The sequence below is a fragment of the Ranitomeya imitator genome, chromosome 8 (assembly GCF_032444005.1).
Source record: "Ranitomeya imitator isolate aRanImi1 chromosome 8, aRanImi1.pri, whole genome shotgun sequence".
In the NCBI taxonomy this organism is placed as follows: Eukaryota; Metazoa; Chordata; class Amphibia; order Anura; family Dendrobatidae; genus Ranitomeya; species Ranitomeya imitator.
In genome coordinates, this window is record NC_091289.1 from 53,609,428 (window position 1) to 53,753,606 (window position 144,179).

The following is a 144,179-nucleotide window of genomic DNA, read 5'->3' on the forward strand; positions in this document are numbered from 1 at the left end:
TGGCGAAAATTATGAACATTTCGCAATTTTCCGACTTTGAATTTTTATGCAATTAAATCACAGAGATATGTCACACAAAATACTTAATAAGTAACATTTCCCACATGTCTACTTTACATGAGCACAATTTTGGAACCAAAATTTTTTTTGTTAGGGAATTATAAGGGTTAAAATTGACCAGCAATTTCTCATTTTTACAACACCATTTATTTTTAGGGACCACATCTCATTTGAAGTCATTTTGAGGGGTCTATATGATAGAAAATACCCAAGTGTGACACCATTCTAAAAACTACACCCCTCAAGGTTCTCAACACCATATTCAAGAAGTTTATTAACCCTTCTGGTGCTTCACAGGAATGTTTTGAATGTTTAAATAAAAATGAACATTTAACTTTTTTTCACAAAAAATTTAATTCAGCTCCAATTTGTTTTATTTTACCAAGGGTAACAGGAGAAAATGGACCCCAAAAGTTGTTGTACAATTTGTCCTGAGTACGCCAATACCCCACATGTGGGGGTAAACCACTGTTTGGGCGCATGGCAGAGCTCGAAAGCGAAGGAGCGCCATTTGACTTTTCAATGCAAAATTGACTGGAATTGAGATGGGACGCCATGTTTCGTTTGGAGAGCCCCTGATGTGCCTAAACATTGAAACCCCCCACAAGTGACACCATTTTGGAAAGTAGACCCCCTAAGGAACTTATCTAGAGGTGTGGTGAGCACTTTGACCAATCAAGTGCTTCACAGAAGTTTATAATGTAGAACCAGAAAAATAAAAAATCATATTTTTTCACAAAAATTATCTTTTCGCCCCCAATTTTTTTATTTTCCCAAGGGTAAGAGAAGAAATTGGACCCCAAAAGTTGTTGTACAATTTGTCCTGAGTACGCTGATACCCCATATGTGCGGGTAAACCACTGTTTGGGCGGATGGGAGAGCTCGGAAGGGAAGGAGCGCCGTTTGACTTTTCAATGCAAAATTGACAGGAATTGAGATGGGACGCCATGTTGCGTTTGGAGAGCCACTGATGTGCCTAAACATTGAAACCCCCCACAAGTGACACCATTTTGGAAAGTAGACCCCCTAAGGAACTTATCTAGAGGTGTGGTGAGCACTTTGACCCACCAAGTGTTTCACAGAAGTTTATAATGCAGAGCCGTAAAAATAAAACAAAAAATTTTTCCCACAAAAAATTATTTTTTTAGCCCCCAGTTTTGTATTTTCCCGAGGGTAACAGGAGAAAGTGGACCCTAAAATTTGTTGACCAATTTGTCCTGAGTGCGCTGATACCCCATATGTGGGGGGGAACCGCTGTTTGGGCGCATGGGAGGGCTCGGAAGGGAATGAGCTCCATTTGGAATGCAGACTTAGATGGAATGGTCTGCAGGTGTCACATTGCATTTGCAGAGCCCCTAATGTACCGAAACAAGTGACACCATTTTGGAAACTAGACCCCCTAAGGAACTCATCTAGATGTGTTGTGAGAGCTTTGAACCCCCAAGTGTTTCACTACAGTTTGTAACGCAGAGCCGTGAAAATAAAAAAATCTTTTTTTTTTCCCACAAAAATTATTTTTTAGCCCCCAGTTTTGTATTTTCCCAAGGGTAACAGGAGAAATTGGACCGCAAAAGTTGTTGTCCTATTTGTCCTGAGTACACTGATACCCCATATGTTGGGGTAAACCCCTGTTTGGGCACACGGGAGAGCTCGGAAGGGAAGAAGCACTGTTTTACTTTTTCAACGCAGAATTGGCTGGAATTGAGATCGGACGCCATGTCGCGTTTGGAGAGCCCCTGATGTGCCTAAACAGTGGAAACCCCCCAATTATAACTGAAACCCTAATCCAAACACACCCCTAACCCTAATCCCAACAGTAACCCTAACCACACCTCTAACCCTGACACACCCCTAACCCTAATCCTATTCCCAACTGTAAATGTAATCTAAACCCTAACTGTAACTTTAGCCCCAACCCTAACCCTAACTTTAGCCCCAACCCAAACTGTAGCCCTAACCCTAACCCTAACGGAAAAATGGAAATACATTTTTTTTAATTTTTCCCTAACTAAGGGGGTGATGAAGGGGGGTTTGATTTACTTTTATAGCGGGTTTGTTTTAGCGGATTTTTATGATTGGCAGCTGTCACACACTGAAAGACGCTTTTTATTGCAAAAAATATTTTTTGCGTTACCACATTTTGAGAGCTATAATTTTTCCATATTTTGGTTCACAGAGTCATGTGAGGTCTTGTTTTTTGCGGGACGAGTTGACGTTTTTATTGGTAACATTTTCGGGCACGTTACATTTTTTGATCGCTTTTTATTCTGATTTTTGTGAGGCAGAATGACCAAAAACCAGCTATTCATGAATTTCTTTTGGGGGAGGCGTTTATACCGTTCTGCGTTTGGTAAAATTGATAAATCAGTTTTATTCTTCGGGTCAGTACGATTACAGTGATACCTCATTTATATCATTTTTTTATGTTTTGGCGCTTTTATACGATAAAAACTATTTTATAGAAAAAATAATTATTTTTGCATCGCTTTATTCTCAGGACTATAACTTTTTTATTTTTTTGCTGATGATGCTGTGTGGCGGCTCGTTTTTTGCGGGACAAGATGACGCTTTCAGCGGTACCATGGTTATTTATATCTGTCTTTTTGATTGCGTGTTATTCCACTTTTTGTTCGGCGGTATGATAATAAAGCGTTGTTTTTTGCCTCTTTTTTTTTTCCTTAAGGTGTTTACTGGAGGGGTTAACTAGTGGGCCAGTTTTATAGGTCGGGCCGTTACGGACGTGGCGATACTAAATATGTGTACTTTTATTGTTTTTTTTTATTTAGATAAAGAAATGTATTTATGGGAATAATATATATATATATTTTTTCCATTATTTAGGATTTTTTTTTTTTTTTTACACATTTTGAAAAATTTTTTTTAAACTTTTTTACATTGTCCCAGGGGGGGGACATCACAGATCGGTGATCTGACAGTTTGCACAGCACTCTGTCAGATCACCGATCTGATAGCAGTGCAGGCTGCTTCACAGTGCCTGCTCTAAGCAGGCACTGTGAAGCCACCTCCCTGCAGGACCCGGATCCGCGGCCATCTTGGATCCGGGTCTGGAGCAGGCAGGGTGGGAGGTAAGACCCTCGCAGCAACGCGATCACATCGGGGCTCAGGGAAGCACCGCACCGCCGGCACATCGCGATCATGTTTGATCGCGGTGTGCCGGGGGTTAATGTGCCGGGAGCGGTCCGTGACCGCTCCTGGCACATAGTGCCGGATGTCAGCTGCGATAGACAGCTGACACCCAGCCGCGCTCCCCCCGTGAGCGCCGCCGATCGCGCTGGACGTACTATCCCGTCCGTGGTCATAGGGGCCCACCCCACCTCGACGGGATAGTACGTCCGATGTCAGAAAGGGGTTAAAGACCAGCAGATCTTCTCTGTGAAGCATCGAGCAGTAGTCCCCCATCATGTTCACATTCCATTTACCTTGGTATCGTCATTACATCTCCTTGATATTTTGGAGAAGGACTGGCGTGTTTATTGGCTACAATCCAGAGGATATGGTTCCTGGCTGCGATCCAGAGGATAGCGTGTGCTGTGTATTGCTGTGAGTTGGACATTAAAAAGACTTTTTGTTTTGAACATTGCTGGGTCACTGCCTCATCACTGCACAGTGTGGATACCGCTGCACTACAGTATCTATGTACAGTCAGGGCCAAACGTTTTGGCACCCTTGAAATTGTTCCAGAAAATGAGGTATTTCTCTCAGATTATTATTGTAATTACACAGTTTTCTTATACACATTTCTTGCCTGTGTGTATTGAAGCAACACACAAAAAAAAGAAGCAGATTCATGCAGCATGAATCAGACTCGGGATGCACAATTGCTGCCAGGCAAGTTTTAGGGCAGATGAAGATGACTATTTTCAGATCATGTTTTGTCAGATTGCACTCGGACCTATGTTAGTCTATGGAGCTGTGCACGTCGATTTTTTTCCTCAGAGTCTACCGAGGTAAACAATTGCTGCATTCCAGAGTTTGATCCGATATTTGGATCGCACTCAGCCATGCAAGTCAACGAGTCCCTGGAAACCATGTGACAGCACTTGGATGACATCTGAGTGCAGTCCAACTTCCACAGACTGACAGAATGGAAAACCTGGCTGTGGAACCACAAGAAAAAAAAAGGAAGAAAATCCAGCACTGAAAATTATAAAAGTAAAACAAAAATATTCATATAAAGATAAAAATAGCACACATGGGGAATGAAAATAGACAAAAATAGAAAACAAAATTGTAAGAGGGTTAGCAGGGGACAGTCATACCTATAACTAAGGACATGCGTGTCCATCCTTCCAAGCTTACTATTCTTTTCCATTTTTGTCCATTATGTGCTATTTTTATATCTTTATATGAATAAATAAAACATTTTTTTAGTTTTATAATTTTTCGGTGCTGGATTTTCTTCCCTTTTTTCTTGTGGTTTACAACTGTATAACTTGGCCAAGAATAGCATCTCAATGCTCGGACAGGCCGATGTCTCTCCTGACCCAAGCGTGACAGCTGCATAGGAATAAATGCTGTAATGTTTGGGTCAGGAGAACAGACGGCCAGTCCGAACATTGCGATGCAATCCTCGGCTGAGTTATAGGATTGAGCTTTAAGAATTACAATTAATACAAAAGTTGGCTCCTCCCCCCCAGCAGTCTACACCCACATACTGGCCACCAAGCTATTCAGTATAGCTTAGGCTACGTTCACATTTGCGTTCTGCCGGGCTGCGTCGGGCGCAGCCGCGGCGACGCATGACGCATGCGCCCCTATATTTAACATGGGGGCGCATAGACATGCGTTGCATTGCGTTTTGTGACGCATGCGTCTTTTTTGGCACACGCGTCAGGGCGCAGAGGACGCAGCAAGTTGCATTTTTTTTGCGTCCAAAAATCATGCCAAAAAAGGACGCATGCGTCACAAAACAATGCGTTTTGCATGCGTTTTGGTTTGCGTTGTGCGTTGCTTCGCCGACGCAGCACCGCACAACGCAAATGTGAACGTAGCCTTAGTGTCAGTAGGAGGCAGACATGGGTCTGGAGTTTGTGCTCCCGATTTTTTTTTTTAATTAGTATGTATTAATCTTTTGTTCCAACAGAAAGGACAGTAAAATGCTGCAGGGTTTCAGGGAAGACAAATTTAAAGCCAGATGGGACCATGCCACCAAGGTGACTAGTTCAAGGGTCCGATTCCCTGCTTCTCCTCGTTCCACTTCCATTGTCAGGGCTCTCATTACATTTATGAATAAGGCAAGACTTCTCACTCAAGGGGAGTGGGTTGGGGAAAAGCAGCCCGAGCAGCATGATCCCAATCCAGCTATTAAACATTTTTGCTAAAAACCAGATTAAAACATACCTGGCTAAAACTTCAGAGCGAGTGTCTGCTTAATGCAACCAGGGGATCAGGCAGCATGATTCAGCTGTCAGGTAAGTTTTAGGGGAAAAAAAATGTAGCAGAAAAATCAGCCTAATTGGCATTCAAGTGAAATCTCTAGCTAAATGTGGCCAGGGGGCACTGCAATTGTTTAATAATTCTGAAATTATCACCAGTTTACAAGGAATATGTTGTCTAATAAACTACCTCTGTCTCTAGCCAACAACATCTTTACAGCAAGATGGTCTTGTTGGCATCATCTATGTACAGAGTTCGAAAAACAATCCTTAACTCAGCAAGATTATGTGAAAAACCTCTTTTAGTGAGTCAGAGGCAATTACAGTCAATATGCATATATCACCTAGAGAATATAAAAATTATCAACAGATTATCTGCAAAAGTGATATGAGCAATATTTAATGCTCATATCAATGTAAAGTCCAAACATACATGATCTGCTTTTCTCAAAACAGTGATTGTTTATTCCTTTTGGTTTAGATCCTACAGTATAGTGTATCTAATTCATATGCAAGATCACAGCTATAGAAGACTGGATTTGCATGCATCACTTGTCCAGGAAACATTACGTTTAGCATTTTCTGATCCAGCTCCAGTAATAACAGATGCTTCGGATGAATGGGGACAAACCCAGAGGAATCTAGAGGATCAATTGTCAGTTTCCCTTTGAAATGTCTGTACTGCAGTGGAGGGAGAGATAAAATGGGGATTACCTTATAGAGTACATGGAAATAATACTTTACAATATACTGTAGATATTGCTTTATAGCAAGCTACAAAAGGACTAGTAGAAAAATAAACAAGAAAGATTTCTGTTTTTTTTTTTCTAACTCCACCTGGTGGCTAGCTTTTCTGTGTGCAGTTTAATTTGGACCAGAGGCAGGCAGCAACATTGTAGAGATTGAGATACAAATTGATTTGATCTATGTAAAAAAAGACGCATATATTATTGTGAATGGATCCCTCAGGGGTTTCACGTCATTCAGATTTCGATGGAAACCCCCACAAAAGTGCTCAGCGTAGAGCACAGGATAAATGTGATCCCAAAAGTTATGCAAAATGTTCCAAATAAAATGTCAAATCTGGGGCCAAAACGACATTTTTGCGTTAAAAATGTATTTTTTTTCCCCTGCCCAATGGTATAAGATTCTGTGACTTACCCTTGGTGTCAACATGATCACTGCACCCAAAGATGAATTCATTGGGAGATGTAGTTTGTAAAATGGGTTCACTTATGGAGGGGGTTCTACTGTTCTGGCACCCCAGGGGCTCTCTGACAATGTGATACGACACACCCACAAAGAATAACAGCAAAATCTGCACTAAATTATGGCTCTCCTTCCCTTCTGAGCTTTGCACTGCGCCTGAAATGTAGTTCCCGATTACATATAGGGTGTTCGTGCACTCAGGAGAAATTGTACAACAAGCTGAGAGTCAATTTTTTCATATTAGCCCTTTTAAAAATAAAGAATTTGGGCCTAAAAACATTTTAGTGGTAAAAATGGAATTAATCTTTCTTGACCGCCCAATGGTATAAATTTCTATGAGGCACAAGTAGTGTCACCAAACTCACTGCACCCCCAGATGAATTCAATGAGAGGTATAGTTTGTAAAATGGTCACTTATGGGGGGTGGGGGGGAAAATTTTGTTGTTCTGGCACCTCAGGGGCTCTGCCAATGTGACATGACACCCTCAAACCATTCCAGCAAAATCTGAACGCCAATAGAGCGCTTCTTCACTTCTGAGCTTTCCACTGGACCTCAAAAGTAGTTTTTGACCACATATGTGGTATTGGCGTTCTCAGGAGAAATTGCACAAGAAATTGTGTGGTCCATTTTGCTCCCGTTACACTCATCAAAACCAGCATTTTTGAGAAAAAAAAATATATTTTTTCATTTTTACAGTTCAAAGTTATAAAACTTCTGTGTAGCACCTGGGGGCTCAAAGTGCTCACCACACATCTAGATAAATTCCTTGAGGAGTCTAGTTTCCAAAATGACATCATTTGTGGGGGAATTTCCACTGTTTAGCCCCTTAATGACCGTCAATACGTCTTTTAACTGACCTGAGATATAAGAGAATAGCCTCCCCATACAGATGACAATCCAGCATCTGTCGGTTGTACGCTATAGCTGACAACTTGCTGTACCAGCCACGATCAGTGTTTGCACCATCTAAATCTGTTTAACCCCTTAGATGCTGCTGTCAATAGTGACGACATCATTATAAATGGTTAACAGAGTGTGGGGGCTTCTTCTTTGTCACAATTGGTGCCCTCAGATCATGATTTTGTTGTCCTGATGTTTGCCATGGCAATTCATGACCAAATAGTGGCCTTAGAGTCTGACAGCTGCAGTAATCTGTTTAGAAGTTAGCAACATTTAAGTGGTAAAAATACACATTTTCATTTCTGTCATACCACTTTGCATTAATTCCTGTAAAGCACCTGAAGGGTTAATAAACTACCTGACAGCAGTTTTCAATATGTCAGGGGGTGCTGTTTTTAAAATGGTATCACGTTTGTGGGTTTCCCAATATCCGAGACCCCTAAAGTCACTTCAAACATGGATAAGTCCCTAAAAAAATAAATTTTGTAAATTTCTTTAAAAATGTAGCAGCAATTTTTCATTTTTTCAAACCTCCTAAAATGCTAACAAAATGAAATAACATTTTACAAATGGTGCTGATGTAAAGCAGACATGTGGGAAATGTTATTTATTAATGGTTTGCTGTTGTATGACTATCTGGATTAAAGGGATAATCATTCAAATTTAGAAAATTGCTAATTTTTTAACATTTTTCTCAAATTTTTGATATTTTTTATAAATAAACATAAAAAATGTTGAACAAAATTTACCATTATCATAAAGTATAATGTGTCACGAAAAAACAATCTCAAAATCACTGGGATTTGTTGAAGCTTTGCAGAGTTATTACCACATAAAGTGACACTGGTCAGATTTACAAAATTTGGCTCGGTCACTAAGGGGTTAGATATATCAGGGACGCTTCAAACCCAACATGGCATTAACGATTCCAGCAAGCTTTGCGGTAAAAAAGTCAAATGGCACTACTTCCCTTCTGAGCGCCCAGTTTTCCTTTCCAAGCCCTGCATCCAAACATTTTGCCTCATGAATATGGTATCAGCATATTCAGAAGAAATTGCACGACACATTTTGGGGTTCATTTTCTCCTGTTACCTTTGTGAAAATAAAAAATTGGGGGCTAAAATTAATTTTTTGGGAGGAGAAAAAAGGGAAAATGTTGATTTCTTCCTTCTACCTTGCATTAATTTCTGTGAAGCACCTGAAGTGTTAGTAAACCTCTTGAATGCGGTTTTGAGGACTTTGAGGTGTGCAGTTTTTAGAATGGTGTCACTTTTGGATATTTTCTGTCATTTAGGCCCCTAAAGTCACTGAAAACGTGATGTGGTGTCCCTTAAAAATGGTTTTGTAACATTTGTTGGAAAAATTAGAACTTGTTGACCAACTTTTAACCCTAACAAAAAAAAATTGATAATGATGTAAAGTAGACATGTGCTAAATGTTATTTATTAACTATTTTAATTGACAACTCTCTGGATTTAGGGCATAAGAATGAAAAGTTTGAAGATTACAAAACTTTCCCCCAAATTTCCGATATTTTCACAAATAAGGAGATTTTTGTGTACTCACCGTAAAATCTTTTTCTCCGAGCCAATCATTGGGGGACACAGGACCATGGGTGTTATGATGCTTGCCACTAGGAGGACACTAAGTTAACACAAAGAGCTAACTCCTCCTCTGCAGTATACACCCCTTGACTGGCCAGTCACGACTCAGTTCGGTAGTAAAGCAGAAGGAGTAAAACCAAGACAAGTAAACTATGTCCAAAACTGAGGAACAAAATACAACAACAAAGCCAATATGCTAACAGGGTGGGTGCTGTGTCGCCCTATGATTGGCTCGGAGAAAAAGATTTTACGGTGAGTACACAAAAATCTCCTTTTCTCCTACGCCTCATTGGGGGATACAAGACCATGGGATGTCGTAAAGCAGTCCCTGGGTGGGGAGCAATTGCACTGCTAAAACCCCATGTACCACTGGCTTACTGAGGTACCGCTGTCTGCAGAATGCGCCTGCCAAGGGCAGCGTCTGCCGAAGCCTGGGTATGAATGTGATAGTGCTTCGTGAAGGTATGCAGACTGGACCAAGTCGCAGCTTTACAAAGCTGTTGTGCGGAACCCTGGTACCGAATGGCCCAAGAAGCACCGACCGACCGAGTCGAAATCCCTGCTGGGACAGGGGTGTTCCTGACATGGTAGGATTCCTGAATAGTGGAGCAAATCCACTTGGCTAGAGTGGCCTTTGAGGCAGGTAGACCTTTCCTATGTCCCTCTGGAAACACGAACAGGACATCCAACTTACGGAAGGGAGCCGTGCGAGATATGTACCGCCGAAGAGCTCTAACCACATCCAGGGTATGGAGAGCTTTCTCGATACGATGGTTTGGTGCCGGACAGAATGACGGCAAGACAACGTCCTCATTTAGATGAAAGGAGGAGACGACTTTAGGTAGGAAAGAGGGAGAGGTTCTCAAAACTACCTTGTCTGGGTGAAAAATCAGGAAGGGGGGGTCGGCAAGAGAGCCACCAACTCAGAAACTCTCCTGATTGATGTAATCGCCACGAAAAAGACCACCTTCCATGAAAGGAGGGTGAGAGAGATGTCCTGCAATGGTTCGAAAGGGGCCTCCCGAAGAACTCCCAGAGAACCAAGTTAAGATCCCATGACGCCAAAGGCATTCTATAGGGAGGGACCACCTAGGAGACTCCTTGGATGAACGTCTTAACCAGCAGTCTGGAAGCGATCTTTCGTTGGAATAGAACAGACAATGCAGACACTTGTCCCTTGAGCGAGCTTAGGGCAAGGCCTGACTCTAAACCTGATTGGAGAAACTCCAGAATGGGTGGAATGGAAAAAAACAAAAAGGAGAATGTCCATGGGTATTGCACCATGAAAAGAAGAGCCAGGTGCGATGATAAATGCGCATGGATACAGGTTTCCTAGCGCGAATCATGGTAGAAGAAACCCTTGGAGAGAATCCGGCTTGGGCTAAAATCCAGGATTCAACGGCCATGCTGTGAAAGACAGGGCCCCGGAGTTCTGGTGGCAAATCGGGCCCTGTGAGAGAAGATCCGTACGATCTGGAAGGCGCCAGGGGATGTCGGCGACCATTTGGACAAGTTCCGCGTACCATGCTCGGCGCAGCCAGTCTGGCGCGACGATAATCACCGGTCTCCCCTCTGCTCTTCTTGATGACTCTCAGGAGCAGAGAAAGAGGCGGAAATATGTATGGCAGCTGGAACCGATGCCACGACAGGACCAGAGCATCTGCCCCGATGGCGCGAGGATCGCGGGACCGTGCAATGAACTGGGGAACCTGGTTGTTGAACCTCGATGCCATGAGATCCACATCCGGCATCCCCCAGCAAAGGCAAATCTGCTGGAAGACTTCCGGATGGAGGGACCACTCGCCCGAGGCAAGACCTTGGCGACTGAGGAAGTCCGCTTCCCAATTCTCCACGCCCGGTATGTGGATCGCCGAGATGAGCGAGTGACTGGTCTCGGCCCAGCGCAGGATGTGGGAGACTTCAAGCATGGCTGCCCTGCTGCGGGTTCCCCCTTGTCGGTTGATATACGCCACGGCTGTGGCGTTGCCGGATTGGATTCTGATGGGATGGCCTGCAAGAAGGTGGTGAAAGTTGCGTAAGGCAAGAGTGATCGCTCAAATCTCCAAGATATTGATTGGGAGGCGCGACTCTCTTGTGGACCAACGACCCTGTGCCGTTTGGTGATTGAAAACTGCGTCCCAGCCCAAAAGGCTGGCATCGGTGGTCACAACTAACCAGCGCACTGGAAGGACTTCCCTTGGTTCAGGGAGGACTGTAGCGTCCACCACCTGAGGGTCTGCCTGACCTATGGGGGCAGGCGAAAACGACGGTCGAGGGAAACGGGGCTCCTGTCCCAGGCTAACAGAAGCGCCTGTTGCAAGGGACAAAGATGGAACTGCGCAAACGGAACGGCTTCCATCACCGCCACCATTTTCTCGAGGATGCGCATTGCGAAACGAGAGACTGGGCACGAGAGCTTGCGTGCTCCCTGTTGTAAGGACAAGACCTTCTCTGGAGGGAGAATGACTAACCCGCGGGAAGAGTCCAAAATCATGCCCAGGAAGCAGATTTGCTGAGCCGGCACTGGAGATGATATCTCGAAGTTGATCTTCCAACCCAGGCGAGAAAGAGAATCCACGGTGATACTTACAGACTCCTTGCAGGCAGACTGGGACGGACCCTTGATTAATAGGTCATTCAGATAGGGCAGAACTACCACTCACCGGGCGTGAAGAATGGCCATGACAGCCACCATGACCTTCGTGAAGACTCTGGGGGCGGTGGCAAGTCCGAAGGGCCACAAACTGGAAGTGTTCATCTTGGACTGCAAAGCGCAGGAACTGCTGATGAGTGGGAAAAATTGGAATATGTAGATAAGCATCCTTGATATCTATGGATGCAAGGAACTCTCCTTTTTCCAAGGACGCGACAACGGAACAGAGCGAGTCGATCCTGAAGTGTCGGACCCATACGAACTTGTTCAGCAGTTTGAGGTCCAGTATGGGCCATAGAGTCCCGTCCTTCTTTGGGACCACGAAGAGGTAAAACCCCTTGAACCTTTGGTGTCGAGGGACCGGAGCGATGACACCATCCCTTTGAAGCACCTGTATGGCCTGAAGATGATGTGACGCCCTTGATTTGGGGGGAGAAGACTGGAAGAAGCGCGGAGGGGGATGGAATAAAACTCGATTTTGTATCCGGAAGACACGAGCTCTCTGACCCACTCATCGTGAACGACCAAGAGCCAATTTTGACGGAACGAAAGAAGGCGTCCGCCTACTTTGTTGGTGTCCGCCGGACACGTCGAGTCATTGTGTAGAAGGTTTAAGGGATGCGGATGGTTTAGGGGCAGAAGGTCTCGGTCTGAGTTTCCAGGAACGGTTTGGTCTGTATGAGACCTGGGGATTTCGGTTTTCCCGTCGTCCCGAACCAGGGGAAGAGGAGGATCAACTTGAGTTGTTACGAAAGGACCGGAATCGAAACTGCTGTTGATTCTGAAAAAGCCGGGCAGGTTTTTGATGGGGAAGAAATTTACTCTTCCCTCCGGTAGCGTCAAATGATTTGGTCTAGTTTCTCCCCAAATAAACAGCCCGCGTGATAGGGCAGAGAAGTCGGCGACTTTTTGAAAGCAGAATCTGCTCGCTAATCGCAGAGCCATAAGGCCCTCCTGATGGAAATTGCGTTTGCAGCCACTTGCGCTGCGCAATTCGCCGCATCTATGGGAGCGTTGACTATGAAATCTCCGGCCAGAGCTATCTGGTTAGCTAGTCTGGCCGCCTCTAGAAGATTACTGCCATGGACGGTAGAGGTTAACACCTCTGCCCAGGCCACCATTGCCTTAGCTACCCAGGTAGGTGCAAAAGATGGAAGGAGAGCTGCTCCTGAGGCCTCAAAGACTGAGCGAGCTAGATAATCAATTTGACGGTCAGAAGGACTTTTGACTGATGAACCGTCGGACAGGGATAAGACGATTTTGGATGCGAGTCGCGATACTGCAGGATCCACAGGAGAGAGAAGCCACTCCTTCACCAGATCCTTGGAGAAAGGATATTTAACTTCCGTGGCTTTTTGAGCCGTAAAACGCTTCTCCGGGTGTTCCCTGTGTTTTTGGATATTGTTCTGAAACTCAGGGTGATTAGCAAATATCTTTTGGATGCATTTAGTCTTTTTAAAAGATACGTGTTCTTGAGAGGAAACGGATTCGTCGTCCACATTAGTGTTTTGTTGACTGCCTCAATAAGGGAGTCAAGTGTCTCCTGACCGATAGAGGAGTATTGGCTTAAAGATTCCTCCGACTCGTATACCGAGTCATGTACGCTGCGACCCTCAGGGGAGGGGGAGTGAGAACATGAGCTGACAGATGATGAAGCTCGAGTATAGACAGGAGATGAGGGAAGGGTTTTCTGGCACCCCGAGGGTCCCGTAGAATGGTACGCCCCTGAGGTCGGACGGCCCCGCACCGTCGCCAGATTCCGTCGCAGCTGACGGAGGTGAGTTCTGGCTTAAGGAGGACCCTCATAAAGAGTCCAATGCCTTGACCAAGGACTCCATTGAGCATGACGCGGCCCACTCAAGAGGGTTAGGCTCGGTGGGGTGGGTGGAGACATTGGAAGTGGCAGCAGAAGGCGGCTGTGCACAGGCTGGGTCATAGTTCTGGCACAAAGGGGTATTGTGGGCAAGTTACAACACAGAATTGCAAGTGGCACATGAAGTAAAAACACAGGGTGCTTTTTTATTGCCCCTTTTTGCGTCCTTAGATTGTGACATAGTGTATGTCTATACTCCAATTAAACTGCGACAGCAGGGCTATGGGAGCAGAGAAGAGGTTAAGCTTTTCCCTAAGGAGTGGAGCAGCTTACCCATGGTCCTGTGCTGGTGTCCCCGGGGAGGCAGAAAGGGAAGGCAGCGGTTTCGGCTGGATGTTCCCTGCAGAAGTGGAGTCCCAAGATGGCGCCTGAGATTTGCAGGGCACTTCTCGTTCAGAGTGAGAAGCGCCTGAGTAGTGGCAAGGGGCTTCGACGGTGGACGGGAATTTTAAGTAGAAGCCGGGGACTAAATTTGTGGAGCTGGCCGGCGGAGCACGCCGGTGGGTGCGCTATGGGGCGCCGAACGATCACCGCTGTCACCAATCAGCGGAGCCTCTCCCCAGGGACCCGGACCACTTTCTCCCACGCTGCAGCGTGAGGAGGGGACTACTCACCGAGCCTCGGTGCGGCCTCCAGCTCAATCAGTCCTCCCAGCGCCGGAGGATGGAGAGCATCATATGTGTGCCTGCTGCAGGGGACTTATGTTTGTGCCGCTGTGCCTGCACCAGGGGACTACAAGACGCCGAGGTGAGGGCTTGAGTGCGGAGGAGCCCGGGAGATGCACATGAGAGGTATACTCTATGTGCTCGCCCACCTATATGGGGGAGATCGGGACTGAGTAGGAACAGTCGCCCTGGGTTTAGGTTAGGCGTGCCCCATTAGTCGCAGGAGAGGTACAAAGAGATATACTCGCCGTACTCGCCTGTTGATGGTTCGGGAAAGGAGTCTGTCGCCCCCTTCACTCCGTTAGATATATAAAAATTTACAGAAAATAAAAAATAAAATAATAAATGGTGGGGTCTGAACAGACCCAAGTGCCTCCTACAGACCCTAAGCAAGAACTGAGTCGTGACTGGCCAGTCAAGGGTTGTATACTGCAGAGGAGTAGTTAACTCTGTGTTTACTTAGTGTCCTCCTAGTGGCAAGCAGCATAAATCCCCATGGTCCTGTGTCCCCCAATGAGGCGTAGGAGAAAAACACAAATTCTCACACTATCATGAAGTACAATATGTCACAAAAAAAAAATCTCAGAATCAGTGGGATCCCGTTGAACCGTTCCAGAGCTATTACCACATAAAGTTACATTGGTCAGAATTGTAAAATTTGGCCTGGCCTCGAAGGTGAAAACTGTCTTGGGTGGTGAAGGGGTTAATACTATGCTTGAGCTCCATAATGTTTGAAAGTAAGGCCATTTTGACGCGAAGGTAATTGTGGACTTGGATGTACAGACTCCTACTCCTGTAGCTTAGAGTACTTTTAGGCTATGTGAACTTGTTGCGGATTGGGGTGCAGAATTTTCCACACAAAATCCGCATCGCCTAGCAGAAAATGCAGGTGCGGATTTGCCGCGGATTTTGTGCGTTTTTGTTGTGGAATTTATGCGGATTTTCTGTGTTTTTTTACCCCTGCGGATTTCTATAATGGAAGGGGTCAGAAACGCTGCAGTTCCGCACAAAAGTAGCATGCTCCTTCTTTTGATCCGCAGCTGTTTTCATGTGGATTTTTCTGCACCATTAGCACAGCATTTTTTTTTCCAATTGATTTACATTGTACTGTAAATCACTGTGCAGAACCGCAGCATTTCTGGGCGGAAAAATCCGCTGCGGATCCTCACTAAATCCGCATCGTGTGCACACAGCCTTAGGCTATTTGCATAGAGAGCAAACCATGTCATTTCTCTACAACCGAACCTGGTGAGATCAGCTCCAAATAAAGAAATGCCAAATCAAAATGGCAGAAAAAAAAAAAACAGGTAAGAAAAAAAAGTCTTCAAAACAAATTCATAGAAACGGTGTAAGGAATAAAATAACTCCTCCAAAACGTACGTAAATAGAGAGCATTTTACCATGGAAAAACTCACTGTTTTTGACTACTTCAAAAAAACAATGTCTGCACCAAGACTTCTATAACACACTGCACTTCTCTTATATACAGTGCTCTCACATCCGTATGGTTTAGCCTCTACCTTTTTGCTTCTCTCTTGATTCCCATATTTCACCTTTGGTATGGGAAAGCGGTTCAGCGCATCATTCCGCTCACAGGTTTTGCATTTATTCTTGTCTCTCTCTCTCTCTGTTGATTGACAGTGTCGGCTTTCCAGGACTGAACACTTTGTGCAGTAAAATCTCAGCTCTCGCTTACTGAATGTATAACAGAGCATAGATTTCAGTGCAGACATCGCTCATTCCTGGAAAGCCAAGACTGACTCAACGGCATGGACAGAAAGATTCATGGAACCATTCGGCCACATCATAGGTGCACCGATCACCCTAATCATCCTATGGAAATAAAGAAAAAAATATTGTGGCAAATGATAAACGAGATTAAAGAAAAAAAGGTAAGATTTTATAGGGGTCATATATTTTTTTTTTTACTTTTATTTTTTTTTAATGAAAAATGTTCACCATGAAATACCAAAAATGAAGACCCGCATCTTACAAAATTTCTGTATTTAAATTACTTTTAAGGTTTTAAAATACAGTATACCGTACATTGCTGAAGGCATAACAGGATTCTACAGGCAAGAGGTCTAAAATGTGACAAGTTATTACTGGGAATAATGTCCAGTCTTTCAAAAAATTGCTAATAAATTTCATCTTCTTAAAAATACATGTTCACAGAGAGCAGTTCGTACAATCCATACAGCACATCCAGAATTATGTGCAGTCCATGTTTTCATCTTCTGTCTCTACTTCTGGAGGACACAATTCATCAAGGGCAAACTCTAAAACAGAAGAAGGAAAACATTAAATATGTGGGTGTCTGAAATAATTCAGTATAAATTGCTAAAAAAAATTGTCATAAATGTCAAATCTAAGTTAACCTTTTAAAATGTTAAACTTAAGAGAAATGTTGGTGGTATGTTACTCATTTCTGTAGAACGTGTGTGTGTGTGTGTGTGTGTGTGTGTGTGTGTGTGTGTGTGTGTGTGTGTCGCCACCATATCACAGGGTCATATATGCATGGTCAGCAGAGTGTCCAGCTGATATATACACTGCGTGCAGAATTATTAGGCAAGCTGTATTTTGATCACATGATACTTTTTATACATGTTGTCCTACTCCAAGCTGTTCAGGCTTGAGAGCCAACTACCAATTAAGTAAATCAGGTGATTGCATCTCTGTAATGAGGAGGGGTGTTGTCTAATGACATCAAAACCCTATATAAGGTGTGCTTAATTATTAGGCAACTTCCTTTCCTTTGGCAAAATGGGTCAGAAGAGAGATTTGACGGGCTCTGAAAAGTCCAAAATAGTGGGATGTCTTGCAGAGGGATGCAGCAGTCTTGAAATTGCCAAACTTTTGAAGCGTGATCACTGAACAATCAAGCGTTTCATGGCAAATAGCCAACAGGGTCGCAAGAAGCGTGTTGGGCAAAAAAGGCACAAAATAACTGCCCATGAATTGAGGAAAATCAAGCGTGAAGCTGCCAAGATGCCATTTGCCAGCAGTTTTGCCATATTTCAGAGCTACAACGTTACTGGAGTAACAAAAAGCACAAGGTGTGCGATACTCAGGGACATGACCAAGGTAAGGAAGGCTGAAAAACGACCACCTTTGAACAAGAAACATAAGATAAAACGTCAAGACTGGGCCAATAAATATCTTAAGACTGACTTTTCAAAGGTTTTATGGACTGATGAAATGAGAGTGACTCTTGATGGGCCGGATGGATGGGCCAGAGGCTGGATCAGTAAAGAGCAGAGAGCTCCACTCCGACTCAGACACCAGCAAGGTGGAGGTGGGGTACTGGTATGGGCTGGTATCATCAAAGATGAACTTGTGGGACCTTTTCGGGTTGAGGATGGAGTGAAGATCAACTCCCAGACCTACTGCCAGTTTCTGGAAGACAACTTCTTCAAGCAGTGGTACAGGAAGAAGTTGGTGTTGTTCAAGAAAAACATGATTTTCATGCAGGACAATGCTCCATCACATGCCTCCAACTACTCCACAGCGTGGCTGGCCAGTAAAGGTCTCAAAGAAGAAAAAATAATGACATGGCCCCCTTGTTCACCTGATCTGAACCCCATAGAGCACCTGTGGTCCCTCATAAAATGTGATATTTACAGGGAGGGGAAACAGTCCACCTCTCGGAACAGTGTCTGGGAGGCTGTGGTGGCTGCTGAACGCAATGTTGGTCGTAAACAGATCAACAAACTGACAGAATCTATGGATGGAGGCTGCTGAGTGTCATCATAAAGAAAGGGGGCTATATTGGTCACTCATTTTTGGGGGTTTTGTTTTTGCATGTTAGAAATGTTTATTTCTACATTTTGTGCAGTTCTATTGGTTTACCTGGTGAAAATAAACAAGTGAGATGGGAATATATTTGGTTTTTATTAAGTTGCCTAATAATTCTGCACAGTAATAGTTACCTGCACAGATATCCTCCTAAGATAGCCAAATCTAAAAAAAAAAAAAAAACCACTCCAACTTTCATAAATATCAAAGCTTAATATTTTTGGGTCTTTTGGGTTGATTGAGAACATAGTTGTTGATCAATAATAAAAATAATCCTCTAAAATACAACTTGCCTAATAATTCTGCACGCAGTGTATGTATGGATACATTCATGCGGAATAATTTTAAAAGGTGATTTCAGAGTGAATTATGCACTAAAATGCACATGGAAACTGTGGAAAAAAAGTCTTCCATTCTTTTTTTAGTGGAGTCGTGCCATAGCGCATAGGGTGCAGATTACAGTAACCACAGATTTGACATTTTCACCAGTTATATGCTAAATGTGTGTGAAACCTTTTTCGTTTTTGCGTTTTCGATTTTCGCTCCCCTCCTTCCCAGAGCCATAACTTTATTTTCCTGTCAATATGGTCATGTGAGGGCTTATTTTTTTCGGGACCAGTTGTACTTTTGATTGACACCATTAGTTTTACCATGTCTTGTACAAGAAAACGGGAAAAAAATTCCAAGTGTGATGAAATTGCAAAAAAGTGCAATCCCACACTTGTTTTTTCTTTGGCTTTTTTGTTAGGTTGACTAAATCCTAAAACGGACCTGATATTATGATTCTCCAGGTCATTACGAGTTCATAGACACCAAACATGTCTAGGTTATTTTTTTTTTTATCTAAGTGGTGAAAAAAATTTCAAAACTTTGCTAAAAAAAAAAAAAAAAATGTGCCATTTTCCGTTACCCGTAGCGTCACCATTTTTTGTGATCTCGGGCTGGGTGAAGGCTTATTTTTTGCGTGCCGAGCTGACGTTTTTAATGATACCACTTTTGTACAGATACATTCTTTTGATCGCCCGTTATTGCATTTTATAATGCAATGTCGCGGCGACCAAAAAAACGTAATTCTGGTGTTTAGAATTTTTTTCTCGAAACGCTGTTTAGCGATCAGGCTAATGCTTTTTTTTTTTTATTGATAGAATGGCTCTTGTGAACGCCGCATTACCAAATATGTGTAGGTTTGATTTTTTATTTCATTTTGGATGGGGCGAAAGGGGGGGGGGGGTGATTTAAACTTTTAAATTTTTTTTCATATTTTTAAAAACTTTTTTTTTTTTTTTTTACTTTTGCCATGCTTCAATAGCCTCCATGGGAGGCTAGAAGCTGGCACCACTCGATCAGCTCTGCTACATAGCAGTGATCATCAGATCGCTGCTATGTAGCTGAAATGCAGGCTTGCTATGAGCGCCGACCACAGGGTGGCGCTCACAGCCACCGGCGATCAGTAACCATGAAGGTCTCAAGGACCTCTATGGTTACCATCCTGACGCATCGTCGACCCCGATCATGTAACGGGGGTCGGCGATGCGCTCATTTCTGGCCGCGCGGCCGGAAGCGGTAGTTAAATGCCGCTGTCAGCGTTTGACAGTGGCATTTAACAGGTTAATAGCGGCGGGTCACTAGCGATTTCACCCGCCGCTATTGCGCGCACGTGTCAGCTGTTCAAAACCTGAGGAAGAAGCAGATTGCTCAGAAACACGCGTCATGGTAGGGCTATTTGCCTTCCATTCCTGCACCTATTAGGTATGTACCATGTATTTAATTCTTGGATAATTGTAAATATACTGACTATTGAATGATATTGCACTTGGCTTAATATGCATAATGTAGCGGTAGATACCTGCCACAATGTGGTTTGATATTATGGTGTTACAGGAGTGGTTGGCCAATTCAGCCAGTTCAGTATGGCCATTTGAGCACGCATTCACTTCCCCATTCATGCTATTGTGGGACTTCATGACTGCTATTGAGTTTTTATGAGTGGTATAAATGAAATAAGGATTGTATTTCCAAAAGCCTTTTATTTGATCATGTTCTAAGTATCTTTTCCTAACCCTTAGAAAAATCCTAACATGCTGGCCACGGCACATGTAGTAGCAGCAGACACCAGGATGGACTGAAGTTCAGTAAGTGCAATTTATGGTGAAAGCATGATTTTTGGGGGGTTTTGCGCCTTTTATGGCAATGATTTTTGATGCGATTTGCGAAAACCTGCAGCTTTTTCTAACAATTTTTGTAAATATAATGAAAAAAAAAAAAAAAAAAAGTATGGAGAACCTGCCCAGACTACCCACAATCCAGATTCGCTTTCTCCTCCAAGAAGAGTAGCGGCCAGCACTTTACCAGCTCTTGCTATGGTACAATCATAGCAAGGGTAACATACATAATCTATCTATATATATAATTGCCTAAGGGTTTTTCCGTCTGTCTGTCTGTCTGTCTGTCCTGGAAATCCCGCGTCTCTGATTGGTCGAGGCCACCAGGCCTCGACCAATCAGCAACGGGCACAGCATCGACGTAGAAATCCCGCGTCTCTGATTGGTCGAGGCCGCCAGGCCTCGACCAATCAGCGACGGGCACAGCGACGATGATGTCATAAAGGACGTAGACATCCCGCGTCTGATTGGTCGAGGCCACCAGGCCTCGACCAATCAGCGACGGGCACAGCGACAATGATGTCATAAAGGACGTAGAAATCCAACGTTTCTGATTCAGCGACGGGCACAGTATCGACGTAGATGTCATAATGGTTGCCATGGCGACGATGCTGTCATAAAGGTTGCCTCGACCAATCAGCGACGGGCACAGTCTGCCGCGAATTCTGGAATCATCATTGCCCATATACTACGGGGACATGCATATTCTAGAATACCCGATGCGTTAGAATCGGGCCACAATCTAGTATATATATAATTGTCTAAGGGTTTTTCCGTCTGTCTGTCTGTCTGTCTTGGAAATCCCGGCTCTCTGATTGGTCGAGGCCGCCAGGCCTCGACCAATCAGCAATGGGCACAGCGACGATGATGTCATAAAGGACGTAGAAATCCCGCGTCTGATTGGTCGAGGCCGCCAGGCCTCGACCAATCAGCAACGGGCACAGCGACGATGATGTCATAAAGGACGTAGACATCTCACGTTTCTGATTCAGCGACGGGCACAGTATCGACGTAGATGTCATAATGGTTGCCATGGCGACGATGATGTCATAAAGGTTGCCTCGACCAATCAGCGACGGGCACAGTCTGCCGCGAATTCTGGAATCATCATTGTCCATATACTACGGGGACATGCATATTCTAGAATTCCCGATGCGTTAGAATCGGGCCACAATCTAGTAACCAGATAAATAGCACAGTGCATAGTCCCACCTTCATTCTCATTCATGGTGTTGAATTTTCTAAACAATGCTCGGACTCCGGGCACCGCTTGGTCATATTGGTGGAAGACCTCTAAGCAATGTTCACTGAAGCTTTTGTCCTTCTGGTAGAGGCTGTGTAGAACCATTATGGCTTCTCTTAGAAACAGCACCGATTTGTTCTGGTTTGGGCTGGGCAGAAGGACGGTTAATCTCCGCACATTGAGCCATTCCTGGTGTAGGGTGCGGACCAGCACCTTCACAACCTGAAAAGGGAACACACAGCAGTAATTATACTTACCATAGGAATCATTTATAAACAACTTTCCTTACTTACATCGGAACAATACTTTACATGTAAAAAGAAGTGCTACAGTATAAAAATATGAAACACCACAACCAATTGAATGTATAACGAAAACCTAGGTTATTGATCAAATGAAGGAATTATGGTTTAGCCTAAGGTTCAACACAGGAGGCCAAGAAAGAAAACTCTGACTAACACGAATATGGAAAACTTATGTCAATGACAAGAAAAGGTCAAAGACCACTCTGGTGATATTTTGAATTTCACTCTTTACTAGCAATCAGGCATGTGTGTATTGAGTGCAGTAATATACTCAGCTGTCGCTTTCTTCAACCCTTTCAGTGGCACGCCTGCCCGATATCACGTGACCTGCCAAATGACACCGCGTCTTCTGTATGGAGTGGAGATCACTTTTTACATTTTCTCAATAAAAAAGTCAATGAGACTCAGAAGGCAGGTACAGAGCAACAGCAGACACTGTGTGATCCGGCAAGTCACAAATAAAATCACATGACTCTGGAAAGCGCCGTAATACTACTAAAACCAGCAGAAGATGGGAAGGTTAATACTTTAGTTACTGGATACCAACAAATACGTTCTAGTTTATTGACAGTAAATAGAAATTGATACAGAGTGTGAAATTCTCCTCTGCGAGGTGTACAGTTTAGTTAAAGAGCGTTTGCCCCCTTTCTGATTTTCTATTCTTTTGCTTGTCTGTCACACAAATGTTTCAGATCACCAAACAAATGTATATATTAGTCAACGATGACGCAAGTTATCACAAAATGCAGTTTTTAAATGAAGGTCTTTATTATTAAGGGAAAAAGAAATCCAAACCTACAGGGTCCTGTGTGAAAAAGTGATTACCCCTAAACCTAATAACTGGTTGGGCCAACCTTAACAGCTGAACACAGAAAAAAAAAAAAAGTATATTTCAGCTCACCCTTAGTTCATCTGTCCGATGTGGTAAGTATCCATCCGAGCACGGAAACAAAGTGTTACTGCCACAACACTGGTCAACGTGTAGAGAAAGGAAATATGGATCCAGCTCCAGGAATAAAATGTAAAAACTTTATTAGTTCACATTAAAATGCTGCTGAGACATGACCGGCATAGTGGGTAAAGGAGAGCAACCAGCACCCGACTGGACGCGTTTCGAGCAACAAATGTGCCCTTAGTCCTCAGTGACTAAGGGCACATTTGTTGCTCGAAAAGCATCCAGTCGGGTGCTGGTTGCTCTCCTTTACCCACTATGCCTGTAGCTGGATCCATATTTCCTTTCTCTACACAACCTTAACAGCAACAACTGCAATCAAGCATTTCTGATAACTGAATGAATCTTTCACGACACTCTGGAGGAATCTTTGCAGAATTGTTGTAGTTCAGCCACACTGGAGGGTTTCTGAGCTTTAACCGCCTTTTTAAGGTCATACCGCAGAATCTCAATCGGATTAAGATGAGGAATTTGACTAGGCCACTCCAAAGTCTTAATTTTGTTTTCCTCAAGCCATTCAGAGGTGGACTTACTGGTGTGTTTTGAACCATTGCCCTGCTGCATAACCCAAGTGCACTTCAGCTTGAGGTCACGAACAGACGGCCAGACATTCTCCTTCAGGATTTTTAAGTAGACAGCAGAATTCATGGTTCTATTTACCACAGCAAGTCTTCTAGATCTTGAAGCAGCAAAACAGCCCAGTCACACTACCATCACAATATTTTACTGTTGATATGATGCTCCTTCTCTGAAATGCTGTGTTTCTTCTACGCCAGACGTAATAGAACATATACCTTCCAAAAAGTTCAACTTTTGTCTCATAGTATTCTCCCAAAAGTCTTGGGGATCTTCAAGATGATTTCTGGCAAAACTGAGAAGAGCCTTTATTTTCCTATTGCTCATCATAGGTTTTCGTCTTGGAACTCTGCCATGGAGGCCATTTTTGTCCAATCCCTGTTATGGTGGAGACAAGAATAAATGGACCTTAACTGAGGCCTGTAGCTCTTTGGGATGTTGTTGTGGGGTCTTTTGTGGCCTCTTGGGTGAGCTGTCGCTGCGTTCTTGGGGTAATTTTGGTCAGCTGGCCACTCCTGGGAAGGTTCACCACTGTTCCATGTTTTCAACATTTGTGGATAATGGCTCTCACTGTGGTTCGCTTGAGTTCCAAAGCTTTAGAAGTGGTTTAAAACATTTTCCAGACTGATAGATCTCAAATACTTTGTTTCTTGTTTGTTACAGTATTTCTTTGGATCGCTGCATGTCTAACTTTTGAGGATCTTTTGGTCTATGGCACTCTGTCATGCAGGTCCTATTTAAGTGATTTCTGTAATGAGAAGAAGTGTGGTAGTAATCAGTCCTGCCTGTGGCTAGGGAATTTGAATGCAGCTTCGCAAAGATGTGATAAACCGCAGTTAATTTATGTTTTAAGAGGGGGCAATCACTTTAACACAAGGCCCTGTAGGTTTGGATTTCTTTTGCACTTAATAATAAAGACCATCATTTAAACACTGCAATTTGTTTGGTGATCTGAAACATTTAAGCGTGACAAACATGCAAAAGAATAGGAAATCAGGAAGGGGGCAAACACTTTTTCACACAACTGTAGATCCCCCAATTGGATATAATGAAACATGTGAGAGGATCGACCACCTTAGAGATTAATTCACATAAAAGTTGGTAACTTATCAACTTGTGACTTTTTTTTAAAATTGCGATATAACACATAACTAAGAAAAAAGTTTTGGAACAGTTTCCAAAAAATAATCTGCAGTTATACACAGTTTTGCTGTGTGAGCATAGGAAGCTTTCCATTATTTGCAATAAAATATGGCAAACATACAGATATACTTTCAAAAATGCTAGTTATGTGGTTGAAAAAAGCAGCATCATACCTCTCTGTTACACAGACAAGCAACTCCAGATCTGTTAGAGGGAGAGCTCCAGCCTTGGGTGATCAACTTGTTTAGGAACCTGACCACCTAGAAAAACAGATGTACAACAAATATTTAGAGAGAAAGCAATCCACAGATTAAACTAAAAACTCAGAAAATCTACTGTATATACTCACGTATAAGCAGAGGTTTTCAGCACATTTTTTTTTGTGCTGAAAACGCCCCCCTCGGCTTATACTCAAGTGAGGGTCCAGAACATGAAGGGGGAGCAGGAGTGGTGGGTCACAGGAGGCAGGAGCCGGCTGCTGCGGCTAAAGCCTGTGCCCGCTGCTAAAGAGAAATGAATATTCACTGCATTGGCAGTGAATATTCATTTCTCTGTAATAACGCGCATAGTGTGAGCAGCAGCCGGCTCCAGCAGCTGCCTGGCTGTCATGCGCGTACGCTACTTAAGAGAAATATTCATCTCTCTTCACTCCCATGGGCATGGAGAGAGGTGAATATTAATTTCTCTTAAGTAGCGGCACCCTGACCGCCCGGCGGCTGACACCGTGCACACTACTGAAGAGTGAGCAATGAATACGCACTGTCCTCCACGCAACTAGTTATGGCGTGGGGAGCGGCGAGTATTCCGACAGCTGTGCTCTGCTTTTGAGCATTGCATGACGTCCGTTCCATACGCTGCTTACAAGCATAAAGCAGATGCTGGGACCGGAACAAGACGCTGCGAGAGAGAGCCGGAAGGTAAGTATAATGGTTTGTTTTTTTGATGGGGGGCAATCATACCAGGACAGGGATGAGGGGCCATGCTCTACCAGGACATGGATGAGGCGCCATGCTCTACCAGGACAGGGATGAGGAGCCATGCTCTACCAGGACAGGGATGAGGAGCCATGCTCTACCAGGACAGGGATGAGGAGCCATGCTCTACCAGGACAGGGATGAGGAGCCATGCTCTACCACGACAGGGATGAGGAGCCATGCTCTACCAGGACAGGGATGAGGAGCTATGCTCTACCAGGACAGGGATGAGGCGCCATGCATACCAGGACAGGGATGAGGCGCCATGCATACCAGGACAGGGATGAGGAGCCATGCATACCAGGACAGGGCTGAGGAGCCATGCAAACCAGGATAGGGCTGAGGAGCCATGCATACCAGGATAGGGATGAGGAGCCATGCATATCAGGACAGGGATGAGGAGCCATGCATACAAGGATAGGTATGAGGAGCCATGCATACCAAAATTGGGATGAGGAGGCCGTGCATATCAGGATGGGGGTGAGGGGACAATGCATACCTGGCTTATACTCAATAAGTTTTCCCATTTGTTTGTGGTAAAATTAGGTGCCTCGGCTTATACTTGGGTCGGCTTATACTCAAGTATATACGGTACCTTACACTACACATGCTGATCATTAAGAGTCTTAGGCCGGGGTCATACTTGCAACTGCAACACGAGAAACTCGCACGAGTCTCTCGCCTCAATACCCGGCACTGCCGCCGGCACTCAGGACCGGAGCGTGTGGCTACATGTATTCCTATGCAACTGAACGCTCCGGTCCAAACAGTCGGCGGCAGTGCCGGGTATTGAGGCGACAGACTCGCGCGAGTTTCTCGCATTGCAGTTGCAAGTGTGACCCCGGCCTTAAAAGAGATTCCATCACCTATGGTGTTTTGTTTTTTGTTTGTTTTTTTAAGTCAAATAGTGGATTACTTACTTTAAATGGTGGTAGTTTTTTTAGGACTTAATTTATGGGTTATGGAGGAGCCATGTTGCCTTAGCTATTCGTAGCAGTATTTAAGAGATATGATTTACAGCATTCACATGAAACATAGTAAGCAATAGAGAAGACTTTGTGACTTCTATGGGGGAGTATTGTAGGCATGCTCTGTGGTCTATGCAGAGCTCTGAAGAGCCACAGATGAAAGGAGCAGAGGCCGATCATATGCACTGCTGCTCCACTCATTCTAATAGGAGCGCCACACTCGGCAATATCTCCGGGACTTCCAATAAAGGGGTTATCCACTACTAGGACAATTCCTTCTTAAACTAAAAGTTATGCTACGATAAAATAATAAAGCCTATACTCCCCTCCCGAGCCGGCACCGTTCCTGCGGTTTTGGCACTTGCTCTCCCCGGGGCTGTGATGCGGTGTGTGGCACGTGACACTGGAGCTCAATAAGCTCTCTCGTCACTGTCTCTGCCGGAACATGAAGAGGAAGCCAGGGCTGCACCTTCCCTCTTAAAGTTCAGTTTGTCCGAAGGCAGAAACAGTGACGCCAGCGTCATATGTCACCACCCCGCATCACAGCCCCGGGGAGAGCGAGTGTCAACACCACGGGAACGGAGCAGGCATGGGAGGAGAGTATAGGCTCTATTTTAACGAGGCCTAACATTTGGTTTAAGAAGAGGCTGTCCTAGTAGTGGACAACACCTTTAAGGAATGGAGAGGCAGCGTGCATGATTGTCCTCGGCTCCTTAATTGGAGTACATGGCAATCAAATCCACAGTGATCGGAAAGTTATTCCCTGTGGATGGTGGGATAACTTTTAAACGTGAGAATACCCCTATCAAGGGGATGACCATTTTAATTATTTATAGCTAAAAATAAACTGATTTAAGATAGATATATACAATCTCTTAACATAGTTGTTTTTAGAGGTGGTGTCTAGTGATGAGCAAGCGTGCCCAGATATCGTGTTACTTGCGCATGGGGTGTTATCCGAGCATCTCTGGCGTGCTCGAATAATATGTTCAAGTCCCCGATGCTGCATGATTTGCGGCTGTAAGCCAGCCGCAACGCATGCAGGGATTGCCTAACAAACTGGCTATCCCCACATGTGATGCGGCTGGCTAACAGCCATGAATCATGTAGCATTGGGGGACTAGAACATATTAAATCCAAGATACTCGGATAACACTATATCAGAGCTGCTTGCTCATCACTAGCTGTGTCCCTCTTTTGGATAGCCTTTGGAACTGGTCAGATAATGGTTGTAAATTTAAGTGCATGTGACACTGCACCATGGTGGTATTATAGAAGAGGCTGAATTTATTATTTATTATGTTTTGCCTATATAGCGCCATCTTATTCAGCAGTGCTATTATCATCGCTGTCCCCAATGGGGCTCACAATCTACATTCCCTATCAGTATGTCTTTGGAGTGTGGGAGGAAACCGGAAAACACGGAGGAAACCCACGCAAACACGGGGAGAAGATACAGACTCCTTGCAGATGTTGTCCTTGGTGGGATATGAACCCAGGACCCCAGCGCTGCAAGGCTACAGTGCTAACCACTGAGCCACCGTGCTGCCCTGAATGAGGTGTATTGCGCCCCTCCTTCCATTCCCATCTTATGGATAGGATCAGAGACTGCCCACTCGTTTTGCCATAGGACAGAGCTTTAACTGATGGATGGATTGAGTTGAACATCTGCATCTTTAAAACTCCATTTAGTAGCTATAGCCATAATTTAGCCAATCTATGGGGGGTGTAGAGGAAAGAGCATCAACCTATTAGTTCTGAAACGGATACCCTGTGTAAGTGATCGGCTCCCCTCGGACCAGCATGGTTCTCTGAAGAAGTGCTCTGTTAAATCTATAAGCCAGTCTTCAGCCTACCCCGCCTTTTGAAGGAGAACAGGTCACAGTCAAAATGGGCACAGAATTTATCCAAGATCCAAAGCTCAAATGCATCACTAAGACTTTTCAGATGTTGACAACGTGGTTTGTTCTTTAAAAACATTGCATTTTTTCTTAGAGATCACGTTAAACATTTCCATTAGATTATTATGACGCCCCAAGAGTTTTTCAAATCTCTCTCAAAAATTCAATTGAATGTTCAGTTCTATGACTGAGCGACAACAATAGAAGGGATCAATCTGTCACCCATGTACAGAGCTACTGAGAATATGCATGCACAGGTACTGTGCGCCCATTAGGGGGACGCCCCGAGAGGGAATAAGAGGCCAAGCATAGAGCAATCTGTAGACGTAATGAACCACTGGTTCAAATTAAATAGTGTTTTGTGATTATTCTATTTATCTATGGGATAGCTTACAAATACTAATCTTATTCTACTGGTCCCCCCCAAAAAAGGGAAGGGGACCTGGTTGTCATTCCTACATGGAGAGGAGGGGCTGATGCTTCTACTGAGGAGGAAGGAGGGAAATGTAACAGTGTCAAAACCAAGTAAAGATATGTCCGGACCTTACACGGTCAGTTTTGATCTATTTGACACTTTGCAGAAAGACTGTGCACTGTAACATATTTTAGCCATAAAGTCATAGCGGAATTTTAAAAAACCAACACATTTTTTTTTTTTTTACAAATAAATGCACATGAAATGTAACATTAACACTGAAGCTACATAAAAGTATATGTACCTCATGCTCTAATAGAAGCCAATGCTTGTCAGACACTTGTTTATCTGGTCTGGAGATGACGTACGTGTACAAGGCAAGCAAGAGACAATTCTCTATATTGAAATAAAACCACAAGTTACATTGGCAGGAATAAATCCTGACAATCTGCAAGAATCAAGAAAACATGTTTTGACATCCAAAACGACAAAATAAGATGAAATCACACTTTTCAAAATTGTACTTGTGACATGCATTTCTTTTATCCACTTATCCACTTGTGTCAGGGGTTTCCCGCGACATTGAGGAACAGGAAGACCGCGCTGTCTGATTTCTCCTACTCCTACACTGATTAGAAGCACTTCCCCTTTTAAATTAAAAAGTGCAGGTTTCTTCTAGCAGTGCAGGGGTTAATCAGTTCAGTTGAGAGCTCCTACAAGCTTACTGATGCTGTCAGCTGTCCAGTGTTGGCCACTCCCCACTCCTATAAATACTGGCCTCTGGCAAGCAGGCATTGCCAGAGTTAGCTTCATGCTGCATGGTTCAGGAGATGCAGGAGTTTTGTTGTTTGAGGCGGCGTTTGGTAGATCTAAAAACTGTTGCTTGGTTTTGGTTGTATGTAAATCCTCTTCTTCAGAGCCCTGTTTGATAACCCGGGGCCAGGTGCTACTTCCCTGTCCCTAGCGCTAGGGGGCAACCTAATTATCCCTGCTCCCCGGATTACTTCTAATGGTGAAGATGTCAGGGTCACATACCTTGCTGAGCTCCCCAAGTCTGTTCTCTCCCCAAGAAGTAGGAGAATACAGACAGCACAGTGTTCTGGCTCCTCTGTCGCGGTAAACACGTGAAACCACGGAGGGCTTGTTTTTTTGGTTGTATTTATAAATGATTACATTGATTTTACCATATAATGTGCTGGAAAACGGGGAAAAATATTCCAAGTGCAGTGAAATTGTAAAAAGAAAAACTCAATTCAGACAATGTGTAGTAAAAATAACATGGTATTAATACTGTCCAGATGAGTACAATTCCAGAAATAGGGGGAAAAAAAAAAAGGGGGGGGGAGAGGGGCGCAAGTTTGATTTTATAATTTTATTGGTGAAAAATTTTTTTAGATGCCATTTTTACAAAACCTATAACGTCCACTACAGACTTGCACCATACATGTATAGCTGATATTGGTTATGACAAATACCACAGCAACAAAGTAGAGACAACTTAGTGCTATTGTACATAAAAGACAACAGTGCTCTGCTCACTCTCTAACTAGAGCCCCAAACCTCCTCAGGCATTAACGTCAACACGAAAACTGTGTGGCAGGAGCTTCACGGCAGGAGTTTCCGTGGCTAAACAGCTGCATGCAAGTCTTATATCACCAAGCACGATGCCAAGTGCCAGAAAAAGTGGTGTAAAGCTGCCACCACTAGACTCTGGTGCAGTGAAAACATGTTCTATCAAGTGATTAACCAGCTTCTCTATCTGGCATTTTGAAGAGGGTTTGGTAAATGCCAGGATGACATGGGGTGGTTCCAGGAGGCAGCCTAGGCTGCTTAGTTCCAGTGAAGGAAGATCATAATCCTTCAGAACAAGACATTGTGGACAACTATATGCTTCCAAATTTGTGGGAACAGTTAGGGGAATGCTATTTGCTGTGCAACTACAAAGAAATGGTTGGGGGAGTTTGGTGTGGATGAACTTGACCGGCAACACAGATCCCTCACCTCAACCTAATCAAATACCTCTGGGATGAATTAGAATGGATAGTGGAAGCCAGTCCCTCTCACCCACCATCAGTGTCTGACCTCAAAAATGCTCATCTGGATGAAGAGTGCAATAATTCCAACATACCCACGAAAACCTTGTAGAAAGTATTCCACAGTAGAATGGAACTTGTTACAGCCGCAAATGGGCAGACTTATTATAAATGCCTTTAGATTTAGAACTGGACTAGCTGAAGAGCCCGGCGTTGCCTGGGCATAGTAAATATCTGTGGTTAGTTATAGCACCTCACTTCTCTTATTTTCCCATCACGCCTCTCATTTTCCCCATCACATCTTTCATTTTCCCTCTCACATCTCTCATTTTCTCCCTCACTCCTCTCATTCCCCCCTAACACTTGTCATTTCGACCTCACCTCTGTCATTTTCCGATCACTACACTATTTTCCCTCACTCCTCTCATTTTGCACTCACACCTTTTCATTTTCACCTCAGTATATACATGTTTGTAATCTCCCTTATATATAGTATACACCTGTATGTCATCTCCTGTATATAGTATACACCTGTATGTCATCTCCCCTATATATAGTATATACCTGCTGTGCGTCATCTCCCCTGTATATAGTATATACCTGTATGTCATCTCCTCCTATATATAGTATATACCTGTATGTCATCTCCTCCTGTATTAGACCTCGTTCACACGTTATTTGGTCAGTATTTTTACCTCAGTATTTGTAAGCTAAATTGGCAGCGTGATAAATCCTCAGCCAACAGGAAGCCCTCCCCCTGGCAGTATATATTAGCTCACACATACACATAATAGACAGGTCATGTGACTGACAGTTGGCGTATTTCATATATGGTACATTTGTTGCTCTTGTAGTTTGTCTGCTTATTAATCAGATTTTTATTTTTGAAGGATAATACCAGACTTGTGTGTGTTTTAGGGCGAGTTTCGTGTGTCAAGTTGTGTGTGTTGAGTTGCGTGTGGCGACATGCATGTAGCGACTTTTGTGAGATGAGTTTTGTGTGGCGACATGCGTGTAGCAACTTTTTGTGTGTCGAGTTGCATGTGACAGGTTAGTGTAGCAAGTTGTGTGCAGCAAGTTTTGCGAATGGCGAGTTTTGCGCATGGCGAGTTTTATGTGTGGTGCCTTTTGAGTATGTGCAAGTTTTGTGTGAGGCAACTTTTGCATGTGTTGCAACTTTTGTGCATGTGGCAATTTTTCCGCGTGTGCAAGTTTTGCGTGTGGCGAGTTTTCCATGAGGTGAGTTTTGCACTTGTGGCAAGTTTTGCAAGAGCCTAGTTTTGTGCATGTGGCGAGTTCTGCGCATGGCGAGTTTGAGCGGCGACTTTTGTGTTTCGACTTTTATGTGGCGAGGTTGGTGTATTTGTGGTGAAATGTGTGCTGAGGGTAATATGTGTTCAAGCACGTGGTAGTGTGTGGCGCATTTTGTGTGTGTGTTCATATCCCCGTGTGCGGTGAGTATCCCATGTCGGGGCCCCACCTTAGCAACTGTACGGTATATACTCTTTGGCGCCATCGCTCTCATTCTTTAAGTCCCCCTTGTTCACATCTGGCAGCTGTCAATTTGCCTCCTACACTTTTTCTTTCATTTTTTCCCATTATGTACAGTCATGGACAAAAATTTTGAGAATGAGACAAATATTAATTTTTCCAAACTCTACTGCTTCATTTTTTCTAATGGCAATTTGCATATACTCCTGAATGTCAGAGTGATCAGCTTAACAGCAATTACTGTACTTGCAAAGTCAATATTTGCCCAGAAAATGAACTTTCACCCCAAAACACATTTCAACATCATTACAGTCCTGCCTTAAAAGGAGCAGCTAACATCGTTTTAGTGATTGATCCATTAACACAGCTGTGGGTGTTGATGAGGACAGGGCTGGCAATCAATCAGTCATGATTAAGTAAGAATGACATCACTGGACACTTTAAAAGGAGTCTGGTGCTTGGTATCATTGTTTCTCTTCAGTTAACCATGGTTATCTCTAAAGAAACACGTGCAGCCATCATTGCACTGCACAAAAATGGCCTAACAGGGAAGAGTAAGGCAGCTAAAAAGATTGCACCTCAGTCAACAATCTATTACATCATCAAGAACATCAAGTAGAGAGCTTCCATTGTTGTCAAAAAGGCTCCAGGGCGCCCAAGAAAGACCAGCAAGCGCCAGGACCTTATCTTAAAACTGTTTCAGCTGCAGGATCGGACTACCAGCAGTGCCGAGCTTGCTCAGGAATGGCAGCAGGCTGGTGTGAGTGCTTCTGCACGCACTGTGAGGCGGAGACTCTTTGAGCAAGGCCTGGTTTCAAGGAGGGCAGCAAAGAAGCCACTTCTCTCCAGAAAAACATCAGGGACCGACTGATATTCTGCATAAGGTACAGGGAGTGGACTGCTGAGGACTGGGGCAAAGTCATTTTCTCTGATGAATCCCCTTTTCGATTGTTTGGGACATCTGGAAAACAGCTTATTCGGAGAAGAAGAGGTGAGCGCTACCACCAGTCTTGTCTCATGCCAACTGTAAAGCATCCTGAAATCATTCATGTGTGGGGTTGCTTCTCAGCCAAGGGAATCAGCTCACTCACAGTCTTGCCTAAAAACACAGCCATGAATAAAGAATGGTATCAGAATGTCCTCCAAGAGCAACTTCTCCCAACCGTCCAAGAGCAGTTTGGCGCCCAACAATGCCTTTTCCAGCATGATGGAGCACCTTGCCATAAATCAAAGGTGATAACTAAATGGCTCATGGAACAAAACAGAGATTGTGGGTCCATGGCCTGGAAACTCCCCAGATCTTAATCCCATTGAGAACTTGTGGTCAATCATGAAGAGACAGGTGGACAAACAAAAACCAACAAATTCTGGCAAAATGCAAGCATTGATTATGCAAGAATGGACTGCTATCAGTCAGGATTTGGTCCAGAAGTTGATTGAGAGCATGCCAGGGAGAATTACAGAGGTCTTGAAGAAGAAGGGTCAACACTGCAAATATTGACTTGCTGCAATAACTCATTCTAACTGCCAATATAACCTATTGGTACTCATAATATGATTGCAATTATATTCTGTATGTGATATAAACATCAGACAAACACTAATAAAAACCAGAGGGCAGCAGATCATGTGAAAATATAATTTTGGTGTCATTCTCAAACATTTTGGCCATGACTGTAGATAGGGGCAAAATTGTTTGGTGAATTGGAAAGCGCGGAGTTAAAATTTCACCTCACAACATAGCCTATGACGCTCTCGGGGTCCAGACGTGTGACTGTGCAAAATTTTGTGGCTGTAGCTGAGACGGTGCAGATGCCAATCCCGGACACACACACACACACACACACACACATTCAGCTTTATATATTAGATGTCATAAAAGCTGCTCCTGTAAGTGTACATCTTTGACAGCAAAAGTTATAGCGGAAAGGCTGTCAATCAATAAGTAGCACTGCCCACTAGCCGAATAAGAAAAGAAAGGGATTTAAATAGTGATGAGCGGACGTGCTCGGATAATGCGTTATCTGAGCAGGTTCGTGTGCTAATAGAGTATCTTCGGGGTGCTCGAATACCATGTCCGAGTTGCCGCAGCTGCATGTCACGAGGCTGTCAACAGCCACAACACATGCAGGCATTGCCTAACAAACAGACAATCCCTGCATGTGTTGCAGCTGTCAAACAACTTTTTTTTCTTTTTTTGAACTTTAACAAGTGCGAGGAGCTTAGAAGAAATAGGGATTTTTGTGTACTCACCATAAAATCCTTTTTTCCGAGCCAATCATTGGGGGACACAGACCATGGGTGTATGTTGCTGCCACTAGGAGGCTGACACTAAGTGATACAAAGAAAGTTAGCTCCTCCCCTGCAGTATACACCCTCCTGCTGGCTCTCAGCTAACCAGTTCGGTGCAAAAGCAGGAGATCAATAACAACATATGAGAGTATAGCATGTCAAATTATATATGACAGTATAGTATTTCAAATTATAAAACAAGCACAAAGGGTGGGAGCTGTGTCCCCCAATGAATGGCTCGGAGAAAAGGATTTTACAGTGAGTACACAAAAATCCCTATTTCTCCTTCGCCTCATTGGGGGACACAGACCGTGGGACGTCCCAAAGCAGTCCCTGGGTGGGAACAACATCAGATCAGGCCCTGTGTAACCGCTACTTACAAGTGCGCCACCGCGGCCTGCAGAGACAGCCTGCCCAGACTCACGTCTGCGGAAGTCTGGGAATTATAGTACTTCAAGGATGCATGCGGACTGGACGAACCCGCAAAGCTGACAGACGTGCTTTGCCGACGCCTGGTGCCTAGAACCCAAGAAACCTCGATCGATCGAGTGGAGTGAAAATAGGCTGGCGTCTAACACGGAAGGACTTCTGGATGTGTAAAGAATCCACTAGGCTAACATGGCCGAATAAACAGCTAAGCCCTTAATGAAAACGTCAGGAAGCCCAAATGAAGTGTCCATCCTCTGGAAGGACGCCGCCCTCGACACGTACGTACTCAGGGCACTCACATTGTCCAGGGTATGGGGAACCCATTCTGTTTTATGGACTGGAGCCGAAAGAGAAAAGGAAAGAACGATGCTCTCATACCAGTGGAAGTACGATACCACCTTGGTAACAAGGGACGGCCCGAGGACAACCTTGCCTTGATGGTAATAAGGAAAAAAGGTCTGAAGGAATAAAGCGGCCAGCTCCGAAGACTCATCTCAATGACATGATCGCAGAGAAAAAGGAGGGGGGGACCTCGCAGGATAGTAAAGTGTATCCAGATCAGAAAGAGTCTACTGTAAGGCTAAGTGCACACGCTGCGGATTCCATTGCGGAATTTTCCGCAGCGGATTTGCAAAATCCGCAGTGAAAAACTGCTGCGGTTTTTACTGCGGATTTACCGCGGTTTCCTCTGTGGGTTTTCACCTGCAGATTTCTATTGGAGCAGGGGCAAACCCGCAGCGGAATCCGCAGAAAAAAATTGACATGCTGCGGAAAATAAACCGCTGCTTTCCGCGCGTTTTTTCCGCAGCATGTGCACTGCGGATTTTATTTCCCATTGCTTTACATGGTACTGTAAATGCATGGGAAACTGCTGCGGATCCGCAGCTGCGGAAACGCTGCGGATCTGTAGTAAATCCGCAGCGTGTGCACACACCCTAAGGCTATGTTCACACCTTGCGTCGGGTCCCTGCGGGTTCTCCCGCAGCGGATTTGATAAATCTGCAGGGCAAAACAACTGCGGTTCTCCCTGCAGATTTATCGCGGTTTGTTCCGCGTTTTCCGCTGCGGGTTTCCGCCTATACTATTGATGCTGCATATGCAGCAATATGCAGCATCAATAGTAATGTTAAAAATAATAAAAATTGGTTATACTCACCCTCTGATGTCCGGAGCTCCTGGGCGCTGCACCCGGCGGTCCGGTTCCAAAGATGCTGTGGGAGAAGGACCCTTTGTGACGTCACGGTCATGTGACCGCGACGTCACCGCAGGTCCTGGTCGCACAGCAACTCTGACCGGACGGCCGCGTGCAGCGCCCAGGAGCTCCGGACATCAGAGGGTGAGTATAATCAGATTTTTTATTTTTTAACCCCAAATATGGTTCCCAGGGCCTGGAGGAGAGTCTCCTCTCCTCCACCCCGGGTACCACCCGCACATTATCCGCTTACTTCCCGCAACGTGGGCACAGCCCCATGCGGGAAGTAAGCGGTTCAATGTATTCCTATGGGTGCAGAATCGCAGCGATTCTGCACAAAGAAGTGACATGCTGCGGGTTGTAAACCGCTGCGTTCCCGCGCGGTTTTTCCCGCAGCATGTGCACAGCGGTTTGCGGTTTCCATAGGGTTTACATGTTACTGTAAACGCTATGGAAACTGCTGCGGACCCGCAGCATCAAAATCGCGGCGGTTCCGCGGTAAAAACCGCTAAGTGTGAATATAGCCTAAGACTCCCAGAACTATTAAAGACCCAAAGTGTAACGATATACGATAGGGAGAAACCACATGTGAAAACTCTTTGTGAGAAAGTCCCTACTTGCAGTTTTGTTGCAATAAGGAGAACCTAAGGCTATGTGCACATGATGCGGATTTGCTGCGGATCCGCAGCGCATTTTTCTGCGCAGAAACACTGCAGATCCGCACTGTGATTTACAGTACAATGTAAATCAATGGGTAAAAGAAAAAAAAAAAAAGTCTTGCAGATGGTGCGGAAAAATTAGTGCGGAATTGCTGCGGATTTAAAAAAAAGTGCATGTCACTTCTTTTGTGCGGATCTGCAGCGTTTCTGCACCCCTCCATGATAGAAATCCGCAGTGGCAAAAACTGCAGAAAATCCGCACAAAATCCACGGCAAATCTGCATAAAAACCGCGGCAAATCTGCAGCTGCGGATTCTGTCATGAGATGCGGATTTTGTGCAGAAAATTCTGCACATTTCCTACGTGTGCACATAGCCTAACACCTGGCTTGGACAGCGCGGATATCCCAGGATCACTGGGGCCTTCCTGCTTCCTAAAGACCCTCGGAACTAGTGGAAGAGGCGTGATGGAGCTGGTATCACAGAAGAACCAGATCATGCACTGCAATGGCTTTTGGATCTCGAGGCCGAACCATGAACTCGAGTACATTGGCGTTCAATCTGGACGCCATCCGATCTACATATGAAGTGCTCCAGTGAAGGCAGAAATGTTGGAAGACTTCCGGATGAAATTCCCACTCACATGAGGAGAGACCCTGTCGGCTGAGGAAAACTGCCGCCCAGAGTTCTACTCCTGGGATGAGTAGTGCCGAGATCACCGAATGATAGATCTCGGCCCATCAGAGAGTGTGAGGTACCTAGGTCAAGGTGCCTGACCGCGGGTACCTGCTAGATGATAGACGTATGGCACCGCTTTATTTGGATGGGGAGACCTGCCAGAAGGCATTGGGCCTGCTGTAGGAGCAGAGGTACTGTTGGGATGCCCAGAAAACTGATCGGGAGACTGGATTCCCGAGATAACCAGAGGCTTTGAGCAGTGTGGTGACGCTCCGTAGTCACGAGTAACTATTGAACTGGGAGAAAGCATCTTTCTCATCCGGGGGGAGATCCTAAGAGACTACCCTCTGGAAACCGGTTTGCCCTGCAGAAAACAAGCGGAGCGAAGGGAACTGCCTCCATTGCTATTATTCTTCCTAGGGATCATCAAAGCAGAATGGATGGAATGAGGGCAGGTACGGACTGGGCTGAAATTCAGCCGTCCTGAGAACCCGCTTCTTTTAATGATGTAGCAGAGAAGATAGCCCATGACCAGGCAGGCCATTCTGGCCTGGAATGAGGGGTTGAGTGACCAAGAGCGGGGGTTCCCTGTTGAAGGACCACGGATAACCAACCCTCTGGAGGTGGCCAGGATCATCCTTAAAAAGGATATCTGCTGGGCTAGAAATGAGGAAGAACTGTCTAAGCCTATCCGCCAGCCCAGGTGGAGAAGGGTATCGTAAGGTATATATAGACGGACTCAGCGCAATCCTGGAAGAACGGCTGGAAGTCGACCAGATTGGGTGCGTGGCGATCCTGCCCTGAGTGCCAGAGGGACATGACAGCCGCCATGATAATGGGGAACGCTCTGGAAGCAGTAGCAAAGCCGAAGGGCAAGGTCGTGACTTGTGAAGGTAAGCATCCCGAATGTCGATGGATGTCAGAAAACTCCACCTTTTCCCATTGAAGTGATGGTCGAGTGGAGGAACTCCATCCAAAGGAGGAGGACCTTTTCGAAGCTTGTTAGAAGTTAGAGGTCCAGGATCAGTCTTACTTTTCGGTCCCCTTTTTTGGAACCAAGATCCCTTAGATCTAGACTGTCCTGGACAACCCTTCCACTGTTGGTTGGATCTATAGGAAGCCTGCGATCCTTTGTTCCTGCGTGGGGAACACCCCCAACTTCTCACCGAATAAGCGACCACTGTGTACGGGAGGGATGTCAGAGGTTTATTTATTTATTTTTTTACACGGAGTATGCTTCTGTTCTCTAATCCATCAAGCCCTTCTGAATGAAATGGCATTCCCTGCAGACAGCGTGGTACAACTAGCCGCATTCGAAGAGGCATGCACCACAAAGTCTCCCGCTCAAGAGATTTGATTGACCAGCTGTACTGTCTCCAGAGAAAGACAACTGTTCTGAATCAAACAAATATAGACCAACACTGGAACCATCAGTAACAAAAGCTACATAGACCAAACACCCTGTGGAGAGGTCTATAGCACATTTACATAGGACACTCCTATGCATTGTGGACACTACTCCAATTTTTTTAGTTATTGTGAATCAAAGTAGCCAAGGTCTCCGGCCAGGAGACTATTGCTCTGGCAACCCGTGCCGGGCTAAGGAAAGGTAGAGTGCTGAACTCGAGGCTGCAAGATGGAACGAGTCAGATTGTCTGACCGTCCGTGGTATCTTTAAAAGATGATCCATCGGGCAGGGATACTGGTAGGTATACTGCAGGAGTTAAGCTGTCAGGTAGCAAAGTGCGCAGCTGCGTCCAGCAGGTGAGGAAAGAAAAACATCTCTTGAGTTACTGCCGTCATTGAACGTGCAGAGATAAAAGGATGAACCCTCAATCAACCATCCTCTTAACAGGGAGGTTGAGAGGATAAGTCCGCCTCCTCGCATCCTCCGCTAAATAGTGGTGATGCAGAGGGGGACTGCTCGGACATCAAGAGGAGGGCATCTGTACATCCATGGAGTTCAAGTCCCCGGGTGGACCGGGTTGGCATTAGGCCCGGCTGTAGAAGAGAATACGTGGAGACGACACTCCATGTGCTCATTTGATGATGGTGTGAGGAGATCGGTGTCCTTTGAAGGACCTGTCGCCCTTAAAAACAATTAAACCAGGCATGGCATCTGGTGTCGCTGTGTTTGCATATTGCAGAAAAGAAGGATACCGTGCTTGAAGAGGCTTCTGTTTCTAGAGCAAGACCATTTGTGATTGCTTATGGTGGGGCTGGAACCCTGGACTCCCATGCTGTACAAACACCAGTGTTTTCCACTGCGCTACCATGGTGCTGGCCAGTGAATCGCTTATCCGAATAACTAAAGCAATTGTTACCATTTACCTCTCGTGTCTCCCCTTTTCCTCATAGTTTGTAAGCTTGCGAGCAGGGCCCTCATTCCTCCTGGTATCTGTTTTGAACTGTATTTCTGTTATGCTGTAATTTCTGTTATGCTGTAATGTCTATTGTCTGTACAAGTCCCCTCTATAATTTGTAAAGCGCTGCGGAATATGTTGGCGCTATATAAATAAAAATTATTATTATTATTATTATTATTATTATCCGGACGCTCGCTGTCCAGGAAATGGCAAATGCACTACCAAGAAGGAGTTTATCTCCATTTGGAGAAAAACCTGCGTGATCTAGAGCAGAACCGTAGCCCTTGTCAATCTACAGAGATTGGTTGATGGCCTAAATAGGCGAATCCAGCTTGTGCTGAGGCTTTGGAGAGTCCAGATCCACGGTCACCTCCGATTCAGATGCGTAGTCTAGTTCTCAGCAAATCATTGGTGAGGGAGATCAAGAAATGAAGCTCCCATTTTCTAGACGCCGGTACGTTTCTAGAATACTTGTGGCCCTTGCTAGCCGACGGCCCCCGTGTAGGAGAGGATCCATGTGCGAGCACTCCGAACCACAGCGGGTTCACATATAGGAGAGGATCCATGTGCGAGCACTCCGAACCACAGCGGGTTCACATATACAATCTCTTGGTCAGAGAAGCCATGGATTGCGGCAGAGACGAAGCCCACTTAGAGGAACTAGGTACCCCGGGAAAAAACTGGGATCGGTGGCGGCAGAGGGCTCCTGCGCTCATTTGAACTAGGTACTCTGGGAATGGTGACCGGCTTCGGGCTGGTTATGTGCCTTTCAGACCAGGGTATGCTGGTCATGTACACATTTAAGACCAGGGAATGCTGGTCATGTACCTTTAACACCAGTGAATACTGGAAATGTGCCTTGAAGACCAGGGAGTGCTGGTCATGTACATTTAAGACCAGGGAATGCTGGTCATGTACCTTCAAGACCAGGGAGTGCTGGTCATGTGTGTTTAAGACCAGGGATTGCTGGTCGAGAGCCTTTAAGACTAGCTTTAGGACCAGGAAATGCTGGGCATAGCGTTTTTGCTGATCGAGGGCCTTTAAGACTAGCTTTAGGACCAGGGAATACTGGACATAGCGTTTATGCTGGTCGTGTGCCTTCAAGACCAGCGTGAGGACCAGGGAATACTGGACATAGTTTTCCAATCCATTATCCCCCTCTGTATGCTGCCGGAGGAGGCGGCCTACATAAACCCGAAACCGGGGGCTAAATTTTTGGTTCCGAGCGGGAATAAACAACCCGTCGCTGCAAAAAAGGAAAGGGGGAAAAACCGCAGGTTGCGCAGAGCCCTCCAGCCACTAGAATCCCGGCACTTACCTAGGAATCTGCCGCAAGGCAGAGTATGCAGCTCTGTTCAGCAGGTCAGGGAAGTTAGAAGAAGAGATCCACTGCTGTCGCTGCTGTTTGGACAGTGCAGGGATAAAGAGAAAACCTCAATCCATCGTCCCTTTAGCAGGGAGGTGGAGAGGTACCGTCCGCCTCCTTGTACCATCCGCTTTCAACAGTGGTGGTGCAGTGGGGGCTGCTCGGACGCCACGAGATAGGCCTCTGTACATCCAAAGGGAACAGGGCTGAATGTCCGGCATTAGGCCTGGCTGCGGAAGAGGGTACGTGGAGGCGACACTCCATGTGCTCGTCCGTTCAGGGTGTGGGGAGATCGGTGCCCTTGAAGGGACCAGTCGCCCCTAAGAATCAGCTCAGGCGTGGCACGTCGCAGGAGAAAATACGGAGAGGCGACACTCTCCGTGCTCGACTGTTGATGGTTCAGGGAGATCGGAGCCTTGAAAGGATCCATTGCCCCTTTGTCCGTTGTAAAAGGTAAAAATCTAAAAATTTAAAAGATAAAAATAAAATAATAAAGAGTTTTGGGTCTGAATAGCAGACCCGTCCGTGTGCCTCCTACGGAAACTAAGCAAGAACTGGTTAGCTGAGAGCCAGCAGGAGGTGTATACTGCAGGGGAGGAGAGAACTTTCTGTGTATCACTTAGTGTCAGCCTCCTAGTGGCAGCAGCAGCATACACCCACTGGCTGTGTCCCCCAATGAGGCGAAGGAGAAAAGAAGAGACCGTATGAAGTCTGACAAATTTACACCAGAAACTGGTGTAAATTATAGTAAAAACTTATACCAGCCCTGGGGAATACAGCAAGACATATGCCAAGTTTACCAAGAAGTTCTAGTGTGTCTCTTACTAAATTAGGCACATCTTACTCTAGTATGCTTTTTAATTAGGGCCAGTGTTAAAAAAAAAAAAAAAAAAAAGTCTCAAAGATCCAAAAAGTGTCATGAGCCGCTGATCTTAAGTCACTGGCTGTAGCAGTGATGTGTGCCGTCAATGTGACAATCAAATATAACACACTGGACTGGAGTAATGGTGGAGAACCAGTGCTGGACCCAGGGAGGGTGAGTACTATCTGAGTTTGTTATTTTACATAGGTACAACTGTTTGGGAACCATTTGTGTAAAATTGGAAAACAAATGACACCATTGCATAAGTGATAGGATCTATAATGGAATTGTATTACTTGATTTGAAGTTACATTTTTGTCTTGCATGGTGGGTTTTTTTTCCAAAGCATAAAGGATCACTGACCTGATCCCGAACACAAGAGACCAGCTAGCCTCTCATCATCTGCAACAAGCGCCAACAACCGGACAGTCTTGAGAACCAGAGAGAGAGAAGAATCTGGAGATAAACATTGAAGCAGCACAGGAGAGCTGAGCAATCCCTGAAACCTAAGGGCAAATGGTTAGAGCATAATCAGCACAGGAAAAAGTATTAAAGTAACTAAGGCTGGGTTCCCACTGCATTAATGGGAACGCGCTAACGGACAGCGTTGCACGACGAAATTAACGCTGTGCAACGTGTCCGTTAGCGCGCCCATTCACGGCAATGGGAACGCGCAGCACTAGCGCGTGCCATGTTCGGCACGCGCTAGCGACGCGTCGGTGTTTCCTGGCGCGCCGCGGACGCTGCTTGCAGCGTCCGAGGCGCGCCCGCGGTCCGTTTCCCGCTCTCGCAGATCGGGGATCTGCGAGAGCGGGGACGTTACCGCGACCCTGGGACGCGGCCCCATTAAAAACATTGCGTTAGCGCAACCCGCTAGCGCTAAACGGATTGCACTAACGCAATGTGACCCTAGTCTAACAGTATTTTAACAATCATTTTAGAACCAAAAATGTCTTAAAGGCGGTATTCCAAGTTAGGGCATTTATGACGTATATTGTTCATCCTGCGCATTCTGTAATTCTGTAAATAAGCCCCGATGTAACCTGAAAGATGAGAAAAAGAGGTTAGATTATACTCACCCAGGGGAGGTCCCGCTCCGGTTCTGGTCCAATGGGCGTCGTGGTCCAGGGCCTCCCATCTTCATACGATGACGTCCTCTTCTTGTCTTCACGCTGCGGCTCCGGCGTACTTTGTCTGCCCTGTTGAGGGCTGTGCAAAGTACTGCAGTGCGCAGGTGCTGGGCCTCTCTGACCTTTCCCGACGCCTGCGCACTGCAGTACTTTGCTCTGCCCTCAACAGGGCAGACAAAGTACGCCGGAGCCGCAGCGTGAAGACAAGAAGAGGACGTCATTGTAAGAAGATGGGAGGTGCCGGACCGGGACACCCATCGGATCGGACCGCCCGCGTGACTATAATCTAACCTATTTTTCTCATCTTTCACGTTACATCGAGGGATTATCTACAGCATTCTGTAATGCTGTAGATAAGCCCCTGATGCTGGTGGGCTTGGCTCATCTTCGATTTTGGGGGTGACAGGTTCCCTTAAAAAAAAAAAAAAATGCCCCAACAAAAATACTACTGGCAAGGCTGAGATGGTTTAGTGAATCCTGCATTGAGCAGGGGGGTTGGCCATGAAGACCCTGGAGGTCCCTTCCAACTCTACCATTCTTCAATTCTAAGGGTTGAGGAGGTTGAATATAATGTTGACAGACCAACTCATCTTCCACTCTCTAATTCCAAAAAATGAGGAATTTAAACTTCACAGTTTTCTAAAAAAAAAAAAAAAAAAATGTAATAATAATAATTAAAATAAAAATAATGATGGATAGATTACCTGGTCAACTGCTCATTAGATGAATTTTCTGCCAATTTCACCAGTACGCGGAGCGCCAGCTCTCGGATAATTTCTCTCTTATAGGTGACAACAGTAGATGACAAGAGCAGTACTATTATGTTAAATAAAGGATGCAGCATCCGTTCATTTACTGGATCTCCATTTGTAAGAGGCTCGGCTTCTGATGGGGTCATTCCTGCTGCACTTTTCTGCAGCAAAGTCTGTACAACGTCCAGGCTAGAAAACACCAGATGATACAAGATCTCAAGTGAGGCCAGCGCAGGTTCTGTATACCTTGAAATGGCGTCCTCTGCATTGGCCGTCGTGTGGCTGTCAGTGGCCGAGATGGACTGACTATCGGGTGAACCGATGTCTGATTTCTCCAGAGATTGCAGGGCCTGGTAGTACGCAGTAATGTGATACTCCATGAGAGGCAGGATATGCAGAGCACCTGTAAGCCGACACATTTTGCTGAGATGTCCTTTTCCATTTTGGCACGGTGAATCTCTTTTTTCTGTTCCTTCATCATCCAAGGCAATTGAATTGAGTCCAGAAATTGCCAGTTTCTGACAGTCTTTAAGGGCTGCAGATTGTGATGGAACTGTAACGCTGGGACTTAATGTGCCTGCAGTGCTTAGTAACACAGGATTACAGTTATGACACCGTCAAAAGCAAATACAATGATATACAGAGGTGTCCTGCTTTTACCTTTCCTTAACGGGGCTGTCCCAAAATCATTTATCACACATGCATACGATAGATAAAAAGAAAATAAATGATGGATGGGGACAAGTATTGCAGTCCCCTGTGTGAAACAGTACTGTGCATGAATGACCTCCACTATTCACGGCGTATGGGGCGATGGTTAAACATGTGCACTACTGCTCCCCACTGTCCATACATTGATAGCGTCCTGCGATTAAGTGGTTAAAGATTATCCCATAAAAATAGTTTAAAGTAAATAATTTGTCAAAATATCAATTAAATGCAATATTTGTTAAAAAGTATATGTCTTTTACTATGTTACTATTAAACAAACATTTTAAACTAAAAGTAAATAATTCCAATTCTGTATGTTTTCTCTTAAAGGGGATCTGTCAGCAGGTTTTTGCTATGTAATCCGAAGACAGCAGGAGACAGAGGCTGAAACACAGAATTTAGGGATGTGTCACTTGTCAAAGTGCAGTGCTTTAGTTTACTAACTGTGAAGAATTTATCACTAAGAGACTAAGATTGCAGAACTACATGAGTCCGGCAACGCAACCTCCTGTGATAAGCAGCTCACTGTCTATAGACATTATATATGCATAGCCTGGTCACAGCGGAGGCAGCTTTAAACTTTATCCTAAATCTAAAAGCTCTGATTGTGGCAGGACAGCTGCACCCAGAAATCAAAGTGGTACATCATTGGAAACCGGGTCTCTGTCCCTACATTATGCTGCTCTCCGGTTGCAAAAACCTGCTCACAGATTCCCTTTAACCCCTTTCCGACATCGGGCATAATAGTACGCTGATGTCGGACACCCTCCCTTTGATGTGGGCTCCAGCAGTGAGCCCAAATCTTTCCCGGTACATGTCAGCTGTTTTGAACAGCTGACATGTGCCCGGAAGAGCCGCGGGTGGAATGACAGCGGCATTTAAAATGCGCTTTCTGCAATCGTGCTGGATTTCAGTCCATCGGTGACCTCTGTCATGTGATCGTGGGTCACCAATGGGTCTCCTGCAGACCTCTATGGTTGTCATTGCCAGATTGCTATGAGCACCACCCGGTAGTTGGCGCTCATACCAAGTGAGCGCCAGCTACCGGGAAAATAAAGTTAAAAATAAAAAAGTTATGGCTCTGGGAAGGAGGGGAGCAAAAAACGAAAATAACTCCGGTCATGAAGGGGTTAAAGAGTCTCGTAGGAACAAAGCACCCACATATTCTCTTCCTACAATAGGCAATATAGCCCTGATTTTTGCTCACTTGCTTGATTGGGCTCTCTGTATAGAAGGTACTGTCATTCCGCACGGGTTACTGTGGAGAAGGTGGTATAGACCAGGAGGACCAAAGGGCTCTGATTGTTGCATTAAAGTACTCAGCAAGACAGAACCTAAGGAAAAAAAACAAACAAAAAAAAACATTAAAATATGGAATGAATTTTACAGTCTAGCTTTTTACAGTTTTGACAGTTATTCCTTAAAAGGGTACTCCAGGAAGATAAAAACATTTTAGCACTGTGCCTGGTCTCAAACTATAAAGATGAGATGCCCAGTGCAGTTCTATCAGCTGAAGACTGGCTTATAGATTAAATGGAGCACTTCTTCAGATAACCCTGCTGGTCCGAGGGGAGCCGATCACTTACACAGGATATCAGTTTCAGAAGTAATAGGTTACTGCTCTTTCCTCTACACCTGCCATAGTTTGGCTATATCATGGCAATAGCTACTAAATGGGGTTTTAACCCCTTAGTGACAGCCAATACGTCTTTTAACTGACCTGAGATATAAGAGTATAGCCTCCCCATACAGGTAACAATCCAGCAGCTGTCGGCTGTACACTATAGCTGACAACTTGCTGTATCAGCCATGATCAATGTTGGCACAGTCCATAACCATTTAGATGCTGCAGTCAATAGTGACTACATCATTATAAATGGTAAACAGAGTGTGAGGGCTTCCTCTTTATCCCAATTGGTGCCCTCAGATCATGATTGTGTGGTCCTGATGTTTGCCATGGTAATTCACGACCAAAGAGCGGCCTTAGAGTCTGCCGGCTGTTGTAACCTGTTCAGAAGTTACCGGCATTTAGGTGGTAAAAATACACATTTTCATTTGTCATGCCACTTTGCATTAATTTCTGTAAAGCACCTGAAGGGTTAATAAACTATCTAAAAGCAGTTTTCAATATGTCAGAGGGTGCTGTTTTTAAAATGGTATCACGTTTGGGGGTTTCCCAATATATGAGACCCCTAAAGTCACTTCAAACATGGATAGTTCCCTAAAAAAATAAATGTAAATTTCCTTGAAAAAATGAAAAATTGCTGCTACATTTTTAAACCTCCTAAAATACTAACAAAATAAAATAACATTTTACAAATGGTGCTGATGTAAAGCCGACATGAGGGAAATGCTATTTATTAATGGTTTGCTTGGTATAACTTTCTGGATTAAAGGGATAATCATTCAAAGTTTGAAAATTGCTAATATTTTAACATTTTTCTCAAATTTTTGATATTTTTTTTATAAAGAAACACAAAACATTGACCTAAATTTACCATTATCATAAAGTATAATGTGTCACGAAAAAACAAACTCAAAATCACTGGGATTTGTTGAAGCATTGCAGAGTTATTGCCACATAAAGTGACACTGGTCAGATTTCAAAAATTTGGCTCCGTCACTAAGGGGTTAAAGATGCAGATGTTCAACTTAATGCATCCATCAGTTAAAGCTCTGTCCTGTGCCCACTCGTTTTACCAATCCTTGACCCCATCCATAAAATGGGAATGGAAGGAGGGGAATTTCACAATACACCTCCTTCAGCCTCTTCTATAATACCATCTTAGTGCAGTGGAGACAGTGGAATACTGAATATGGTCACATGCACTTCCATTTACAGCCATTACGTGACCAGTACCAAAGGCTACCCAAGAGAGGGAGACTGGCTTTACTAATAAAGGAATGAGACACCACTTCTAAAAATGGGCACATTAATAAAATCAATATGTGCCACAGGATTACCGCGACAGAGAAGGGCTACTAGACCGCAATGTCTGATTTCACGTACTCCTGCACTGATTAGAAGCACTTCCCCTTCATATTAAATAATGCAGGTTTCTGCTAGCAGTGCAAGGGTAAAATGGTTCAGCTTAGAGTCTTTGAAGCTTTCCTGCTTGGATGATCTCAGCTCTTCAGTGTTGGCCACTCTGCTCTACATTATATACTCATCTCAGAGATCTGAATTGCCAGCGTTAACCTTGTACTGCCTGGGATGGGGTGGAGGTGTCAGTTTTTGGTAGAGGCATTTGGAGTGTTGATCTGCGATTGTCCCTTAGTATTTCTTCTGTGTGCAAATTTCTTTCGCTCTCTAATTTGGTTTACCTCCCTTTTATTCCCGGTGTTCCTCTCTGTTGTCTGAGTGCATATTTTTATAAGACATGATCAGGCCGGCACAGGTCTCTGGAGTTATCTTGGCCCACTCCTCCATGCAGATCTTCTCCAAGTTATCTAGGTTCTTTGGGTGTCTCATGTGGACTTTAATCTTGAGCTCCTTCCACAAGTTTTCAATTGGGTTAAGGTCAGGAGACTGACTAGGCCACTGCAACACCTTGATTTTTTGCCTCTTGAACCAGGCCTTGATTTTCTTGGCTGTGCGCTTTGAGTCGTTGTCTTGTTGGAAGATGAAATGACGACCCATCTTAAGATCCTTGATGGAGGAGCGGAGGTTCTTGGCCAAAATCTCCAGGTAGGTCGTGCTATCCATCTTCCCATGGATGCAGACCAGATGGCCAGGCCCCTTGGCTGAGAAACAGCCCCACAGCATGATGCTGCCACCACCATGCTTGACTGTAGGGATGGTATTCTTGGGGTCGTATGCAGTGCCATCCAGTCTCCAAACGTCACGTGTGTGGTTGGCACCAAAATTCTCGATCTTGGTCTCATCAGACCAGATAACCTTGAACCAGTCAGTCTCAGAGTCCTCCAAGTGATCATGAGCAAACTGTAGACGAGCCTTGACATGACGCTTTGAAAGTAAAGGTACCTTACGGGCTCGTCTGGAACGGAGACCATTGCGGTGGAGTACGTTACTTATGGTATTGACTGAAACCAATGTCCCCACTGTCATGAGATCTTCCCGGAGCTCCTTCCTTGTTGTCCTTGGGTTAGCCTTGACTCTTCGGACAAGCCTGGCCTCGGCACGGGAGGAAACTTTCAAAGGCTGTCCAGGCCGTGGAAGGCTAACAGTAGTTCCATAAGCCTTCCACTTTCGGATGATGCTCCCAACAGTGGAGACAGGTAGGCCCAACTCCTTGGAAAGGGTTTTGTACCCCTTGCCAGCCTTGTGACCCTCCACGATCTTGTCTCTGATGGCCTTGGAATGCTCCTTTGTCTTTCCCATGTTGACCATGTATGAGTGCTGTTCACAAGTTTGGGGAGGGTCTTAAATAGTCAGAAAAGGCTGGAAAAAGAGATAATTAATCCAAACATGTGAAACTCATTGTTCTTTGTGCCTGAACTACTTCTTAATACTTTAGGGGAACCAAACAGAATTCTGGTGGGTTGAGGGGTTGAATAATAAATGACCCTCTGAAACGACTTTTCACAATTAAAAAAAAAAAAAATAAACAAAGAAATAACATTTTTTTTTGCTGCAGTGCATTTCACACTTCCAGGCTAATCTACAGTCCAAATGTCACAATGCCAAGTTAATTCCAAATGTGTAAACCTGCTAAATCTGCAGGGGGTTGAATACTACTTGTAGGCACTGTGTGTGTATATATATATATATATATATATATATATATATATATATATATACATATATATATATATATATATATATATATATATATATATATATATATATATATATATATACACATACATATATATATACACACACAATCCAAAAGTAATGATAATCAATACTAAACACAATGAATATAGTCAAAAAATAAATTTATTTTTCTTCATAGTCTCCTAACAAGTCTATACATTTAGTCCATCTCTTTTCTAAACTTAGAATTCCCTTCGAAAAAAATTCTTGATCTTGACCCTCAAAAAAATCCCCAACAGCGGTTATCACGTCGCTATTGTCGTCAAATTTCTTGCCCTGGAGGTGTTCCTTGAGCCGAGGAAAGAGAAAGAAGTCACTGGGGGCTAGATCTGGTGAATAGGGGGGGTGTTCCACCAGTTCAAAGCCCGCTTCTTGAATGGTAGCCATGGCAACAGCAGCTTTGTGAGCCGGCGCGTTATCTTGGTGAAACAACACTCCAGCCCGCAGTTTGCCGCGCCTTTTCTCCTTGATAGCCTCCCGCAATCTTCTTATTTGTTCTGCGTAGTAGGAGCCCGTAATAGTGGCTCCCTTCTCCAAATAGTCCACCATAATAATTCCTTCAGCGTCCCAAAAAACGGACGCCATAACCTTCCCTGCTGAGCTTGACACTCTGAATTTCTTCGGCGTCGGTTCGTCGGCTCGTTTCCATGTCATCGATTGTTGTTTAGTTTCGGGATCAAAGTGGTGGATCCAGGTCTCGTCCATGGTCAAAAAACGTGACAAAAAATTTTCCTTGTCTGCTTGGAACTTTTCGAGATTTGCTATTGAAATGTCAACTCGTTTCTTCTTTTGTTCGTTGGTTAACATTTTTGGCACCCAACACGCGGAGACCTTTCTCATATGCAATTCTTTTGCAAGGATTCTTTGAATACTGCCATATGAGATCCCTGTGACCTCAGCTACATGCCTGAGTCACTCTTCGATCTGCCAATACAACTTCTTCAACTTTTTTCACGTTTTCTTCATTGAGGGACGTGGATGGGCATCCTTCACGATGTTCATTTTCCGTCGATGTTCTTCCCAGCTTAAATTCCTTGGCCCAGCGTGCAACTGTGGAATATGGAGGAGAAGAGTCCCCCAATGTTTCCACCAAGTCGCTGTGTATGTCTTTGGTAGCCATTTTTTTCAAGCAGAGGTATTTGATGACAGCTCTGAGCTCGTTTTTTTCCATTTTGATGTTCACTCCTCGGCAGTTCATATTCAAATGAATGTAGCTCCCGGGATCGTGGTCTATTTAAGTAATTTTTTTTTCCTGGACTAGTGGGTACCTAAGAGAGAAGAAAACATTTTATTTTAATTTATGTGTGCAATAGAAATAACCGATTATCATTACTTTTGGATCGATATATATATATATATATATATATATATATATATCTACATATCTATCTATAGATCTATCTGTCTAATAGATAGATATATTATCTATCTATCTATCCACACACACACACACACGAATACTCCCCACTTCCCTGGGTGGGGGAGGTGGACAGATATAGGGCTGATTCAGGAGGTCAGTAAGTTACATGGCCCCGGCCTCTTAACCATCAGAAGTAATTCGGGGAGCAGGGATAGCTAGGTACAGTGAAGACAACCCTGGTATTCCAACAACAGAGTTGTGACAGTATGCATCTTAAATCCATTTCTTAATTTTAACTATAAATAATTTAAATGGTCAGGCATTGTAAACGGGTGTTTCATTTAAAAGTTATCCCTCTATTCACAGGGGAAGTACTTTCCAATCACTGGGATCTGACTGCCAAGTCCCCCAATGAAGAAGCACAGATACATCATGCACACTGCCTCTCCGTTCCTTCTAAATAGAGCCCCAAAGATTGCAGAGTGTGGCGCTCCTATTAGAATGAATGGAGCAGCAAGTGCATATGATCCGCCTACGCTCCATTCAGCTGTGGCTCTTCAGAGCTCCGGTTCTCGGGATCAGTGGAGGCCTAAGCAGTTAAGAGCCATATCCCATGATGGTTGACATATGCCGCCGCCGTGGCATTGTCTATCTGGATTCGGATAGGTAGACCCCTGAGAATTCTTTCCCAGTGACGAAGGGAGAGAAAGATGGCCCGAATCTCAAGGACGTTGATTGGCAGAGAAGACTCCTGCGCCGACCAACGACCCTGAACAGTCAGGTGGCGAAACAACGCACCCCAGCCTAGCAGGCTGGCGTCTGTCGTCACCACCTGTCAGTGAACTGGAAGGAAGGACCTGCCCTTGGAGATGAGAGGTGACGTCAGCCACCAGTTGAGGGACCGTTTGACCCGGGGAGAGAGTCGGATCGGACGATCCAGGGACAAGACAGACCTGTCCCACTGTGACAGGATGGCCTGCTGAAGAGGTCGTGAGTGAAATTGGGCGAAGGGAATCAATTCCAATGTTGCTACCATCCTCCCCAGAACCTTCATGGCCGATCGGAAGGAGGGAAGCCGAGGACCCTGGAGCAAGCGTACGTCCCGACGAAGGATGGATCTCTTGTCCTCGGGAAGGAAGACTTTGGTCTGACGAGTGTCGAAGAGCATGCCCAGAAAAACGAGGCGCTGGGAAGGAACAAGACAGGATTTCTTCTTGCTGACAAGCCACCCGAAATGGGCTAGAGTGTTGAGGACGATGGACAGGCTCTCGTGAGCCTGAGAAAAGGACGGAACCTTGATGAGGATGTCGTCGAGGTACGGAAAAAGTATCAGTCCCCTAACCCTTCAAGATGGTTATCTGCGCCGCCATGATCTTCGTGAAAACCCTGGGAGCGGTTGTGAGATCGAACGGCAGGGCGACGAACTGAAAATGGTCCTGGAACACCGCAAAGCGCAGGAAATCGGTGATGTCCTGGGAATATCGGGACATGGAGGTAGGCGTCCTGAATATCTATGGAACACAGAAATTCTTGAGCTTCCATGGAAGCAATTACTGCACGAAGTGATTCCATCCTGAAGTGTCTCAGACTAACTCTCTTGTTCAGCAATTTGAGATCCAGAATGGGACGAACCTTGCCGTCTTTTTTCGGTACCACAAAAAGATTGGAATAGAAACCTGTGAACCGTTCTTTTTTTGAGACGGGAACGGCTTTGAGGAGAGAAGCGATGGCTGCGAAGAAACCCAGAACTAGAGCGGGATCTCTTAGAGGTTGGGATTCGAAGAAACGATCCCGGGGTCGTGAAACGAACTCTATTTTGTATCCGAAGATACAACTTCCCTGACCCATGCGTCCTCTACTGAGGAGATCCAGATGTCCCTGAAGAAGAGGAGACGGCCGCTCAGCCTGGGAAGTGGGCTGGGGTCTTGCCGTGAGTCAAGCCGAGGTGGATCTTCCGGCCCTAGACCTGGAGGATCTACCCTGGGAGTAGCGAGAGCGCCAGGAAGGAGTGGGTCTAAAGCAGGGGTCCCCAACTCCAGTCCTCAAGGCCCACCAACATGTCATGTTTTCAGGATTTCCTTAGTCTTGCCCAGGTAATAATTGCATCACCTGTGCAATGCAAAGGAAATCCTGAAAACATGACCTGTTGGTGGGCCTTGAGGACTAGAGTTGGGGACCTCTGGTCTAAAGGATACCGTCTTCTCTTGACGTGCCTGTGACCTCTGTTGCTGCTGGGAAAAGGAGTTTGACGCCGCGAAGCGACGAAAAGGCAGAAAGGACCGAAACTGCCGTCTAGGAGGAGGGGCACAAGGTTTAGACTGGGGAAGAAGAGAACTTGCGCCCTCGGTGGCGTCCTTAATGATTTGGTCCAGCTTAGAACCAAAGAGACGTGAACCTTGAAAAGGCAGGCTGGTAAGGGACTTTTTAGAAGACAAATCCGGCTGCCAGGCCTTGAGCCAAACGGTCCGGCGGATGGCAACAGCATTGCTGGACGCCTGAGCAGCACAAGACGCTGCATTCAGGGAGGCGGAGACCAGGTTTTCACCCGCAATCTGGTTAGCAAGAGAAGGACCGTGGAGCAAGATAGAACGAGAAGAGGACTCAGACCGACGTTTTTGTCTAGACCATTTGCGGCTTAGAATGGAGGGCTCGGACGGAGGCTCCTGCGACCTGCTGGCTACTGCGGGAGCCGGCAGGGAAAATCGATCAAGCACGGACACCAGAGTTTGAGACACTCGAGTTAGATCCGCTACCGATTTTGACAGAGAGGAAGCCCAGCCTGGGGTGGGGGTATCACTCAAGAGGAGCGGCCGGGGGATCCTGGGCGGTGGGAACAATCGGGTTGCTGCAGGCCTGACAGAGTGGAGAGGACTGACTTGACGGAAGTTTGCAGTTACAAGACAAACATGCAAAGTATTTGACAAAGGCAGAAGAAGTAGAGGAAGAAAATGCCAGAGGGTTAGGGGACAGGGGGGCAGAGGGGAGTGTCAGTCTGCAGTGCAGAGCTATTCAAGGCTGACAAAAACGGATTCCAGATGTAGGAAGCTGTCCGACTTGCAGGTGGACCTCCGGAGAAGTAGCCCTTTAGGCAGGAAGGCAATGTGAGCTCCTGCCGCAATCCAAGAAGTGGGAACACGCAGATGGAAGGACGCCAGAATGCGCGCTCTGCAAGGGGCGGAGCGGCAATGTGTGGCACCAAGCGGCGGTGTAGTGGGGAGTGCGGAGTCTGCCGTGCGCCCAGGAGCACCAAGATGGCGCTGGTGGGCGAAGAATGCAGGGAGGAAGATTGTCGGGTGGGAGAAAAGCCCGCACAAGCAAAATGGAATTGGGCGGAGTCGCGGCGCCGGAAGTAGGCTCGGGCAGAAGCCAAGACCTAAATTAGAGCCAGCGGCCGCCAGAGAAAAAACTGCGGCGCCAGGGCAGTGCGCCGCAGGTAATAAGCTGTAACAGAAGGCATAGCGGCCACCGAGCAGTGCGGTCGCAGGGGGAGGAAACGGCGCCAGCAGCCTGTAAAGGCCGCCGCGCCAGAATGCATTGCGGCCGCCGAGCAGGGAGACGGCCGCCCTGAGAAGGTAGATCGGCCGTAGCCACTGGGGAAGCGGTGAAGCAGCCAAGAAGGAGCGTGGCTGCCTCAAAGGCTGCCGCGCGATACGGCAATTTTGCCCATGCGGCTGCCTGCATGTAACGCACCCCCTCCGTGGTATCCTGGGATCCCCTAATAAAAAAAAAATTAAATAAATAAAGTCGAGCAGCACAGCTCCAGAGGGACCCCTTATCACCGCTGAAAAAGGTCCCCACATCTGTGAGTAATATGGGATGGGATGGGGAAAATACTCACCTCAAACATCCCATGCCGTTACTAACCTGAAGAGGAGTGAGATGTCCAGGGAGCTGTGACTGATGTCCTCGTCTCCTCCAACCGACAGGCTCTGGTGGGCGAGTGGGTGGGGGACGGAGCTAGGACCGGACTTCTGAGCATGCTTGTGTGCTAGGATCATGGCCTGCTGAGGGATCTATGAGGATACGGGGTAGCAGTACACGCCATACTCAGTCGATATTGTGGGATTACAGGTGTGACTGCTCACCCTGTATCCCTCCGGAAACCTAGAAAGAAAACGACGCACATTGAGGTAGATAAGGGTGTAATGAAAGACCCGTGTCCACCTCCTACTGACACTAAGCTAAACTGAAGTGCATAATGCCAGTCGGTGGGGTGTACACTGCAGAGGAGGAGCTAACTTTTTTTTGTGCATAGTGTCAGCCTCCTAGTGGCAGCAGCATACACCCATGGTTCCTGTGTCCCCCAATGAGAGGCGATAGAGAAATCCACATTTTTGTTATATGTACAGGACCCTCTTCTAGGCTTTTGGGAGGAGGCTGCCTGGAAGATAACTCTGCTTCCAGAGATTATTTTAAATAAAAGTGAGTTATCAGTGTGAGACAAGCAACACCGACAGGAGAAATGAAATTTGTATTCTTGCAAACACATTTTTACAGCTCTCTGAGCTCTGTTGAATTGCAATAATATTGCAGCACTTTCTGTGAGATGGAAGCTGAGAGGAACCTGCAGATGTGTCAGGTATAACCACACACAGCTCTGCAGTGAGATCAGGACAGCAGCCATCACACTGGTAACTTCCATTCATGTAAAATAAGTTCTGGAGGCAGAGTTATCTCCAAGGCATCATCCTCCCCAGAGCCTGGAACAGGTCATTTATTAAAAGTGATAAGAGATGATTTCTCAACAACAAGGCATTTGATAGGAGACACGCAGGTATGACTTTATCCAGCAGTCTATAATCTGTATGCCCATAGTAATAATTTAGATAGGTCAAATGTGGTGATATATTCCATTAAATGCTGCAATGTCTCAATACATCAATAAAACTATGCAACTGGTAAGATTTGAAACCAGAGTATTACTCAAGCGCTCCTTCCTATATCTGTTCTGCAAACATTACGATGCAAATCTCCCTCCTCCATTTTCTTTGTGCTTTGGCTTCATAATCCCCTGGTATTAAAAATGCCGAAAAATCTCAGAACTGAATCTCTTGAATTGCATCGATTCACAGATATAGCTTCTATATAACTTGTCATGAGTTTATTAAATAAGTCTCAATAAAAATAAAATAGTTCTAATTGTGTATGAGATGTAGTGTAACTGTATGATGATAAGTAGAATCTATACTCTTCTTCTGTAGTGGCAGAATTCCATGTCCTGGAACACTGTTCGGTCATGTGACCTCTACTGCCAATCAGCGTAGGGGATAACTTCTTTAAATGAAAAGCAAAACATATCAATGACCTATCGGTAGGACAACGCCTTTAACAAAAGGTTTTCACTGGGTTCTGCCAACTCTCCTCTGACAGATGATGTAAAGGTACCTTCACATTTAGCGACGCTGCAGCGATACCGACAACGATCCGGATCGCTGCAGCGTCGCTGTTTGGTCGCTGGAGAGCTGTCACACAGACCGCTCTCCAGCGACCAACGATGCTGGTAACCAGGGTAAACATCGGGTAACTAAGCGCAGGGCCGCGCTTAGTAACCCGATGTTTACCCTGGTTACCATGCTAAAAGTAAAAAAAAACAAACACTAGATACTTACCTACCGCTGTCTGTCCTCCAGCGCTGCGCTCTGCTTCTCTGCTCTCCTCCTGTACTGTCTGGGAGCCGGAAAGCAGAGCGGTGACGTCACCGCTCTGCTTTCCGGCTCACAGCCAGTACAGGAGGAGAGCAGAGCGCAGCGCTGGAGGACAGACAGCGTTAGGTAAGTATGTACTGTTTGTTTTTTTTTTACTTTTAGCATGGTAACCAGGGTAAACATCGGGTTACTAAGCGCGGCCCTGCGCTTAGTTACCCGATGTTTACCCTGGTTACCAGTGAAGACATCGCTGGATCGGTGTCACACACGCCGATCCAGCGATGTCTCCAGGGAGTCCAGCGACGAAATAAAGTTCTGGACTTAATTCAGCGACCAACGATCTCCCAGCAGGGGCCTGATCGTTGGTCGCTGTCACACAGAACGATTTCATTAACGATATCGTTGCTACGTCACAAATAGCAACGATATCGTTAACAATATCGTTATGTGTGAAGGTACCTTAAGAGTAGAAAATCAGGCATGCTGAATTTCAGTGTCCAACCCCTTTGATCCTGTGGGTGGTACAAGGCCTTCAAGAGAAGTGTCTGGCAGGAGCTTACTTCTCTCTACTCGTTAAATACCCATGTCCGCTGAGCACAATACATGGGATGGGCTGTCCGGAGCCATTTTCAGATGTTGGCTGAATCCTCATGCAGCTAATAGCTATAATAGGGGTCAGGGCCGGGGTCAGCACCCGGCACACTGGGCAAATGCCGGGGCCCTGGGGAGAGAGGGGGGCCCACTCATGCTGTCATAGATACAGCTGGGAGAGCAGAGCAGGAGATAACATGCTCTCTCCCCCCACAAAGTCACGCTGGCTGTGTTCTCTTAACCCCTATGTGCCAGCTCTGACACAAGCATCTTCTCACTCAGTCAGTGCAGCCAGGCAGGCACACAAAGGGTTTAACAGAAGGCAGCCAGTGTGACATTGTGGGTGGAGAGAGCACCTTCTCTGCTCTCCCCCCTGGGTGGCTGCAGACAGTGCTGAAGTTTATCAGGCAGATTCCCGAGGAGCTCTGTCCTACCATTGCCTGAGTGAGTGCAAAGGTATCCAGCAGTGGTTGCAGCTGTGCCTCAGTCTGCTGCTGTCTGTCTCCGCTGCCTAAAAATGTCGGTGATGTCTGGAGGAGCAGCTGGTGGGGTGCAGCCTGCAGCCACCCAGCTCTCCCAGAATACATGCATGCTGCACCAAACCTGCACCAGTGGGGTAGGAAGAAGCTTAACCCCTTCCCATCTGTATGAGGTTATTGCTGAACCTTAAAGATAACAATCCGACCCGCATAAATGGGGTTAACCAGATGCCAGGAGGAAGGGGAGCTGCTGCCATGGATAAAACTGAGCTGTGGGCTGTAGGTTGGGGCCCCGTGGCCCCAGGCTGGTGACTGGAGGGACTCTGCCCAGTGCTGGCATGTGGGTGATTTCTGCTCCGGAGTCTCAGCTTCTCTCCTCCAGGTCACACTGTGCAGTCACAGCAACATTGGTTGTCTCTGTCCAGGTCCCAGCAGCTGCCACTGCTCCCACCAAGGACATGGCATCACTTAACCCTTCCCCTGCAGCCACCGGCAACAAATCCACATTATTCCTTGATTAAATCAGGTTCCAACCCAATAGAGGAGCAGACATTTCCTGCTGCCATTAGGGTCCGGGAGGGGGTGACAATGGCTGCCCTGCTACTCTGTAGTGGGGGGTGACAAGTGTAACATGGGGTAACGATGACAGAGAAATGCACAGGGTAATAGTGAGCGCGACAGAGGGCAGTGTATGGTATGGAGCAGTCAGGGGGTGGGCTGCAGGATCCCCCCATACTGTACATGACTGCCCGGGACAGGGAGGCGTTTAATGAGCTTCTAATGACGAGGCACTAATTGGGTCATTAGGGTTTGTGGAAAGGATTCAGCATCAGGTCCCTCATTAATGCCCGAGCCGCCTGTTACTTTGTAGCACAGATCTGTTGGGGCCGCAAAACCAAACAACGTTGTTTATGTAGAAAAGTCTTTGTTTCATAGAAAAACTCAAAACAGAAAAGCACCTCTCCTGTATATATACACTGCACAGCACCTTTCCTCCTGTATATATACACTGCACAGCACCTCTCCTGTATATATACACTGCACAGCACCTTTCCTCCTGTATATATACACTGCAGAATCTACAATAGCTGTCACTCATGTAAGAAGTGAAATCTGGCATTGTACTATACATTTCTCTGCCGTATCTGTGCATCATAAATCGGGGTATGTGTTAAAGGGGGGGGGCCCACAGACTCTTTCGCCCGGGGCCCTCGAAAACCTGGAGCCGGCCCTGATAGGGGTGTATCGGCACCTTAAGGAGGGTTTCCGGGCTAACGATATTGATGACCTATCCTTAGGACAACTGGCACCATCAATCACCTGCTTTCAGCCCCACCAGCAGACAGAAGGAAACGGTGGATAGAGTCAACCAGAAAATTGGTCACTGCCAAGTACTGTAGCCGCTGAACACAATCACTGCTGATCAGTGAGGGTCGCCTAGAGTCAGTCCCACAAGGATCCCACCCATACTGATGTATACTACTTTTAAAAAAATTTTTTTAGCAGACATATTTTCAGGCTTCCCAGATGCTAGGTACATACCTTGTCTGTCCATGCTGTGCTTGCAGTATGATGTAGAAAATACTTTCGCTTGTTTAACTGTTGTATTTAATGCTTCAATGTCTATAAAAAAAAAAAATAACAGGATTTTTGGCTGCTTACAGTAAAATCTGTTTCTCGGAGCCTTCATTGGGGGACACAGCTGTGTCCCCCAGTGAAGCAATAGAGAAATACACATCTCTTTTACTGATTACTTGTAACAAAGAGCAAAATTTGTGAACTGCACAAGTTAAATAAAAAGAATTTCACCCCTTAATGACCAGGGCTAAAGAGGACAAAGGGTAATTCACATCTTCATAACTGGATATTGTAGGATAGTGCTTGTAAACACAAGAACATTTAGCAACGTGCAGCTTAAAACCTTCAGCCGTTCTTCAGCTATTAACACTTTACTGTTGGACACAGCACATTGCCTTGGAGACAGACCACCACTGCTAGACATCAGAACATACACAGTGCTTACAAGCTCTTTTGAGCTTGTAAGCAATGTTTTGAAGCTTTGCTGCTAAAAAATACAGTATATATTTAAATAAGCACGGTGGATCAGTGCTAAAAATTGTTGTTTTGCAGCGCTGGGGTCCTGGGTTCAAATCCCACCAAGGTCAACATCTGCAAGGAGTTTGTATGTTCTCCCCGTGTTTGCATGAGTTTCATTCCACAAGCCAAGACACACTGATAGGAAATTTAGATTGAAATTTAGAGCCCCAATGGGGACAGCGATGAGGTATGTAAAGGACTGTGGAATATGATGGCGCTGTATAAGCAAAACATATATACATACCAAATGGTTTTTTTTGTTTTTTATAATATCGTCAGTCATACTGACCTGAAGAAGAATAATTTTGACAGGTCATTTTTACCACACAAAACACAGTAAAAACAAAATCCAAATGAGGACAGAATTGCATATTGTTTCTCACCATTTCATCCTCACTTTGATATTTTTTTTTTCTCTTCAGCCCACACCATCTATGATAAAGTAAGTATCGTCACTCAAAACTACAACTTGTCCTCCCCCCCCCAAAAAAAAATGGCCATGAGGATAAATAAATAAAAAAATTATGGGTCTTGTGAGATGGGTGTCAAAGAACAAAAACAAAAAGAAAAAATGGCTCAGTTCTGAAGTGTTGAAGCCCATCCAAAAATGTCAAACTGTTTTTGATGCGAGACCCCGAGTTACAGCTAAATGGAAAAGAACTGCAGGGTGAAAGGCACCCTCCTCATTCAGGAGATGACGGCACATACAACATTTTATTTTATTTGTTTAAATTTCCCCATGTCCTTTTGATTTTAGTGGAAGTGTTTTAAGTAGTGCTGTAAAATTGTGTTCCCTACAAACTAGTGAGAGATACACTGGCAATCCTCAGCAAACGCAATCAATGTGGTCACTGACACAAACCTCCATCACATGGAGGTATAAAAAACAAAAAAGTGCTAAATTTGACAAAAGGGGAACTCTGTGATTAGACTGTCCCGGTGTAATCTCAATGATCAGATCTCATCTTCTTTGGGACTGCTGTGTATTCCTGCTGCATGGCTGGATGACGCCAGATTGAAAAAAACTGTATGAGATGTATCCGAGAAAACATTAGGTGGGGACTTGCCAGTTTTCATAAAATGAAGTCTACATGAACAATCATGTGCCATTATATAATCTTACCGGTCTTAGCTGACAGATGCAGAGGAGATACAGGCATATGTGGTTTAAGACTGGCAGTGGCCCTAAAAGACTCCTTGGTGGGAAAGTTCATCTTTCCAAGTTGTGGTGAAGAGCACGATTCAAGCTTCACGGTCACAGAAGGACTCTTTGGGCTAAAATTGTAAATATATACACAATAAACTGTCAGCAGTGATAGCGTATTAGTAGCTGGAGCTCTTGGGTACACAAAGCTCATAGCTGTTATACAGTAAGGCTGCTTTTACACTTACCGTTTTTTTTGTGGCCCGTTATTGCGGGACGTATCGCCGCAATTTTCAAGGTCTGCCAGCAATATTGGACCATAAAAAAACTTGCGGATCGCCGTTTTTCAGGTTCCCAATACTATAGCAAAAGTATTGGGGGGGAAAAAAAAGGCTTTGCACAAAAACGGAAGTCACGGCGCACTGCAAAAACAACCTTCCGTTGTTTTTGCGGCCCCACTGATTTACAATGGGGGCCATGTCCGTTAGCCATAAAAAATATCGAGCAAGCTCGATATTTTTTCATGGCCCTAAATACTGCTTTACAGCGCTCCTACGAATTTTTGCTGCCCATTTTTGCAGCCCCATAGAAATGCATTGGGGCCACAAAAACGGTCCGCAAAAACGGTCCGCAAAAACATGGCAAGTGTAAAACCAGCCTAAGGCTGGGGTCACATGGACATTGTAGATTCAGTTTCCAGTTCCGTAGTAGAAGCACAATAGCAGAATTCACAACAAGGACTGATCCATTACATATTGGGCCCCACTAACTTATAGCGTCAGTCAGGTTTCGGTTAGTGTGCCAAACATAGTACTTGAAATATGAGGGGGTACGCCAACGAGTCATGAATAGTCTGTCAAAATAGGTAGAAGCCTGAACAACTCGTTAAAGGGTCGACACCCTAATGGAGCCTAGAAAAAAGTGGTAGGGATCCCATTCGCCAGGTGCTGGAGGTAGCTTTCATCATTGTTGCCTGGCCTCCCTTCACTGAAGAAGTGTGGTGAAAATTCTGCCAGCGGTGACATCATGAGGCTTACCATAGTTCATCAGCCTGCTCACAGTGACCAGCAGTAACCTCTATGACATTACCGCTGGTCACTGAAGCTGCGCCCCAAGCTCATCGATTCCTGGATGTCAAAGTGAACGGTCACATCATGCCACTGATGATCAAGGCATCCAGATGTAGCAGAGCTGGATTACGAAGTGGGGCAAATAGATTATCTTCTCGTTGGAAAGGTGAGGGATATTGTTTTTTTACTATTTTCATTTTTACAGTAATAAATGGGGAAAAAAAGGAGGGTCACGGAGTATTTAAAGAAATTTTATTCCTGCTGTGTATGGGGGTTAAGTAATGGGGGAGTCTTATAGATGCCTCTACATTACTAACCCCTGGGCTTTATGACAGCTAACATCAACAACTCTTTTACCCCACTTGTTACCGCACCAGGGCAAGTGGAAAGAGCGAGGTTGAGCACCAGATTTGTTGCATCTTATGGATGCACAATGTGTGTGGCAGCTGAGGGCTAATGCTGGTAGCCTGGGACGAGGTGCAATATCCCTGGCCCCTTCCCAGGCTATATCAGCCCACAGCTGTCAGTTTAGCCTTCGCTGCTTATAATTTATAGGGGGACCTTACGTCATTTTTTTTTTCTGGGGTCCCCCCGAAAACTAACCAGCAAAGGCCAAGCAAACAGATGTGAGCTGTTTTTAATAGCCTAAGAAACTTTTGCGATATTGACCCCTTTCCCAAATTATTATCATCAGCCCTTATTTTTTAATTTAATTCTTAATTTTACACATGATGTACACAGCGGCTGCTGAATGATTGGCTGCTTGCGATGATCTCAAGGAGACTACAATGAAAGATGCTTTCAGCACCCGGCGCCTGGGAACAGCTAACTGCACTGCTTTTCCCAGGAGCTGGTACCAATCACACAGGAACACGAATGTGATACACGGACAGCAAACGGCTACACGAATGGCACACTGACCATGGATCTTACCAGTACTGGTTTTTCCAGAACAGAAATCACCAGGACATGTGAAGGAGGCCTTACAAGCAGATTTACGTTTCTTTCTTGACTTTCTTTGGAAATATTAAGTTACAGGGTGGTTGCTGTAATTCTGATTGATGAAGGTTCAAGTATGTAACAGCTCATTGCAGAGATTGTAAAGCATCTTAGCAAGGACCCATAGAGCCTTCAGCCATTGTGGTACAGAAATTTTCTGTCCCAAAAGCATTGCTTCTAGAAGTGAATGCCTCCGTATATACAATACATGGTTTGATGCAGCATACCACAATTTTATTTTTCTTTGATTCGCACAGTATGGACCTCATGAAAATGTTATGGCAGCCTTATTATGGCTCTATGCAAAGCTATCACACAGCTGTGTGAATGAGCCACAAGGACTAGTGAATTTGTATTGGTCTTAGAAAACCAAAAGCTCATTTCCACCAATGTATATATCTAATTTTTTTTTTCTTTTAAGTATATATCGCAGGTACGTACCTAGCCTGTGCCACCACAATTCTCCGCTCACAGTTCTGCAGTTTGGTCTTTAATTCAATCATCTCTACATCTTTAAATTGTAGCTCCGATTGTAAAGACTGAATCTGGGATAAAAAGCATAAATATATATATTGTACACATCATGATTTTTAAAAATATACAAAAGTCTAATGATCAAGCATTTATAAAGTGCATTTTAACTAGTGAAACAACAAAAAATGTCCACCATCTCTAAGAGGAGCTTTATGCTATTCACTTATTCAAAAAACACTAAATTATATGCGAGAGCAAGGTAGTTGTAAGAATAAATAAAAGTGGAACTTTTATTAAATACAAAAAAAAAAAAAGCAAAACCAAAAAAACAAAACACAAATTTGTTGGCAAGTCAACAGAGAATCCACCATAATAGGAATTAGTGGCACAGACCACACAATGGGCATAAAATGCAGGGATATACCGTATGTGCAAAAGCAAGATAGTAAAGTTAATAAAGACAGAATTAAGAACACCACAAAAATATTCGGATTAGAGTGCTAAAAATGTAGTAATACCCTAAATAAGAGGTATCATGGAATACACTCTTGTAAGGCGAATGTGTAGCGACTTTTATTCTCGATGTAATCAATAATTATTAATACAATTTTAATACAAAATGAAATGGACTGTTAATTTTGTTTTCTCCAGCCGCCCGGGAGCTGACAGTTTTATTTGCTGGTGTGCAACGGTCTTAAAATGACAAGGCAAATATGGCAACCCCTGTACATAGACTTTGGTCAGCGTCCGAATGCATCTCCTATACGGTGACTGCCTATCAGGCCAATATCCAAAAATGAAAAATAGGGATTTTTGTGTACTCACCGTAAAATCCTTTTCTCTGAGCCAATCATTGGGGGACACAGACCGTGGGTGTATGCTGCTGCCACTAGGAGGCTGACACTAAGTGATACAAAGAAAGTGATCTCCTCCCCTGCAGTATACACCTTCCTTCTGGCTCTCAGCTAACCAGTTCGGTGCAAAAGCAGTAGGAGATCAATAACAACATATGAGCGTATAGCATGTCAGATTATAAAACAGGGTGGGAGCTATGTCCCCTAATGAATGGCTCGGAGAAAAGGATTTTACAGTGAGTACACAAAAATCCCTATTTCTCCTTCGCCTCATTGGGGGACACAGACCGTGGGACGTCCCAAAGCAGTCCCTAGGTGGGGACAACATCAAATGAGGCCCTGTGTAACTGCTACTTACAAGTGCGCCACCGCGGCCTGCAGAATCCGCCTGCCCAGACTCACATCTGTGGAAGTGTGGGAATTATAGTGCTTCAAGAATGCATGCGGACTGGACGAATATGCAAGCTTGCAGGCATGCTTTGCCGACGCCTGGTGCCTAGAACCCTCAATAGACATTTTAACATCCTCAATAGGATGGTGAAACGAATCCACCAGGCTAACATGGCCGAAGAAACGGCTAAACCCTTCCTGTAAATGTCAGGAAGCCTTCCTCTACCGTCAGAAAGCCCAAATAAAGCGTCCAACCTTCGGAAGGACGCAGTCCTCGAGATGTACCTACTCAGAGCACTCACTTCGTCCAGAATATGGGGAACGCATTCCATTTTGTGGACTGGTGCCAAAAGAGATGAGGGAAGAACGATGCCCTCATAACAGTGGTAATACAATACCACCTTCGTAACAAGGGACGGGGATGGCCTGAGGACAACCTTGCCTTGAAGGTATTAAGGGAAAAACAGTCTGAAAGAACAGAGCAGCTAGCTCCGAAGACTCGTCAGGATGAGGATATCGCAGAGAAAAAAAAGGGCGACCTTCCCTAATAGTAAAGTCTGTCCGGATCAAAAGGAGTCTACTGTAACACTCCTAGGACCATTAAGGTCCCAATGATCTAACGGTATGCGATAGGGAAGAACTACGTGTGAAAACTCCCTGCGAGAAAGTCCCTACTTGCAGTTTTGTTGCAATAAGGCGGAATGATACTAGCTCCGCAAACAAAAAACTGACGTGGTCAGTGCGGATCTCCGAGGATCACTGGGGCCCTTTCTGCTTCCGAAAGGCTTTCGCAAGTAGTGGAAAGGGAGTTATGGAAACTGGTACTACGGAAGAACCAGAGCATTTAGTGCAATGCCTCTTGGATCTCGAGGCATCCACGAACTCGAGTACATTGGCGTTCAGTCTGGACACCATCCGATCTACAACTGGAGAGCTCCAGTGAAGGCAGATCTGATGGAAGACTTCCGGGTGAAGATCACACTCACTTGAGGCGGAACCCTGACGGCTGAATATGTTTGCCGCCCAGAGATCTACTCCTGGGATATGTACTGCCGAGATCACCGATTGATAGATCTCGGCACATCAGAGAATGTGAGGTACCTCGGCCATGATGCTTGACCGTGGGTACCTGCTAGATGATTGACGTATGGCACAGCCGTGGCATTATCCAATGGAATTCGTATGGGGTGACCCGCCAGAAGGCAGTGGACCTGCTGTAGGACTACCATTCAGATCTCCAGAGCAATGATCGGGAGAAGAAGACTGGCATTGGTAGTTACTAATAACCATTGAACCGGGAGAAAGGCCCTGGATGAAGAAGGAGCTCAGAGACTACCGTCTGAAAGTCTGTTTGACTTGCTGAAAACGAGAGGTGCGAAGGAAACTGCTTCCATTGTCGTCACCATTTTTCCTCAGAACCCTCCTAGCAAATCGGATGAAATGAGGGGATGAGTGATCAAGTGCACGAGCTCCCTGTTGAAGGGCCATGGCCTTGTCTCGAGGGAGAATTACCATCCTTCTGGAAGTGTGCAGGATCATCCTCAAAAGGGATATCTGCTGGGCTGGAAATGAGGAGAACTTGTCTAAATTTAGCTGCCAGCCCAGGTGAGAGGGTATCGCAAGTGATATAGACGACTCAGCATAGTCCTGGCAGAGCGGCTAGACAGTTGACCAAACAGAGCAGGACGACCACGCCGCTAGGGTACAAGAGGAACATGACAGCCGCCATGACCCTTGCGAACATTCTGGGTTCGGTAGCAAGGCCGAAGGACAAGGTCGTGACTTGAAAATGCTGTTCACGAATGGAAAAGCGAAGGAATTTTTGAGGAGGGGAAAAATAGGAATGTGAGGGTAAGCCTCCCGAATGTCAATGGATGCCAGAAACTGCACCTTTTTCTGTTGAAGTAATGGCTGAGCGGAGGAACTCCATCCGAAGGAGGACCTTGTCAAAGGTTGTTAGAAGTTTGAGGTCCAGGATCGGTCTTTTCGTTCCTCTTTTTGGAACCAATATCCCTTAGATCTAGACTGTTCTGGACAACCCTTCCACTGCTGGTTGGATCTGTAGGAAACATATGATCCTTTGCTAGTCTACCGCTCAAAAGATTTGATTGGCCAGTTGTACTGTCTTCGGGAAAGGGTTACTGGTGTGAATCAAAGTAGTTAAGGTCTCCAGACCATGCGGCGACTAGGGAGGGTAGAGCGCTGAACCCGAAGCCGCAAGACGGAACGAACCAGATTTGCTATCTGACAGTCCGTGGTATTTTTAATTGATGATACATCGGGCAGGGATAGTGGTAGGTATACCTCAGGAGATTCTACCCTGTTAATCTGCCGAGTGGCCGAATGCGCAGCTGCATCCAGCAGGTCATAGACTCTTGCCATCGCCGCTCTCTTGATGGTGCAGAGTTAAAAATTAGGAACCCTCGATCCACCATCCTCTTAACAGGGAAGTGAAGAGGGATCATCACCTTCTTGCATCATCTGCTAAATAGTGGTGATGCAGAGGGGGGGTGCTCGGATGCCAAAAATGGTGCCTCTGTACATCCACAGAGTTCAGGTCTCCGGGTGGACAGGACAGGTTGCCGTTAGGCCTCGATGCAGAAGAGGATACATGGAGGCGACACTCCGTGTGCTCGTCTGTTGAAGGTGTGGGGAGATCGGTGCCCTTTAAAGGACCCGTTGCCCTTAGGGTATGTTCACACGTTCCCGATTTCCCTCCTTTTTTTCAGGACTAAAAACCGCAGCTCTTGGCAGAAAACGCAGGTCCTTTTTTTGGTGCTTTTTTGATGCGTTTTTTGATGCAGTTTTCTATGCAGAGTCTGTGTGTTTTCTAGGAAGTTTTTTAGGGTTAAAATGGCTGAAAATACCCTAACCCTACCCCTAACCCTATTCTAACCTTAGTGGGAAAAAAAAAAAAAAAATTCTTAATTTTTTTATTGTCCCTACCTATGGGGGTGACAAAGGAGGGGGGGGGGGGCATTTACTATTTTTTTTATTTTGATCACTGAGATATAACCTATCTCAGTGATCAAAATGCACTTTGGAACGAATCTGCCGGCCGGCAGATTCGGCGGACGCACTGCGCATGCGCCCGCCATTTTGCAAGATGTCGGCGCCCAGGGAGAAGACGGCCCGACGGACACCGGGAGGCCGGGTAAGTATAAGGGGGGGAGATTAGGGCACGGGGGGGCGTTGGAGCATGGGGGGGTGGGATTGGGGCACGGGGGGCAGCCACACTGCAGCGGTTCTGCACCACAAACCGCAGTAAAACCCGCAGATATATTTTTCATCTGCGGGTTTTACTGCGGGTTTGACCTCACAATGGAGGTCTATGGGTGCAGAACCGCTGCAGTTCCGCAAAAAGAAGTGACATGGTACTTCTTTTTTACCGCGGCAATTCAGTGCGGCTTTTTTCGCGATTTTCCGCAATGTGGGCACAGCAGTTCCTGTTTTCCATAGGGTACATTGTAATGTACCCTGCATGGAAAACAGCTGCGGACCCGCAGCGGGAAAATCGCGGCGATTCCGCATGAAAAAAGGATGGTGTGAACACGGCCTTAGAAATCAGAACAGGCATGGCATCCCACATAGAGGCTGCTGTCCAGTGAATCACATATCTGGACTGAATGGCAAATGCTCTACGAGGGAGTTTAGTCTCCTTATGAGGGACACTGCGTAGTCTAGAGCAGAACCGGAGTCCTCGTCAATGTACAGAGATTGGTTGAGGATATAAATAGGAGAGTTCATGTTTTACTGAAGCTCTAGCAAGTCCAGGTCCAAGGCAATATCCGATCTATATTCAGAGTCTTGTTCTCATTCAATCCTTGGGGAGAGAGATCATGAAATGAAAACTTCCTTTTTCTAGATGCCTGTACATTTCTAGACGCCTGTAAGTTTGAAGAATACTCGCGGCCCCTGCTAGCCGACAGCTCCCATGTAGGAGAGGGACCATGTATATCGGTCCTGCGAGCACTCCGAGCCACAGAGGGATCACGGAGGGATTCAATTTCTTGGTCAGAGAAACCATGGATTGCGGTCAGTGACGAAGTCCACTGAGAGAACTAGGTACTCTGGGATAAACTGGGATCAGCTCCTGAGCTCATTTAGGGTGACCGGCTTCGGATTGGTCAAGTGCCTTTAAGACCAGGGAATACTGGTCATGTAAGACCAGGGAATACTGGTCGTGCAAGACCAGGGAATACTGGTCCTTTGCCTTTAAGACCAGGGAATACTGGCCATGTGCCTTTAAGACCAGGGAATACTGGCCATGTGCCTTTAAGACCAGGGAATACTGGCCATGTGCCTTTAAGACCAGGGAATACTGTGTCCCTTTAATGCAAAGTCGTCGCCCCTGTGTGAGCCAGCCGGGTGGACCAAGATGGCCACCGGAAGTTGCAGAGGTGATGAAATCTCGCAGAAAGCGAGATTCGCCAATTCGGGGGGCGGAGCCACAGGCACGATGTGGGCGGGGCCTCGAGACTTCCATGAATAGGCCCAAGCCGTGGTCTAAATTTCTGCACCCGGGGGGAGCGATACCAGCGGTAGAAGTGAGGGGCATTGTAGTGGTTGAGAAAACTGAGTGCTTCCGTGCCAGGCGAGACGCGCCAGAAAAGCGGGCGGAGCCACCTTATGGCGCCATAGTGCGCTTCCGGGGTGCGGCCTACACATCAGCCGAAGCCGGGAGCTAAATATTTGCAGCTGGCCAGAGCGTTACCTCAGGTAGGTGGGCCACAGGGAAGCTGAGGCTGCCTGTCAGCATGTGAATATCCCGCTGCAGAGGCCGATCGCTGACTGGATCCACTCACCATTGGTGCGCGTCCCGGCATGGAGCTGCCGCGATGACGGAATCTAAGTGCCGAGGAAAGTGCGCGCACTCTACTGTTCTGCTGCAGGTCAGATATTGCAGCGTGGATGGTGCAGGGATAGAGGGATAAACCTCAATCCATCATCCCTTTGTTAGGGAGGTGGAGAGGAACCGTTCCGCCTCCTTGTGCCATCAGCTTTAAACGTGGTGGGACAGTGGGGGCTGCTCGGACGCCAAAGAGAGGGGCCTCTGTACATCCACGGAGTTCAAGCCCCCGGGTGGACAGGGCCTGTTGTCCGGCATTAGGCCTGGCTGGGGAAGAGGGTACGTGGAGGCGACACTCCATGTGCTCGTCCGTTGATGGTGCGGGGAGAACGGTGCCCTTGAAGGGACCAGTCGCCCCTAAGAATCAGCCCAGGTTTGGCATCCCACGTCGCAGGAGAGGATACGGAGAGGCGACACTCTCCGTGCTCGCCTGTTGTTGGTTCGGGGAGATCGGAGCCATGAAAGGATCCGTCACCCCATTCGTCCGTGGAAAAAATAAAATCAAAAATGTAAAAGGTAAAAATAAAAGAGTTTTGGGTCTGAATAGCAGACCCGTCCGTGTGCCTCCCACGGACACTAAGCAAGAACTGGTTAGCTGAGAGCCAGCAGGAGGGTGTACACTGCAGGGGAGGAGAGAACTTTCATTGTATCACTTAGTGCCAGCCTCCTAGTGGCAGCAGCAGCGCACACCCACGGGCTGTGTCCCCCAATGAGGCGAAGGAGAAAGACAGCGCCTCACACGTTGGTGAAATAAATCACGCTTTATTCTGCCTTCTGTGGCCACGTTTCGATCCCAAAGATCATTATCAAGCTTTTTCATGCTTGATAAAGATTGTTGGGATCGAAACGTCGCCACAGAAGGCAGAATAAAGAGTGATTTATTTCACCAACGTGTGAGGCGCTGTCTTTTTCATTTTTGGATATTGGACTTTATGCTAAGAGGGACTCCTTGGCTGAGACGTGCGCCTCATGTATGGGTAACGCTGACCCCGTTTTCCCCATGAGGTGCTGTGTTCTAATTTCTAAGTAACGTATTGCCTATCAGGCCAAGTCTGCTACCCACTGACCACACCACGCATGATTCACATACACTGTTGCAAACACAAACTCTACGCTTCTCTCGGTGCCTCTGGGCTCAGTTAAGATGCCCTCTTCATATCCCCGTCAGTAAAAATCCTCTTTAGTTTCCTCAGACAGTCATCATTACTTTCCAAGGCAGAAATAAACACTTACTTTCTTCAACAGTTCTTTTTCTTTCTCACAGTACATTTGCGTCTTCTCTTTCTCCAGTGCGGCCTGAGCAATTCTTTGCTGTTCAAGGTTAGACTCTGTTTGACGCAAAGCATCTCGCAAAACTTTAATTTCACCATTCTTGATGACCGTATCATTTTGCAGCACTTTTAGCTGCAAGAAATATAAATAAGTCAGGTTTGTAAGAAAATTAAAAAAGGATCATGACAGGAATTGTTGAAAACCTTATCTTCTTTCAAAGGGAACTCATCACATCACATTATGCCACCCGGTTCAAGAGCATCATGAATCGGAGACCGGCCATGTTAATGCAGACATGTATGTTTTACTATGAAATGCTGCGGGGCTGGAGATGACGTGACCAGCCATGGAGAGAAGAAGCTGGCAGGGACAAACCTCTGCGACTAGTCATCTCAGCCCCAGCCATGTTGAATTTCAGAGTAAAGACATAAATGTTTGTAATGTAGTGGTTCAGGCAGCATGAATCATGACAAGTTTCCTTTAGGGCTTGTGCACACGTTGTGGTTTTTGCTGCGGATCCGCAGTGGATTTTACGCTGCGGATCCGCAGCAGTTTTCCATGCGGTGTACAGTACAATGTTAACCTATGAAAAACAAAAACCGCAGTGCACATGATGCGGAAAAAAAACGAGCGGAAACGCTGCGGAAAAAAAGAAGTAGCATGTAACTTCTTTCTGCGGATTCCGCAGCGGTTTTCAACCTGCACCAATAAGAAAGTGCAGTTGAAAACCCGCAGAGGAATCCGCAGAAGAAACCGCATGAAAATCCGCAGTGAAAACCGCACTGATTTTGCACTGCGGATTTTCCAAATCCGCTGCGGAAAAATCCGCAGCAAAATCCGCATCGTGTGCACATAGCCTGAAAGAGTTTTTTAGGGAAAATAATGTTGATGACCACTAATCAGGATAGGTTATCAATATCAGATCACCGACATGAGACACATAGGCCGATCAGCCACAGCAGCGTCTGGAGCTGAACAGTCCAACTTCGTTCAATGTGTAGTCACTACCAAGAGCCGCAGCTCTCTGTGCCCAAAGATCTAATATTGATGACCTATTAATATTATATGCCCAGACAACCCCCTGTAAAGCTATGTGTATATCAACACACACCAGCCATAGTGCCGCCAAGAAGATGCTAAACAAAGCAGAAGCTCTGAGCAGTTGCTGTCTTAACTGCTCCTTTACACCATCACATAAAAGGATTGTTCCCTTTCATTAAAGGTTAATTCAAGGCTGTAGTAAATAAATACTGGGCTGTACTCACCTTCTCCAGGTCCACCAGTGAGTCTTTTGGAGCGCGCCTCAAACAGGAGGACGTGGCCATAAATGTTGTCCAGCAGAGCAGGCCGTGACTCAGTCTGCATCAATACAGTCAATGGCCTCGCATACATCCAAACTCAGTTATCCAAAACTTCACACGTAAGCCCCGTGGGAGCCACTGACTACAGGGTGAAACGCTATACCCTAAGGAGGAAGCCTTTTCGTTGCACTGCATCCAATGTGTAAAGTGCCAATTTATCTGCATTCTCTGTTTCCCCTTTCTTTAGCCTTGTGGCTTTCACTACTGTGTTTTTTTTCCATTCTTCAAAGTGGCACACGTGCTTCCTGATTTTTTTTTTTCTCGAAAAAAGTAATGATGAATTGGACCCCAAGTGTGTAATAGCCAAAATATAAAGCCTTTATAAATAAGGCATCTATAAAGTTTGCCAAGCCAGAATGTAATTTTGATATGACATAGGTTTGTGGACTATTAGCAATAACGGTATATTAGAGGGGAGCATCTACAAAGGGTGGCACTTACTCTGGAGTAGAGGCGTAACTGGAGTCCTATGGATCCCAGGGCAAAATTTGGGCCATGGCACCCCACCACCCACAAGCACACTGGCTGGTCAGATGCAGTGTTCTAAATCCAATAAAGACAATATTTTTTGGCCCCCATACTCCAATGACATCCCACTGTCTTGGCCCCCAATTACCGTAATGATCAATCTATCCTGGCACTCTTCACAGACATTAAAACAAAAAAAACAAAAAAAAAAAAACACACAACACAGTTCTTATCTGTAGTGTTCTCTACCACCTTCCATGGGCAACAATACAAATATTTGGTGAAATGCAGTGACTGGCACGTTGACGTAAGCTGCTACTTTTAGCACGTTTCCAGGTGACAGATTACAAATACAGCTCTGGCAAAAATTAAGAGACCACCACATCAAAACCCTGTCATTTGCAGCCCAATCTCCAGACCTAAACCTCATTGAAAACCTCTGGAATGTAATCAAGAGGATGATGGATAGTCACAAGCCATCAAACAAAGATGAAGTGCTTACATTTTTGGGCCAGTAGAGGTGTGATAGACTGGTGGAAAGCATGCCAAGACGCATGAAAGCTGTGATTAACAATCATGGTTATTCCACAAAATATTGATTTCTGATCTCTTGCTGAGTAAAAACATTAGTATTGTTGTTTCTAAATGATTATGAACTTGTTTTTTTTGCATTATTTTTGAGGTCTGAAAGCCCTGGGGTTTTTTTTATTTTGACCATTCTGCTCAGTCAGAAAAAAAAACCAAAATGTATTGCTTGGAAATTCGGAGACATGTCAGAAGTTTATAGAATAAAAGGACAATTTACATTTTACTCAAAAATATACCTATAAAGAGAAAAATCAGACAAACTGAACATTTTGCAGTGGTCTCTTAATTTTTGCAAGAGCTGTATATGTTGGGTGTCCCACTGCTGGGACTCAAAATGATCTCTAAAATATACGTCTTGAGGCCAGCCGTTTAGTATCAAGGGTGTAAATCCATCACCGTCAAATCTAGTATCAGATCCCATATAATAGTAATGTTATGCGCATCAAATAAATCCTGAAGAGCGATGCAGGAGAACCAACTCTTTACCTTTTGCTTTAGCTCCTCATGTTCAGACTGCAAAATGCCAAATGCAGGGGTCTCATTATCAGTAAGAGAGTCTGAGAAAATAAAACAAGCTTTAATTTAAATTCCTTTTATGAGTTCAACAATTTTATTATTTGGGCACATGGATGTAAAGATTTGTAAATTTAATTAAAGGGGAAAAAAAAAAAGTATCAAATTACGGTAAGTGAACAGCCCCCCAAAAAATGTAAAGTAGCAGCAAGTTATAATTATATATTTGGGACATTTAGATCTAAATATCACAACCTGTTCTCAACAATGTTTATGAAAACAGCACACTATGTTACATGATATGGGAAAAGAACTGGCCAGAAAGAAGGTTTACATGCTAAAAAGCAAAATTTGATTGACTATGGCGATAGATTACAACCAATTGCTGGTGGCTGACGTCACAGACAGATACGCTGATCAAGTTTCACAGTCACGTCTGTGGGTCTCCTGACCCGAACTCAGCCTCATGTATGCCATAAAATGTTGTCTTTAAGGGGAATCTGTCAGCAAGATTTTGCTATATAATCTGACAGTAGGAGTTAGAGGCTGAGACAGAGTTTCTATATACACACACATATTAATCAAGTAGACTCACCTTGCTTACTTCATTTTGTGATACATGGTGAACTCATTTGTATTTTCGCGATCTTTGGCTACTATGTCCCCCTGATCATACTCTTGCATATAAATTGTACTTAATGTGTTCGATAGTTTGTATTTTCTGATTTTCACATAGAGAACCTTGACAAAAAGCCAATCATTGTCTGTACACATTGGTCAGAGATGTGATCACATCTTGCTACCGATGGCACCAGAAACAGCTGATTGCTGTGTTGTCGTACTCCCACCAAGTATTTTTATTATACATTATATTTTATTTTTATTTTTTTAAACCTCAATGACAGCAAAAAAAAAAAAAAATGCCGACCAGTGACGGATCCCCTGACCACAGCATTTATAATAACGCTGCAAAAAAGCAAAACAAACAGAAAACAAACAGATTATGGATTCTGTTTTTAGAAATGACAATATATCCATAAACATTTTGTGATTAAATACACATACTCAAGGCAACTCTTCCCCTTTTTGGTGGTGCAGGTCTTTGTGGCTGAAGAAAGGTAGATGTCTGTCGATTATTTAAAATGGCATTGCCCTGCACATGATTTCCATCAATATTAGCAGTACCCACATCCTGCGTATAAGCCTGAGAGGCAATAATGTCAATTTCCTCCAAATCATCCGCAGTGAAGTCTTCACTGTCTCCAAAAACATCCTCCATAGCATTAAACTCAGAAGCGCTTGAACAGTAACGCTTTGAAGGAAGAAATATTCCTTGATCATTGCGGGGAGAATGGATACTCTGGTGAGTTGCAGAGGAGGAGTCGGCATAAACTTGATTTACGCTGTATAACACAGAGAGGTTCCTTTTCTTTGTTGTAAACAGGGGGTTTATTGACATACTTTGCCAGCCGGACCACTGCAAGAAGAAAAAAAAAAAACAGAGCAGAAAGTTTACAATCTGTAGTGCTACTAAAAATTATTTTGTTTAACCCCTATCCGATATGGGGGGGTAATAGTACGCCGATGTTGGACACCCTTCCTGTAACGTTGGACACCGGCGTTAAGCCCACATCTTTCTGGCATGTGTCAGCTATTTTGAACAGGTGACATGTGCCGCTAACAGCCGCGGGTGGAATCACGATCCACCAGCGGCTGTTAACCCATTAAATGCCTCATCAGACAGCGGCATTTCACACTAGCTTTCGGCAAGCGCGCAGGAAATACCGTTCATCGGCGCCAGTGTCACATGACCGTGGGTCGCCATGACAAGCAGAGCTCTCCAGCAGACCTCTATAATCGTCACTGTCTGATTGCTATGAGCGCCGCCAGATGGTCGGCGCTCATAGCAAGTCAGCAATTCTACTACGTACAGGCGATCTGATCATCGCCTATATGTAGCAGAGGTGAGCGGGTTATGGCAGCCTCCCATGGAGACTATTGAAGCATGCCAAATGTTAATAAAAAAAAGTTTTTTTAAAAAATAATTAAAAAAATATAAAAAGTTCAAATCACCCCCTTTTGCCGTATTCAAAATAAAAGAAAAAAAACAAAAAAAAAAAAAAAAACACCTGCACATATTTGGTATCGCTGCGTTCAGAATCACCCGATCAGTCAATAAAATAAGGATTAACCTGGTCGCTATACGGAGTAACGAGAAAAAAGGTCAAAACGCCAGAATTACTTTTTTTGGTTGCCGCAATATTACATTAAAATGCAATAACGGGCAATCAAAAGATCATATCTGCACCAAAATGGTATCATTAAAAACGTCAGCTTGGCACACATAAAATAAGCCCTCACCCAACCCGAGATCACGAAAACTGGAGACACTATGGGTATCGGAAAATGGCACAAATTATTTTTTTGTAACAAATTTGGGAATTTTTTTTCAACACTTAGATAAAAAAGAACCTATACATGTTTGGTGTCTAAGAACTCGCAATGACCCGGAGAATCATAATGGGTCAGTTTTAGCATTTAGTGAATCTAGGAGGAAACAACACAACAACTGTGGAATTGCACTTTTTTTGCAATTTCACAGCACTTGGAATTTTTTTCCCTTTTTCCAGTATACGATATGGTAAATCCAATTGTGTTGTTCAAAGGTACAACTTGTCGGGCAAAAAACAAGCCCTCACATGGCCATATTGACCAAAAAATAAAAAAGTTATGGCTCTGGGAAGAAGGGGAGAAAAAAATGAAAGTGCAAAAAACAAAAATACCTCTAGTAGTTAAGGGGTTAAAACAGGGGCCCCGAACCTGTGGCTCTGCCAGCTTGGGGCATTAGTGCTATGTCTCACAAACCACCATGAACAGTAACAGCTATATCCATATAGATAGCTGTCACTTGCCAGGATGGCTTGAAAATATCCCGAATGGGCAACTAACAAGAAAAAATTGCACCAAACAAGTAGATTATGATGACTCAAAAAACTCACACATAAGTTTGTTAAAAATGATATAATTAGACCAAAACGAGGGAAATAAAAGAGGTAGGGAAAATGTCTAGAGAATCCTTATTGACTACTAATACAACACAGAAGGTAGTAAAAACAAGCATCTCATTGCGTGTACCAATAATAACTCTGTACAGTCAGAAATGCAGGCTATTAAAACATATTGAAAGGAAACAGTGGCCATTGTTACAGGGGCATAAAATAATAAAAAAAAAAAAACTCATTCCACCTCAACCAAGTTTCATATTTAGAAAAATAATAGTTTAGGGCAAAAGAAAAAAAAAAAATTCCCTGAAAAACTGTATAATGTGCAAAACCACAGGAAAGCAAAGTCCTATACATTCGAAACTCCAGGAAAAACAAGTAGAATGAGGGTATGTGCACACGTTCTGGATTTTGCTGCGGATCCGCAGCGGTTTTGACGCTGTGGATTCGCAGCTGTTTTCCATGTGTTGTGCAGTACCATGTAAACCTATGGAAAACAAAATCCGCAGTGTACATGCTGCGAAAAAAAACCGCGCGGAAACGTAATGTTGTTTATTCCTCAGCATGTCAATTCTTTGTGCGGATTCCGCAGCGGTTTACACCTGCTCCTCAATAGGAACCCGCAGTTGAAAAAGCGCATGTAAAATCCGCACAAAAACCGCAAAAAAACCGTGGTAAATCAGTCTGGAAAAATACGCAGGACTTTCCGTAACGTGTGCATGTAGTCTAAAAATACATACAAAAGGAGTTATATATTGTACAATGTGCCAATGCCCAAAATATTATATAGGCAGGCAGAACCAAGTGTGAATAGAAAGCAAGATTAAAAGAACATATTTATAACATCGATTGATAATTCACAGGCACCCATTATCAGAATGTTTTAAGTTAGTACATACTTTTCTGCCCAATGATGACAGAAGTATTCTGGGAGTGATACCTTTATTGGCTAACCAGAAAACCGGTTTTTACGTACCGGTAATAGGATTTTACAGAGTCCACGACAGCACCCACAACGAGAGAGGGGATCCGCCCACCTTCCGGACAGGAACCTACAGGTTAAAAAGGGGCGGTCCCCCTCGCCCTCCAGTTTGTGTTCCAGAGTACAAGGGATACCGCCAATGCATCAGTACATGACAATATTATCTTAAACACTACTAAATACCACCACCTTTATAGAGTGATCTCTAAGGCACACCTTCCAACAGAGTGCAGGAATAAGTAACTAAATACGGGGGGGAATGTATGGGTGCTGTCGTGGACTCTGTAAAATCCTATTACCGGTACGTAAAAACCGGTTTTCCTATCGCCACGACAGCACCCACAACGAGAGACTTTCAAAGACTATTTAACTGGGAGGGACCACAGCACTAAGTACTGAACGGCCAAACTGTAAGCTGGAATTAGCGGATAGATCAAGGCGATGGTGCTTATAAAAGGTGGAAGGTGATGACCAAGTTGCCGCCTTACATATCATTTCAATGGGGACATCTGCCTTCTCCGCCCAGGATGATGCCATGGCCCGAGTGGAGTGCGCCCTGATGCCTTCTGGTGGTGTTACTCCCCTGGCAGAATAGGCAAGACATATCGCTTCTCTAATCCATCTAGCGATAGAGTTCTTCGTGACACCAGAACCCTTTTTCTGATTCTGGAAAGAAACAAACAGAGCCCTACTCTGTCTCCAGCTTTGTGTCCTATCCAGGTATTCTAATATCGCCCTCTTTACATCTAGGGTATGATATTTTTTCTCCTCTTCTGAACCTGGATTTTCATAGAAAGATGGTAAATAAATCTCCTGACTTCTATGAAATTTTGTTGCTACTTTTGGCAAGTATGCGGGATCAGGTTTTAAGACAATCTTATCCTGGAGAATTAATAGATAGGGAGGATCTACTGATAACGCATGTATATCACTGACCCTCCTGGCAGACGTTAATGCTAAAAGTAGAGCTGTTTTTAAGGTTAAATTTTTCATCGAAATAGAGTCTAATGGCTCGGAGGTTCAGTCAATGCCTCAAGCACCAAATTTAAATCCCAAGGGGGTATTCTTACAATATGGATTGGGTTAGAACGCTGACATGCCTTAATAAATCTAGCAACCCATCTATTACCAGCTATATCACTGTTATACAGAGCCCCCAAGGCTGAAACATGAACTCTTAAAGTGTTGACTGCTAAACCCAATTCCCAGCCCTTCTGAAGGAATTCTAAAATAGCTGAAATCGGGGCCTTATCTCCTAATGGTTGCTGATAAAACATAAGGAATTTTTTCCAAATTTTTGTGTAGATCTTTGTAGTGACCTCCTTCCTACTTTTCAATAAGGTGGTTATCAAAGCATTAGAGAACCCCCTCTCCTTCAGAAGCTCCCTCTCAAGTTCCAAGCCGTTAAGTGAAGAGTCTCCAAATTTGGATGACGAAATGGACCTTGAGAGGAGTTCCGGAACCACTGGAAACACCCAGGGATCGGTCACAGACATTGTCCTGAGGAGAGAGAACCAAGGCCTCCTGGGCCAGAAGGGGGCGATTACGATCACTCTGGCTCTTTCCTCCCTGATCTTCCTGAGAACTATCGGAATCAGACACATTGGGGGAAAGGCATAAGCCAGCTAGAAGTCCCAACGGACCCGAAGGGAATCCACTATAAATGGCTGGTCTGCTATGTGTAAAGATGCGAACCTTCTGACCTTCCTGTTCTTCCTCGTAGCAAATAGATCTATTATCGGCAACCCCCACAGATTGACTATCTGATCGAATATCTGTTGGTTTAGGGACCATTCTCCCTGACGAAGGGAATGGCGACTGAGGTAGTCCGCCTCTATATTGAGTTCCCCTTTTATATGAACTGCCGACAGGGATTGTAAGTGTTCCTCGGCCAGAGACAATATCTGTGCTGTAGTGGTCATCAGGGATCGAGACCTTGTCCCCCCTGATGATTGATGTAGGCTACCACAGTCATATTGTCTGTTTGTATCTGTACATGCATATTCCTCAGGGATGGTAGTAAGGAAAGAAGAGCCTGATTGACTGCAGTAAGCTCCCTTAGATTTGAGGAATTCTGGGACTCTTGAATCGACCATCGCCCTTGGGTTAGAATGTCTCCCATATGGGCTCCCCAACCGAACGGGCTGGCATCTGTTGTAACTATATTGTCCGGAGTGATGGTCCAGAGAACTCCTTTTGACAAATGTGCTGGATTGAGCCACCATCTCAAATCGTGAAGAGTGGCGGGTGATAATTTGAACCTTCTGCTCAGAGCACCGTGAAGATCTTTTTCTGCTTGAAGAACTTCGTATTGAAGCATTCGGGTATGAGCCTGAGCCCATCTTACCGCCGATATACACGCAGTCAAAGATCCTAGTAGAGACATTGCGTCTCTTAGACTTAAGCTTGTAACTGTCCTTACTGCCGTGATCCTTTGAATGATCTTCTGCTTCTTCTCTTCTGGTAGGAAGGATGACTGATCTTCTGAGTCTAGAAGAACTCCTAGGAACATTTGACGTCTTGTGGGTTCCAGTTTTGACTTTTCCCAGTTGATTATCCATCCGAGTTCCTGTAGGGATGATATTATGGCATTTACCCTAGATGTACACTGATCAATTGAATTTCCTACTATCAAAAAATCGTCTAGATAGGGCACCACAAGGGTTTCCCTCTCCCTGATATGGGCCATTACTTCCGAAACAACCTTAGTAAAAACTCTAGGTGCCATGGACAGGCCAAAGGGCAATGCCAAAAATTGGAAATGTTTAATCTGATGGTTTACCCATACTGCCATCCTGAGGAATTGTTGGTGATTTCTGTGAACTGGAAGATGGTAGTATGCATCTTTTAGATCCAAGACCGACATGTAGCACCTAGGAAACAAAAGCTTAGTTGTTGATTTAATGGATTCCATCTTAAAAGCGTGGTACTGAAGATATTTATTCAATTTACGTAAATTTATGATAGTCCTAAAGGACCCATCAGGTTTAGAGATTAAGAATAGCGGAGAATAAAAGCCCGACTTCTCCTGATGTTTTGGTACTTCTTCAATAACTCGCTTTGTAAGCAATTGTTGAATCTCTAATTCTAAGGCCTGTTGTTGGGCCGGAGTGTCCAGTGATGTTATCTCAAAATGATCTGGGGGAGTTCTCAAAAATTCTAATTTTAATCCGGACTCAACCACCCCCATTATCCAGGCACTAGAAGTAATCTTTTTCCATTTATCTGAGAAGAACTTTAGTCTTCCCCCTACTGGTAGATCTGTTTTATCTGTAATTACGCCTACGTCTTGAGAAAGATGAAGGGTTCTTATAGTATCCACCTTTCTTCTTTTGATCCGATGTTTCCCAGTCGCGATTATATCCCTGCTGGTCTGCCTGGAATCTTCTGAAGGGCAGCGTCTTCGGAAGGCGTTCCTAAAAGTGGGATTAAACGTTTTAGGAAATCCCTTCTTCCTATCTTCTGCCTTTGCAAGGATGTCATCCAGCACCGGGCCGAATAGGTACTCACCCCTACATGGAATGGAGCAAAGTTTAGCTTTAGCCTGAGCATCCCCCTTCCATGTCTTTAGCCATAGTGCCCGTCTGGCTGCATTCGAAAGACCTGCCGATCTTGCGGCCAATTTCAAAGAATCAATCGAGGCATCTGCCAGATACGCTGCTCCTTCTCTGACCTGAGACAGGGAATTCAACAATTTATCCCTGGGTACCTTCGCTTTAAGCTGTTCCTCCAGCTGAGTCACCCAGACCATGATTGATCTGGCCGTACAGGTGCCTGCGATAGCCGGCTTAAAGGCTCCAGATGATGACTCCCATAGTTTTTTAAGGAGCATGTCAGCCTTTCTGTCTGAAGGATCCTTGAGGAGCCCTACATCTTCTAACGGAAGTGAGGCTGTTTTCGAAGTAGAGGCTACTGCCGCATCTATTTTTGGAACCTTCATCCACTGGGATAAAGTGTCATCTTCAAAGGGGTACCTTCTTTTTGCAGCTGAAGGTAAAAACCCCTTATCCAGCTTGTCCCACTCCCGTCTGACCAGATCTTTAACTGAATCCACCACTGGGAAAGCTTTCCGACTTCTCTGGCTCAGCCCTGCGAACATGATCTCTTGGGTTGTTTTCGGTTCTTTACTCTCTGCAACCCCCATAGTTGCACGGACTGCCTTAATTAAGGTCTCCATACCATCCGTGGAAAAGCAAGGCCTTCCCTCCTCATCTGAAGAGGATGCTGAAGAACTTTCCGAACATTCGCCCTCTTGTACCGAAGGGCTGGAATCGGACACCAACTCCACACTGCTTTTTTCATGCCGTCTCGTTTTAAGGGATGATTTTATTTCTTCCCTAATTACCTCCCTCAAATCCGATACCCGGAGAGGGGCCTCTTCTTCTAACATACGACATATACATGATTGGCATAATTTCTTTACATAGGTGTCAGGTAGAGGCTCTGTGCATACAGCACACTGCTTATGCTTAGATTTGGAGACCTTTTTCCCCTACAACAAAGCATAGTGTAGAAAAAACAGTTGTATCAGGCAATGGTTTACATATTACACTCACCACTGCTGGCAAATATAGAGTACCGGTTTTTGAGGGGGTGAGGTGCGACGTGACGTTGGTTTGCCAGGGTCCTGCTGCCCACGTTCACCGCTATGAGACCTGTGCTCTCCTATCTGTCGGTGTTCGGCGTCTCCTGCCGAAGACATGTTGCCGCACACACACTCACCTGAGCGCTGCTTCTTTTCAAAAGTCCCGCGCTCCTCCTCCCGGTCTCCTCCGGAAGTTGTTACTCTACTTCCGAGTCATAAGCGCCGACCTGCTCCTGCAGCGTCGCGCGCGTGTGAACGACCCAGGGCGGCGTGCCTTCCCCCGGGAACTTCACCGCTCCTTGCCAGACGAGGGGGGAAGCTGGACACAGGACTTCCCCCGACGCTGCCGTTCTCCCCGGACACCGCACAGAGGCTTGGCAGACCCGGGTAAGACGAACGAAACCTGTAGGCTCCGGCCGTCCGGACAGGAACCCAAACTGGAGGGCGAGGGGGACCGCCCCTTTTTAACCTGTAGGTTCCTGTCCGGAAGGTGGGCGGATCCCCTCTCTCGTTGTGGGTGCTGTCGTGGAGATAGGAAAATAATATGTTTGCAAGTTTTCAGAGCACAGAGGCTCCTTCTTCAGGCTAGATTACAGATAGCCTGAAGAAGGAGCCTAGATGCTCTGAAAGCTTGCAAACATATTATTTTCTGGTTAGCCAATAAAGGTATCACTCCCAGAATACTTCTGTCATCATTGGACAGAAAAGTATTCACATCGATTTTTCTGGCTAACACGGTACCACAATACAATTTGTTATTGTACATCATTAAGTTAGTACATAACGGTAAAATATCAGGATGTTCATTTTGGGGACTACAATGTGTGAAGAAAAATTGGAAAAAAAGGAAATTATTTGAAAATCCTGCATCTTTCGTACAGCAAATGGATCGGTGGGAATGCACACGGTACAGAATCCACTCCATAAGGCAGATAAGAGCGAGTTTTCCCACTCAGTGGTTTGTAGCGCTAACTAAATTTATTCATTTTAGTTACATAACTATGAAGAGTAGATGGTGATTCTTGCGAGTAGTCCCACACTAAGGCTATGTTCACACGATGCGGATTTGCTGCGGATCCGCAGCGGATTTTTCAGCGCAGAAACGCTGCAGATCCGCACTGTGATGTACAGTATAATGTTAGTCAATGAAAAAAAAAATGGCTGTGCAGATGGTGCAGCGTTTCTGCACCCCTCCATGTTAAAATTCCGCAGTGGCAAAAACCACAGAAAATCCGCGGCTGCGGATTCTGCCAGGAGATGCGGATTTTGTGCAGTAAATTCTGCACCTCTTTTTTTACATGTGCACATAGCCTTTAGGGCTCATACTCACTTGCAAGAAAATCAGATGAGTCTCGCATGTTAATACCCGGCGCTGCTGCTGGCACTCAGATCGGAGCGTGAGGCCGCATAGCAATACATGCAGCCGCACGCTCCGCTCCTGAGTGCCGGGTATTGCCGTGTGAGACTGATCCGAGTTTCTCGCAAGTGAGTAAGAGCCCATATGAGCAAATCTGGATGTGCATTTACTGGACTTGGGGGTGTAGAGATAAAATACCGTAAGTACGGTAAGCTAGAGATCGGAGCTGGATACGACAGTGTGATGGGAGTGATTGATACAAGAATACTGAATCCGGGTAGGGTCAGGCTTGGTTTGTATATTAACAATAAACCTTGTGAAAAATAATGTGATTTTAGGAATAAGGCCGGGATCACACATGCGAGAAACACGTCCGTGTCTCGCATGTGAAATCCAAGCTCTGGCGTCGGCACTCCAGAGCGGAGCGTGCAGCTCCATGTGTTGCTATGCGGCCGCACGTTCCGCTCTGGAGTGCCGGCGCCAGAGCTTGGATTTCACATGCGAGACACGGACGTGTTTCTCGCATGTGTGATCCCGGCCTTACCCTGTGCCTCCATGTACCCCCAGAAGTCAATGAGTAAAACACACATTAATGGCCCAAACTTTCATTGGTGTTTCTTAAGTCCCTTTTTATTTGTTTTTCTTTAAATCTTGTGGCATGTATCGCAAGAATTGCCTGGCGGACATAAAACCACTTTGATGAAATGGGATCAGGTGACTGGAGTACATTTGTGACAAATTTGGGGACTTTAGAAGTCACAATTGACGAATCAACCAAAAAACCTCTGGACACCCTAAACTCCGCTCACAACAAAGAACAGCAAACTAATAAGACAAACTTCAAAAAAGGTGAACGGAAATGGAAAAATGAATAAAAGGTGCAAGCAATATAATACAAGCGCAAAAGTAATAATGAATCAGGCCCAAAATCTGCTAACTTGGCTCCGTTCACATGATGTCTGTCTGTTCCAATTCAGAAACAAAAACCCAAATGGATTCATCTAATGCAAACGGAAGATGGACAACACTGGTTATTAAAAGATCTGTCTGGTTTCTGTTTTCATAACTGAAGAAAGAGTGCAGCATGCAGAACGTCTTCTACTCTAAAAAGAAAATTAAAAGTGACATTAATGAAAACCAGAAGGACCCAAAAAATAATCACTAGGGTCCCTCTGTATCAGTCATCAGCAACTGGATCTATTTCATCTATTCTGGGTAAGAAGATTACCCATAATGGAACAGAGAAACAAAGGATAGCGGCAGTCATCAGCAGCGATACTGTAGAAGACAACGGGGCTAGGGGGGTACACCGCCACAAGGAGGGGCACACCACCACACAACGGGGGCTGGGGGGGTACACAACCACACAACGCGGGCTGGAGGGCACACCACCACAAGGAGGGGCACACCACCACACAACGGGGGCTGGGGGGCACACCGCCACAAGGAGGGGCACACCACCACACAACTGGGGCTGGAGGGGCACACCACCACACAACGGCGGCTGGGGGGCACACCGCCACAAGGAGGGGCACACCACACAACGGGGGCTGGGGGGCACACCGCCACAAGGAGGGGCACACCACCACACAACGGCGGCTGGGGGGGGTACACCACCACGCCACAAGGGGGGACACACCGCCACAAGGAGGGGCACACCACACAACGGAGGCTGGGGGGCACACCGCCACAAGGAGGGGCACACCACCACACAACGGCGGCTGGGGGGGGGGTACACCACCACGCCACAAGGGGGGACACACCGCCACATCACGGGGGGCTGGAGGGCACACCACCACATCACGGGGCTGGAGGGGCACACCGCCACAATGGGGGACACACCATAGGGGCTGGGGGGCACACCACCACGTCACAAGGGGGCGCGCACCAGCTGCTCTCTCACTTTACCAATGCCGGCCTGCTGTAGGGCTGCACTCACACACGGCCTTTTATTCTTCTACATGCCTGTTCACACCACAGACAGATGCCGGCCAGTTCATGCTCTGCTGCCATGTATGCCCTCACTTTTCATACACTCTGCTTTATACACAGCCATGCCCTATTACCCACTTGTGATGAAGCCCCGCACAATGTGCCCCTTACACAATACCGTTTCCTGTAACACGCAAACCGCGTGCACTCCGCACAATGTAGCTGCAGGCCAGAGCCGCCCTGTTGTACCCACCACAGCGTCCTGACTGGGGGCTCACGGCCTGCACTTCTCCTCTCCTCAACTCTCTCGCTCATAATTTGGCGGCTACACGATTGTGACTGATCCGGGGAAACACAGGAAATGAGCAACCAATCAGCGCTCCTGCAACAAAGAGGGAGGTATGTCCTTCATGTGCAAAAGAAGCTGATTGGCTGGTGGATGTACGTGTACGGTGTCCGCGCAGGCTCAGAATAGTGCGCCCGCCTCACTGTATTGTTCTGCAGGTTTAGTGTATTGCGGTGTTTGCGTAGCTGGGGCGAAAATAGCGCAAATGTGAGTCGGCATCTCAGCCCCTCCCCCCGGGACAGTGTAGAAGGTTTCTCTGTATGCGTCAGTGCGCGCCCTCTGGGTCACAGGCTGTCAGAGGAAAGCAACAGGAAATACACTGTATAGATCATTTGTGTTGTGTGAGTTGATTCTTGACAGCCCCTTAGTTCATGGAAAGACTTAAGGGTACGTTCACATTTGCGGTTTGCGCCGCAGCGTCGCCGCCGCAACAAAACGCATGCGTCGTGCGGCCCTATCTTTAACATTGGCGCCGCATGTGCATGCGTTGTGTTGCGTTGTGTTGCGTTTTACGCCGCATGCGGCGTTAGGGCGCACCTGTCTGGGCGCGGCAAACGCAACATGTTGCATTTTTCTGGCGGCGCCGACCTTTTAAAAAACGCATGCGTCGTGTTTGCGTCGGCGATGCGCCTTTTTTCCCATTGACTTGTATTGACAACGCAGACGACGCAAGTACTTGCGTCGTGGTGCGTTGTACGACGCATGCGTTTTCCAATAAAAAATGCAAAACATTGTCTAGACTTTGTCTAGACACAAAAAAAACAACCTATATATATAAAGAAACGAGGGGTTTGCCATTGTCTTTCACAAGTCATCACACCAGACAAGACTAGACTGGAGAATCTGCTTTCCAAACTTGTAAGTATATATTTCTCTTTGCACATTTTGTATTCTGTGTTTTATTTCTTGATTTGTCTATATTTTTGTAATGTTTGGTCTGTGCTATTACGGTTATGGGTTGTTATTGAAAAATTGTTTGTCTGGTTCTGATAGGATTGCATTTATTTTATTTAATTTTTTTTTTCTTTTATTTTTTTTTTTTTACGTTACTTTGGGTTTGGTTATGTGTTTTGTTCTTGTGTCATGTGGTTGTTCAATGTATTGATTTTTGCTCATTTTGTCTTGTAAAATTTCTGGTGCATGTTTTTCTGGTTTCTATTGTTGGTGGTAACTGTGTGGCATTTTCTTGGCTCATGTCTTGCTGTGTTTTGGATTATGCTGTTGGCTTTATTTTTTCTTTCCTTGAGTGTATTTTCTTGCTGGTGGGGGGGCAACATTTATGATGTCTTTGTATTGTATAGTTCCGTGCTGCTGCTATGCCATTATAGTTTCAATTGTACTTTCCCTTTATTTTAAAAAATATCGCTGATGTTTTTACGTCGTTTTCCGTATGGCATATATCTTCCTTCATTGACTGATTGCATTGCGAAGTGTGTAGTATAATTTTTATTTGTTTATATTATTTTTGGTGGTGGCCTTTTTTAAAAATTCCATGTGTTTTATTTTCTATTTGGCTATGGTTTATGTTTGGGTTGCTGTATATTTTTACAGCGGTTGTCCCGTAATGTTTATTGCTTGTTATCTAGAATGGTTTTTATTGCCTTTTGTCTTTCTGTGGTTAGATGTCACAAGATGTTGTTTTTTAGGATCATGTCTTGTTGCAATTGTAAAGTATTGCGTTCATTATTTTGCTCTTTCATTGTATTTTTGTGCCTGTAATGTTTTTTCAGAAAGTTTTGATATGTCCATTTTTGGACATAGGTGTCTATTTTTGCTTTTTGGTTTGGGTCTATTCTTGTATAGTTTCTTCTATTGATTGTCTTCTCTTGCAATGTATGGCGTTGTGGTGTCGCTTTCTTATTTTTGCTTTGTCCGATCAGTCAAAAGTCAAATGTGGTTGTTGTAAAAAATTTTTGGCATATTTTATTGTATGTGCCATATTTAGGTTTAGTTTTGATTTTTTTTTTTCATTTTTTCATGCCAGAACAAACGTGCTACAATGGCCACTGTGTCAGAATCGAGCCAATCGGCGCAGGGGAGTGTGGTGAGTAATTATGTCAATTTCCTTACTATTCGCAGTCATTTGTAGTTTTTAAAATAATTTCTTTATACAATTTTTACAGGCTTCTTCAAGTGAGGGTGAAGGAAGTCAGCGGGAGCAGAGAGGTCAGGGCCAAGGTGTGGCGTCAGGACGGCGAGTGAGTATTTTTATTAAACAATTTCTTTTTTTTTTTTTGATTAGCATCCTGCTTTCACTAGGGATGTTTAGTAAGCTTACATTCAAACTTTTCAGGGTAGCAAGTATTGGGGGAAGGTAGCAAAGGTGAAACAACCAAAACATTCAAAAATACAGGTGTAGAAACCATCAATATACATATATCAAATGACAAAGGATAGGGCCAAGGTACATATCATGACAGGTGCTGGTGTTTGTTAATATTTGCATATTTGTAACCTTTTCTGTTTGTAATTTTTCTAGGTTTCACAACGGGACCATGGAGTCATTGATGTGGAGCTCCTCATATCAAGCATCCAGGAGCGTGGCCCGTTGTGGGACAGCCGTGACTCCCGGCACATGGACCAGGTGGTGTTGAGGCGTTTGTGGGTAGAGGTGGCAAAGTCGCTGTGGGAGGGCTTTGACATAGCTCCTGCAAAGGACAAAGCCAACTTTGGTGAGTATTGCTGATACGCCGTGCAGATACGTTGCTATGACCCACCATCTTTCCAGGATAAACACAACCGTGTGTGATGCAATAAACACCTAAAGTTTTGCATCGCACACGGTTGTTTTATCCATTTCAAATGCTACATATGTAACCTTTTTTTTCCTTTGCATTCACAGTTAAAAGGTTGAGGATCAGATGGCGATCCATCAAGGACCGTTTCAATAAGGGGCTACGGGCAGAGGAGGAGCGCTCGAAGAGTGGTGCTGCTGCGGCCAAGTCTGTGCCCTATAAATATTCCAAATGTTTACAGTTCTTAAGACCAGTCCTTGGCCGCCGTCAGTAAGTATTTTGTCCACAAAACATATTGCACAGCCCCATTACAGTGCCCAGCCACATAGCCTACTGCACAAACACATAGTACATTGCCCAGCCACGTACATTGTGCATCCACATAGTATATTGGCAGGTAACAATATCGCAGCCACATACCACACGTTCTAGCCACGTATCCACATAGTATATTTCACAGGCACATACTGTATTGCCCATCCATGTAGTCAGCGTAACATATTGGCCATCCACGTAAATGTATCCCTATTAAAATGCTATATAGGCCATTAGTTAATTTTTTGGGTTAAGCGTGAGTCCTTGTAGTCCATGACAGGTTAAGTTCTGAGTCAGGGTAGTTCTGATTGCAGGAATAATGATGAAGTCTCGATCACATGAGTCTAACATCATGGTCGTTCCTGCAATCAGATCAGTGAAATCACTGGGTTTTTTTTTATTTAATTTTTTATCTTGACATTAAATTTTCAACTATTTTTGTGGCATAGGCAGCTTCCAGAAAGAGTTTTCGATTACAAAATTTTTATACCCACAGTGGTATACGGTCAAAATGCTTTGACAGCGGGAATGTTCATGATTGTTATCGTCGGCCCTAACGGTCAGCTGGCGATAACAATCAGAAATTAATTATTGGCCACACAGACTGTGAGACAGAGGATTTGTATTATTGTGTAATGTAATGCTATTTTTATTCCAGGAGTTGGCGTATGGGAGAGGTTATTCATTGAAGACTAATTTTTTCATTATCTTTTCACAGGACACACAGCAGCACCCTCGAGAGAGCTCGCCCCGCAGAAGCGGTCCTTCATGAATCGCCATCTGATCCATCACAGCCCTCCCACAGCGACAGCAGGCTTGCACCACCATCTGGTGAACCGGCAGCCGGTACATCAGGTGTTCCCCTGGCCGAGGCCTCTGGCGCACCTTCGTTTGGGTATTCCCGACAGCGCCAGCGGGCCTCGGACAGGCCAACCATGCCCGAATTTTTGCATTTGAGCACGGTTTTCCAGAACTGTTTCAAGGCGTTGAGCGATAACATGGACACTCGTCTGTCCAATATCGACCGGCGCCTTGAAACAATTGAAACCGAGCTCTCAAATCCGGCAAAACATTTTTTTAGTACCATTGCTAAGGGCATGGTGGAACACCTTACGCCGGAACTACAGATTTCAGTGATGCAGTCCTGCAACACTTCCTACGTGAGGGCTCTCCAGCAGGCTGGGGTCATGCAGTCAGCGACAATGGCAGTAGTGCCGTCGCTGGCAAGCATGACTCCCACTCCTGCTGGAGAGCCACTCCAGCCACCCCACCGTGGTCCACGTGCCGAGCGACGCCACCACAGGCACCATAACATAGTGCCGCCGACTCCTGCTCCTGCCATGCCTTCATCCTCCCGTAGGCGTCATCATGCTGGGGAACCTGCCACAGGACCCAAAAACAAAAAAAAAAAGAGGAAACACAGACGGGCACACAAAGAGGCTCTGGTTGCTGTTCCAGTGACAACACCAACTGTCCGTAGGGGCTCGAGTCGCAGTAGGAGCAGCCATGGCCAAACAAGGCTTGTGTTGCCTCCTCCCTCCCCTACAGAGGTGGCGGTTTCCTCCCCAGTATACCCTGGGGAGGGTTTGGATCTCCCATCAAGTCTACTTGACTATGTATCCTCCTCTTCGCCATCATCGTCATCTTCTCCATCATCCTCCCATTTCTCTCACCATTCCAGAGAAGACACCTACCATTCCCCTCTGGTGGCACAGGTGGAAACCCCCTAAGTTTAAGAACCCTTTTTGTTTTCTGTTTTCCCCCAATAAAAAATGTTATTTTTAAAAAACACTATTTGTTATTATTTATGCTATTATTTTCCAGAATTTTTCTCGGCAAATCACGCCATGTGCTGTCTACACATATTTTGTGCTTCAAACACCTCATATATGCAATGTCAGACACTATTTTTTCAATTTTTAGTTTGTCTTTTTTTGGGTGTCTCTCATTGCTGTATGAGGTGTTCACACTTAATGCAGCAGCGAAACAGACAATGATGCAGATCACTGCAGCGTCCGCTGGTTGGTCCCTGGAGAGCTGTCACAGACATCTCTCCAGCGAACAACGATGCAGAGGCCCACGTACATCATGTTGATAAGCGCAGGGCCACGCTTCAGATATTTACCCTGGTTTCAATTGGAAAACATCGCTGTTATCGTTGCTTATCAGGTAAAACACAAAGATACAGGTCGATCAGACAAACAAGTATATGTAATATTATGGTATAAAAATTGTATTTGAATCGGTATAGAATTTAAAAACTTTTTTCTTTAATATTTTAAAAACAACAGGTTCAAGTTTTTATAGGAACATTAAATTTGTGAACTATACTTAGATGCAAAATTTGACATATACCAAACCAACCTAAACGGAACTTTGATTGCACATTTAATGGAAAATTATTTTTTTTTAATATATTTCTAACTGTCACAGTAGAGGTATTATTGGTGTAGTTACAATCAGAAGACAGTCCAAAAGTAACATTACTACACCATTTGATCTTGCCATGACACACGGCCAACATCTGACACAAAATAGGCCGCAAAACGATCACGCATCTGCGCAATTTCCACACTTGTCCTCAGAGGATGATCATGGTAATCGGGCAAGGGGTTGGCTATGGGTTCATCCAGTTCAACATTTATTCTCTCTTTGGCCATAATGAAATTGTGGAGAACCACACAAGCCTTCACCACCTCATCCACTGTTTCAATTTTAAGATTAATGGCCGATCCCAATATCCGCCATTTGGAAACGAGGATGCCAAAGGCGCACTCCACAGTCCTTCTGGCCCTGGACAGTCTGTAATTGAAAACCCTTTTTGTATGGTCCAAGCCCCGACTGGAGTAGGGTTTCAATAGGTTGGCAGACATTTGGAATGCCTCATCCCCTACCACAACAAATGGCATCGCCGGGCCTTCGGTGTGGGGAAGAGGTCGTGGCTGTGGGAAATTAAAATTGTTTCCATATAACTTTTGGCCCATATCCGACTCTTTAAATGTGCGCGAGTCATTTGCACGCCCAAATGCACCAATGTCCACTGCGAGAAAACGGCAGTCCGCACCGGCAATTGCCATGAGAACAGTTGAAAAGTATTTTTTATAATTGTAGAAAAGGGATCCACTTTTCGCAGGCTTGGTAATCCGAATGTGCTTTCCATCGACAGCGCCAATACAGTTTGGAAAATTACACACTTGGTTGAATTTCTGTGCGTTGGCCTCCCAGATTGCACTTGTAGGGACAGGTAAATATTCCTCCCGGAGATTATCCCACAAAGCGCGGCATGTCTCAGCAATAATTCCTGAAAGAGTGGAGACTCCAATCCGGAATTGAAAATGAAGTGACCTAAACGTTTCTCCGGTAGCCAGGAAACTGCAAAGAAGATAAAGAAATTTTGAATAAAGCACATTATAATTTATAAAAGTACATTGACCATTACAATTGAAAAAAATTAATAAAATAAAATAAAAAGTAAATAGATATCACAGTCATTCAAACAGCAACGTACCGTAGAGTCACCAGCAGCCGTTCCTCTGCGGAAATAGCTCTCCGGAGCTGCGTGTCCTGCCTGCTAATGGATCCTTCCACCCGACGCAGAAGATAGCGGAAGCTCTCCTGTGACATCCGGGTATATTCGAAATATTTTTCCCGGTTGTCATTCAGTTCGCCAAACAAGCAATGGTATGCTCCACGACTCTCCCGGACTTCAACTATAGGGTGGATCCAAAAGCGGCGACGACTCCATCTCCGTCTTTCCCTTTCCCTTTCATTAAAACAGGCAACAGCATAGGCATGAGCCAAGGCAAATTCCATATCCATATCCATGTAGATACTGTTCATGGTTCGCTCCATCATGAATACCAGCAAAATGTGAGGAATTCATCTCTGCCAGGGTATATACACATTTGTTAACACCAACCCTCTTCTAGCCATTGGTGGTTCTTTATCTATTGTGTAGACACTTTTTATTGTGGGTGGGGGATGATGAATGACTCACTGCACTAAAAACGCATGCGTCTAAAAACGCTGCGTTTTTTGGTAAAAACGCAACTGCGTTTCAAAAACCCGCAGCGTTTTGCGACGCATGCGTTGAACGCATGCGGCGCAAAACGCTGCGTTGTACATGCGTTTTGGTGCGTTTTTGTTTGCGTTGTGCGTTGCGGCGACGACGCTGCGGCGCACAACGCAAATGTGAACTTAGACTTATAGAGGCATTGAGCTCACTGATTGGCTGCAGCGCTGCCAACATGACATCAGCAGACACTGGCAGCAGCAGAGGAGACTGCACGCGATGTGGGGCTACTGAGTAAAGCCCAGTTTATTTTTCTTTAATAACTGCAACCAGAAGACAGCAGGTTTTTTTTAAATGAAAGTTGAAAACCAATAAGCCACAGTCACACTACAGTATTTGGTCCCTATTTTACCTCAGTATTTTACATCAGTATTTGTAAACCAAAACCAGGAGTGGAACAAATAGAGGAAAAGTATAATAGAAACATATGCACCACTTCTGTAATTATCACCCACTCCTGGTTTTGGCTTACAAATACTGATGTAAAATACTGACCGTGGCCTTAAGGCTGTCCACTACTTTTACATTGATGGCTTATCCTTAGGCCGGCCTCACACTCAGCGTATAAAAATACGGTCCGTAATTTACGGCCGTAATACGCTGAAAAGTCCCCCAAATAGTGGTCCGTATCTCCTCTGTAGGCAGGGTGTGTCAGCGTATTTTGCGCATGGCATCCTCCGTATGGCATCCGTACGAGATTTTCTCGCAGGCTTGCAGAACTGACATACGGATATACAAGGGATCCATGTGCTCAAAAAATAATAAAAACATATATACTGTCTATATATATATATATATATCAGTGAGACACATATATGTATATATATATTTATATTTCATACAGCGCGAGATAGCTTAAAAGCCGGTAATTCAATTTCCGGCTAAAAACATCTGCCCCCAGCCAACCCAGAAAAGGCACATCTGGAAGATGCGCCTATTCTGGCACTTGGCCACTCTCTTCCCATTCCTGTGTAGCGGTGAGATATGGGGTAATGAAGGGTTAATGTCACCTTCCTATTGTAAGGTGACATTAAGCCAGATTAATAATGGAGAGGTGTCAACCTATCCATTATTAATCCAATTGTATTAAAGAGTTAAAAAAAACAAACACATTATTAAAAAGTATTTTAATGAAATAAACACACCGTTTCTTGTAATATTTTATTGTACACTCAATCCACTGGCTGAAGACCCTCGCTCAGTGACAAAGAAAAAATAATAAACCAACAATATACATACCTTCCGAGGATCTGTAACGTCCCACGTTGTAAATCCATCTGAAGGGGTTAATTTTTTTTACAGCCAGGATGTTATGACCTGGTGGTCAGGACAATAATGGACCTGGTGGCACACGGAATGACCTGATAGTTACTGATAATAAAGGACGAGCTCTGGGACGTGGGAACTCTGCTGACCACAATCCCTAAACCTATCAAACACACTAGAAATAGCCGTGGATTGCGCCTAACGCTCCCTATGCAACTCGACACAGCCTAAGAAACTAGCTAGCCCTGAAGATAGAAAAATTAAGCCTACCTTGCCTCAGAGAAATTCCCCAAAGGAAAAGGCAGCCCCCCACATATAATGACTGTGAGTAAAGATGAAAATACAAACACAGAGATGAAATAGACTTAGCAAAGTGAGGCCCGACTTACTGAACAGACCGAGGATAGGAAAGGTTACTTTGCGGTCAGCACAAAAACCTACAAAAAGACCATGCAGAGGAAAAACGCATCAACATCACGCAATGCCGGATCTCCTGCCGCAAGGGAAAATGCCCAGTCTTGAGGGTCACCACGAAACAAAGAAATAATGATCTTTACTTGTTGAACAGGGTCACCTGAGGAGCGAGGTTTCAAGGCAAGAAACAATTTACAATTATTTTTGAAATTCAAGAACTTAGATCTATCACCAAAAAACAAATCAGGAATTGGAATCCTAGGCTCTGACATCGGATTCTGAACCACAAAATCTTGAATGTTTTGTATCCTTGTAGTGAGATTATCCATCCAAGAGGACAGATCTTGAATGTCCATGTTTACACCAGTGTCCTGAACCACCTAGAGGTAAAGGGGAAAAGAGAGACAAAACACACTGCAAAGAAAAAAAAATGGTCTCAGAGCTTCTCTTATCCCTCTATTGAGATGCATTAGTACTTTGGGCCACCTGTACTGTTATGACCTGTTGGTCAGGACAATAATGGACCTGGTGGTTAAGAGCACACGGAATGACCTGATAGTTATTGATAATAAAGGACGAGCTCTGGGACGTGGGAACTCTGCTGACTGCAATCCCTAAACCTATTAAACACACTAGAAATAGCCGTGGATTGCGCCTAACGCTCCCTATGCAACTCGGCACAGCCTAAGAAACTTGCTAGCCCTGAAGATAGAAAAATTAAGCCTACCTTGCCTCAGAGAAATTCCCCAAAGGAAAAGGCAGCCCCCCACATATAATGACTGTGAGTAAAGATGAAAATACAAACACAGAGATGAAATAGACTTAGCAAAGTGAGGCTCGACTTACTGAACAGACCGAGGATAGGAAAGGTTACTTTGCGGTCAGCACAAAAACCTACAAAAAGACCACGCAGAGGGTGCAAAAAGACCCTCCGCACCGACTCACGGTGCGGAGGCGCTCCCTCTGCGTCCCAGAGCTTCCAGCAAGCAAGACAACAAATTAAATAGCAAGCTGGACAGAAAAATAGCAAACCAAAGAAATACAAGCTGGAACTTAGCTTCTGATGGGAAGACAGGTCACAAGAACGATCCAGGAGTGAACTAGACCAATACTGGAACATTGACAGGTGGCATGGAGCAAAGATCTAAGTGGAGTTAAATAGAGCAGCAGCTAACGAATTAACCTCGTCACCTGTGGAAGGAAACTCAGAAACACCCACCAGAGGAAGTCCATGGACAGAACCAGCCGAAGTACCATTCATGACCACAGGAGGGAGCCCGACAACAGAATTCACAACAGTACCCCCCCCTTGAGGAGGGGTCACCGAACCCTCACCAGAGCCCCCAGGCCGACCAGGATGAGCCAAATGAAAGGCACGAACCAGATCGGCAGCATGAACATCAGAGGCAAAAACCCAGGAATTATCTTCCTGAGCATAACCCTTCCACTTGACCAGGTACTGGAGTTTCCGTCTCGAAACACGAGAATCCAAAATCTTCTCCACCACATACTCCAACTCCCCCTCAACTAACACCGGGGCAGGAGGATCAACGGATGGAACCACAGGCGCCACGTATCTCCGCAATAACGACCTATGGAACACATTATGGATGGCAAAAGAAGCAGGAAGGGCCAAACGAAATGACACAGGATTGATAACCTCAGAAATCTTATATGGACCAATGAAACGAGGCTTAAACTTAGGAGAGGAAACCTTCATAGGAACATAACGAGACGACAACCAAACCAAATCCCCAACACGAAGTCGGGGACCCACACAGCGCCGGCGGTTAGCGAAACGTTGAGCCTTCTCCTGGGACAATGTCAAATTGTCCACCACATGAGTCCAAATCTGCTGCAACCTATCCACCACAGTATCTACACCAGGACAGTCTGAAGACTCAACCTGCCCTGAAGAGAAACGAGGATGGAAACCAGAATTGCAGAAAAACGGCGAAACCAAAGTAGCCGAGCTGGCCCGATTATTAAGGGCGAACTCAGCCAACGGCAAAAAGGACACCCAATCATCCTGATCAGCAGAAACAAAGCATCTCAGATATGTTTCCAAAGTTTGATTAGTTCGTTCGGTTTGGCCATTTGTCTGAGGATGGAAAGCCGAGGAAAAAGACAAATCAATGCCCATCCTAGCACAAAAGGATCGCCAAAACCTTGAAACAAACTGGGAACCTCTGTCAGAAACGATGTTCTCCGGGATACCATGTAAACGAACCACATGCTGGAAAAATAATGGCACCAAATCAGAGGAGGAAGGCAATTTAGACAAAGGTACCAAATGGACCATCTTAGAAAAGCGATCACAAACCACCCAAATGACCGACATCTTTTGAGAGACGGGGAGATCCGAAATAAAATCCATAGAAATATGCGTCCAGGGCCTCTTCGGGACCGGCAAGGGCAAAAGCAACCCACTGGCACGAGAACAGCAGGGCTTAGCCCGAGCACAAGTCCCACAGGACTGCACAAAAGAACGCACATCCCGCGACAAAGACGGCCACCAGAAGGATCTAGCCACCAAATCTCTGGTACCAAAGATTCCAGGATGCCCAGCCAACACTGAACAATGAACCTCAGAGATAACTCTACTAGTCCATCTATCAGGGACAAACAGTTTCTCCGCTGGGCAACGGTCAGGTCTATCAGCCTGAAATTTTTGCAGCAACCGCCGCAAATCAGGGGAGATGGCAGACAAAATTACCCCCTCTTTGAGAATACCCGCCGGCTCAGGAACACCCGGAGAGTCAGGCACAAAACTCCTTGACAGGGCATCAGCCTTCACATTCTTAGAGCCCGGAAGGTACGAAACCACAAAATCAAAACGGGAGAAAAATAACGACCATCGAGCCTGTCTCGGATTCAACCGTTTGGCAGACTCAAGATAAGTCAAATTCTTGTGATCTGTCAAGACCACCACGCGATGCTTGGCTCCTTCCAGCCAATGACGCCACTCCTCGAATGCCCACTTCATGGCCAACAATTCACGATTACCAACATCATAGTTACGCTCAGCAGGCGAAAACTTTCTAGAAAAGAAAGCACATGGCTTCATCACCGAGCCATCAGAACTTCTTTGCGACAAAACAGCCCCTGCTCCAATCTCAGAAACATCAGCCTCAACCTGAAACGGAAGCAAAACATCTGGCTGGCACAACACAGGGGCAGAAGAAAAACGACGCTTCAACTCCTGAAAAGCCTCTACAGCCGCAGAAGACCAATTGACCACATCAGCACCCTTCTTGGTCAAACCAGTCAACGGTTTAGCAACACTAGAAAAATTAGAGATGAAGCGCCGATAAAAATTAGCAAAGCCCAGGAACTTTTGCAGGCTCTTCACAGATGTCGGCTGAGTCCAATGGTAAATGGCCTGGACTTTAACAGGGTCCATCTCGATAGTAGAAGGGGAAAAAATGAACCCCAAAAATGAAACCTTCTGAACTCAAAACAGACACTTTGACCCCTTCACAAACAAGGAATTCGCACGAAGGACTTGGAACACCATTCTGACCTGCTTCACATGAGACACCCAATCATCCGAAAAGACCAAAATATCATCCAAATACACAATCAGGAATTTATCCAGGTACTCTCGGAAGATGTCATGCATAAAGGACTGAAATACTGATGGAGCATTGGAAAGCCCGAATGGCATAACCAGGTACTTAAAATGGCCCTCGGGCGTATTAAATGCTGTTTTCCATTCATCGCCTTGTTTAATACGCACAAGATTATACGCCCCTCGAAGATCTATCTTGGTGAACCAACTAGCCCCTTTAATACGAGCAAACAAATCAGACAGCAACGGCAAAGGATACTGAAATTTGTAATTTTATTAAGAAGGCGGTAATCAATACAAGGTCTCAAAGAACCATCCTTCTTGGCCACAAAAAAGAACCCTGCTCCTAACGGTGATGACGACGGGCGAATATGGCCTTTCTCCAAGGATTCCTTTATATAACTCCGCATAGCGGCGTGTTCTGGCACAGATAAATTGAACAATCGGCCCTTAGGAAACTTACTACCGGGAATCAAATTAATTGCACAATCGCAATCCCTATGAGGAGGTAGGGCACTGGCTTTGGGCTCATCAAATACATCCCGATAATCCGACAAAAACTCTGGAACTTCAGAAGGAGTGGAAGACGAAATAGACAAAAATGGAACATCACCATGTACCCCCTGGCAACCCCAGCTGGACACAGACATAGATTTCCAGTCCAATACCGGATTATGAACCTGTAACCATGGCAACCCCAAAACGACCACATCATGCAGATTATGCAACACCAGAAAGCGGATATCCTCCTGATGTGCAGGAGCCATGCACATGGTCAATTGGGTCCAATACTGAGGCTTATTCTTGGCCAAAGGCGTAGCATCAATTCCTCTCAATGGAATAGGATACTGCAAGGGCTCCAAGAAAAAAACACAGCGCCTAGCATACTCCAAGTCCATCAAATTCAGGGCAGCACCTGAATCCACAAATGCCATAACAGAATAGGATGACAAAGAGCAAATCAGAGTAACAGACAATAGAAATTTAGACTGTACCGTACCAATGGTGGCAGACCTAGCGAACCGCTTAGTGCGCTTAGGACAATCGGAGATAGCATGAGTGGAATCACCACAGTAAAAACATAGCCCATTCCGACGTCTGTGTTCTTGCCGTTCAGCTCTGGTCAAAGTCCTATCACATTGCATAGGCTCAGGCCCATGCTCAGATAGTACCGCCAAATGGTGCACAGCTTTACGCTCACGCAAGCGTCGATCGATCTGAATGGCCAAGGACATAGACTCATTCAGACCAGCAGGCATGGGAAACCCCACCATGACATCCTTAAGGGCTTCAGAGAGACCCTTTCTGAAGATTGCTGCCAGGGCACATTCATTCCACTGAGTGAGCACAGACCACTTTCTAAACTTCTGACAATATATCTCCGCTTCATCCTGACCCTGACACAGAGCCAGCAAGATTTTCTCTGCCTGATCCACTGAATTAGGTTCGTCATAAAGCAATCCAAGCACCAGGAAAAACGCATCAACATCACGCAATGCCGGATCTCTTGCAGCAAGGGAAAATGCCCAGTCTTGAGGGTCACCACGAAACAAAGAAAAAATGATCTTTACTTGTTGAACAGGGTCACCTGAGGAGCGAGGTTTCAAGGCAAGAAACAATTTACAATTATTTTTGAAATTCAAGAACTTAGATCTATCACCAAAAAACAAATCAGGAATTGGAATCCTAGGCTCTGACATCGGATTCTGAACCACAAAATCTTGAATGTTTTGTATCCTTGTAGTGAGATTATCCATCCAAGAGGACAGACCTTGAATGTCCATGTTTACACCAGTGTCCTGAACCACCTAGAGGTAAAGGGGAAAAGAGAGACAAAACACACTGCAAAGAAAAAAAAAATGGTCTCAGAGCTTCTCTTATCCCTCTATTGAGATGCATTAGTACTTTGGGCCACCTGTACTGTTATGACCTGTTGGTCAGGACAATAATGGACCTGGTGGTTAAGAGCACACGGAATGACCTGATAGTTATTGATAATAAAGGACGAGCTCTGGGACGTGGGAACTCTGCTGACCGCAATCCCTAAACCTATTAAACACACTAGAAATAGCCGTGGATTGCGCCTAACGCTCCCTATGCAACTCGACACAGCCTAAGAAACTAGCTAGCCCTGAAGATAGAAAAATTAAGCCTACCTTGCCTCAGAGAAATTCCCCAAAGGAAAAGGCAGCCCCCCACATATAATGACTGTGAGTAAAGATGAAAATACAAACACAGAGATGAAATAGACTTAGCAAAGTGAGGCCCGACTTACTGAACAGACCGAGGATAGGAAAGGTTACTTTGCGGTCAGCACAAAAACCTACAAAAAGACCACGCAGAGGGTGCAAAAAGACCCTCAGCACCGACTCACGGTGCGGAGGCGCTCCCTCTGCGTCCCAGAGCTTCCAGCAAGCAAGACAACAAATTAAATAGCAAGCTGGACAGAAAAATAGCAAACCAAAGAAATACAAGCTGGAACTTAGCTTCTGATGGGAAGACAGGTCACAAGAACGATCCAGGAGTGAACTAGACCAATACTGGAACATTGACAGGTGGCATGGAGCAAAGATCTAAGTGGAGTTAAATAGAGCAGCAGCTAACGAATTAACCTCGTCACCTGTGGAAGGAAACTCAGAAACACCCACCAGAGGAAGTCCATGGACAGAACCAGCTGAAGTACCATTCATGACCACAGGAGGGAGCCCGACAACAGAATTCACAACACCAGGAGCTCTGCTATAATGCAGCTATGCTCCTGGCTGTAAAACCCCAGCGAATGAATGGAAACTAGGTCAATGACCTGTAGTTACCTTCATTCGCGGTGAGGCGCCCTCTGCTGGTTGTCAAAAACCTGACCGTCACATCCAAACATAGACTAAGTGTGAACAGGTGCTGAACCTAAAGTTGCCAACTCGTATATAGTTAAGTAAATAAGGCAGCACACTGCAGCGCTAAAACATGCAAACATGAAATACGAAAATTGAACTGCATTACTGCACTAGAAATATGAAAAATGAGAGCGTTTAGCGCATAAAAATGGCCAATTTTATGTGTACCTGGTAGCCACATTAGGGCATCTCTCTTATACCAGGTCCTAATCTTGCCTTTCCTCGCTGAGAATAAACGTCTCCATCTGAATGGGTACATGTGAAACCTCCTCTTAGACTAAAATTCTCTCCCTCTGTGGAGGGGTATTGGACCTGCTGTAATTAAAACACATGTGGCTAGGAGGCGGGAGTGCTCAATCAGAAGGCTAAAGAATACATTTCAAAAACCTGACCGTCACATCCAAACATAGACTAAGTGTGAACAGGTGCTGAACATAAATTTGCCAACTCGTATATAGTTAAGTAAATAAGGCAGCACACTGCAGCGCTAAAACATGCAGGTCCTAAAGGTTTCACATGTACCCATTCAGATGGAGACGTTTATTCTCAGCGAGGTAAGGCAAGTTTAGGACCTGGTATAAGAGAGATGCCCTAATGTGGCTACCAGGTACACATAAAATTGGCCATTTTTATGTGCTAAACGCTCTCATTTTTCATATTTCTAGTGCAGTAATGCAGTTCAATTTTCGTATTTCATGTTTGCATGTTTTAGCGCTGCAGTGTGCTGCCTTATTTACTTAACTATATACGAGTTGGCAACTTTAGGTTCAGCACCTGTTCACACTTAGTCTATGTTTGGATGTGACGGTCAGGTTTTTGAAATATATACGAGTTGGCGACTCAAGGTTCAGCACCTGTTCACACTTAGTCTATGTTTGGATGTGACGGTCAGTTTTTTGAAATGTATTCTTTAGCCTTCTGACTGAGCACTCTGCCTCCTAGTCACAGGTGTTTTAATTACAGCAGGTCCAATACCCCTCCACAGAGAGATAGAATTTTAGTCTAAGAAGAGGTTTCACAGGTACCCATTCAGATGGAGACGTTTATTCTCAGCGAGGAAAGGCAAGTTTAGGACCTGGTATAAGAGAGATGCCCTAATGTGGCTACCAGGTACACATAAAATTGGCCATTTTTATGCGCTAAATGCTGTCATTTTTCATATTTCTAGTGCAGTAATGCAGTTCAATTTTCGTGTTTCATGGTTGCATGTTTCAGCGCTGCAGTGTGCTGCCTTATTTACTTAACTATATACGAGTTGGCAACTTTAGGTTTAGCACCTGTTCACACTTAGTCTATGTTTGGATGTGACGGTCAGGTTTTTGAAATGTATTCTCTAGCCTTCTGATTGAGCACTCCGCCTCCTAGCCACATGTGTTTTAATTACAGCAGGTCCCATACCCCTCCACAGAGAGAGAGAATTTTAGCCTAAGAAGAGGTTTCACAGGTACCCATTCAGATGGAGACGTTTATTCTCAGCGAGGAAAGGCAAGTTTAGGACCTGGTATAAGAGAGATGCCCTAATGTGGCTACCAGGTACACATAAAATTGGCCATTTTTATGCGCTAAACGCTCTCATTTTTCATATTTCTAGTGCAGTAATGCAGTTCAATTTTCGTGTTTCATGTTTGCATGTTCTAGCGCTGCAGTGTGCTGCCTTATTTACTTAACTATATACGAGTTGGCAACTTTAGGTTCAGCACCTGTTCACACTTAGTCTATGTTTGGATGGGACGGTCAGGTTTTTTAAATATTTTGTATATCGGCTAAACATATTGCTGACATCATTTTAATAACATTGTAATACCTACTTTTTGTTGCAGGTACCACACATAGATCTTCAATTTTGGGTCAGTAGATCCAAACCACACCTAGACTCTGACCACTTTTTGTTGAAACCCCGATCTTACACTTCAGTCTTATTCTGGATGGGCCCCTGACGGGAGCAGTGATCTGAAAACTATTGATTTAAGGTTTATAAGCAGGTATCACAGTTATGAGAAAATATGCCCTGACATCCCTGATTATGACATTGATATACAGCCTTCAGACAGGATGACTGGGTAAGGCTCAGGTCCTATACCGTGACATGAGTTTAGCTTCTCATTAATAAAACAGATACCCCTTATCAGAAGCCCAACCAGTTTCTCATGGGAGTGAGGGCCAATCTGCATCACTGGTCCAGATAACCTGGAGAATTTCATATCAGGTCAACTCAACAAAGTTTAATTACTTGGCATCTTCCACTGTTTAAAAATTCAAGGCCTTCTCTGCTTCTTGCTAATTACATGGGACTTCCAAGAATAATAATACTGGAGTGTTATTTTTACATTTTGAGTACCAGGCAGCTTTGTCATGTGCCCCCCAAGCATCTGCAAAATATATAATCCAGTTGAAGGATAGGGAGTGATCCAGCACAGACTTTGTGTCAAATGGAGTGTCACAGAAAATTTTAAGATCCCCATAGCCATTACTGAAGAGGCATTCACTCCCCTCCCTCCTCCTCTCTCTTTTCCAATAGTGAAAAAAGCGGACATTCTAAAAATATTTTATGTAGAATTACACAGTGAACATATGGTGTAGTGTGGAATCTTAATTAAAATTCGGAAGCTCCTTTTGAAATAGTGGACCCCTGCAGTGCCAAGCAGGATGTCTATTGTGAGGAAGACTGGGATTTATAGACTGGAGAGGAAGAAAAGCAGGAAATCTTAACACCTTTAGGAGTAAAGGTACCGTCACATTTAGCGACGCTGCAGCGATCTAGACAACGGTCCCGATCACTGCAGAGTCGCTGTGTGGTCGCTGGAGAGCTGTCACACAGACAGCTCTCCAGCGACCAACTATGCGAAGTCCCCTGGTTACCAGGGTAAACATCGGGTTACTAAGCGCAGGGTTGCGCTTAGTAACCCAATGTTTACCCTGGTTACCAGTGCTAATGTAAAAAAAACAAACACTACATACTTACATTCCGGTGTCTGTCCCCCGTCGCTGTGCTTTCCTGCACTGACTGTGAGCGCCGGCCGGCCGTAAAGCACAGCGGTGACGTCACCGCTGTAATCTGCTTTACGGCTGGCCGGCTCTGACAGTGCAGGGAAGCAGAACGCCGAGGGACGCGACAGACACCGGAATGTAAGTATGAAGTGTTTGTTTTTTTACATTTACACTGGTAACCAGGGTAAACATCGGGTTACTAAGCGCGGCCCTGCGCTTAGTAACCCGATGTTTACCCTGGTTACCAGTGAAGACATCGCTGAATCGGCGTCACACACGCCGATTCAGCGATGTCAGCTGGAGATCCAGCGACGAAATAAAGTTCTGGACTTTCTGCTCCGACCAACGATGTCACAGCAGGATACAGATCGCTGCTGCGTGTCAAACACAACGATATCGCTATCCAGGACGCTGCAACGTCACGGATCGCTAGCAATATCGTTGTGAAGTTGGTCAGTGTGAAGGTACTTTAAAGGGAACCTGTCACCCCGAAAATCGCGGGTGAGGTAATCCCACCGGCATCAGGGGCTTATCTGCAGCATTCTGTAATGCTGTAGATAAGCCCCCGATGTTACCTGAAAAAGGAGAAAAAGACGTTATATTATACTCACCCAGGGGCGGTCCCGCTGCTGGTCAGGTCGGATGGGTGTCTCCGGTCCGCTGCGGCACCTCCTATCTTCTTTCCATGACGTCCTCTTCTGATCTTCAGCCACGGCTCCGGCGCAGGCGTACTTTGCTCTGCCCTGTTGAGGGCAGACAAAGTACTGCAGTGCGCAGGAGCCGGGCCTGTGACCTTTCCGGCGCCTGCGCACTGCAGTACTATCCTCTGCCCTCAAGAGGGCAGAGCAAAGTACGCCTGCGCCGGAGCCGTGGCTGAAGATCAGAAGAGGACGTCATGGAAAGAAGATAGGAGGCGCCGCAGCGGACCGGAGACGCCCATCCGACCTGACCAGCAGAGGGACCGCCCCTGGGTGAGTATAATCTAACGTCTTATTCTCCTTTTTCAGGTAACATCGGGGGCTTATCTACAGCATTACAGAATGCTGCAGATAAGCCCCTGATGCCGGTGGGATTACCTCACCCGCGATTTTCGGGGTGACAGGTTCCCTTTAACTAGTGTTCCTGTCAGGATGAGCTGCCTTTCATCAAAGCATCTTTGGTAGCCAGCCCACCTACGGAGTCCAGATAGAGATATTGGGATTTGTATGGATCCAATATTTATGGGACATACATTTTCAACTTCAGGACTAATCAGGAAAGAATATGCATATTTTCTCATAACTGATACCTGCTTATAAACCTCAAATCAATAGTTTTCAGATCGCTGACATCAGCCATGTCCTGTTTGCTATCTATGGAAAAGTAAAATCACGATTAAAAAATATGATGGTGTACTCGAACTTCTGCTATTGTCAGGATTGAAGATAATTTAAGGTTGAGAATTCCATAAAATCCTGAAGGGCTGAGAACATCCCACAATGCGGCTCACGTGAGGTGAGTCGGGGAGATGTCATGATCAGCTGCAGCCGCAGAAGCGGTCCAGCCCATAGACGTCCCCAAGCCGACCAACCTCAGAAGGCGTGGACGAAATACGGACCCTTTAAACCGCAGAGGGGGACCCGGCCTACCCGAACTAGGGGAGGGCAGCGACCGGGGTTCTGTGGCAGTTGAGCATGTGGACAAGGAAAGAGACACGTAGGACATGATTTCACCGATACTTCAGGTATAGAGAAAGTAAAGTTTACTAAAGCAAAGTCACACTGTACATGAACAAAACATGACGATGTCAGGCTCCCGATTCCACACCTCAGAAGGGTACTACCCAGTGGACCCCAAGGCATCAATGGATCACCGAGGCACAGATAGGCGGGACATCAGGACCCAGGCAGGACATCAGGGTACACGAGGACATCAGGGCGCAGGCAAGATATCAGGATACAGACAGGACATAAGGACATCTGGACTCGGGAAAGATCTCAGGACATCAGAACACAGGCAGGGCATCAGAACACAGGCGTATTGGACAGACATCTGGGACACTGGCGTGGCAGCCCAGGTCATCAGCTGGGACACTGGCGTGGCTGCCCAGGAAATCAGGATATGACATGGGGAGGACATCAGGGAACAGACAGAATATCAGGACATCAGGGTCCATGAGGTCATCAAGACACAGGCAGGACATCAGGGTACAGACAGGACATCTGGACCCAGGGTCACCGGCAGACATCAGACAGGAGTCGTTCGGTTCCGGACATCCGACACGACCTACAGGCACCACCAGAGACATCAGGCTCCAAGCTCCAGACAGCAGTCATCAGGTTCCAGACTGCGGTCATCAGGCTCCGGGCATAGGACCTAGGAAGGAACTCAAGCATGATGGTGCAGACACCGCCGTACTGGACATGAGCCAGACGGGGTTAACACCGCATGGTAGTCAGAGCACAGAGTAGTAGATGCTCAGCAGAAACACCGGTTTCAAGAGAGTCAAAGTCACTGGGAGTGAGGCTCCAGATGCAGAGGGATTCCAGGAACATAATCACATCAGACAGTTCAGACAGGTTCAGGATCAAGGATTCAGGTCTGGATATACCGCCTCCAGGACAGGCGCCAGAACAGGACAAAACAGGAATCAAGGCAAGGACTTTGGTACCAAAACATAGACAGGAGAGGTCCAGGAACATAAACACACACAGCAAAATTCAGGAGCTTTGTGAGTATAGCTCAGCCCCCATCCATAGGGCAGGGGAGCTTTATATATGAGCTGCCACTCAGCAATTGGCTGGGGACAGCATTTAACATAGTAACAGTTAGTAAGGCCGAAAAAAGACATTTGTCCATCCAGTTCAGCCTATATTCCATCATAATAAATCCCCAGATCTACGTCCTTCTACAGAACCTAATAATTGTATGATACAATATTGTTCTGCTCCAGGAAGACATCCAGGCCTCTCTTGAACCCCTCGACTGAGTTCGCCATCACCACCTCCTCAGGCAAGCAATTCCAGATTCTCACTGCCCTAACAGTAAAGAATCCTCTTCTATGTTGGTGGAAAAACCTTCTCTCCTCCAGACGCAAAGAATGCCCCCTTGTGCCCGTCACCTTCCTTGGTATAAACAGATCCTCAGCGAGATATTTGTATTGTCCTCTTATATACTTATACATGGTTATTAGATCGCCCCTCAGTCGTCTTTTTTCTAGACTAAATAATCCTAATTTCGCTAATATGAAGTAGGGTGAAGTACACACCCTCACCCTAATAAAAGCAGGGGAGGTGTAGCCGCACATGCCCTAAGCACACACACACCATTACAGCACACAGTGCAGGATCTGAGGTTCAGGGCACCTGGCTGAGACTGCATGTACTGAGCCACGTGGAAAGTCATGCACCAGCCGCAAATGACCTCACAACCCGTGGACAGCTTCACAGCAGCAACCACATGAGGAAGGTATGCAGCAGGGCAGGAAACTAAGAAGGCTCCATTCAGGTAAAAGCCAATGTCACGCTCACGCCCTGACTGGTGGGCGTGAGCTCGGGGGGGTTTGTGGCCCCACTGTGCCACAAACCAGACTACCCTGGAAGGGGCGTGACTATGACAGCTGCCTGGGTTTTCACTGGAGCCTCTGATGGTGAGGACAGGCTTGTGCAGCAGGCAGCTGCCAGGTGCTACTCCAGGGTGGTGTCTGGCTGTGGCTGCTGATCCCACTTGGGAGACAGGAACACCTGGATTGCTGCGGGCATTAGGCAGGACTGGCAGAAGAGCACGGCTGGAACACAGACGAGTAGGCTGGCACGGCTGAGACAGGGCTGGCAGAGACACGGCAGGAAACAGGACTGGCTAGGACAGCAGGAACACAGGACTGGAAGGCAGGGCAGGAACGGCAGGACTGGCAGGAATACAGGATTGGGAGGCACTGCAGAGAACACAGGACTGGAAGGCAGGGCAGGAACGGCAGGACTGGCAGGAACACAGGACTGGTTGATGTGGTGTATGAATCAGGCTGCACTCAGATGACACCCGAGTGCAGTCCTATTGTGAGTGTGATGAAGGAACAGGTAGGGACCTGTACACACAGAAGATGCAGGTACGGAAACAAGCCAGAAGGAGAGGAGAATGAAGGAACAGGTAGGGACCTGTTCACACAGGAGGTGCAGGAAAGGAAACAAGCAGAAAGGAATGAGGTATGAAGAAACAGGTAGAGACCTGTTCACACAGGAGGACCAAGTAACAAGTAGAAGGTGGAACTAAGAAAAGAGAAGGAGAAGGCAGAGCCAAGGGCGGAGACGCTGGAGGCGGAGCCAAGAGCGGAGATGCTGGAGGCGGAGCCAAGAGCGGAGACGCTAGAGGCGGAGCCAAGAGCGGAGACGCTAGAGGCGGAGCCAAGAGCAGAGACGCTAGAGGCGGAGCCAAGAGCGGAGACGCTGGAGGCGGAGCCAAGAGCGAATACGCTGGAGGCGGAGCCAAGAGCGAATACGCTGGAGGCGGAGCCAAGAGCGAATACGCTGGAGGCGGAACCAAGAGCGGAGACGCTAGAGGCGGAGCCAAGAGCGGAGACGCTAGAGGCGGAGCCAAGAGCGGAGATGCTAGAGGCGGAGCCAAGAGCGGAGACGCTAGAGGCGGAGCCAAGAGCGGAGACGCTAGAGGCGGAGCCAAGAGCGGAGACGCTAGAGGCGGAGCCAAGAGCAGAGACGGAGCCAAGTGCAGAAACACAGGAGGCGGAGCCAGATAGTACCGCAAAGAGCGGAGCCAGATAGAACCGCAAAGAGCAGAGCCACAGAGCAAAGCCAGAGAGTGCGAAGCAAGGTCTGAGTGCAGAGCCGCAAGAGTGCGGAGTATAAGCAGACAGAAAACACAAGGAAAGAAAGCAGGGAAGGAAGCCACAGAAAAGGAGACCAAGAAAAGACAAAGTACAGACAAGGCAATGGAACAAGACACAAGGACAAAGACACAGGGACCAGGATATTCTGCCTCCTGGAGGGCGGACTACAAGAACAAGGCAAAAGCACAGAGAAAAGCTCAGAGGGAGTAACTCAGAGCAAGGCCAGGCAAACTCAGCAGCTAAACACTAACTGAGCTAACACATTGCACAGGCCCAGACCACAGGGTGGAGCTGCACTATATACAGGAGGCCTCTTGGTGTAAGTATTCGGACAGAAATCCGAGAGTGGACCCTCTGGGTCGTGACTCTAGAGCCCCCGGGGTCGAGCGGACCAGATGGAATCACCCCCTATACAGGGAGTGTTAGGAGCAGGACCTCGGGGGAATGGAGACACAACAACTAGAGCCAAAGGGACGACCCAAAATAAAGAAGGAAACCACAGGCTATAAGGATGGCAGGGAATAATAGGAAAACAAGACTTAACTGAAAGAATGTCTGGAACATGGAACGGCAGGACTCAGCAGGAACACGGACCGGCAGGATACAACAGGAACACGGACTGGCGGGATACAGCAGGAACACGGACAGGCAGGATACAGCAGGAACACGGGCTGGCAGGACACAGCAGGAACACGGACTGGCAGGATACAGCAGGAACACAGACTGGCAGAATACAGCAGGAACACGGACAGGCAGGATACAGCAGGAACACGGACAGGCAGGATACAGCAGGAACACGGGCTGGCAGGACACAGCAGGAACTCAGACTGGCAGGATACAGCAGGAACACGGACTGGCAGAATACAGCAGGAACACGGACAGGCAGGATACAGCAGGAACACGGACTGGCAGAATACAGCAGGAACACGGACTGGCGGGATACAGCAGGAACACGGACAGGCAGGATACAGCAGGAACACGGGCTGGCAGGACACAGCAGGAACACGGACTGGCAGGATACAGAGAAAAAGCAAGGACTGGGCTGAGAAAAGACACTGGTACAGGGGAGCCTAGGGCATAGGGACACTGACGGCAGACAGTGCACCTACAAAGCAAAGGCGTCTTACCTAGGAAGACGCCGGGAAGAAATACCCGATGGGCGCCGCCATGTTGGGGCGGGGCCACCGGGTCGCGACCTCCCAGAAGGCTCAGCGACGGGGGAGACGCGACCGCGCATGCGCGAAGAGACCAGACGCCGAGAGCCGGCGAAGGAGGAGGCAGAGCGGCGCGGGACAGGATCGTGAGCGCGCCGAGGGATGGGAGAAGCCGGGTAAGTATGTGCGGGCGTGACAGTACCCCCCTCCTTAGTCCCCCTCCTTTTAAGGCTAGAAAGGAATCTTTTCATGATAAGGGGAGCGTTGATGTTCTCTCGGGGCTCCCAGGACCTCTCCTCAGGGCCAAATCCCTCCCAATCAATCAAAAAATAAGTTTTACCCCTAACTACTTTTTTGGCAAGAATATCTTTAACATTAAAGATTCCATCAGAAGTACAGAGCTGAGGAGAGGAAGAGGTAGCGGAGTGAAAACAATTAAAGACTGCGGGTTTAAGAAGAGACACATGGAAGGCATTGGGGATGCGCAAAGAGGCAGGTAGCTTCATCTTATAAGAGACATCATTAATGCGACTCAAGATAGGAAAAGGACCAATGTAGCGAGGACCCAGTTTGTAAGAGGGAATTTTAAGCTTGATATAGCGAGAGGAGAGCCAAACTTTATCACCCGGAGAATTCAGCCCAAGGGAGAAGAGAGACCCAGTCATCTTGGTGTGCATTGGTGAAGTGTCGCAGATATGTAGTCAGAACTTGATTAACTCGCTCCACTTGTCCGTTGGACTGAGGGTGATAGGCGGAAGAGAAGTCCAAGTTAACCTTTAATAGACTGCAGAGAGCTCTCCAAAAACGTGAGGTAAAGTGTACTCCATGGTCTGAGACAATATGATGTGGAAAACCATGAAGACGGAAGACTTGGTGTAAAAAGATCTTTGCCAAGTCAGGAGCGGAAGGCAGACCAGGCAAAGCGATGAAGTGAGCCATTTTAGAGAACCGATCTACAACAACCAAGATGACAGAGCAATTCAAGGAAGAAGGTAGATCAGTGATGAAGTCCATAGCGATATGACTCCATGGAACGGAAGGCACAGGCAGAGGATGCAGGAGACCGGAGGGAAGCTGCCTAGGGACTTTATTTTTAGCACAAGAAGGACAAGAAGCGATGAATTTGGTGACGTCTTGACGGAGAGATGGCCACCAGTAGTGCCGAGAGATAAGAGACAGTGTCTTCTTGACTCCTACATGTCCTGCAATTTTGGAGGAGTGACCCCAACGTAAAACTCTCTCCTTGTCTTGATTAGCCACCAGAGTCTTGCCAGGAGGAGTAGAAATCACTCTTAGAGGAGCAAGAGTGACGATCCTCGCAGGATCAATGATGTGAGCCGGAGAATCCTCCATGTCCTGAGGTTGAAAGGATCTCGAAAGAGCATCTGCTTTGACATTCTTATTTCCAGGTCGGAAATGAAGTTCAAACTCAAATCGTCCGAAGAATAAAGACCATCTGGCTTGTCGTGGATTTAGTCTTTGGGCAGACTGAATATAGGCCAGATTCTTGTGGTCAGTGTAAATGATGAATGGATGAAGAGACCCTTCAAGAAGATAACACCATTCTTCCAAGGCTAGCTTGATAGCCAATAGCTCCTTATCCCCTATAGAGTAGTTACGCTCAGGAGCGGAAAAAGTTTTAGAAAAGAAACCACAGGTCACCAAACGTCCGGACGAAGATCTTTGCAAAAGTACTGCTCCAGCTCCAATAGAAGATGCGTCGACCTCAAGGACAAACGGTCTATTAGCATCAGGACGATGAAGCACAGGGGCCGTAGCGAAACTTTGTTTAAGGGACAAAAAAGACTCTTCAGCCTCAGGGGTCCAAAGGCTGGAATTGACTCCCTTGCGAACTAGGGCAGAGATAGGCTTGGTCATGGAAGAAAAATGAGGAACAAATTGTCTATAGTAGTTGGCAAAGCCAAGAAAACGTTGGATTGCTTTTGTTCCAAGAGGACGAGGCCAATTCAGGACAGCAGAAACCTTCTCTGGATCCATCTCTAAGCCAGATCTTGAGACAATATACCCAAGGAAGGGAAGAGAGGACTGTTCAAAGACGCACTTTTCAATCTTAGCGAACAGATGATTCTCTCTTAGCCTTTGCAGGACTCGGCGGACATCTCGCCTGTGAGTGGAGAGATCTGGAGAGAAGATGAGGATGTCGTCAAGGTAAACCACGACTGAGGAGTAGAGAAGATCCCGAAATACATCGTTCACAAATTCCTGGAAAACCGCGGGGCGTTGCAGAGACCAAACGGCATAACCAAGTATTTGTAGTGACCGTCACGAGTATTGAAGGCGGTCTTCCACTCATCGCCTGCACGAATACGAACCAGATTGTATGCGCCACGTAGATCTAATTTGGTAAAGATTTGCGCACCCCGAAGACGGTCGAAGAGTTCCGGAATGAGTGGCAGAGGATATTTGTTCTTCACCGTGATGTTGTTTAGGCCTCGATAATCAATACAGGGACGGAGGGAACCGTCTTTCTTCTTCACGAAAAAAAACCCTGCTCCGGCCGGAGAAGAAGACTTGCGGATGAAACCTTTAGCAAGATTTTCTTGAATGTACTCAGACATAGCTTGAGTCTCAGCAGGAGAGAGAGGATAGATTCTGCCCCTGGGCGGGTTAGTTCCAGGCACGAGATCTATGGGACAATCATAGAGACGGTGAGGCGGAAGCTCCTCAGCCTCCTTCTTGTTGAAGACATCAGAAAAAGCGCTGTAGACAGAGGGTAAGGCGGGAAAGGAAGAAGAAGGAGAAGAATTAGAGGAATATCCCACAGGACGCACCAGCAGCAGACAACGTTCCCGACAAAGCTCACCCCAGCGCAAGATATTACCATTGCGCCAATCTAAAATGGGCTCGTGGCTCCGTAACCAAGGAAGACCTAAGAGCATAGGATGAGACAGACCCGCTAAAACATAAAATGCAATTCTCTCCTTGTGCAGAACCCCAACCTGAAGTTCCACCTCAAGTGTCACTTGAGTAATGGTCTCCTGTAAAGGTTTACCATCCACAGATGCTAGAATCACAGGAGCCTCTAAGGTTCTGACTGGAACGGAGAATTTCAAAACCTCTTCCAACCTAATAAAATTCCCTGCAGCGCCCGAATCCACATACGCATCCAGAGAAACGCCCTTGCCCGCAATATGCAAAAGAACGGACAAAGTAAGGGGTTGAGAGGAATCACACACACCTAGGGAGGCCTCTCTTACCTGACCTAGGCGGAGGAGTTTTCCGGACGTTCAGGGCAAGAGCGCAATAAATGAGCAGCACTTCCGCAGTAAAAACATAACCCCTGAGTGCGCCTCTCTTTACGACGTTGTTCGGACATTTTAAGACGGTCCACTTGCATAGGTTCCGGTGCGGACGCCTGAGAGGAGGTTCTAGGCTGTGGACTGAGTGGCTTACGGGTGGCAGAAGAAGGACGAAGAGACCTCCGCTCGCGAGCGCGTTCTTGGAACCGAAGGTCAATACGGGTCGCTAAGGAAATTAATTCCTCCAAAACCGTAGGGGTGTCCCGACCAGCTAACTCATCCTTTATGCGCCCAGAGAGACCCCGCCAGAAAGCACCCACCAACGCCTCATTGTTCCAGCCCAAGTCAGAGGAGAGGGTGCGGAACTGAATAGCGTACTGGCCTACGGATAACGATCCCTGATGGAGAGAGAATAGGGCTTCAGTTGTAGAGGCCAGTCGTCCAGGTTCGTCAAAGACAAGACGGAATGTCTGGAGCGTGGACAAACGAGAATCTATAGCCTTCATAAAGGACATCATACGGGACTGATTCTCCCGCAAAAAGAGTAGCTCTTTTTGCGTAGCAGAGGCCCCAGCGGGGTCCATGGCCTTTTGCTTCCTGTAAGTATTCGGACAGAAATCCGAGCGTGGACCCTCTGGGTCGTGACTCTAAAGCCCCCGGGGTCGAGCGGACCAGATGAAATCACCCCCTATACAGGGAGTGTTAGGAGCAGGACCTCGGGGGAATGGAGACACAACAGCTAGAGCCAAAGGGACGACCCAAAATAAAGAAGGAAACCACAGGCTATAAGGATGGCAGGGAATAATAGGAAAACAAGACTTAACTGAATGAATGTCTGGAACACGGAACGGCAGGACTCAGCAGGAACACGGACCGGCAGGATACAACAGGAACACGGACTGGCGGGATACAGCAGGAACACGGACAGGCAGGATACAGCAGGAACACGGGCTGGCAGGACACAGCAGGAACACGGACTGGCAGGATACAGCAGGAACACGGACTGGCAGAATACAGCAGGAACATGGACAGGCAGGATACAGCAGGAACACGGACAGGCAGGATACAGCAGGAACACGGGCTGGCAGGACACAGCAGGAACTCGGACTGGCAGGATACAGCAGGAACACGGACTGGCAGAATACAGCAGGAACACGGACAGGCAGGATACAGCAGGAACACGGACTGGCAGAATACAGCAGGAACACGGACTGGCGGGATACAGCAGGAACACGGACAGGCAGGATACAGCAGGAACACGGGCTGGCAGGACACAGCAGGAACACAGACTGGCAGGATACAGAGACAAAGCAAGGACTGGGCTGAGAAAAGACACTGGTACAGGGGAGCCTAGGGCATAGGGACACTGACGGCAGACAGTGCACCTACAAAGCAAAGGCGTCTTACCTAGGAAGATGCCGGGAAGAAATACCCGATGGGCGCCGCCATGTCGGGGCGAAGCCACCGGGTCGCGACCTCCCAGAAGGCTCAGCGACGGGGGAGACGCGACCGCGCATGCGCGAAGAGACCAGACGCCGAGAGCCGGCGAAGGAGGAGGCAGAGCGGCGCGGGACAGGATCGTGAGCGCGCCGAGGGATGGGAGAAGCCGGGTAAGTATGTGCGGGCGTGACACTTGGTAATTGGTCAGGAACTGATTGGACAGGTGCACCTGATTCCCATAAGAACCAGAGAGTTCAGGCGCCGGCCCCCTATACACATAGCCATGAGGCATGCAGAGAGCAGAGACACAGAACATGGAGCTGGCATTAAAGAGAAAGCACATCATGGCCTGGAGCAGTGGGTAAGATTGTGTGAGAGATGTGAGGCCATGCTGTGATGCCAGCAGAGTTGTTACAGCCAACAGTATCCCAGCTCAAATTAGGGGGAAAAGAGTAAAGGGTTAAAGCAAACATATGCATTGTCATGCCAAAAACCAGAAACAGACAGAATGGCATGACAGGAGAGAGTTGTAGGTGTAACTCAGGTGCTGATAAATGGTCAAGGTGACCTTATGATCTGGGTTCATATGGAGAGATAAATATTGCTGTATGCATGATTCCCATCCCTGGACGTTTTTCAATCAAAGTGCTCTCCATTGTTTAGCTGAATTATCTCTGTGATCAGCATAGTAAGTTTCCTCGTTAATCTTGTTTATTATGTAACTATATGCTGTATGGTTTTGTCTCCTTTGTAAAATATTTTGTATATTTTTCTAAACACTGTTTACTGTTCTGTATTAAATACAACATTTTATAGTTTTGTTCCTTTTGTTCTGTAAACCGCACTCCAAAGCCATACACTACCATAACCAGGCATCATTCAGCCTGTATAAAAACGACTGGTGGTGGCAGCGAGTAGTTCTTGAGTTATCATGGAGCTAGCAGTTACCTTTCCAGGGGTATATACATATTCCATGTGTTGAAATCGGAGGTGTATATACCATACTCTCACCGTTAGTTTTCCAATAACTGACCTTAGTGGAAACAGCCGTAGCCTCCTACGTTAATCGTCGGCCAATCAAGTAATTTCTGGATGATAGGAGGCAGCAGAGAGCTGTTTGTGACAAAATGATAACAGCGTGGGTGGTTCAGTTGCGGCCCCCATTTGACATAGAGATTCACAGTATGGAGTTGTCTCTTTGACTTACCAGTTGCACCTCTCACTTGACAGTGGCCCTTGTGATTTTGTGTGTCTATGGCCTAAGAAGCATGACAGAGAGTGTAAGGAAATGGACATATTGCCCGCTGTTCCCCTTGAAGAACAAGTACAGTGGTGTGAAAAAGTGTTTGCCCCTTCCTGATTTTCCTATTCTGTTGCATGGAGATTCCCATGGGTGTCAGCTGTACATGACAGCTGACGCCCTGCATTATTGGACCCTTCCAGTTGTGCAACCGCTCGGTGCCAATTAACCCCTTAAATACCGCGGTCAATCGTGACAGGGGTATTTAAATATAGTACATAAACACGGCACTCAGTCAATAGGTGAGAAGTTGGTGCTCAAGTAGGGTATCCAACCCACGAATCAATATATAACAAAAACTTGGCACTCATTGAGTGCCAAGTTTTTGTTATATATTGATTCGAGGGGTATTTAAGTTGCTACAAGGGCTTCACAAGACCCCCTTAGTAACCATCGGATTCCGGGAATGAGAATCACGAGTCCCGTGGTTACCATGGTACCTTCAGGTCATGTGATGACCCAGGGGTACAGTGGCCTGTGAGATCCAGCAATAAGCTGCTGAGTCTCAAAGGCTGTGTCAGTGAGACACTGACAGTCTCACACACTGCTGTACATAGTATAGCAGTGTACGAAACAAATGATCAAAATAAAAAAAATTATACATGTCCCCCAGTGGGACAAAGTAAAAAAAAGTTAAAAGTAAAATAAAACATGTAAAAAAGTGCACACAAATCACTAAAATCCATTTTGCCACTCAAAAGGCAGCGTTTCTGATAAAACAAAAATTTACAAAAAAAGTACACATAATTGGTATCGCCGCATCCATAAAGACCCACTCTATAAAACTGGCACGTTATTCATTCTGTTTGGCGAACACCGTATAAAAATGTTTTTGAAAAGTCGCTTTTTCATTCACAAAAAAAGTGAATAAAAATCGATCAAAAAGTCATGTAAAAAAAAAATGGTACAAAAGAAAACAACAAACCGTCCCGCTAAAAAAAAACAAGCCCTAATATGGCTCATTTGGCAAAAAAATAAAAAAGTTACATCTCTCAGAATATGAAGATGCAAAAACAAATTCATTTGGCTAAAATATTGTTTTCAGTGTCTAAAAATGGCCAAAAAAGAAAGAATTCTTCCAGCTCCTTAAATAAAAATGAATGCTCCTTTATTTAGAAAAATGTTATGGCAGCGGAAAAAACCTAGAATCAAACAACAGATTATGTTTATTCACCGAAAAAAAGGAGGATTCTCCTTACCCAATTTCATAAATTATTATAAAGCGGCCCAGATTGCCCAACTAACCAGAGTTTGCTCAACTGTAGATAAGCCTAGATGGGTCCAACTGGAATAATTTCTGTTGAAACCTTGCTCTCTGTCGGGCCTGCTATGGACTGAAGCTAAACTCCCTAAACATATCGCTGACGTCTCACCCTTCGCGGCTCAGTCACTGCTCCTCTGGAGGAAAGAGAGGTTTAAGAATGAGCTGCAAACTAGGAATACGCCACTAAATTCGTTATTTTGCAACCCGGTCTTCCCCCCGGGTCTTGATCCCCAACCCTTTTCCTGGTGGATTCTGAGAGGAATAACTACTATAAAACATCTCTGCTCCCCGTTTAATGTAATCCTATCTAAACAGGAGTTCATTCAAAAGTATGAACTGCCAGTCCGGGAAGCATTCCGTATTAATCAAATCTTTGATTTTGCTAGAAAGTGTGCACCGGGTGGGAGGCCTTTCCGAATCACTGGATTTGAACAGAAATGCTCAAGTGATCCGCTGGGAGGGGGGGGGGGTTATCTCTTGCTTATACACTTATGAACACCATCATGATATACGAGCGTATCCAAGCGACGAGGATTGATAACTGGAACTCTTTTTTTCAAATTTGGTCGCCATGGCTGGAACTACATCCGGATGATCAAGTGAGGTTGGCTCTTACCCTTTCTCCGTGAGTCGTCGATTCTTTTTTGACTCTGTGGTGGTCTGGGGATGCCTGATTGGGCCGGTGATGGTGTCCGACTAATATTTGTTGATATGAGAGAAGTTTTTTTTTTGTAAATTTGTGGAGCGGTTTTATAGTGTTCATGATCTTGAGCTTATCCCCTCTCGTTTCTGTCTTGTCTTTGTCCTGTCTTAATATCAACATCTCTAACCCCCAATTACAATACCATGTTATTGTTGATATGTATGTGATTTCTGTACATTCAATACTCCCATGTTGAGAGATCTATGTGATACTTTTCAAATAAAAATTTATTGAAACAAAAAAGAAAAATGTTAAAAATTCCATATGAAAATCCGGAACAATACATGACAGATAAGCAGACAGAGCGACGTGTTTCGATCACAGCAGTGATCTTTGTCAGAGCTTTGAAACCAGGAGGCGCCGGACACGGACCACGATGCCCATCGGACACGGACCGCGATGCCCATCGGACACGGACCGCGATGCCCATCGGACACGGACCGCGATGCCCATCGGACCCGGACCGCAGCAGGACTGCCCCTGGGTGAGGATAATATAACCTATCTTTCTTACCTTTCAGGTTACATCGGGGGCTTATCTACAGCGTTACAGAATGCTGTAGATAAGCCCCTGATGCCGGTGGCCTTAGCTCATATACGATTTTTGGGGTGACAGATTCCTTTTAAATTTTTGTCGAAAATCAAAAACTGAAAAGTGGGGCAATATTATTCGGCCCCTTTAACTTAATACTTTGTTGCGCCACCTTTTGCTGCTATTACAGCTGCAAGTCGCTTGGGGTATGTCTCTATCAGTTTTGTACATCGAGAGACTGAAATTCTTGCCCATTCTTCCTTGGCAAACAGCTCGAGCTCAGTGAGGTTTGATGGAGATCGTTTGTAAACAGCAGTTTTCAGCTCTTTCCACAGATTCTCGATTGGATTGAGATCTGGACTTTGACTTGGCCATTCTAACACCTGGATACGTTTATTTGTGAACCATTCCATTGTAGATTTTGCTTTATGTTTTGGATCATTGTCTTGTTGGAAGACAAATCTCCGTCCTAGTCTCAGTTCTTTTGCAGACTCCAACAGGTTTTCTTCAAGAATGGTCCTATATTTGGCTCCATCCATCTTCCCATCAATTTTATCCATCTTCCCTGTCCCTGCTGAAGAAAAGCAGGCCCAAACCATGATGCTGCCACCACCATGTTTGACAGTGGGGATGGTGTGTTCAGGGTGATGAGCTGTGTTGTCTTTACGCCAAACATATCGTTTGGCACTGTTGCCAAAAAGTTCGATTTTAGTTTAATCTGACCAGAGCACCTTCTTTCACATGTTTGGTGTGTCTCCTACGTGGCTTGTTGCAAACTTTAAACAACACTTTTTATGGATATCTTTGAGAAATGGCTTTCTTCTTGCCACTCTTCCATAAAGGCCAGATTTGTGCAGTGTACGACTGATTGTTGTCCTATGGACAGACTGTCCCACCTCAGCTGTAGATCTCTGCAGTTCATCCAGAGTGATCATGGGCCTCTTGGCTGCATCTCTGATCTGTCTTCTCCTTATTTGAGATGAAAGTTTAGAGGGACGGCCGGGTCTTGGTAAATTTGCAGTGGTATGATACTCCTTCCATTTCAATATGATCGCTTGCACAGTGCTCATTGGGATGTTTAAAGTTTTGGAAATCATTTTGTATCCAAATCCGGCGTTATAATTCTCCTCATCAGTATTACGGACCTGCCTGTTGTGTTCCTTGGTCTTCATGATGCTCTCTGTGCTTCAAACAGAACCCTGAGACTATCACAGAGCAGGTGCATTTATACGGAGACTTGATTACACACAGGTGGATTATCTACTATATAATTGTCTAAGGGTCACTTCCGTCTTTCTGTCCCTCTGTCTTTCTGTCTGTCACGGATATTCATTGGTCGCGGCCTCTGTCTGTCATGGAATCCAAGTCGCTGATTGGTCTCGCCAGCTACCTGTCATGGCTGCCGCGACCAATCAGCGACGGCCACAGTCCGATTAGTCCCTCCCCTACTCCCCTGCAGCCACAGTGCCCGCTCCATACTCCCCGTAGTCAGTGTCCCCGGTGCCAGCTCCATACTCCCCGCAGTCAGTGTCCCCGGCGCCCGCTCCATACTCCCCACAGTCAGCGCCCGCTCCATACTCCCCGCTCCATACTCCCCTCCAGTCACTGCTCACACAGGGTTAATGCCAGTGGTAACGGACCGCGTTTTGCCGCGGGTAACGTACTCCATAACCGCTGCTATTAACCCTGTGTGACCAAGTTTTTACTATTAATGCTGCCTATGCAGCGTCAATAGTAAAAAGATCTAATGTTACAAATAATAAAAAAACAAAAAACCTGCTATTCTCACCTTCCGTCGTCGGAATATACGCTCGCGCCGGCTGTCATCTTCCATTCCCAGAGATGCATTGCGAACTTACCCAGAAGACTTAGCGGTCTCGCGAGACCGCTAGGTCATCTGGCTAATTTCGCAATGCATCCTGGGAACGGAAGATGGCGGCCACATCACACAGCTTCGCTGGATCCCAGGGGTGAGTATATAACTATTTTTTATTTTAATTATTCTTTTTTAACAGGGATATGGTGCACACACTGCTAAATACTGCGTGGGCAGTGTTATATACCTACGTGTCTGGGCAATATACTACGTGGCTGGGCAATATACTACGTGGCTTTTGCAATATACTACGTCGCTGGGCAATATACTACGTGACTGGGCAATATACTACATGGCTCTGTGCTGAATACTACGTCGCTGGGCAATATACTACGTGGCTGGGGAATATACTACGTGGCTGGGCAATATACTACATAACTGGGCAATATACTACGTGGCTGGGCAATATACTACGTGGCTGGGCAATATACTACGTGGCTGTGCAATATACTACGTGACTGGGCAATATACTACGTGGGCTATGCAATATACTACGTGACTGGGAAATATACTACGTGACTGGGCAATATACTACGTGGGCTGTGCAATATACTACGTGGCTGGGCAATATACTACGTGGACATGCATATTCTAGAATACCCGATGCATTAGAATCGGGCCACCATCTAGTATTTATCATCATTAGGCATTTAGGACAACATTGGATCATTCAGAGATCCACAATGATCTTCTGGAGTGAGTTTGCTGCACTGAAAGTAAAGGGGCCGAATAGTATTGCACACCCCACTTTTCAGTTTTTGAATTTCCACAAAAATTTTAAATAACCAATAAATTTTGTTCAACTTCACAATAGTGTTCCACTTGTTGTTGATTCTTCACCAAAAAATTACATTTGGTATCTTTATGTTTGAAGCATGATATGTGAGAAAAGGTTGAAAAGTTCTAGAGGCACTGTATATAAATCTGGTATTGCTATAATCGTACCGAGCCGATAAACAAATTGGTATTATCACTTTTATCGCACGGTGAACCCCACAAAAAAGAATAATATACAGTCATGTGGTTTAAGGGGAAATGTGTAAGTGTAAATGTTTTGGAGTGGCCTAGTCAAAGCCTAGAACTTAATGCAACTGAAAATCTGTGGTCAGACTTGAAGATCACTGTTCACCAGAGGAAACCATCTAACATGAAGGAGCTAGAGCAGTTTTGCCTTGATGAATGGCTAAAAATCCCAGTGGAAAGCTCATAATTATCCAAAGCGACTTGCAGCTGTAATTGTTGCAAAAGGAGGCTCTATAAAGTACTGACTTTAGGGGGGTGAGTAGTTATACACATTGACGTTTTCAGTTATTTTATCTTATTTGTTGTTTGCTTCATAATAAAAAGAAAAACAAATGTTCTTGGTTGTAGGCTTGTTCTATACATGAACTGATGCAAACCCTCAAAAAAATCTGTGAAATTCCAGGTTGTGAGATAGCAAAACACAATAAATGCTATGGGGGGTGAATTATTTCGCAAGCCACTGTTCTTCCCTTGAAGGGAAAGACTATGCAGATCCGCGGGTTGAGAATAAAACTCTTGAAAATTGGACTGTAGTAGTGAATAGGGCTGTGGTGAAGTAGATAGGGACGTTAAAGATAGAGGACAAGTGAGTAAAGAGGAAATAATTGAAAATGTGTGTGGAAAATGCTCCGTATTGTAAAGGAAACATTCATCAAGTTGTGTGCCCGATATCTACTGTTTATAATTCCCCCCCAAGTTATCATTTAGTAAAAAGTTTATTTTTGACTGGTGGTGTTTCTCATTGAACTGTCAAACACCTGGTCCTGTCCAACCAATCTTATCGGATTTATGAAGCCTACAAGGGTGTAGCCCCCCCACAGCGCAAGCCCACACACCCAGTCAGGACCAATTGGAATGCACTACCCAGGTTAATACGATTAATCCCCAATCCCCCCAATTTTAAGCGTGCCCTAAAAACGCATTTGTTCAGACTGGCCTATTGTGTCAATGCATTAACCTAATTATCTCTGTGTTGCCTATTCAAATTTTTTTTACCATAACCAGGTTCCTCGCATCATGTTTTCATGTATTAATTTAATAGCCCTCTGTGTCTGTACTGTTACATACTTAGGCCGATAACTGGTTCATGCAGCATTACATGAATACCCGTTTCTTACACTATGGCTGGTCCGAACCACGAAAGCAAGTGTTACCATCCACCTTTCGAGTCTCCCCTTTTTCCTCATAGATTGTAAGCTTGCGAGCAGGGCCCTCATTCCTTTTGGTATCTGTTTTGATCTATGTCAGGACCCCCACCTTTATGTTACATTCCGTGGTACAAGAGACAAGTACCTCACCCAGAGCTGCCGCCACATTACACTTAGTCAGCAGGATTGATCCTTGCAGCTAGACGAGCAGAGTGATGTGGGGAAGACTCGAGTTATATGGAGGATGGCGACTATTACGCGGTCTAAGAGTGCACCTAACAAACTTTGTAATGGGGGTTAGTGGTGCAGATAAATGAGAAGGTCCTGCACATTGTGGGTGTAGAAGGCACAAAAAGGTGTGAAGAGCTGTTCAGCCCTCCAGAAGTTCCGCCTACCGAAGGGAGTGTTGGGACTGGAAGTGCCAGCCTACAGCGAGGAGTGGCCGGTAAAATGAAGGCAAAGGAAATGGCCCACCCAGTAAGGTGCAACTCAGGAAAACGGGTGCAGGAGATAAAACGGGATGGTGAGCCGAAAAGAACCCCATTGAGGGGAAACGATGAATGGTGTCTAGCGCCAAGAGAGTCGGCGCCATTTATTGGTTGGAGTTAGTTGTTGAGAATACATTGCGCTACAGTGAAGGAGACAGTAGTAAAAATTGAAACGCTGTGTGGAAAATGCTCTGTATTGTAAAGGAAAATTAATAAAATTGTGTGCCCACTATCTAATGTACCGCCCCGTGCCATGTTACAAGAGGATTACTGTCCTCTCCCTACCAAACCTATTTGACATAAGGTTCCCGTCCACATTAGATGAATGGGAATCTGCCCTTGTAGGTCAGATTTCAGGAGAGCTTTAGCAAGCCATTTTTTATCTTTAATTATTTGCGCACTACTAGATTTAATCAAAAGATAACAACCTATTCATACACATTGGCTTTTCTTTTCATTCCCTACTTAATATTCTACCTGAATGGTGAGTAACGTTTTACAGATTGAATAGCTTACAGCTTGTAGATGAGGGCAGACCAATTAGTCAGTAGCAATGTGCCGTCCCAGGCTACATTACCAAACTTGAGCTAGCCTCTGTGAGTGACCCTGTTAGAAGAAGCTGAGCTACCAGTAAGGAGAAAAGTCGCTCTCTATACTGCGTAAAATTCTTGGGAAAGAGTACAGGCCTGTAGTGGTGTCGATGTGGCAGTAAAATAGAACTACGTAGGAAGGCAAGAGAGAAGCTGACACCTGAGGAGACAGTCATGTCTAGTCAGAAGAGTGGAGAGTGTCCGCTGCCTGAAGGAGATGAAGAGCGAAAGGCTAAGGAAGCAGAGTTGTGTCGCAGGACAGCTCATCGGCGATGATTGAGTACTTCAGGAACGAAGGCCTGAGGTGAAAATGTGAGAGGGATAAATAATAAAACCGTCCTGTGAGTGGGCCTAATTAGGAAGAGGTCCAGTACTGAAATAAGGCCAGAGAAGGAAAGCCTCGGTGACTGAGTTTAAAGACTGAAAATAAGTTGCTGCCGAAACGTTTAAAGGGACCGTTCCTCACAATACAAAGTAATTTTGCCCCTGTAAAAGTGAAGATGTGGTGTCTGTGCTTCCATGCCACTGCTGAGATCCCAAATAATAGAGCTCTTTCTTAAAGGGTGCCATTCTCCATTCAGTGGCTACCTTCCAAACTAGCTTTTTGATAAAATTGTCCCCAATATTATGTGGTGTGGCTGAGATAAGAAAATTGGATTGTTAACCTAACTTGGTACAGGATGTATGTATGTGATGAAAACTTTGGTGTACCCAAGTAGAATATGATGCTGGATTTTTAGGTTTGTATTTTAATGAGGATTCTCTGACACACTAATACATACAATGGAGGTGCACTTTGAAGGGGTCCTACTCAGTCATTCAATTAAACCCTAATTAATGGAACTTAGCACAAAACCTTGCAGAATGCAATTTAGAATTGTAAGGGGTAATTTAGGCCTTACATGGTGGTATTTGGCTCTGAGATGGAGATATGTGGGTGCTTCACAGAGGTACTTCTTTGCTACTCTATTCTTAAGGGGCTGAACATTGGTATTTTTTTGGCAGTTCTGGGTGGTAAATGTGGGGAGGTAATATAAGTGGTAGGTGATGTGTGCAGTATTTAGGTCCGTATTCATCTGGGCTTTATCAGAACTGTATCTAGGTTTAGTTTGCGGCTCTAAGCCTATCTAAGTAATGTGTTTATTCCCAGCATCCCACTATTTCCCTTCACTGACATGAAGGGTTGATGATTACTAAAAAAAAAAAAAAAGACAGGACAAATTCTCACAATCAGCAAAACGGAAAAATAGGTTTCCTAAAAGTTTCCCGTGACTTTCACTCATTAAACAAAAGTCCTGACAATGGCAGGAAAGAATGTGAACCCTCCATATCCTTCTTACTTCCTCCCGTTCATGCGTTAGTAAAACAAAGTTGTTCAATCGTCCTGTTCTTATGTGAGAAAGTAGAGAAGAGAATCCTCATCCGACAAGCTGCGGAGCTCACCGGGAGATATTCTGCGCAGTATTGGTAAGATGCCTCAAAATATGATAATATTATATGTTCATGCATGTGAAGAAGCCTGGGCGAATTCGGATTTGACATTGGAGGGGGTTAGACATATTAAACAGCACAGAGGACAGGCTGCTGAAAGCAGGAGGCTTCCATTTCTCTGTGTGGCTGCAGTACTTTGCACCATTAGGGCTCACGTACACATACATTATGGCTTCATACTAGTACCAAATATTACGGAGCTTTCATATGTGTATAATTACATTATCTAGAGACTTTCATATCACTTTGTGTTTTTATTAGGTTTATGTAGAGGTAAATTTACCCCTGTATGAAAAAATAGTTTGCTAAACTTTACAGCAGGCGTCTCAAACTCGGCTCGGTTACGGTAAATGGCCTGCCTATAAAAATTTTGGGGGCCACATTCTTTGCAGGACAAAGTAACATTTTTAGTGATATAATTTTTTTTTCTGTACACCTTCTTGATCATTTTCTTTACCATTTTTGCCGAGCTTATTTAATTTTTTTAAAATGGCGTTCGTTATGGTTATGGTAGTTTTATAGCTTGGGTCGTTATGGATGTGGCGATGACAAACGTGCACTTTTTGTTTTGTTTACTTTAGTTTATATATAAAACAGCATTTTTAGTGGCAAAATAATTTTTAATGCTTTATTTTGAATTTTATTTTTTACATTTTTACAATTTTGTTTCCCCCAATTGGCTACATACAGTAGCATTGTCTTACAATTAGCACCATAGAGCAATTCTGGCAAACATCTTGTAGTAATGTGCCCCATCCTGGACCCTTCTTGTAATAATCTGCCCATCTTGATCCCCATCTTGTAGTAATGCCTCATACTGGTTCCCTTCTTGTAGTAATGTCCCATCCTGCTTCCCATCTTGTAGTAATGTGCCCCATCCTAGTACTCATCTTGTAGTAATGCCCCATCTCTGTCCCCTTCATGTAAAAATGTGCCCATCCTTGTCTTCATCTTGTAGTAGTGCCCCATTCTGATCCCCATCTTGTAGTAATGTCCCCTTATTGTGGCGTTATTCACATAAACATAAAAAAATTCTACTCACCTGTCCTCCTTTCCGCACATGAGGCCCACAGGCACTGAAGACAACTTGACGATTGCAGCCCAGTCCAGAGGCCGCCTGTGTCAGCGCTGTGTCCATGGAAATGTATTGCTGTGCAGAGTCCAGCTCGCTGCACGGCAATACTGAGGCCAGCAGCTGACATCGGGATGCCCGGCATGGCAGTAACATCATAAGCCGGCACGCCAATGTCAGCTGCTGGCCGGCGCCTGACATTGGTATTGCTGTGCACAGAGTTTGTCCAAGAAGGCACATTCAACTGAAATAAAGCGCTGCCATCTGTGACCCCTGAACCGGGCTATGATTGTCAAAGGGTCTAAAGTGCCTGCGGGCCACATGAAGCAGCCTAAGGGGCCGCATGCAACCTGAGGGCCACGTGTTTGAGACTCCTGCTTTACAGGATGTCAAAAGACTTTGATCCATGTATATAGTTCTGTACTGGAAGGATTGCTGATAATCCGATTTAAAAAAATACTAATAAACTTTATATGTATACATATATACCTGTAAATGCTTTTGGTGTGTTTTTGAAAAGATAGCAATATACTAATCATAGCGCAGTTCATTTTTGGATTCTAGAAAGTGCTGAGAGGAAATGCTGAAGAAAACGTATCATTCATAAAATGAGAGGTCTCCAATATTAAGGTTGTATAAAATGTGAATATATGAGAGCGCACTGACCGAAGGTGACCCTGCCATTCATCATTGCTTATATTGGCTGAATGGAAAGAAGGGTCATACAGAAATTTAAAGGGGTTATCCAGGACTATTTTATGCTTTTACTATGGGCCTTAGAACTATCAGGCAGGTAGTTCCTGACTACCCGACGCAGACTCAGAGTGGTCACATACCACTCCTGCCAGCAATTCTACTGCTTCGTATTAACAGAGCAGCTCGTCCTCTTCAGGGTTGCTCTGTTGACATTCAGCAGAATCAGCATGACATCAACAGTCACTCGCCGTCAACAGATCAGAGTGGACGAGAAGCCGCTGCTCTGTGGACATGATGTCAGTCGAAGCCACAGAATCACCATTAGTAGCGGTCTCTGCCAGCAGACATTAGTGGCGGGCAGAACAGTTTTTAGGTCCAGAGTAAAAAAATAAAATATACCTCAATGTATGTAAGTGCAGAGCAGGAGAGGGTCCCGATTGTTCAGCCACATCTTCATGGGAAGCTATATAGATAAATGCCTAGCTCAGAAACAAGGGCCATGCCTCAGTTTCTACAAAGTACAAGAAGCTACAGCAAAACCAAAGAAATGAGTCGGAGCATAATATATAACACGCGGTTTCTCCACAAATTCAACAAGAAATGACACTTTAAATCATTACTCCCTCATAAAATCGCACATTTTGCAAAATTTGGTGTTGTCTCAAATATTCATTGGCTTCATCAGTTGAGCTTGAGATAAAAGACATCAAATAACTTGGACTGGCTTAGGGTTTGTTGACTGGAATGTTTGACTGTATGTTAGAAATATGGCCAAGTCAAGAGAGTAGTTAAAAAAGTTAAGAAAAGAGATCACTGCCTTGCACAAACAAGGAAAAGATATAAATGCATTGAATGTTCCTAGACATACAGAAGGAAGCATCATTCACAAGTTCAGAGTTACAGGAACACAGGTTATGCTCACTGGACAATGCGGAAAGATGAACCTAGCACCAGCTGCCACCAGTTTCCTTAGGAGGCAGGTGGTGAAGAACTCTAGGATGGTGTAACGGTCACAATTGCCTGACATGCACTATTCAGAAAATCTTTGGTGGAATTTGAAGAAGGAGGTTGCAACAAACCTAAGAATATTAGTGACCTGGAGGCCATTGTTGAGGAGGAATGGGCTGAGATTCCTTAGGAACACTTCCAGAAGTTGGTGTCTGACTATACATCATGTTTACAACAGGTCAGAGTAACCAAAAGGGCTCTACTAGCTACTAAAAATGCTTGGGTTGAATCATTTTGAGACTGCAGTAGTCATTAAAAGTGGCATTTTGTGTTGAATTTGGAGAAACCACTTGCCGGTTGTGTTGAGCTATTTAAATTGTGTTTTGTTTTATTGCAAACAGCAGAATATTGGTCAACTTTGCTAAAAAAAAATAATAATTTGCTGTGTGATAATTTAATGATTTTGATTGCAAATGTAAAATATTAGTTCCAGTGAAGTAGAAGGTTGAAAAGATTTTAAAAAAGAAGTTTAGTAATCAATCGTCATGTTTAATCGATTTCTGTTTTGTCTGTACAGGTAATTAACTATGGATTGGCCAGCTCTGATGCTTCTAGGATTGTTTGCAAATACCTGGGTTTCAGCAGAACAATTTACTCCCTGCCCTGAAAAGTGTACCTGTCTTACTGCTGAGCACCACGTCAAATGCACTTACGGCAATCTCACAACTATACCACCCGACGTATCCAACAGCACAATAGAGCTTCACATGGATTACAACAACTTAACGTTCCTTCAGCAGAGTTTTCACCAGGATCTGCCAGAGATGAGAGCCCTCTTTTTAAGAAATTGTAATATCCAAACCATCAAGCCAGATACATTCCAGAAAGTGACTGGCATACAACACCTGTATTTAGACGCCAATGAGATCCAGGAATTGGAGAATGGCACCTTTGAAGATCTGAGCAATTTGCTTTATTTGTATCTACAGAAGAATAAAATCGTCCATCTGCAGCCAGGTACTGTAGACATATCCATCTACCAAATACTGCATCCTATCCTTATGTGTCTTTGTAAGCAGCTCTGAGGGACATGACCTGATCATGGTCAGGCGTTTGTGACCCTTTTCGGTGATTGTAAAAAAAGAAACAAAAAAAAAAACTTGAATTCAATATATTTTTACGAACAATTCTTTGCTTTGTCATAAATTTTTGACATGTTTTTCTAGCGTGCTTTCTTTTTTTATTATATCAAAGTCCATAGCAAAAAGTGGAAAAGAACACCATGTTAAATATTTCGAATTAAAAAAAAATAGGAAAACAATAAAAAAAAACAATCAAAGAAGTGAAGAGGTGGCACACTGCTTTCCGGTAAAAAAAAACAAACTTGTTTATACAATACATCAAGATTAAAATTGTGGAGGCGGGGGAGTCAGTTCTGTGGTGGACGACGGCCGTTTCGCGTGCTTCTTACGCTTCAACGGGTCCCCACACCAAAACAAAAAGTTCAATGCCATCAATGCATTGCTAATGTCTGACTACAATATATATTTTTTTCAAAAATGCTCATTGAAAAAAACAACAACCTGTGACATTTTTTGTTAAAAATGCTGTGTGTGAATGCACATTTAAAGAGACACAGGCTACTATTCATCAAGACTGCTAGTTTTTTTGGCAGTTTTAATAAGTGGAAGAGGTGCCAACTTCACTAAGAGGCTGGCGAGCATTGCTCATAATAAATGGGCCCCCCCCCCGTCTCTCCAGGGCCCCGGCATTTGCCCGGGTGCTGACGCCAGCCCTGGCTCATATAATTTATGTGACTTTTGTAGACTATTGTCAGGTGGTCTTCACTGTGCTTTGTCCTACCTTCAAGCATTTTAGTGGCATTTGCCAGGAATAGACTAAATGTGCCAAAAAGCACAATTTCGAATTTTGCACAAAAATTGTGTTTTACTCCATAATTTTGTCTCCCTGATGAATCCAGGGCCTCAGTCCAGACTAAAATAGAAAGTTTTTCAGCCCATCTCACGTTGCAGTCAAGGGGCACTATTATGATCTGGCTATAAAATAAAGAAATGCTAAGTCAGTATGGGGTACACCTACTGCGTATAGTCACATAAAGACCCTGATTCCAGTGATGTGTCACGTGCTCGGCTGCTTGCTTTGATTTTGATACAATCACAGTTTTCTCTGTTGCAGATATATCAGTGTTCAGAATGCTGAGCCCAGAATAACCCCACCCACTCTTCTGATTGGCTACTTTCTCTGTGCCATGTGCAAAAGCAAAAAGTTGCCAAACAGTGGTGGGAACGGAGGTTACATAGAAGAGGGGAACCTGTAATGATAATCTCCTTCTGACAAAACACTGATTTTATTGAAACAGCAGCACACAGCCCAGTGACACATTTCTGGAATCAGAGTCTTAGACCCTACATCATGCTGCTCTCAGATTACCGTACGTAGCAAAAATCTGCTGACAGATTCCCTTTAATGATCCATGTTAAAAATAACTCACAACAATAAAAAAATAAAGAATATTCTAATGGACAAAGAAATTACTTCTTTTAGCTAGTTTGTCCATCAGATTGTCAAGTTTTTATATTACGTCTTAACATATTATAATAATAATAATAATAATAATAATAAATAATAGTAATAAGAATGTAAAATAATTTTAAGAATATGGTGATGACAAGAGCCAGGCAATCTTTATTTGGATATATACACAGTTAAACAGATTTTCAACCTACATGTAGTTTTTTTCTCAGCCACGTGCATGAGGAGAACTTTGACAAGGGGGAATTGGCAAGAATGGTTATGGACAAACACTCTCATGATATTCAAATAACCTTTGCATCTTCTTTTCATGATCGTGGCGGAATTTTTATATTATTTCCATACTACCAAGGACCAGTAAAATACATTTTATTATTTGTTCCCCTGTCCATAACAAACAATTATTTTGATATAATTGGACACAGTTTTTCTTCTTTTTACGAGGGCAGGGCTAGTATTAGCGATTTGGAATGGAAGTGGGGTTTTTATGGTTTAGAGCTGTTTTTTTTAAGTCTTTCATATCCAGCGAAGAGTTTGACTGAATCTATATATATAATTGTCTAAGGGGTACTTCTGTCTGTTTTTCCGTCTGTAACGGAAATCGCAACAAATCAGTGACCGGCTTCAGGGCCGTATTTAAGAGTTTCTGCTGCGGTCGGTCGGGAGGTGACCCAGGACTTAAATAAATAATAAATAAAAAAAACCTTGCTCAGGTGCTGCCCCCCGCATCGTCCCGCCCTAGGCACGTGCCCTCAAGTGCCTAGTGGCAAATATGGACCTGACTGGCTTAGTCCGGCCGCGAATTGGCCCCATCCTACTCCCCCCCAGTCAGTGCCAATGCCTATGCAGCATCAATAGTAAAAAGATATGTTAAAAATAATAATTAAAAAATGGTGCTATTCTCACCTTTTGCCGTCCACCGATGCGCACGATGCTGCCGCCAGCTTCCGTTCCCAGAGATGCATTGCGAAATTACCCAGATGACTTAGCGGTCTGGGAACTGAAGCTGCCGGCTGCATCGCGCGCATCGGGACAGCTTCAGTGGACGCCGGAGGGTGAGTATATAGCTATTTTTTTTTTGTTAACAGGGTGGTGCCCACACTGCTATATACTACGTGGACTGTGTTATATACTGCGTGGGCTGTGTTATATTCTATGTGGCTGTGCTATATACTGCGTGGGCTGGGTTATATACTGCGTGGACTGTGCTATATACTGTGTGGGCTGTGCTATATATTACGTGGGCTGTGTTATATACTACATGGTCTTTGCTATATATTACGTGGGCTGTGTTACTGTATATACTACGTGGGCTGTTATGTACTACATGGGCTGTGCTATATATATTACGTGGCTGCTATATACTACGTGGGCTGTGTTATATACTATGTGGGCTGTGTTATATACTACGTGGGCTGTGTTATATACTATGTGGCTGCTACATACTACGTGGGCAGTGTTATATACTGTGTGGGCTGTGTTATATGCTACGTGGGCTGTGTTATATACTGCGTGGCTGCTACATACTACGTGGGCTGTGTTATATACTGCGTGGGCTGTTCTATACTATGTGGGCTGTGCTATAACTACGTGGCTGTGCTATATACTACGTGGGCTGTGCTATATACTATGTGGCTGCTATATACTACGTGGCTATGCTATATATTAGTGGCTGTGCTACATACTACGTGGCTGTCTTTGTTATATACTACGTGGCTGTGTTATATAGTACGTGGCTGTGCTATATACTATGTGGCTGCTATATACCATGTGGCTATGCTATATATTAGTGGCTGTGTTATATACTACGTGGCTGTGCTATATACTACGTGGCTGTGCTATATACTACGTGGCTGTGCTAAGCGCGACGTACATACATACATACATATTCTAGAATACCCGATGCGTTAGAATCGGGCCACCATCTAGAAGTCACATATTATCGCTCATGGAGCCCGATTAAACAAGCAACTATTTGCAGAATTTTGATGCAAAACTATTTGAAATGCCAGCCTTGATGAATTGGGCCATGGTTTGGAAATAGGATGGTTATCCAAATATTTTTTGCCATGTAGTGTCTCTAATAAATGTTTGATGATCCCAATCCATGATAATGACGCCATATGCATTTCTTTCTTGCAGATATATTTTCACCACTGAAAAATCTTATTGCGCTCTACTTGACGGACAATTTACTGGCAGAAATATCTGATGGGTCCTTAAATGGTCTGACCCAATTACGTTGGCTTGATTTAGGGTTTAATATGATCTCTAACATATCTAAGGAAGCTTTCAAAGCCTCAGTTTATCTTCGAAAACTGGATCTGCAAAACAACCTCCTCACCAGTGTCCCTCCCTTTAAATCTATAATCAGTCTTCAGGTTCTGCGCCTGAGTGGAAACCGAATCCGAAAACTGTCATCTACTTCCTTTAGTAGAAACCTTAAATCTGTGAGCGAACTGTATGTTGACAACATGGGACTCAAAAGAGTGTCAAGCTTAGCCCTTAGGAGACTGCGCAGACTTGATGTGCTTGACTTACGGAACAACAGCTTGACATCTCTCTCTGTATCTAAACTTAAGAGCTCCACAACCATCTACCTTACTGGCAACCCTTGGAAATGTGACTGCTCCATTGCTGAACTCTACATTCGATTACTAATGGGTAAAAAAAATGATCCCGAGCAGGAGGTACAGTGCAAAAGCCCCAAAGGTTTGGAGGACAGAAGCTTGACTACAATTAATGTAAGTGTAATAAACTATGTAGGGTCTTCAATGTATTGAAGGACCATTTCATAGGCTGCTTCAACAAGACCAAGGGGTCCATTTAAAAAATAAAATCTGGCACCAGTTTAAACTATAGACTTTTAAGACTAGGATAAGGCTGATTAGATTCCACAGAAGAAGCCTAGCATTTATCAGTAACATACTTTATGGCTCTAAAATAGAAATAGACTTTCAGGCTATGTGCACACGTATATTGGTCCACTGCGGATTTTTCCGCAGCGGATTTGATAAACGCTGCGTTTTTGCTGCAGATTTATCACGGATTTACCGAGGATTTACCGCGGTTTTTCTGCGGATTTCACTGCGGTTTTACAACTGCGGTTTTCTATAGGAGCAGCTGTAAATCCGCTGCAGAATCCGCAGAAAGAAGTGACATGCTGCGGAATGTAAACCACTGCATTTCTGTGCGTTTTTTTCCACAGCATGTGAACAGCGTTTTTTGTTTCCCATAGGTTTACATTGTAATGTAAACTCATGGGAAACTGCTGCGGACCCGCAGCGTTTTTCGCATCGTGGGCACATACCCTTACGGGCAACAGGTTTACATAGATCACAAGCCAGCATCTAAAAAAAAGGCTAGATATTAATACATTTTTTCATGTACTGTACACATATCTAGAGTGGATAAATGGTCCGTGTCATCCAGGATTTTATTATTTATCATGCTTTGCTTATATAGCACCATTAATTACGCAGCACATTACAGACATGATCATCGCTGTCTCCATTGGAGCTCACAATCTAAATACCCTGTCTTTGAAGTGCTGGAGAAACCAGAGAACCTGGAGGAAACCAATGCATAAATGTGGAGAACATACAAACTCCTTGCAGATGTTCCTGGTGGGATGTGAACCTGGGACCCCAGCGCTGCACATCAGTGCTAACCACTGAGCCACTTTGTGTGGCTCAGGCAGTTCCAAAACGTAATGGCAACATTAAGAAACCATTTTTTGTCTATCTCCGCCCTTCTCTGACTCTGGTAAAGCCAGAGCTATCAATAATAGAAGAGGAGGGCAGAGATCGATTGAGAACAAATAGATGGGAAGGCGCATGGAGCACATTAGCATATTTGAGTAAAGGTTTCTGGCAAATGCAACAATGGATTTGAACACAAAAAGTACACTTTTTATTAGTGCTACCTCCCTACAAGATGTTGTGCTTGCTTTGGTAATTTTCTGCTGGCACACTCCCTTAGGCCGGTTTCACATGTCAGTGGCTCCGTACGTGAGGTGACAGTTTCCTCACGTACCGGAGACACTGACACACGTAGACACAGTTAAATCAATGCATATGTGCAGATGTCATTGATTTTTTGCGGACCGTGTCTCCGTGTTTGGCCGTGTGCCAAACACGGAGACATGTCAGTGTTCGTGGGAGTGCATGCATTACACGGACCCATTGTCCGTGTGCAGTCCGTGTGCCTCGCAGGAGACAGCGCTACTGTAAGCGCTGTCACCCCCACTGGTGCTGAAGCCGCGATTCATATCCTCCCTGCAGCAGCGTTTGCTGTAGAGAAGATATGAATAATCGTGTTTAAAATAAAGCTCCATGTCCCCCCCCCCGCTGTTCTTAAAATACTCACCCGGCTCCCTCGCTGGCTGGTGCTGCTTCCTGTCCTGGCCGCACCTTCTACTGTATGAGCGGTCACGTGGGGCCGCCCATTACAATCATAGGGGTGGAGCCGCATATTCATTACTGTAAATGAGCGGCCCCACGTGACCGCTCATACAGTAGAAGGTGCGGCCAGGACAGGAAGCAGCGCCAGCCAGCGAGGGAGGCGGGTGAGTATTTTAATAACAGCAGGCGGGCGCACAGGGGGTGGGAGGGGGTGGGCACATGGATATTTATTTTAAACACGATTATTCATATCTTCTCTACAGCAAACGCTGCTGCAGGGAAGATATGAATCGCGGCTTCAGCACCAGATGCAGGGGACAGCGCTAAACTTTAGCGCTGTCTCCCGCACGGTGCGTGTGATACCCAGTGGGCACACGGGCGGCACACGTGTGCCACACTGATGTGCCACAGAAACGCACCAACACATGGACACGGATAATTCCGATACCGATTTTTCCGGTACCGGAATTATCTGGACTTGTGAGACTGGCCTTAAGGCTATGTGCACATGCTGCGGATCTGCAGCTGTTTTCCATGCGTTTACAGTACCATGTAAACCTATGGAAAACAAAATCCGCAGTGCACATGCGGAAAAAAAACACGCGGAAATGCAGCGGTTTACATTCCGCAGCATGTCAATTCTTTGTGCGGATTCTGCAGCGGTTTACATCTGCTCCTCAATAGGAATCCGCAGGGGTAAAACCGCAGGTGGAAACCGCACAAAAATCGTGGTAAATCCGCAGTGCGGTTTACCTGTGGATTTACCAAAATCAGTGCGGAAAAAATCAGCACACCATTCCGCAGCGTGTACACATACCCTTAAATTACCATTAGTCACCTGTTAAATCCATTTATCACCTTTTCATATTACATTGCCCATATAATTGCAAGTCAACTGGTGGGGTCCAGGTCCTGGGAGCCCCACTGATTGCTCAAAGACCCGTCCACCCATCCGAGAGGTGCAGAGCTTTAGAGACTGTAGCACACATCTTCTGGCTGAGAAAGTATAGGATTCGTAGTATACTATCCTCATACACGTCAGCAGGGTGTGCAATGAGACATGTAGCTAAACCCCCTGTCTTCTTTAAGAAAAGAGGCTGTAAAATTGTAACCTTTTGATGATTGCAGATGTGACAGGAAAGGGTGAAACTATAGGATGCAATAACAGGAGCATTTCAGAATATATAACTGCACAGAGCATGAAACACAAATAGTCTGCAATACACAGGTAACATGAGGAATTATACAAACTGATGATTACCTACTTAGTACAACAAACGTATTGATAAACACAGGATTATAACACATAGATAGTGCTTACCAACTATGCTTAGAGCAGGCTGTTTAAAGGCAAGGTGCCGCGTTTTATTTTTTTGTATTAAAAATGATTGTTTATATAAACAATTATTTTTAATATAAATTTACATTTTTTTACTTTAACATTTGTTTATTATTATTTTTTTTTCAGCCACTGGGCACCACCATTTTGCTTTGCAGGAGTGTAAGTGTAGCTGCACGACACTCTGCAAATACGGCAGCCCTGGGCATAGACATCTGCGGTCGGCATCCGACCCTATACTTTGCATTGAGCTGCTCCCTGCTGTGATCTGGCCACGCCCCCTGAGCTGTCCACATCACAGCAGAGGCAGGAGGTCGGCGCCATCTTTCTGGAGCTCACAGTGTATCTGTGAGCTCGTTTCCCAGTATAATTGCAGGAGCCCTGCGGTTATAGGAGGAGGAGACCAAGGACGGGAGGGAGAAGACTCAGCAGCGGAGCAGTGAAGTATCAGTGGGGGAGGGGGTGAGGCAATCTAATCCTATCCTTTGTTATGCTGACTCTTAGCAGTGTATCTCCTCCCATGTGTGTTACTGTGCTGACTGTGTATCTACTCCTCTCCTGTGTGATACTGTCTGCTGAGCCATGTATCTAATCCTATCTTGTGTGATACTGACTGAGCTGTGTATCTAATCCTCTCCTGTGTGATACTGTCTGCTGAGCCATGCATCTCATCCTATCCTGTGTGATACTGACTGAGCCATGCATCTAATCCTGTGCTAGGGAGACATGTGCACAACAGCTTAGCGGTGCCAGGGTAGGTTCCCAAACCGTAGTGATAAAATAGAGCAAAACCCGGCACTCAACTTAGCAGTGAAGTATGTGGTAGATTTATTGATCCCAATATACAACAAAGACGTTTCGGTCCCAGTCCGGGACCTTCATCAGTAACGTATAAGGGAATGTGCTATGATGAGAGAAACGGCTGTGTATGCCCGTAATAAGAGCGAATGTTAAATGGAAATTTTTTCAGTTGTGGGTGGGACATAACCTGTGCCCCCGAGAGGTGCTGCGCCCCCTGATAGTATAAACTCATATGATCTCTAGCGTGGGAATTTTTCTGAATTGTTTCTCTCTAGAGTTCATATGAGTTTATACCAGCAGGGGGCGCAGCACTGCAAGTCTACCATGCTACGTTCCCCTGCATTCCATTCATTCCCCAGATTTTACAGTCAGGAGCACAGCTGCACTAGCAGGCTCCTGGCTGTAAATTTTTTTAACCCCTCCAGATGGATTTACAGCGTGTGACGTGACTGAGCGCCGGAAAGGTATGGGATATTGTTGGTTTTTAATTTTTTTTCTTTTACAGAACAAGGGTCGTCATTTGCATTAAGAGTATAATAAACTATTACAACACCCTGTGTCTTTATTTCAATAAAATACTTTTTTTCCTAATGTGTGTGTGTTTTATTAACCATTTACTACTATTGGATTAATAATGGATATGTGTCTTCTTGACAACTCTCCATTATTAACCAGGCTTAATGTCACCTTACAATAGCAAGGTGGCATTAACTCTTTATTACCCCATATCCCACCGCTACAGGGGTGTGGAAAGAGAGAGGCTAAGTGCCAGAACAGGCGCATCTTCCAGATGTGCCTTTTCTGGGTTGGCTGGGGGCAAGAGGTTTTTAGCCAGGGGGGGGGGCAATATCCATGGTCCCTCTCTAGGCTATTAATATCTGCCCTCAGTCACTGGCTTTCCCACTCTGGCGGAGAAAATTGCGCAGGAGCCCACACCAGTTTTCTCTGTGAATTAACCCTTTATTTTAACAGCTACAGCCCCCAAATTTTGCACACACACACTACTAACATAATGGTTTACTGTATGTAAACCATGTCTCATATCCTGTCGGGTTTGGGAAGGAGATAGCAAAAGCTGGCAATTGAATTAACGGCTTTTCTGCTATCTTGTGCTGTATGAAATATAAATATATGTGTCTCACTGACATATATATATATACATACAGTTAGGGCCAGAAATATTTGGACAGTGACACAATTTTCGCGAGTTGGGCTCTGCATGCCACCACATTGGATTTGAAATGAAACCTCTACAACAGAATTCAAGTGCAGATTGTAACGTTTAATTTGAAGGGTTGAACAAAAATATCTGATAGAAAATGTAGGAATTGTACACATTTCTTTACAAACACTCCACATTTTAGGAGGTCAAAAGTAATTGGACAAATAAACATAACCCAAACAAAATATTTTTATTTTCAATATTTTGTTGCAAATCCTTTGGAGGCAATCACTGCCTTAAGTCTGGAACCCATGGACATCACCAAACGCTGGGTTTCCTCCTTCTTAATGCTTTGCCAGGCCTTTACAGCCGCAGCCTTCAGGTCTTGCTTGTTTGTGGGTCTTTCCGTCTTAAGTCTGGATTTGAGCAAGTGAAATGCATGCTCAATTAGGTTTAGATCTGGAGATTGACTTGGCCATTGCAGAATGTTCCACTTTTTGGCACTCATGAACTCCTGGGTAGCTTTGGCTGTATGCTTGGGGTCATTGTCCATCTGTACTATGAAGCGCCGTCCAATCAACTTTGCAGCATTTGGCTGAATCTGGGCTGAAAGTATATCCCGGTACACTTCAGAATTCATCCGGCTACTCTTGTCTGCTCTTATGTCATCAATAAACACAAGTGACCCAGTGCCATTGAAAGCCATGCATGCCCATGCCATCACGTTGCCTCCACCATGTTTTACAGAGGATGTGGTGTGCCTTGGATCATGTGCCGTTCCCTTTCTTCTCCAAACTTTTTTCTTCCCATCATTCTGGTACAGGTTGATCTTTGTTTCATCTGTCCATAGAATACTTTTCCAGAACTGAGCTGGCTTCTTGAGGTGTTTTTCTGCAAATTTAACTCTGGCCTGTCTATTTTTGGTATTGATGAATGGTTTGCATCTAGATGTGAACCCTTTGTATTTACTGTCATGGAGTCTTCTCTTTACTGTTGACTTAGAGACAGATACACCTACTTCACTGAGAGTGTTCTGGACTTCAGTTGATGTTGTGAACGGGTTCTTCTTCACCAAATTAAGTATGCGGCGATCATCCACCACTGTTGTCATCCGTGGACGCCCAGGCCTTTTTGAGTTCCCAAGCTCACCAGTCATTTCCTTTTTTCTCAGAATGTACCCAACTGTTGATTTTGCTACTCCAAGCATGTCTGCTATCTCTCTGGTGGATTTTTTCTTTTTTTTCAGCCTCAGGATGTTCTGCTTCACCTCAATTGAGAGTTCCTTTGACCGCATGTTGTCTGCTCACAGCAACAGCTTCCAAATGCAAAACCACACACCTGGAATCCACCCCTGACCTTTTAACTACTTCATTGATTACAGGTTAACGAGGGAGACGCCTTCAGAGTTAATTGCAGCCCTTAGAGTCCATTGTCCAATTACTTTTGGTCCTTTGAAAAAGAGGACGCTATGCATTACAGAGCTATGATTCCTAAACCCTTTCTCCGATTTGGATGTGGAAACTATCATATTGCAGCTGGGAGTGTGCACTTTCAGCCCATATTACATATATAATTTTATTTCTGAACATGTTTTTGTAAACAGCTAAAATAACAAAACTTGTGTCACTGTCCAAATATTTCTGGCCCTAACTGTATATATATATAGATATATACAGTGGGGCAAAAAAGTATTTAGTCAGTCAGCAATAGTGCAAGTTCCACCACTTAAAAAGATGAGAGGCGTCTGTAATTTACATCATAGGTAGACCTCAACTATGGGAGACAAACTGAGAAAAAAAAAATCCAGAAAATCACATTGTCTGTTTTTTTATCATCTTTTTTGCATTTTATGGTGAAAAATAAGTATTTGGTCAGAAACAAACAATCAAGATTTCTGGCTCTCACAGACCTGTAACTTCTTCTTTAAGAGTATCCTCTTTCCTCCACTCATTACCTGTAGTAATGGCACCTGTTTAAACTTGTTATCAGTATAAAAAGACACCTGTGCACACCCTCAAACAGTCTGACTCCAAACTCCACTATGGTGAAGACCAAAGAGCTGTCAAAGGACACCAGAAACAAAATTGTAGCCCTGCACCAGGCTGGGAAGACTGAATCTGCAATAGCCAACCAGCTTGGAGTGAAGAAATCAACAGTGGGAGCAATAATTAGAAAATGGAAGACATACAAGACCACTGATAATCTCCCTCGATCTGGGGCTCCACGCAAAATCCCACCCCGTGGGGTCAGAATGATCACAAGAACGGTGAGCAAAAATCCCAGAACCACGCGGGGGGACCTAGTGAATGAACTGCAGAGAGCTGGGACCAATGTAACAAGGCCTACCATAAGTAACACACTACGCCACCATGGACTCAGATCCTGCAGTGCCAGACGTGTCCCACTGCTTAAGCCAGTACATGTCCGGGCCCGTCTGAAGTTTGCTAGAGAGCATTTGGATGATCCAGAGGAGTTTTGGGAGAATGTCCTATGGTCTGATGAAACCAAACTGGAACTGTTTGGTAGAAACACAACTTGTCGTGTTTGGAGGAAAAAGAATACTGAGTTGCATCCATCAAAACACCATACCTACTGTAAAGCATGGTGGTGGAAACATCATGCTTTGGGGCTGTTTCTCTGCTAAGGGGCCAGGACGACTGATCCGGGTACATAAAAGAATGAATGGGGTCATGTATCGTAAGATTTTGAGTGCAAACCTCCTTCCATCAGCAAGGGCATTGAAGATGAAGCGTGGCTGGGTCTTTCAACATGACAATGATCCAAAGCACACCGCCAGGGCAACGAAGGAGTGGCTTCGTAAGAAGCATTTCAAGGTCCTGGAGTGGCCTAGCCAGTCTCCAGATCTCAACCCTATAGAAAAACTTTGGAGGGAGTTGAAAGTCCGTGTTGCCAAGCGAAAAGCCAAAAACATCACTGCTCTAGAGGAGATCTGCATGGAGGAATGGGCCAACATACCAACAACAGTGTGTGGCAACCTTGTGAAGACTTACAGAAAACGTTTGACCTCTGTCATTGCCAACAAAGGATATATTACAAAGTATTGAGATGAAATTTTGTTTCTGACCAAATACTTATTTTCCACCATAATATGCAAATAAAATGTTAAGAAAACAGACAATGTGATTTTCTGGATTTTTTTTTTCTCAGTTTGTCTCCCATAGTTGAGGTCTACCTATGATGTAAATTACAGACGCCTCTCATCTTTTTAAGTGGTGGAACTTGCACTATTGCTGACTGACTAAATACTTTTTTGCCCCACTGTATATATAGCGAGAGAGACTGTATATATGTTTTCAAGAATATTTGAGCCCATGGATCCATTCTATATCCATTTTGAAAGCCGGCGATAAAATCTCGCCGTACGGATGCCATACGGATTACATACGGAGGTTTACATGCACAAAATACGCAGCCACACCCTGCCTACGAATGACATACGGTTTTGGGATAATTTCTGCGTATTATGCATGTAAAATACGGACCGTATTTCCCTACGCTGAGTGTGACGCCGGCCTAACTCTGCAGTCACCAACAAAATGGCTTCTCACTGTGTTCCTGAATATCATCCTCTCTTATCCCTTAGCAAACACCCAGAAGGGGAGGAGAGGAGACGTCACACATGTCAACAGACTCCGCCCATAATTACTGCAGTGCTGTAATGTGAGCTAGTTGTACACTAGGTTTTTGTCAAATTTCATTAGCTGCTCCCCCCTAGTGTTTTAAAGTGGAAATGCCAAACCTTTTCAAATTATTTTTCATATTTTACTAAATTATAAACAAATAATATTTTTTAAGAAAATGTAAACATTAATTCTTTACATTTTTCCCATCGCTGGAAAAAAAACATTTTTTTGATGGCACCTTCCCTTTAGACCGGTTTCACACGTCAGTGGCTCCGATATGTGAGGTGACAGTTTCCTCACGTACCGGAGCCACTGACACACATAGACGCATTAAAATCAATGCATCTGTGCAGATGTCATTGATTTTTTGCGGACCGTGTCTCCGTGTGCCAAACACGGAGACATGTCAGTGTTCGTGGGAGCGCACGGATTACACGGACCCATTAAAGTCAATGGGTCCGTGTAAAACACGTACCGCACACGGACGTTGTCCGTGTGCCGTGCAGAAGACAGCGCTCCAGTAAGCGCTGTCCCCCCACATGGTGCTGAAACCGCGATCCATATCTTCTGTGCAGCAGCGTTTGCTGCAGAGAAGATATGAATAATCCATTTTTTTGTGGTTTTTTGTGTATAAAATAAAGGTCCTTGTCCCCACCCCCTGTGCGCCCCCCCCCCCCCCGCTGTTCTGAAAATACTCACCCAGCTCCCTCGTTGGCTGTCGCTGCTTCCTCTCCTGGCCGCTCCTTCTACTGTATGCGGTCACGTGGGGCCGCCGATTACAGTCATGAATATGCGGCTCGACCTCCCATAGGGGTGGAGCCGCATATTCATTACTGTAAATTGCTCTGCCATGCACCCAAACAGTGGTTTACCCCCACATATGGGGTATCAGCGTACTCAGAACAAATTGTACAACAACTTTTGGGGTCCATTTTCTCCTGTTACCCTTGGTAAAATAAAACAAATTAGAGCTGAAGTAAATTTTTTGTGAAAAAAAGTTAAATGTTCATTTTTTTTTAAACATTCCAAAAATTCCTGTAAAACACCTGAAGGGTTAATAAACATCTTGAATGTGGTTTTGAGCACCTTGAGGGGTGCAGTTTTTAGAATGGTGTCACACTTGGTTATTTTCTATCATATAGACCCCTCAAAATGAATTCAAATGTGATGTGGTCCCTAAAAAATATTGGTGTTGTAAAAATGAGAAATTGCTGGTCAACTTTTAACCCTTATAACTCCCTAACAAAAAAAAAATTTGGTTCCAAAATTGTGCTGATGTAAAGTAGACATGTGGGAAATGTTACTTATTAATTACTAGCTGAAGAGCCCGGCGTTGCCTGGGCATAGTAAATATCTGTGGTTAGTTATAGCACCTCACTTCTCTTATTTTCCCATCACGCCTGTCATTTTCCCAATCACATCTTTCATTTTCCCCCTCACATCTCTCATTTTCTCCCTCACACCTCTCATTTTCTCCCTCACTCCTCTCATTCCCCCCTAACACTTGTAATTTCAACCTCACATCTGTCATTTTCTGATCACTCCACAATTTTTCCTCACTCCTCTCATTTTGCACTCACACCTTTTCATTTTCACCTCACACCTCTCATTTTCACCTCATCACCTCAGTATATACATGTTTGTCATCTCCCTTATATATAGTATACATCTGTATGTCATCTCCTGTATATAGTATATACCTGCTGTGTGTCATCTCCCCTATATATAGTATATACCTGAATGTCATCTCCTATATATAGTATATACCTGTATGTCATCTCCTCCTGTATATATATACCTGTGTGTCATCTCCCCTGTATATATCTGTGTGTCATCTCCTCCTGTATATAGTATATACCTGTAGGTCATCTGCTCCTGTATATAGTATATACCTGTGTGTCATCTCCTCCTGTATATAGTATATACCTGTATGTGATCTCCTCCTGTATATGTGTGTACCTGTATGTCATCTCCTCCTCTATATAGTATATACCTGTGTGTCATCTCTCCTGTATATAGTATATATCTGTGTGTCATCTCCCCTGTATATAGTATATACCTGTGTCATCTCCTCCTGTATTAGACCTCGTTCACACGTTATTTGCTCAGTATTTTTACCTCAGTATTTGTAAGCTAAATTGGCAGCCTGATAAATCCCCAGCCAACAGGAAGCCCTCCCCCTGGCAGTATATATTAGCTCACACATACACATAATAGACAGGTCATGTGACTGACAGCTGCCGTATTTCCTATATGGTACATTTGTTGTAGTTTGTCTGCTTATTAATCAGATTTTTATTTTTGAAGGATAATACCAGACTTGTGTGTG

The 144,179-nt window shown here is 45.1% G+C and overlaps 4 protein-coding genes across 4 annotated transcripts in view; 2 read left to right on the plus strand and 2 right to left on the minus strand.

Annotated features, from left to right (window-relative positions):
• Positions 1–16,275: 16,275 nt before the first annotated feature.
• ATRIP (ATR interacting protein) lies at positions 16,276–85,907 on the minus strand. Its single transcript, XM_069736925.1, has 14 exons — positions 85,801–85,907; positions 74,755–75,166; positions 73,663–73,733; positions 70,721–70,891; positions 63,362–63,465; positions 60,831–60,982; positions 59,153–59,233; positions 45,963–46,089; positions 43,997–44,629; positions 42,526–42,668; positions 29,100–29,191; positions 24,711–24,797; positions 21,531–21,783; positions 16,276–16,640 (listed from the first exon to the last, which is right to left on the minus strand). Exons 2-14 carry the CDS (start codon positions 75,146–75,148, stop codon positions 16,573–16,575), a joined length of 2,376 nt encoding a protein of 791 aa, XP_069593026.1. The 5' UTR covers positions 75,149–75,166; positions 85,801–85,907; the 3' UTR covers positions 16,276–16,572.
• Positions 85,908–87,823: 1,916 nt separating this feature from the next.
• On the plus strand, positions 87,824–90,794 carry LOC138647707 (uncharacterized). Its single transcript, XM_069736927.1, has 5 exons — positions 87,824–87,937; positions 88,017–88,091; positions 88,373–88,565; positions 88,736–88,898; positions 89,662–90,794. Exons 1-5 carry the CDS (start codon positions 87,893–87,895, stop codon positions 90,671–90,673), a joined length of 1,488 nt encoding a protein of 495 aa, XP_069593028.1. The 5' UTR covers positions 87,824–87,892; the 3' UTR covers positions 90,674–90,794.
• A 398-nt stretch (positions 90,795–91,192) lies between these two features.
• On the minus strand, positions 91,193–92,947 carry LOC138647708 (uncharacterized). Its single transcript, XM_069736928.1, has 2 exons — positions 92,452–92,947; positions 91,193–92,315 (listed from the first exon to the last, which is right to left on the minus strand). Exons 1-2 carry the CDS (start codon positions 92,796–92,798, stop codon positions 91,430–91,432), a joined length of 1,233 nt encoding a protein of 410 aa, XP_069593029.1. The 5' UTR covers positions 92,799–92,947; the 3' UTR covers positions 91,193–91,429.
• A 32,160-nt stretch (positions 92,948–125,107) lies between these two features.
• LOC138647709 (chondroadherin-like) overlaps positions 125,108–144,179 on the plus strand; it is a 21,873-nt gene continuing 2,801 nt past the window's right edge. The window contains exons 1-3 of the mRNA XM_069736929.1: positions 125,108–125,208; positions 128,526–128,965; positions 132,644–133,245. Coding sequence (XP_069593030.1) covers positions 128,536–128,965; positions 132,644–133,245 — 1,032 coding nt within the window. The 5' untranslated portion in view covers positions 125,108–125,208; positions 128,526–128,535. The remainder of the gene's footprint in view (positions 125,209–128,525; positions 128,966–132,643; positions 133,246–144,179) is intronic.

Bases quoted from the DNA above. Each gene is read 5' to 3' on its own strand.
- ATRIP (XM_069736925.1), bottom strand. From the start codon at position 75,148: ATGTCAATAAACCCCCTGTTTACAACAAAGAAAAGGAACCTCTCTGTG. The intron at 59,234-60,830 runs GTAAGATTATAT...TTTTTTTTATAG, and splicing joins GCATCTGTCAGCTAAGACCG to ACATTGAAGCATTAAATACA. The intron at 24,798-29,099 runs GTACATATACTT...CTGTTTTTCTAG, and splicing joins GGCTTCTATTAGAGCATGAG to GTGGTCAGGTTCCTAAACAA.
- LOC138647707 (XM_069736927.1), top strand. From the start codon at position 87,893: ATGGCCACTGTGTCAGAATCGAGCCAATCGGCGCAGGGGAGTGTG. The intron at 88,566-88,735 runs GTGAGTATTGCT...TTGCATTCACAG, and splicing joins AAAGGACAAAGCCAACTTTG to TTAAAAGGTTGAGGATCAGA. The intron at 88,899-89,661 runs GTAAGTATTTTG...ATCTTTTCACAG, and splicing joins CCAGTCCTTGGCCGCCGTCA to GACACACAGCAGCACCCTCG.
- LOC138647708 (XM_069736928.1), bottom strand. From the start codon at position 92,798: ATGATGGAGCGAACCATGAACAGTATCTACATGGATATGGATATGGAA. The intron at 92,316-92,451 runs GTACGTTGCTGT...TCTTCTTTGCAG, and splicing joins CGGCTGCTGGTGACTCTACG to TTTCCTGGCTACCGGAGAAA.